Here is a 144,179-nt window from a genome sequence, read left to right as displayed (position 1 = left end):
ATTACATGTTGTTTTCTTCATTACTGCAGTAGAGTAGCTCTCTTAGAATAAATTTGCTCTTCTTCCATCAAAGAATCAAGCTTCTTCTCACTCTATAGAAGTTTGGCTTGGAATGCCTGGGGTCTCTCGCCAGATGAACAATGACAACAAGCAAGACCTTCACTTTTACTTGTGCATACAGAACTGTCACCTCCAAGTTTGTACAAACCCCAGATTGATAAGTAAAGTTGGTAGCCCAAGAGTTGCAGCATCCTTGCTACAATACTGAAGCTCATCAAAAATCATGTTTCTACCCTATTTTGGAGGCTAGTGCTGCGCTTTTGACCAGTCTTGGGAGAATCAACTTTTGGAGGGTCAAAAAATTACTATTTTGAGAAATAAAGGTAGATCTAGAAACTATATAGGACTGGATTTCCAATGAGCTATCATGGGCTCAATTTGGACACCGAAAACCCCCTCAAATGTGGAGCTGATGTTGGCATTGTGATTAGGACAGTGGAGTTGCGCTTTTCACACAATTTTATGAGTTTCTTCACTTTGTAAATTTTCTCAATTATGATAATTTCACCTTGACAAATCATGCTTTTACGAATGTAATTGATGGATGTAAATGTAATAATGATGTTTTTACTGTTACCAAGGGTAAATACATTAGGTGAAAACTCGTTTTGTGATGTAATGAATCAGTTTCCAAAAAGTGAGGGATGAGTCACTTTGGCCACCCTACACTCTAGCTATCAGTTTAGTTTTTGGTGGAACTTCTCCTCCTCTCATGGATTCGACCCTTGAGGCTGGAAGGAGTTTGTTTGAGGCCTATGCCATGTACTTTTTCAGTCATTCTACATTTTGGACTCCACTGGATGTTGTACTAGTGTTTCAGACTTTGGCATGGAATATATTGGATGAGTTGCAACTATTTTGGTGGGAATCTTGTGGCATGGTATTTTGATATCAGTTACATGTGCGTGAATATTTTGTATCTTCCATGATCCATTTCACTTATAAATATGTTTCATTTTCAAGGTGTGATAAGCAAAATTCATCTTCTATGCTCTATTTTGGGAAAGTCATCATAATTTGTTTCATTTCTTCAGTTTAAAAAGAATTTATGATTTTCATGCTCTTTTTAGCACCTCATCAATCTAAACCATTTCATCAATATAATACAAAGTATTAAACTACTTGCCTACCTTGCACCATCAGATGTCTAAAATTCTGATTTTATTTTGCCCTGGTCTAGTTCACTCTCTGACCTAGTTCACTCATCCAGTGACTACCCCAATCAAATCAAATCAAAACCCTGAGCTACTATATCTAGCCTAAAACCCTAATCCATCCATCCCTTTTGGGTTGTGATCCTTTAGAGAGAGTCCTATCCAGCTTGGTAGGGCTAGCAACCAAGTCAAAATATTGGTCTGTGGTTACCTCAGTTGGACTCTTCATCAGCCTTAGAGATCCGAAGGAGTGATAACATGGTGATGTCTTCCGGAGTCATTGCATTCATGTTTTTGTATTGACGTTTTGAGAATACCAATATATGCACAAGTGATTTTCAAATACCAATCTATTTTTCAAAAAGAAACACGAAGAATTCACATACATTTCTAATCACGTCAATGATACCATTGCTACTCATTCATTTTCCTCTTTCTAAGCTTACAGTCCTGTTAGCTACCTATACCAATAGGTTTCATATTTCATGATTGGCTATAGAAGTTCCAAATATGCTCTGCTTTGATCATGCAAAGATCACATATTTCCAAAGGAGTACAAGGTGTGTAAATAGATTAATGCATCCCAATTTTGATGGATGGTCCAACAGTCTAAACTGGATCATGCCATGTTTTAAATTTTCAGTTGTAGATTAGAGAAAGAAGTCTGTCCAAACTGTTTAATCTTGGCAGACAAGTAATTCAGGTAGAGAAGAAAAGGCTCCCAACAGCTTAATCTGGGACCTTGGAAGAAATAAGGGTAGAAGTAGATAGAAAAACAAAAGAAAAGGCCAAAGAAAAGAAAAGGCAGGTAAGGGTCTGCAAGTCCAAGCGCACCCTCCAAGAAGAAATAAAAAATGCTAGGCAAGTAGCTGGGTAAGTAGTTGGGGTTGCAGAAAGGTTATTTTTACCATTGCAGGTGTGTTAGCTTTGTTTACCAAGGCAAAGTCAATGAAATGAGAAGGTGTTCTTCTTCATCAAGATTGCAGCAAGCAAAGGAGCATGTCTAACCTCCCTTTTCCCCTTTTCATGTCATTTACTAACATTCCCTCATCAGTTGAGATTCATGGAAGAATTATGGTTTCATGGTGGTTCTTAATCTTTTTAGAAGCCACATTTCTTGTCTAAACTCTTTTCATTTTGATCTACTCCCTAAACTAAGTAAGTTTTAAATAAACTTAGTGATTTTCCCCCCTCATTCACATCTTCCCCCATATTAACTCTAACTTTACTATGTAAATCCCCTATATTACCTTTCCCCTACTAGTATTAACACCATGGTGTATAAACCCCAAATTTTGTATAAATATCCCTCCCCTTGGCATTATAGCCAATAAGTTCTCTATCAGGGATCAAATGACATCTGGTCACTTTGATGAATCTAAATTTAACTTCCTCCCCTCTTCTGAGTTCATTGGGCCCCTACAAAGCTTCATTTGCCTAAGAAAATCTCATAAATAACCTTGTTTTACCTATACCCGCTTCATTAGCAAAATAACCCAAAAATCCTCCTTTTGCCGCTTAAACCAAAGTTCCGCCCGTATTATACATTTCTAAAATACATTGATAAAACATTTGGAAATACCCTATCCTAATGTTTTCCGCCTAGCACTGATCCCGAAAACAAATAATAAATTATACTCCGCCCGCGTCCGTATCCACCGATCACGTCGCCCTCCCGTCCACCGTTGGATCAGACCCGTGGGATCCGACGGCCCTCATTAATATCGGAGCGGCCCCCACGACGGACAATTAGCGCCCGAGAAAATGACGAAGGGATACGTCATGGCGCGGCCACGCGTCACCCTTTCAGGTCTCTCGAGTGGTTTCTGACACAACCAGGGCCGTATCCTAACCGTCACCCTTTCAGGTCTCTCGGAGTGACCTCTGACACAACCAGGGCCGTATCCTAACCGCCCCGAGAAACCGTAACCGCTCCGAGAGACCGTAACGGCTAGTGTACTTACCGCCCGGTTGTGGGTTCCATGTCATGCCCACGTCATTACCGCCCGGCCGTCGCGTCAGCATCTTGTCCGCCCCTGTGCCAGCGTGTCTGCCACCGCATCATTCCTGTGGACCAATCCTAGCTCACCACGTCACCTGATGACGTCATGCTGACGTCACCCGGCCCTGACCCCACCTATGACATCATGCTAACGTCACCAGAAAAACGCGCCAAAATGCCAAAAAGTCCATATTTAGGCCGATTTTTGCGTTTTTTTGTACTTTTGCTGCCAGAACTGTTGCTTTCTCTGCATGATTGCTACGTCCAAGTTACACCACCTTTGCTGAAGCCAACTTGGAGACGTCCAGCGCGCCATTTCCACAGTCATCCGTGACCATTGCTCGCTCCTTACCAGGTATTCTCCATTAAAATCCTTCATATACCTACTCTGTCTGTGATTTCCCTTGAAAGAGCTTAAGCGACATACAACTCTCAAAATTCACCGGTGAATCTTGATGCTTAGCCCCCATTTACCACTGTGAGCTCGAAAAACAATAGCTGAGCCTTGTTTACCCGTATTTTCACTGAAAACGATACTCTGTTCACGCAAACGTGAAAGTACTCACTCAAACTGTATTCACCTGCCGAAAAAGGACAGATTTAGACCTCTCATTGGTCTCATTTACACTTCAAACAACATTTCAATTGCTGTGTGCCCATTTCACCCTCTGGTCCCTGAAATTCACACTTTCACTACAAGTAATCACCTCTGTGTCGTTCTGCCTACTTCAATCAGTTCACCTACAAGTCAGAAGCTTAATAGACCATGGAGACTCCAATTGCACTGAACATCAAGCCTCTCAATGCCCCTCACAGGGAGTTAGAATGGAAAGCTCTGGGAGATATGGATTATCAAATGTTAGACTGGTTTCCATTAGGCTCCAAATACAATATTCAGATGCTAAATGAGTTGAAAGCCCAGCACCTCAGTGGAGCTGATATCCTAGGGATTTGGGACTCAAACTTGCCCATCTAAGACCTCCCCCAGGTAAATCCTATGCCTGAATTGATCCACAGATGCTAGGAGTGCTATGATCCATGCCAAAGAGCTGTCCTCAGCCCTACAGGCTCAATTCTGTTCCATATCACCCCAGAGAGCATAAATGAGATGCTGCATTTACACACTGCAAAACCATTGACCCCCCTCTACATGCAGAACTTGATAAAGAAGGGGAATAAGTTGTCAAACGACCAGATCATCAAAATCAACCAGCTGTTTGTACAATCAGGCTCTGAGACCATCAGAACTTCTCCTATTGGATATGCTTACTTAAATGAATTGGGCAGAAAGCTAGTGGATTTGATCAGCTATGTCCTAGGGTTCAAGGGAATGGAGGATGTGGATGAAATCATAATGGCAATGTTGTCTATATTCTCTCCTGGAAAGCCTCCAGCTGTACATTATGACTATGCCACATATATTGCAGATAGGATCCATGACCAGCTGATGAATTTGCAAAGGGAAAGACTGTTCAGATATAGTTCCTACATTTATCATCTATTCTTGTTTAATCAACTAGGCAGCTTCCTCATTCCCCTGAAACAAGTTAATGCCCAGGGGAATCCAAGGTCAGTTGTGTTTTGGACCTCTGTTTTTCATTGCACCTCTGTATCACCATACACATACTGTGAGTTCATAGACTTATTCATACATCCAGCTATGACATTATTGTATGGTGTTCCTCCTCCAAGGTTAACTGATGACATGAGGAGAATTCTCCATCTAAACAAAACCTACAGCATTGGTAATTGGTACCTTTACCGAGACCACACAGTCATCAGAGTATATGGCTGTGAGTTGAAGCCTTTTAGGCTGCCAAGTTATGTCCCCATGAGGCTTTTTGCCCTCGAATACTTTAGGCAATTTGGGAATGCCGACTACCTCCACTTCCAAAGTAAGAACAAAAAGGCACAGTTGAAGGTAAGGAGCCAGCTAGGCCCTTTCCTATATAACAAAAAAGAGGAGGGATGGAAAGAGGCAAACAGTATCCTAGAGGCCCTCAAACTGCAAACTAGCTTTGAGTGGATACCCTATGACCCCAATCATTTTGTTTCCCTCAGGAGGATAAGATACAAATTGGGCACATATTCACATGTGAGGCAGCCTGAGATTGAGCAGTATGCCAATGCATTAAGCTGGGAAGAGGGCACCCTAGAAGAGGAAATCACTAGTGAAGAGCTGCTAGAAAAAGAGGCCAGAAATATTCAAAAGGATACTGACTTAGAAACTTGTGGACAGGTCCCCCTCTCATATAAAAGACAACTTGGAGCAGCTGCCTCATCCTCAACTACACATCAGCAAGCTGCCGTGAATACTCCACAGACAGCCAACAAAGGCAAAGAAAAGCAGGTGGAACAACCACCTCCTATGACTGAAGAACAAATGGAAACCCTAGTGCAGCAACAAGAAGAAATGGAGCAGCAGGGAGAAGGGCAGCAGCAAGAAGAACAGCAACAACAGGGATTGCATCAAGAAGAAGGGACACATGAGAGACAGCAGCCCTTGCAGCAAGAAAGAGTAGTTGATACTCCAAGTTCCACTGAGCAACAGGCTCAAAATATAGTGCCTCCTAGGCCAGGAACTACCTTTGATGCCTCGGCCCTCCAAACTCCACATAAGGAGGACATAAACAGAAAAAGGGATAGAGAAACTCCCCTGACATCATCTATAAACCAGGGAGAAAAAAGGCAAAGGTTGAATGATTTTTCTGAGGATGACATAGCAATAAGGCAAGCAATGGGCATGGGCCCACCCAGCAGAGAAGCTTCAGCCAGTTCCTTCCAGCAGGAACAGGACAGAACTATGGGAGGAGAGGTCAGCTCCTCCAGCCAGCAAAGAGAAGGAGAAAGGAGCATCAAGCAGCAATTTATAGACATCAAAAGGAGGAGTGACCCTATCAAGATACAACTGTACAACCATTTATTGAAAATGGCTCCCACCAATCAGCAAAGACTGATGTCTGCATTTGATGTACAGGAAGGCAAAATGATTATGAGCCATTTTATGCCAACAACAGTGCAGCCCCAATCTTCCTCTGACTACTTGAGGACTAACCTGGAAGTCCTTGCCAAGGATATCCACCCAATGGATAAGATAGAACTGCATAAGCAAACGGGTGAGATGGTCTATGCTTCCTTGGCAGACCAAACGTTGGATAACTACAGGCTACAAAATAGCCTTAACAATACAGCCTCTCAGCTAGAGTTGGAGAGGGCATCATCCCAGGCAAAGGACAATAGAATAAGGTCCTTGGAAGACATAATCATTGAGATTGGGCATGATCCCAAAGATATCAAAGGAATACAAGAGATATTGAAGTTGAGGGATGCTGACATGGCTGCCTTAAGGAAAAAGATCAAACTCCCAGCTACCATTCACCCTCAAACAGATGAAGTGGCTCAGCAAAGACATGAGCAGGATGCCACAGCCTTGATGATTTCCCTTTATAAGCAGCTTATGCAAGCACAAGAAAAGTTGGGAGAATCAGAGGCCGCACAAGCAGCATTGCAAGCAGCACTGAAACAAAGAGAAGAGGGTCAGACCTCTCAGCCTCCTCTGGTCATCAATCTTGAGGAAACTGCTCCTATTACTGCTCCTCCTCCTCAACAGACTGAACAGACAGCAACATCTACTTCAGCAGCACCAACAACCACAGAGCAGGCCCAAAGCCTGGATATGCAAAAGCTGAAGAATGAAATTCAAATCCTGGAATCTCAAATGGCCGAGTTAAATGAGACCAGGGAAAAATTAGCCAAAGTCAATGACAGACATGATAAATCAAAGAGAGAAGTGGCAGAAAAGGGCAGGGAAATCAAAGCCCTTAAAGACAGGATAAAAGAGCTAGAAAATGAGCTCAAATTAGATAAAGTTATAGCTAGGCTCAAGGCAATGCTATGGGCCAACATTGGCCAGTCTATTACTGACCAATGGCAGTATATAGAGACAATCCATGAGTAGCTAGAGCTCATCCCAAAAGCACAAGCTGAAATTCACAAGTCAAGGGCTGCTCTAGGCAACATGCCTGAAGTTGCCACCAGGATGATCAATGTGCTAAATAACAGAACAAGTACTCAGCTGGAAAACATGGGAATTCCCAATAGAACTGAGACCATTCAGTTGATCAAAAGGGTTCTCACATTGAGAAATTTGGTGCAGACATTGGAGAGAAGAACCCAGGACATGCAGACCGAGGTGAAAAGGTTCATGGATAAATTCTTAGTGTTGCAAGACAGAGGACTCCCCAGCTTACTGAACAGCGCAGGGAGACTGCTCATTCATGAGCAGTATGCCAAAAGAGTGAATGCATTTTCCACAAACGAAATCAATGAGAAGCCCAGCAACACAGAAGAAACAGGGCCAGCTACAGGACAGACTATCTACAACAGGGTAGAAAGTCTATTTTTTATAATGAATGAGATCAAACACCTGTTTGAGGTGGCTCCCAATTTTTTCAAGTATACAGAGGCAGAGGAGACTATGGATGCAATTCTCAGGCACCAACTCCCTACACAAGACTGGTGGACAAATACAATACAGAAAATTTTATAGACAGTGAGTCATTCACCAAATTTTGTTTTTAAAATATGAATTGTTATGTAAAGCACAGTTCAACAAAATCAGCATGCATTAAAGGTTAGAGCTGAGCCAACTCAGCAAAGCTGTTCGGTCACCACAGCAGCAAGCACAGTCACAGGTGGCAGGGCCGAGAAAATACAGCGCAGCAAATATAAAGGCACATTTATCAGCATTAAAGCAAAGCGTTTCAACCGACTCAGTGACCTCCAAAGGTCAAAATATCCTCTGACAGACTTAAAGAGCAGTTATGTTGCATTCAAAGCTGTAATAACTTTTTTTCTACTTTCTGAACGAAGTAATGAAGATATTTTTCTCTCAGATGACTCAATGCCTGAGATATTTTGTATAAGCATTCTTATAAAGTCCCCTTCGCATGAGTTTTGCAAGGGTTGTTGTTGATTTCTCCTGAAGAAGTTCTTATGCTGTAATCCTTTTAGAAGTTTAATAAAGAAAGTGATGGAATTTCTCGGATTTCTACAGTGTTGAATGCGTTCTGGTGTCTGTTGAAAACTGCTGGATTCCTGTGTATTACACAATACAATAAGTCTCTGTAACTCTCTCTGTTATGTGTTTTTGATTTGTTAAAATCCATATATGTTTCTAATGTTTGAATATTTAGCAACATGGAAAAAGAATAACTTTCAGGATTTATTCAAGAAATACCCTGAGTTCAATCTGTGTTGTTAATGAATGTTTTCTTCATCTGTAATCTTGATAAGTGTAATTCTTAATTGCTGCACTTTCAGAATACATCTTTCACAGTGGCCTTTGTCTCAGGAATTCAATTTTGCTCCTGTGCAACGTGTTTCACTTTCACCTCACCAGCTTAATAGAGAATTCTTAATTGCTTTCTGTTGGCTGACATGCTTCACCATTCAAGTTAACTTTGTTTTTCTGAGATACACAATAGGCCCTGCAGTTTGAACACCACCAATCCTGCATTTCAAAGCATTTCACAACTCCAAACTCCATTGCCCAATGACATATTACTCTCTAAACACTACATCTTAAGCCCTGAAAGAAATCCTTCAACCAAAACATAAACCAAAACCTGAGCATAATATCTAGCCTAAAACACCATCATAACAGAGACAAATCATAAAGAGAGAGCCCTCTCTGATTACAGTTTGGCTAGAAACTGTGATCCAAAGATTGGTTAGTGGTTACCCCGGCCGTATTCCCTTGGGAGTCATAGGGAACAACCTGGGTGTTAACATAATTGGCGACTCTACTGGGGAGTGCTTGAGATTTTCAATTACTATATATCTTCCTTAGCTACTATCAAGCCTGAAATTAGTCAAGAGGCCTTTAATATGTTTCTGTATCACATTAACAGCTTTAGGGAAGAGCTTTTTAGGGAATCTTCATCTTAGTTTTGAAATATATATAGCCATTCCAGAATCTTCATCCAGTCCTTGCAGATATAAAGACTTCCTATAAAATCCTGAAAAACAGTTAGAAACTGGCTCCTAAGAAAAATCCACGGCACACTACGGCAAATCCTGACCCTAATCCACCAATCATTGTTGATAATCCAAATACCATCCCTAGAAACATTAGGAGGCAGCAAAGGCAGGAGCAGCCTGCTGATTTGACTTCAGAGTCAGATCATCCCAGCCTCATCCCTACTCCATGCAAGGTCCTTTTCCGGTCTACCCCTAGTTCCCCTAGTTCACCATCCACATCTCAAACTCCTCCTCTCACATCCTCATCCACTGTTCATATCCCCTTGACCAACACTCTAGGTTCACCCTTACTTGTCACCCCTGTGGTACCCACTGTTCCTATTATCCCAGTTGCCCCTGTTAATCCTCTAAATCCTGTAAATATGGCTAACAGATATGCACCCTTGCAGATACCAGCTAATGCTGCAGCCCTACCCCAAGACTACCAAACCAAAATCTCATATTTTGATTCCAATGGCCCTCTGACAGCTGTCCAGCATGCTAAGAGGATGCAAGACCATTTTGAGACCTATGAAATAGATGATGACAGTGTCAGAATGAGGATGTTTGTTCAAAGCCTAACTGGGGATGTAAGAACTTGGTTTAGATCCCTGAATGCAAACTCCATCACAACTCCTGATGAGCTGTATCAAGCCTTTACTAGCAGATGGGAAAAGAAGAAAGATCCTCTGCACATTCTTGGGGAATATGACACTATCAAAAGAGGTCCCCAAGAGACTGTTTTGGAGTATTGTGCAAGATTTAACAATGTATATAATGCAATTCCACAAAATTTAAGACCTCCTCCTGATCTAGCTTTGTACAAATTCCCTGATGGTTTTGACCCTGACATGGCCTATCAGTTGAAAGAAAGAGATCCTCAATCCCTGGCAGAGGCCCAAAGGGTTGCTGTCACAGTGGAAGCCAACCTGATTGCCAAAAGAAACAGGGCAAGGTTGGAAAAGAGGACTGCTTTCAAAGAAGAACCCACTGCCTTTGATCAGAAGCTGGATGCAATACTCAATGGCATGAAAAGATTGGGTGATAGAGTGGAATCGGTTGAAAGAAAATCATCATGGGAACCACCACAAAACAACCCTCCTAGGAATCCAAATTTTAGGAGAACTCAAAACCCAGGCATGGGCAAAACCAGTGCTGATCAAGACATAAGACCCCCTTTCCAAGAAAATTATGCAGAAACTTCCACATCAACAGAGCCCAATGAAGATCCTGAGATTAATTTAATGGGTCTAGATGGTGAAAGTCAAGTTTTCTTAACACAAGAAGATCATGAGGATGATGAAATCAAACTGTTCCAAACTAAATCAGGTGAATCCTTTGACTTTAAGCAAGGCTATGACACTGCTGTTTATGAGGTCCATAAACAATACAAGCTGAGGAGCAGAACTGTGAATGTTAACCAGCCTGAAAAGAAAAAGGATAATCAGCAGCCTGAAAAAGTTATAGTCACAGAACCTAATGACAAAATAAATTCACATACAGAAGAAGTAATTGTTGAGGAGATCACTGAACCACTCTCCTCAAAATAGCAGCCTATGGTCACTCCCCCTTCTCATCCTTATCCAACTATTTCTCCTCAAGAGATGAGTAAAAAGGATAAGTCCCAAAGTCAAGATAAAAATCAAGAAGAAGATTTAATGAACAAGGAAAGGACAGTTATCTATAACCCCAAGACCCAATCTGAAAAATCTTTTGACCTAGAGACTGAAATTGGTAAACTAAAGATAGCTGTTCCTCTCTTAGAACTAGCCAAGCATGACATCTATAAGCTACAGATCAAGAAGTCCCTTCAACTCACTAACAACAAAGATGATGTCAATGTGTTGGATGACACTCCAGAATTATTGTTTGACCCAGAAGTGGATGGAAAAACAATAGTCACAGGGGTACTACCTTTTTATGTCAGCTTACATATTCATGACAAAATACTACACAATGCAATGTTTGATTCAGGTGCTTCTCACAACCTCATGCCAAAAGCAGTCATGGAAAGATTGAATTTGGACATAACAAGACCATACAAAGACCTGTTTTCTTTTGACTCCAGCCAAGTCAAGTGTCTAGGTCTCATAAAAGACTTATGTGTGTCCCTGGTTCAATACCCAAACAAGACAATCCTAATGGATGTTGTAGTTGCTGATATCCCACCTAAGTATGGAATGTTGTTATCAAGATCATGGGGAGCTAAACTCCAAGTTTCCCTACAATTCGACATGTCATATGCCACCATCTCTGTTTTTGGGCAACCAAAAAGACTGTACAGAGAAACACTAATGAAATACATGGTCAGCAGTGAAGAAAAGCCTCAAAACTTTCCCATATATGCTATCCATTCAGACATAGATTCATACATTCTCTTCAATGACACCATTACTCCCTCAAGAAGTGAGGTTGAGACCAAGATATTCATACAAGACGAAGACTCAAATGAAAGTATTACCACCCATGAAACAACAGTCAATCAAACACTAGATGTTGCTGCTGCCCTAGTTGTCAAGAATATCCAATCAAACGATGAGACTGTCCTAGAAGACAAGCTAGAGAAAAAACCACAACTGCTACTCACATTGCCAGCCCATGAACAGATCATTAAGTCTCCTTCCCAACAGGATATTCTATGGTTCCTTGAATTTGATGGCTCAGTCAACAAGTTAGGGGCAGGAGCTGGAGTTTGGGTACACAATAAAGAAAATAGTCATGCAGAGGGTAGAGCTTATAGATTGAATTTCAGATGTACTAACAACATGGCAGAATATGAAGCTCTTTTACTAGGCCTCAAGTTAGTAAAATTCTTACAAGCTGCCAGGGTTTCAATCATGGGTGATTCAGATTTAGTTATTCAACAAGTGAAGGGAAACTTTGTCACCAATGACAAAAGACTAAGGACTTATAGGTCTGCTGTTGCTGAGGTACTAAACTTTTTCTCTGAATTCCAAATCACTAAAATTCCTAGAGCCCACAATCTGCATGCTCATAGTTTAGCCACCTTTGCAAGTACCTGCAAGCTGCCTTTTGAGCCCCATCATTGTTTTACAGCTGAGGTGAAACACAGACCCTCCATTCCAAACAATGTTAATGATTGGCAAGTATTTGAGGATGACAAGCAAATAAACCATTTTTTAACTCTGCAGCAAGAATTTGCAGGATTAAATATTGACATGGAGACAACAAGTCAATCACAAATACTTGAGACAGCAAGTCAATCACAAATACTTGAGACAGCAAGTCAATCACAAATACTTGAAAGAGAAAGTCCATCACAAATACAGTTTCAAAATATTACTCACCCAATATCACCTAGAACAGCAAAACAAATGCTAAATCCAACTATTTTCAACAAGGACAACATTCAGCAAATTCAATCAATCAATTATGAGGAAGTGGCCAATGCTGAAACTGAAATTATAGAGCTGAAAGACAATTTTCTACCAACAGGCCTAACTCCACTAGAGGACATCTTTGATTCAAATGATATTCCCAGAAAACCAAAAATGCAACCCTTAAATGCAGCCATTGAAGAATGCAACATAGGTACAATTGACAAACCCAAAATAATTAAATTGTCTGCATCTTTGCCTCCTCATCAAAAGCCTAAATACATTGACCTCTTTAAAGAGTTCCAGGATGTCTTTGCATGGAGTTATGAGGACCTAAAGTCCTATGACACCTCTGTTATCCAGCATACTATCCCTCTCAAGCCTGATCAAAAGCCCTTTAAACAAAAATTGAGGAGAATCAATCCTATGCTTCTCCCAGCAATGGAACAAGAGGTACAGAAAATGTTCAAAGCTGGCATCATAGCACCAATCAGATTCTCTGAATGGATCTCCAACTTAGTCCCTACAAGAAAGAAGACCGGTGAAATTAGGCTGTGTGTGGACTTAAGGAATCTTAACCAAGTATCCCTCAAAGACAACTATCCCTTACCCAAGATGGATCACATTCTCCAAAGAGTGGTAGGGGCCTCAAGGATCTCATTACTGGATGGATTTTCAGGCTTCAATCAAATCTTGGTGCACCTTGATGACCAAGACAAAACAGCATTCACTACCCCATGGGGAACTTTCAAATATGTAAAGATGCCTTTTGGATTAAAAAATGCAGGGGCAACATTTCAAAGAGCAATGGACATTGCTTTTTCCAAAGAGATTCATGAATTTTTAGTCATTTACCTAGATGACCTTACACCTTTCTCAAAATCAGACCAAGAACATATAAAACATTTGAGACAGATCTTCCTAAAATGCAGAAAATATGGAATTTCCTTAAATCCCAAGAAGTCTCTATTTGGTTTGGAAGAAGGTAAACTGTTAGGACACATCATCTCAAAGGATGGCATAAGAATTGACCCAGATAGGATACAGGCTATCCTACAAATGCCCCACCCAAGAAATGTCAAAGAGTTGCAAGGATTCTTGGGAAAAATCAATTTCTTAAGAAGGTTTATCCCAAACTTAGCAGAACTAATCAGATTATTAAATAACATGCTAAAGAAGGATTCAAAAGTCAAATGGACTGTTGAAGCCAATCAAGCCTTTGAAAGTATAAAATTGGCCCTTACCCAAACCCCAGTCTTGACCAATCCTCAGTTTGACAGAGAATTTATCATTTTCTCTTTTGCCTCCCAGCATACTATTGCTGCTGTTTTATTGCAAAAAGATGACCAAGGAAATGAGAAGCCAATTGCTTTCTTTAGCAAAGCTCTTAGAGATGCACCTTTAAAGTATCAAATCATGGAAAAACAAGCTTATGCTTTGGTCAAAGCCATTAAAGACTTTAGGATTTATATCCTTTATTCCCATGTTATAGCATATGTGCCAAGTCCAATTGTCAAAGACATTCTCACTCAAGAAAACTTAGAGGGCAGAAGAGGAAAATGGATTGCCAACATCTTGGAATTTGATATTGAAATAAAACCTACAAAACTGATAAAAGGGCAGGGTTTGGCCAAATTAATGACAGAAGCAAATTTCCAAGCCTTAGACATCAATCAGCTGGACAGTGAACCGGAGCTGGCGACTCCAAAGATCAATGTAGCCTTTGAACAATCCCCCTGGTATTCAGATATCTGTTATGTGTTACAGAACCTGTGTGCTCCCCCAGGACTGTCCAGAACCAAGTGTAGGTTCTTAAAAATGAAAACCTCAAGATTTTGTGTGATGGATGGCAATTTGTTTTGGAAAAACCATGAAGGTATATTGTTGCATTGTTTAATAGAAAATGAAACTGACAATATCATAAAGGAATTTCATGCAGGTGACTGTGGTGGGCACTTGTACTGGAAGTCCACTGTGGATAAAATACTAAGGGCTGGGTATTACTGGCCTACCATGTTCTCTGATATCAAGAAATTCATCACATCATGTCATAAATGCCAAGTGTTTGAGGGAAAGAGACAGTTGTTGCCACTTCCCTTAAGGCCTATTGCAACAGAGAGACCTTTTCAACAATGGGGCTTGGATTTCATTGGGGAAATTCACCCCTCATCCTCTGGCCAACATAGATGGATCTTAACAGCCACAGATTACTTCACCAAGTGGATTGAAGCTGTTCCATGCAGACAAGCAAATGATTCAACAATCATTCAGTTTTTAGAGAACAACATATTGGCTAGATTTGGCTGCCCTGATAAAATAATCACAGACAATGCTGCAGCTTTCAGATCCAAGAAAATGGTGAACTTCTGCCATAAATTCCACATCACTTTGGGCCATTCTACTGCATATTATCCCCAAGGAAATGGCCTTGCTGAGTCATCAAACAAAAGTCTGGTAAATATCATAAAGAAAGTACTAGAAGAGAATAAAAAGAATTGGCATAAGAAACTAGTCAATGCCTTATGGGCAGATAGACTAACAACAAAAAGATCAATTGGGACCAGCCCATATGAGTTGGTTTATGGACTAGAAGCCAAGTTTCCCTCATCACTAGGAGTGCCTGTAATGAAGCTTCTTCAAGAAAGCCTAGCTGAACCAAATGATATGCAAAGGAGAATCAATCAAATAATATGTTTGCAGCAAACCAGAGATCAAGTTTTCAGCAGAGTGCAAGTGCTGCAAGAAAAACTAAAGAAGGCCTTTGACAGAAGAACCAAGGCAGAAGATTTCAGTGTGGGAGACAAAGTCCTCAAGTGGGATGCAAGAAGAGAAGACAAAGGAAAACATGGAAAATTTGATTCTTTATGGAGAGGACCATTTGTTGTCCAAACAGTGCAAGGTAACAACACTTACTTCCTAAAAAGTCTTAATGAAACTGACTTGGATGAAGGTCCTGTGAATGGCAGGATGCTGAAGCATTATTTTGACTATTACCCATGACTACAGCCTGAGGTTCCCTTGTATATATGCAGATGTATATATTATTTTCTGTTTAGATTGTAAAAATGTAGTTTTCCAAGTTTATTGACTGCCAGCAAAAGGTAAATAGAATCAGAGGTCTACCAAGAAGAGAAGCACACAATTTTGACATCTCAAAGCAGCAAACTTCAAGATTGGCAAGAGCAGTCAAGGAGCAAGGCAATCTGACCTGCTGTTCTTGGTCTTTCAAATGAAACACCATCCCCATGTGGAGCCACTGTTAGCTACCTATACCAATAGGTTTCATATTTCATGATTGGCTATAGAAGTTCCAAATATGCTTTGCTTTGATCATGCAAAGATCACATATTTCCAAAGGAGTACAAGGTGTGTAAATAGATTAATGCATCCCAATTTTGATGGATGGTCCAACAGTCTAAACTGGATCATGCCATGTTTTAAATTTTCAGTTGTAGATTAGAGAAAGAAGTATGTCCAAACTGTTTAATCTTGGCAGACAAGTAATTCAGGTAGAGAAGAAAAGGCTCCCAACAGCTTAATCTGGGACCTTGGAAGAAATAAGGGTAGAAGTAGATAGAAAAACAAAAGAAAAGGCCAAAGAAAAGAAAAGGCAGGTAAGGGTCTGCAAGTCCAAGTGCACCCTCCAAGAAGAACAAAAAATGCTAGGCAAGTAGCTGGGGTTGCAGAAAGGTTATTTTTACCATTGCAGGTGTGTTAGCTTTGTTTACCAAGGCAAAGTCAATGAAATGAGAAGGTGTTCTTCTTCATCAAGATTGCAGCAAGCAAAGGAGCATGTCTAACCTCCCTTTTCCCCTTTTCATGTCATTTACTAACATTCCCTCATCAGTTGAGATTCATGGAAGAATTATGGTTTCATGGTGGTTCTTAATCTTTTTAGAAGCCACATTTCTTGTCTAAACTCTTTTCATTTTGATCTACTCCCTAAACTAAGTAAGTTTCAAATAAACTTAGTGATTTTCCCCCCTCATTCACATCTTCCCCCATATTAACTCTAACTTTACTATGTAAATCCCCTATATTACCTTTCCCCTACTAGTATTAACACCATGGTGTATAAACCCCAAATTTTGTATAAATATCCCTCCCCTTGGCATTATAGCCAATAAGTTCTCTATCAGGGATCAAATGACATCTGGTCACTTTGATGAACCTAAATTTAACTTCCTCCCCTCTTCTGAGTTCATTGGGCCCCTACAAAGCTTCATTTGCCTAAGAAAATCTCATAAATAACCTTGTTTTACCTATCCTCGCTTCATTAGCAAAATAACCCAAAAATCCTCCTTTTGCCGCTTAAACCAAAGTTCCGCCCGTATTATACATTTCTGAAATACATTGATAAAACGTTTGGAAATACCCTATCCTAATGTTTTCCGCCTAGCACTGATCCCAAAAACAAATAATAAATTATACTCCGCCCGCGTCCGTATCCACCGATCACGTCACCCTCTCGTCCACCGTTGGATCAGACCCGTGGGATCCGACGGCCCTCATTAATATCGGAGTGGCCCCCACGACGGACAATTAGCGCCCGAGAAAATGACGAAGGGATACGTCATGGCGCGGCCACGCGTCACCCTTTCAGGTCTCTCGGAGCGGCCTCTGACACAACCAGGGCCGTATCCTAACCGCCCCGAGAAACCGTAACCGCTCCGAGAGACCGTAACGGCTAGTGTACTTACCGCCCGGTTGTGGGTTCCATGTCATGCCCACGTCATTACCGCCCGGCCGTCGCGTCAGCATCTTGTCCGCCCCTGTGCCAGCGTGTCTGCCACCGCATCATTCCTGTGGACCAATCCTAGCTCGCCACGTCACCTGATGACGTCATGCTGACGTCACCCGGCCCTGACCCCACCTATGACGTCATGCTGACGTCACCAGAAAAACGCGCCAAAATGCCAAAAAGTCCATATTTAGGCCGATTTTTGCGTTTTTTTGTACTTTTGCTGCCAGAACTGTTGCTTTCTCTGCATGATTGCTACGTCCAAGTTACACCACCTTTGCTGAAGCCAACTTGGAGACGTCCAGCGCGCCATTTCCACAGTCATCCGTGACCATTGCTCGCTCTTTACCAGGTATTCTCCATTAAAATCCTTCATATACCTACTCTGTCTGTGATTTCCCTTGAAAGAGCTTAAGCGACATACAACTCTCAAAATTCACCGGTGAATCTTGATGCTTAGCCCCCATTTACCACTGTGAGCTCGAAAAACAATAGCCGAGCCTTGTTTACCCGTATTTTCACTGAAAACGGTACTCTGTTCACGCAAACGTGAAAGTACTCACTCAAACTGTATTCACCTGCTGAAAAAGGACAGATTTAGACCTCTCATTGGTCTCATTTACACTTCAAACAGCATTTCAATTGCTGTGTGCCCATTTCACCCTCTGGTCCCTGAAATTCACACTTTCACTACAAGTAATCACCTCTGTGTCGTTCTGCCTACTTCAATCAGTTCACCTACAAGTCAGAAGCTTAATAGACCATGGAGACTCCAATTGCACTGAACATCAAGCCTCTCAATGCCCCTCACAGGGAGTTAGAATGGAAAGCTCTGGGAGATATGGATTATCAAATGTTAGACTGGTTTCCATTAGGCTCCAAATACAATATTCAGATGCTAAATGAGTTGAAAGCCCAGCACCTTAGTGGAGCTAATATCCTAGGGATTTGGGACTCAAACTTGCCCATCTACAACCTCCCCCAGGTAAATCCTATGCCTGAATTGATCCACAGATGCCAGGAGTGCTCTGATCCATGCCAAAGAGCTGTCCTCAGCCCTACAGGCTCAATTCTGTTCCATATCACCCCAGAGAGCATAAATGAGATGCTGCATTTACACACTGCAAAACCATTGACCCCCCTCTACATGCAGAACTTGATAAAGAAGGGGAATAAGTTGTCAAATGACCAGATCATCAAAATCAACCAGCTGTTTGTACAATCAGGCTCTGAGACCATCAGAACTTCTCCTATTGGATATCCTTACTTAAATGAATTGGGCAAAAAGCTAGTGGATTTGATCAGCTATGTCCTAGGGTTCAAGGGAATGGAGGATGTGGATGAAATCATAATGGCAATGCTGTCTATATTCTCTCCTGGAAAGCCTCCAGCTGTACATTATGACTATGCCACATATATTGCAGATAGGATCCATGACCAGCTGATGAATTTGCAAAGGGAAAGACTGTTCAGATATAGTTCCTACATTTATCATCTATTCTTGTTTAATCAACCAGGCAGCTTCCTCATTCCCCTGAAACAAGTTAATGCCCAGGGGAATCCAAGGTCAGTTGTGTTTTGGACCTCTGTTTTTCATTGCACCTCTGTATCACCATACACATACTGTGAGTTCATAGACTTATTCATACATCCAGCTATGACATTATTGTATGGTGTTCCTCCTCCAAGGTTAACTGATGACATGAGGAGAATTCTCCATCTAAACAAAACCTACAGCATTGGTAATTGGTACCTTTACCGAGACCACACAGTCATCAGAGTATATGGCTGTGAGTTGAAGCCTTTTAGGCTGCCAAGGTATGTCCCCATGAGGCTTTTTGCCCTCGAATACTTCAGGCAATTTGGGAATGCCGACTACCTCCACTTCCAAAGTAAGAACAAAAAGGCACAGTTGAAGGTAAGGAGCCAGCTGGGCCCTTTCCTATATAACAAAAAAGAGGAGGGATGGAAAGAGGCAAACATTATCCTAGAGGCCCTCAAACTGCAAACTAGCTTTGAGTGGATACCCTATGACCCCAATCATTTTGTTTCCCTCAGGAGGATAAGATACAAATTGGGCACATATTCACATGTGAGGCAGCCTGAGATTGAGCAGTATGCCAATGCATTAAGCTGGGAAGAGGGCACCCTAGAAGAGGAAATCACTAGTGAAGAGCTGCTAGAAAAAGAGGCCAGAAATATTCAAAAGGATACTGACTTAGAAACTTGTGGACAGGTCCCCCTCTCATATAAAAGACAACTTGGAGCAGCTGCCTCATCCTCAACTACACATCAGCAAGCTGTCGTGAATACTCCATAGACAGCCAACAAAGGCAAAGAAAAGCAGGTGGAACAGCCACCTCCTATGACTGAAGAACAAATGGAAACCCTAGTGCAGCAACAAGAAGAAATGGAGCAGCAGGGAGAAGGGCAGCAGCAAGAAGAACAGCAACAACAGGGATTGCATCAAGAAGAAGGGCCACATGAGAGACAGCAGCCCTTGCAGCAAGAAAGAGTAGTTGATACTCCAAGTTCCACTGAGCAACAGGCTCAAAATATAGTGCCTCCTAGGCCAGGAACTACCTTTGATGCCTCGGCCCTCCAAACTCCATAGAAGGAGGACATAAACAGAAAAAGGGATAGAGAAACTCCCCTGACATCATCTATAAACCAGGGAGAAAAAAGGCAAAGGTTGAATGATTTTTCTAAGGATGACATAGCAATAAGGCAAGCAATGGGCATGTGCCCACCCAGCAGAGAAGCTTCAGCCAGTTCCTTCCAGCAGGAACAGGACAGAACTATGGGAGGAGATGTCAGCTCCTCCAGCCAGCAAAGAGAAGGAGAAAGGAGCATCAAGCAGCAATTTATAGACATCAAAAGGAGGAGTGACCCTATCAAGATATAGCTGTACAACCATTTATTGAAAATGGCTCCCACCAATCAGCAAAGACTGATGTCTGCATTTGATGTACAGGAAGGCAAAATGATTATGAGCCATTTTATGCCAACAACAGTGCAGCCCCAATCTTCCTCTGACTACTTGAGGACTAACCTGGAAGTCCTCGCCAAGGATATCCACCCAATGGATAAGATAGAACTGCATAAGAAAACGGGTGAGATGGTCTATGCTTCCTTGGCAGACCAAACGTTGGATAACTACAGGCTACAAAATAGCCTTAACAATACAGCCTCTCAGCTAGAGTTGGAGAGGGCATCATCCCAGGCAAAGGACAATAGAATAAGGTCCTTGGAAGACATAATCATTGAGATTGGGCATGATCCCAAAGATATCAAAGGAATACAAGAGATATTGAAGTTGAGGGATGCTGACATGGCTGCCTTAAGCAAAAAGATCAAACTCCCAGCTACCATTCACCCTCAAACAGATGAAGTGGCTCAGCAAAGACATGAGCAGGATGCCACAGCCTTGATGATTTCCCTTTATAAGCAGCTTATGCAAGCACAAGAAAAGTTGGAAGAATCAGAGGCCGCACAAGCAGCATTGCAAGCAGCACTGAAACAAAGAGAAGAGGGTCAGACCTCTCAGCCTCCTCTGGTCATCAATCTTGAGGAAACTGCTCCTATCACTGCTCCTCCTCCTCAACAGACTGAACAGACAGCAACATCTACTTCAGCAGCACCAACAACCACAGAGCAGGCCCAAAGCCTGGATATGCAAAAGCTGAAGAATGAAATTCAAATCCTGGAAGCTCAAATGGCCGAGTTAAATGAGACCAGGGAAAAATTAGCCAAAGTCAATGACAGACATGATAAATCAAAGAGAGAAGTGGCAGAAAAGGGCAGGGAAATCAAAGCCCTTAAAGACAGGATAAAAGAGCTAGAAAATGAGCTCAAATTAGATAAAGTTATAGCTGGGCTCAAGGCAATGCTATGGGCCAACATTGGCCAGTCTATTACTGACCAATGGCAGTATATAGAGACAATCCATGAGCAGCTAGAGCTCATCCCAAAAGCACAAGCTGAAATTCACAAGTCAAGGGCTGCTCTAGGCAACATGCCTGAAGTTGCCACCAGGATGATCAATGTGCTAAATAACAGAACAAGTACTCAGCTGGAAAACATGGGAATTCCCAATAGAACTGAGACCATTCAGTTGATCAAAAGGGTTTTCAAATTGAGAAATTTGGTGCAGACATTGGAGAGAAGAACCCAGGACATGCAGACCGAGGTGAAAAGGTTCATGGATAAATTCTTAGTGCTGCAAAACAGAGGACTCCCCAGCTTATTGAACAGCGCAGGGAGATTGCTCATTCATGAGCAGTATGCCAAAAGAGTGAATGCATTTGCCACAAACGAAATCAATGAGAAGCCCAGCAACTCAGAAGAAACAGGGCCAGCTATAGGACAGACTATCTACAACAGGGTAGAAAGTCTATTTTTCATAATGAATGAGATCAAACACCTGTTTGAGGTGGCTCCCAATTTTTTCAAGTATACAGAGGCAGAGGAGACTATGGATGCAATTTTCAGGCACCAACTCCCTACACAAGACTAGTGGACAAATACAATATAGAAAATTTTATAGACAATGAGTCATTCACCAAATTTTGTTTTTAAAATATGAATTGTTATGTAAAGCACAGTTCAACAAAATCAGCATGCATTAGAGGTTAGAGCTGAGCCAACTCAGCAAAGCTGATCGATCACCACAGCAGCAAGCACAGTCACAGGTGGCAGGGCCGAGAAAATACAGCGCAGCAAATATAAAGGCACATTTATCAGCATTAAACCAAAGCGTTTCAACCGACTCAGTGACCTCCAAAGGTCAAAATATCCTCTGACAGACTTAAAGAGCAGTTATGTTGCATTCAAAGCTGTAATAACTTTTTTTCGACTTTCTGAACGAAGTAATGAAGATATTTTTCTCTCAGATGACTCAATGCCTGAGATATTTTGTATAAGCATTCTTATAAAGTCCCCTTCGCATGAGTTTTGCAAGGGTTGTTGTTGATTTCTCCTGAAGAAGTTCTTATGCTGTAATCCTTTCAGAAGTTTAATAAAGAAAGTGATGGAATTTCTCGGATTTCTGAAGTGTTGAATGCATTCTGGTGTCTGTTGAAAACTGCTGGATTCCTGTGTATTACACAATACAATAAGTCTCTGTAACTCTCTCTGTTATGTGTTTTTGATTTGTTAAAATCCATATATGTTTCTAATGTTTGAATATTTAGCAACATGGAAAAAGAATAACTTTCAGGATTTATTCAAGAAATACCCTGAGTTCAATCTGTGTTGTTAATGAATGTTTTCTTCATTTGTAATCTTGATAAGTGTAATTCTTAATTGCTGCACTTTCAGAATACATCTTTCACAGTGGCCTTTGTCTCAGGAATTCAAGTTTGCTCCTGTGCAACGTGTTTCACTTTCACCTCACCAGCTTAATAGAGAATTCTTAATTGCTTTCTGTTGGCTGACATGCTTCACCATTCAAGTTAACTTTGTTTGTCTGAGATACACAATAGGCCCTGCAGTTTGAACACCACCAATCCTGCATTTCAAAGCATTTCACAACTCCAGACTCCATTGCCCAATGATATATTACTCTCTAAACACTACATCTTAAGCCTTGAAAGAAATCCTTCAACCAAAACATAAACCAAAACCTGAGCATAATATCTAGCCTAAAACACCATCATAACAGAGACAAATCATAAAGAGAGAGCCCTCTCTGATTACAGTTTGGCTAGAAACTGTGATCCAAAGATTGGTTAGTGGTTACCCCGGCCGTATTCCCTTGGGAGTCATAGGGAACAACCTGGGTGTTAACAAGTCCATCCATAAATTTCCATCTTCCTAGAGCATAAATTCAAATCACTTTTTCTTTGAAAGTTTCACACTTTCCTGCTTCATTTACATTTCATTCCTAGCCCATAAATAAAGGCATTCATCTCACTTACAATGTTGAGATACCTCATTGTCCTTTTCCTTTTGAAAAATAAAACCTGCTTCATAAATGCAAATCTTTCATCTATGGTCCTCTAAATCATTACTTTATGCTTGTGTTAGATAATGGGGGATTCATTAAGGCCCTCCTTCTAGCAAGTCTTCACCCGTCGACTTCAGTGCATTATCTGGGTTTCAGACTATAGTTATTTTTAGTACCTTGAGGCTTACATGCCTTAATGGCAAGTTCTCTCACCAATGAACATTAAAAATACATCAATGTCCCATGTTTGTTGGATCTTCTAGGTGACTCAACTTCAACTCATTTATTCGTACCTAGTAAGATGTACTTGGGCATATTAACTCTCATTGACATTAATGATGAGTAGTCTCGAGTTAGTTAACGACATTCATTAATGGTTAGTAATCCAACAATTTATTTCTATGTTCGACATCAACAAAATTTATTCACATAGAAAATAATTATGCCATGATGTGGATATGAATGAAGACTATATGGTTCCATGACATTTACAACATATTGTAGCAGTGTTCCAATAAATCAAAATTTATCTCCAAAATTCAGCACTAGTAGCTTAGTTCCAACAATAAGACAGTACAAATGTACCAATTTCAGATCTCATTCTATGTTCATACAACCAAGTATATCATATTGTTTCACTTCAAAGATCGATGATCCAACAATAGCAGCCAAAAATATCCCAGCCATACAAAGATCTCTCATATGCATAGCTCAGAACCTTCTCAGGTAGGTGAAGGTATGTTGTTTTCCATTCTTTAATCAATAATTCCTTGAATGCTAAAATACATGTATTTGGAAAATTTCCCTATTTTTCCTTTCGTATCCTTCCCTATTTCATGTCATTCTAGGTCTTCCTTATTTGCTACATTTTCCAAGGATGGAAAAGACCTTCAATGGGGGGGGGGGGTGTGTATTCATCATTCCTTATATTCATTACACTATTTGTCGATCCCATATTTCATAACCTCATATATTTTTCACCAACATGTTTTTACCAATTGAAAGTTGTTGTTCTTATAAACACCTTGATTGACATCCATAATGCATCAATGTTTTTTATATGAAGCATACATTCCTAAGAAAAACTACCATGTGGAGGATGTTCCAAATAATTTTTTCATCCATTGAAACATAAATTTTCAATAAGCTATCCGTAATTTTATGGTTTCCTATACATAAGCTATTTAAAGAGCATGATTTGCACAACAATTTCAAGAGGCGTGTATTCATATGGTTGAATTTTCAAGATCATTCTTTGGTGTAGCAAGAAGAAGAGTAAAATGGAAAGTGTTGTCACATAAGAACCAACACTTGCAATATTTATGGTTGTCACACAAGAACCAACCATAACAAAAAATGTTGCTACACATCAAAAAAGAAGACTCCATTACACAGTTCAAGAAAGCCAATGCAAGGTTGCATGAGGACATGCAACACCTTTAGTTGGGGGGAATGTTGGGTCGCCCAAATACCATATTTTTACCAACCTTTCACTTCACTTTTAAACCATATTTCTCTTTCCCATACCCTTACATTAAACTATTTTCATGATTACATTAGGTTTAGACCTATTATTTTCCAATGCATATGTTTTAGTGTTTTTGAGTGAATTTATGATTAAATTTTGGAAAAATAACATGTTTTCACTTATATATGGAAGTGGGATAAGTTTCATGATGTTTGTAGGTGTATTTTAAGACTTCAACAAAGTCATATTTGACCACCAAGCCTCAAATTCGAATTTTTTCTTTAATCCCCTGAAGATTTGATGAAGATTTGGAAGATTCCTTCAAGCATACTTTATGGAGAAGAATCATGGAACTTTTGATAAGGTTTCTTATCAAAGATATTAGATATTTGTGAGAGGATTCGTAGAGATGTTACTTGCTAAGTGTTAGCACATGTTTGTAACAACATTAGACACTTGTGGATTTAGGAGAGATTTTTGGATCTCAAATCTTTGTTAGTTATCTCAATTTTATGTATAAATAGGAGTGCCTCCTCCATTCCAAGAGGAGGACTCTTGGAGCATGTATCCAACTTATGATGGAATAGAATAAAGCTTCATTTTACATAAATTTCCATTCTATATTTTTAGATGTAAATTTATCTAATCATTTAGATTTTGGAATTGATCTCTTTTCAGTGACTAGTTTGAGTAAGGAAGGACAACCCAAGTCTCCAAGTTGGAGCCTCTTCCTTGTGAACTAAGAATTGGACTAAAATCTCTTTCTATGCATTCATATTTTCTTTCTTTCTTAAATTTCTCTAATCATTTAGATTTTGGACTTGATCTCATTTCAGTGATTAAGTTTGGATAAAGAAGGACAACCCAAGCCTCCAAGTTGGAGCCTCTTCTTTGTGGACTTGGACTGAAATCTTTTTTCATCTCCTCTTTCTTTCTTAAATCAATTTCTTTCTTAAATTATTTGTTATTCTTTATGGTGTGTTTGGTCTTAGTTGAAAAATAAATCAAAGGAAGGAAAAGTAGGATCTTTAAATATAGAGCTTCTTCTGTGTTGATTCTGATTCAGTTAAAATCATTATTTGCTTATTTATGCATGTAGATCAAGTTTTTATGGATTTACAGAATAGTTTGTCACTTTGATCTTAGGAGAATTGAGCTCACTCCAAATGGATCAATGAAGCATTTTATTTCATTATGACCAAGTTTTCTTAGCTTAGAGACAATTTCCTACTCCTGCATATATTTTGTTGGCATCATCACAAGCTTATGAGTATCCCTAGTTGATAATTTAATGAAATCAATTTAAGCAATTGAATTTCCCAACACCATCTTCATCATAAATGGACTATATATAGACATACACTACAATCATTTCTAGATCACATTACAAATAACCAAGTAATGGTGATAAACCGACATCTAAGCGAAAACATAGGCACAATCCAGGTTTGTTTCATGAAATATGTTGCTCATGTACCAAAAGTGCACTATGAAACATTACAACCATAAATTAAAATCCATAAAAGAATACAATTTTTTTACTATTTGTCCCAACAAAGTATTAAGATTTAAGTGGTTTCATTAAATATGTTGTTCATGTACCAAAAGTGTATAATGAAACATTACAACCATAAATTAAATTCCATAAAAGATCACAGTTTTGTTACTATTTGTGAAATATCACTTGTGTATACCAGTGTTCTCCACAGAGACCATGAGTTGGTTAGAATGACCCCACAAGGATTCCAGACAAGTGGCTCCTTTGGTGGACAAGTATCTTTTTCAATAGATGATAGCCACAAATAAACATTACTCTTTTAACATAGTGAAACAAATTTAGTAAGCTTGCAAACATAGGTAGCTCCTTTGTGACTTTCATGAATAAAAGTACTCGTTTATGTACTCCAACATTATTTTTTATCACATATCATGGTTCACAATTCACTTGGTTTCACTGGAAATGTTTTGGTATTCATGCTCAGTATTTTCAATTTGTTTGAAGATCCCATGCTAGTGGGGTCCTTTATCCTGGTATGATATCAACGAAAAAATGAACTACCACAAAGATTATGTCAAGCTAAATCCTAAAGCTAAAATTATTTACGAAAACTAACATAATTTACAAAGACAAACATACTTATTCAATGACTAGAAAAGAAAAATGAACATGGCCAACTCTCATAATTTAAATTGTCAGACTAGAAAGTGGAAGACGAACAACCCCCAAGGCATAGTGAGGGAATATAACATGTAAAATATATGCAAGAAGAACAAGACTAAGGATGGCCAACTTATAAACCTAATGTGCCCTTTCTGGAACAATACCTTTTACAATTTTCAAATGCACATCAATAACAATCCAACAACTAATAGTACTTAGGTTTGATTGAAATTGGATCGTTGAAAAATATGGATGATGATAGCCTGACTAGTCTCAACTTCACTATAAAATTGAACTTTAACATAAACAAAACCAACTCACTTAAACCAAATCATGATACTAGAATTTGAAGTACCTGCAAGGCCTAGTGAAGTAATACAATGTGTAGAATTTACCCTCTCTAATGTACCCTCAACTATACTTGATGTGAATGTGAGGAGAACATGACTAACATACCATTAAAAAAAAATATAATACACAAGTTTGTTCATTAACAATGGAGATATGTGTTGAAATATATATATATATATATATATATATATATAAGACTATAAGAATTCCATCACACATAGAATCCTTCATGGTTGATCACCTAGAGTTAAAGTTAGAGGATATTGTGGCTTATATAGTTATGGTTATCAACAACAATCAAAAGAGAGAGTTTTTTGTGCGATGGAAAGATACTCTAAAACAGGAGAATGTGTAACAACTATTTTTCCATAAGAACCCATGTATATAAACTTAGTTATATAAATTATTTATTTGTGAAAATAAATTGGTGATTGGCTTGAATGGAAGGACATACGAATCCAAAGTTCTAAGAGGGAAAGCCTGTGGTGGGTTGTTGTATGGACATTGAATTCCTGTTGCATATTGGTTGGTTTCCCTATGGCATGTCATGTGCAGGCCCACACAAACCACTCTTAACTATCTTCCTAATGAAGTACTAACCTACGCTGATAAGCATTGAAGTCATAGTGGAAATCCTGAGTGGAGTATGGCATCATACTACCCCCTGTCCTTATGAAATGTGAACAGAGAGAAAGAAGGAAGTGGATATAAGGGTATCTGAGTGTGAAGGAAGAAGGATTGAGAAAATTTAATCTTCTGGGATTGTGGAGAGGATAATGGTCAAAGTGTGCAGAGAAGACATAAAGAAACTGGTGAAATTTTTTTACTATGCAGAGAGAACTTAGACGAGTTGAGTATGAGCACAACTATTTATAATCATGCCTCACATCATGAATTGGTCAATGAGTTTGGGTGAGAACCCCAAAACATGGCTTAGCATGTGCAATGAGCAGGTACAATTAGTTAAAGGAACATCCCAACCAATACTTGAGAAAATGGTTATGTATATTGCATGGAGGACATGTGTGTCGGCCAAAGAATTTTTGTGAGTCAAGTTGCATGGGTGTCACGTGTCGACCCCATAGGACTTTAAGGGACGTGACCCTTTGTTCCCCATACACCCCATATATAACCAAGCATGTGGAGAGAATAAGGCACAAGAACTTGGTGGATCACATCAACTTGCATGATTGGTTCATGGTGAAGAAGGGTGCATATTGTCTTGTAAGAAATCAAAATTCATAGAGGTTTTTCCCTGGATGTGCGCTTACATTTTGTGTTATTTAGTTTGCGATCTTCATGTTGGCATTTATTTAATGAAAGGAGCACTAACATAATCAACATATAATTTCACAAGTAAATTTCAAGATAAGAGAAATCAAATTGAAGAATCTAACTCACATAATGCTCTAGATTTATCAACAAAGGAGAGGTATTGGACCTCATTTGAATCATGCAAGTAATTCGGTCTCTTCAAGAAGTCTGAGGAAAATTCAGAGCGAGAAAGAGGTGAAGGATAGTGAGGAAAGAAATAAGATCTATTTTTTGGATTATGCATCAATTCTTTATTTGGCAAGCTCACACGTATGGGAAGAAATTTATCTCTGTTCAAATTTCGAGCTAAAGAAGAGAAATAGACCAAGTTATAGAGAGAAGAATTGTTTTTGGGTGGCAGGCCTATCACCTTGTGAGTTTTCTTGATCAAATATCTTGAAATTATTTCTTGAATTTCTATAAGAAGAGAATTTTATTGGTTTTTCCCTCGTGGAGGGGTTTTGCCTTGGCCTGGAGCCTATTTTTAGTGTTCTTGTTTGCATTGTGATCTTATTTATTGGCATTGTCTTGATGATGAACAAAAAATAATAATGATGATGATGAACTAACATTATATCACAAGAATTGTCAATATAACAAGAGAAAACATTATAAAAGAAACCCTAATTCTATTTGCCCTAGTTTTTCTCAACATCTATGGTCTTGGAAGATTTTCAATGTAGAAATAATTTTTTTTTTGAAATCAAATGCAACGGAAAACTAAATCACGCACCTGGTAGCCAAGCGCTTGGTGGGCTAAAGTTGAGCAGTACTTCGATGATTTTTTTCTCATATATGACTCCAACCGTAGTTAATATTTCAAATCCAAATATGTGAATGAAAGTACCTGTAAAAAAAAGGAAGGAGGAGAAGTTAGATGCAATAAATAATTAATAAAATAGAAGAAAAATTATACCAGTGCCTTATGCCCAATTAATATAATAAGAGTTTCTCCTACTTCATTGCATGAAAAATGATAGTTTATGGTCTTTCACTCAAATAAAAACACAATTTTCAAAGAAAGACAAATACTACATGATTTTTTTCATGGAAAATTTTGTTATTTCTTATAAAACTTTATGTAACTCCCACTTGGCCAAGACATACAAGACAAATATCAAACAAATTTTGTTGTCTCACCTAAACCCTTACCATTTTGAACTCTTTGCTTCAAATAGTTATTTCACTTCAACATCCAAATTGAAACTAGTTGTCCTACACATATTCATGAGACCAATGAGCCAAACTGTTAGATTAAATTTCACAAAATATTAAAATTGATTGCTTGAATAAATAATAATTAAAGATACTTTTGTGCATGAATACGTGAATGACCTCCTCTTGGTTCAGAGAATAAATTGTTGGAGTAGTTTAATCTTGCAGAAAACCTCCCACCAATTGATGAAGCAACAATGAAGTCAACATTGACTTTGTTGTTACTATGTTGGATTGAGGGTTTTTTTCTCCAAGATTATCCAAATCCTAATTTATTCTCTACTAAATAGGGCCAACCACATGAAGGTACAAGTTCAACCCACCCAACACCCCCCACCCCCAAAAAAAAATGAAAAAAACTCTCAATTCCCCAGTACCCAATCTATCTACTATATAGGAAATAGTTGAAAACAACACATTAAGATACATAAAAAAACAAATAGACATATTATGAAAACATCGTCATGTACATAAAGAGACATATAATATTCATTCATTCATTCATTAATCATAGACACAAAATACTTCATCTCAAAAAAAATATATCATAAAAAATATGTTTTCATAATATTGTACATGATGTTTCTAATAATATAACTATTACAATCATTTCTCTTTTTTTCCTTTTTTTTGGACGTGTACTCATGACGTTGTTGAGGCTACCGCAAGAGGGGTTGATCATCAGTTGTAATGAAAAATAATGGTTAAATTTATCTTTTTTGTTATTATTCATTAATAAAAATAACATTAGAGTTTTCTTTAACTCGTGCACTAGTAGACACTATAATTTAAAAAAAGAAACAATTACCACAATATGAAAACATAAAAGTGTAATTTTGTAGATACTTCTCATACAAAGCATCGATACTAGTCAACATAACCAATATTGCCTCCCATATTCACCAATAATGTGTATGGCATCTATGAAGGAGTATGTTTGGAATTCATAGATGCCCCAAATGCTACTGGTGAAGACGGGAGGCAATATTGGCTCTCTTGATCAATATTGACACTTTGTTTGAGAAGTATCTGCAAAATTGTACTTTTCCATTTTGATATTGTGGTAATTGTTTTTTTTTTTTAAGTTTTGAAGATCAGTTCTAGGTTTTGTTAACATTTTTCATTTTTTTTTTAAACATGAATCACTAATGGATTGTGGAGATGCTACAATGGTTGAACGTTGTATTTGCTAAGAAGAGGATAGCAAAGGAAATATGGAGATTCTAATATGTAGATTAATATAGACAATATGAATACCCGAATGTGCTCCTCTTAGTTTCAAGAATAAATTATTGGATTAGTTTAATCTTGTTCTAGCAAACCTCCCATCCACTTGACGATGCAGTAGCGAAGTCAACATTGTCTTTGTTGTTGCTCCATTGGATTAAGGGTGTTTTTCTCGAAGATTATCCAAAACCTAATTTATTCTCTACAGAATAGGGCCAAACATGTGAAGGTGGAATCACTCATGCCCCCCACCTGCCCCCTCACATCTCTCTCAAATACCTAGTACCAAATCTATCTACTACATAGGAAATAGTTGAAAGTAAGACATTAAGATACGTAAAGAAACAAATATAAAACATTCATTCATTCATTCGTAAATTCACAAAATATTTGATCTCAATAATTTTTATCTTAAAAATTATGTTTACATAATATGAAACAACGTCATGTACATAAAGAGACATATAGCAATTATTCATTAACATATAACTTTCATTCATTCGTAAATCCACAAAATATTTCATCTCAATAAATTTTATCATAAAAAATATGTTTACATAATATGAAACAATGTCATGTACATAAAGAGACATATAGAAATTATTCATTAACATATAACATTCATTCATTCATTCATAATCATAGACACAAAATACTTAGGGGTTTAGGGGAATAGATAAGAGGGGTTTGTATAAAATATTTAGGGAAGAGTGTAGTCGATGATGTTTTTAGATGCTTAAAATGAGAAATTTAATAGCATTGGAAAAATAATAATTGCACATTTATCCTTCAATAGATTAGGTCTTATCCAAATGATATGCATGAGCATTATTTTTGAAACTAGGCATCTGAATTGTTGCACCATTTCAAAAATCCAAAAAAAAATATTGATCATGATTAAAGACTGAAATTCACTTTCTGAATAGGGTATCCAAATTAAGTTTGAAAACACATTGTTAAAAGATCAAACCTAGTTTGAAAACTACAGTCACCATACTTGAATAGGACAAATTAGTCTTTCACATACATATATAAGATACAAAGTCTAAACAAGACTATAGAAGTCGAGAGACATGTTCAATGCATAGATCATAATGATTAATATTGGATAAATATTGGCATATGTGTATGTATGTGTGTGTGTGTGTGTTATGAGCATCAGAATTCTAATATCGATCAAACTAAGAAAATGGAGAATATAAATAACCTAAAGGAGCCCATACCTATGACAGAATGTTTGGAATATCTTTTGAATATGGAGTGAGGGCAATAAAATACCTTCATTAAATGTATACTAGTTAACCTAGACTTAGTGTACCACTTGAAACTAGAGATCCGTGCAAATAGTGTAAGGCTATAAGCCTTATAAATTTCTAGGATTTGAATAGAACCTTGGATCAATATTACGACATTCAATGATTATTGGGATAAAGCATGAGACAAGTTAATACACCATCCCATGAAGCATCAAGATTAGTCATAATATAGACTAGTCGACATTGTTGGAATGGCTGCTGTATTAATTTCTACTATATTTATTGTAACTAATCTATATATTGGTTTCATTTTCTAATCTATATTAGTCTTACAAAATTATAACATATATTAGTTTTAAATTTACAATCTTTTGTGATTATGATGACAATTTAAGTACACATGACTGTAATGTCCATGATGGGATGCATGAATTTTCCTCTGCACATTTCCCATCAATAATTTTAACCTTGAATGTACTAGCACTAGTTTGTCATCACCATCTCAAAATGACCCGATAAATGAAAATTTGCCATGTTTGTCATCATCATTTCACATTGTCTCAGGACCCCTTCTACATATTATATGCATGAATTTCTAGCAAAACATTCCCTCTACCTACCCTGTATTTGATTCTGAGAACATGTGAACAAAGTATAATTTATAAGTAGGAGATATTTCCAGCAAAGGTCTGTCAATTATCATTTATTCACTTGTTTTCAAAATCAATCACATGATAGGTAGAGGGGATGTCCTTCCATAAATTCATGCATATAATTTGTAAAAAGGGTCATCTATGAGATACTGTGGAGTGATGATGACGGACATGGAAAATTTTCATCTGTCAGGTCATTTTGAGATGATGATGATAGACTAGTACTAACCCATTGAACGTTATTATAATCATTGATAGACGATTTGGGGATGAAAATCATACGCCCCACCATGGACATTACACACATGTACTTAAATTGTCATCATAATAAAAAATTGTGGTGATTAGGCATTGAAGCAGGAGTAGCTAGCACCTAAATTAGGAGTGTGGTAGTGTATGGTGGAGTGGGATAGATATACAAATTAGTAGATGATTGGATTATCATGGGCACAGATTGTGTAAAGGCTTAGTTTAACACAAGAAGCTAGTTATAGGCACTTACTGTTCGTAACAGACTTAATTGACTTATAACATAGATTTATCAAATATATGGTATTCTACACCCTCCTTGTAGCACAAAAACTATGTTTACATAATATGAAACAAAATCATTCTATTTTTTTGCAATAGAAAAATCACAAATTTTTATTAATATAGTCTAAAGTTACATGTGCACATGCCATGAGGCATTCAACATCTCCATAAAAAATGTGGCACTCAAAGAAACAAGCCCTAAATAAACAAGCGAAGCCATTTTTTAATCATGTTTCCTTGTCTTTTTTAATATGAAGTCAACGAGGGTGACTTGATTTTTGCCTCCTTCAATTGTTGTGGTATCTAGTGTAATATGTCTTGTTGTTGACCTAGTCCTATGACTATGTTGCTGAAAGTGGGGTCGAGCATCAACTGCAATAAGAAAGAAAAGTTAAATTCATATTTATAGTTATTATTATTACAAATGTTTTATTAATAAAAAGAGTAGTAGAGTGTTCTTTACCTGCTTCGGTAGTGGAGGGAAGTGAAATACTTTCGAATGTGGCCATATGTTCCTCCTCTTCTCTGGCCACATCCTGTACATGCTCTAGTGTAGAAATAAGAAAGGTTATAATTAATACACCATTTGCATTTAAATATTTTTAATTGTATTCCATACTACAATTTTTTTATAACACATGAAATACCTCTAGTACCGAGTTGAACATAAATTTCAAGACCAGACACTTCACCGTTAGTAGGCTCATGTGTTGTAGGTAAATTACTTCCTTACCTTTTACAATCAAACACATTGCTTTATGGCCAAAAATAATAACCAATAGATTGTACAAGTAATGATTTATAAATGCTATTCGTTTCTTTTATTTGTCTGAGTGTTATGTTCAATGCTAGGAGACTATGAAGACACCAAGATTGTCCTATGTTCAACCACAATTTGATATTCGTACTTGAAAGAAAGTTGTAGGTCTTCCTTCTTGGGAGTCTCTTTGAATTGTGTCCCCTGCAATTTTTCATTAGTACATGAATTTTTCATTAGAACATGATTTTTTCTTATTCTTTGATATTAAATTAAAATTGTTAATTTTTTATATATTACAATTTTTGTGGCCAGTTTCGAGTAACCACCCAGGCCAAGATGATGTTGCCCATGTTTGGCTATTCTATCTTGTCTGGCTTTGGAAGTATCTAGGACCCTATATTCAAACCATTTAAAAACTTAATTAGATGTCACAGTGATGATAAGGCATCATAATTACATTATTAAATGTGTCTCATACCTTCATGGTCTAGGCAGACTCTTCCCTGCCTTTCGAAGTGCCTTCTCGTGTGAATATGCTACGAGCCCTCTCCACTCCATCTCTAGAATAGATGGAGGGTGGTCATTCGACCTGTCCCTTTCTAATTGAGACCTATACTCATTCCAAAAATATTTTAAATGTAGTCCTTCATTTGAGGTAACTCCATATTTGTTTAAGGTACCATCACCAAATAGGTGAACCATCTTGTTAATAAGTTCCTCTTTTAACTTGGAACTTTGGGATTTCCAGTTTGTGTGAATGGTCGACCCAAATATTTTCAAGGTTATGTCATAAAAATTCCTGTAAAAAACATCATTTCCTACACAACAATATTATCATTAGTTTAAAATAATCACAGACTATATGCTAATTTCGTTCTGGTTGTACTTAATATTTAAAACACTTCTTAAATACCTAGACGTTTCTCTATTTTCATAGAGACATTTTCTTCATCTACCCAAAATGTGATCGTTAGTGATCCCGTGCTAGTTACATGGGAAGTTCCAGGAAAGCTCATTTCAAATTGTGCAATTGTATCATGCTTTTCATCCACAACATCATGTGTAGACCCTAATGTACATTGTTTAGGGGGTGTAGATCCTATTATGGGTGGTTGATTGGTTGTATTGGTCTCAATGAATGGTGACTCACTCACATTTGGAGCATCGTTGCTAGTACCATTGTCGGCCTGACCCATAGTCATAGCATGAGGATCGAACTCCACCAAAAACTCCTGTAAAATAAAGAGTTTTTTATAAATAATGATATAACTAAATCATAAACAAATAATTGGGATAATTAAATGACTTACTCACCCCATACCGAAGAAATTTTTACAACAAGGTTTTGATTTCATCTTTTATCTCATCTATTTGAGGCTCAATCAGAACTAAAAAATTAATTTTCTTGTTTACTTTCAATTTAAGCTTCCTTGCTGCTTAGATTGGATCGATGAATATAAAAATTGCATCATCAGTAACCTCTTCCTCACGAACATCTGTGGACTTCTCTAGGGTTGGTTCCTTCCCCTTATCACCATGTTTACCAAATAAGTGTAATTTGCAATTCATCCACAATTAATCATCATTATATTAATAAGAAAACCACTATTGACATATATCTAAATTTATATAACTTCATGTAGTAAATGACAATCATGACATACAATAGAAATTTCTTACATGTTGGGTAAAATTTAATACATATTTCCCCCATAATAGTAATATTTGTATTTATTATATTCAACTTGTAATCAATGAGAAACTCTTCCCTTGCAACTATTGATTTAATGGCACATACGAATACACGGTTTCCTTCACGTCCCTCGAATATGTAATTAGTTGCTTATTTTTGGTGATGGGTCATGTATTATTTATAAACCCTAAAATATTCCCTACCACTTTTGGCCTTCCGTCAATATACATAATTGCTCCTTTATTTTCATTAGTGTCTTTTAGTTGTATATACTTTTCGTCCACTCCATATCTTCGAATTATTTTTGGTGTATTGGACTAGCCATACCCAGTCATTGTAGTTGTAACAGGGCCCAACATACTCCATCAATTCAGTTGATCCTCCATAACATACTTTTATTCCATCCATGGAAAATAGCCCCAAACCATGCAATAACGATGGGTAATTATGGTATATCCTTTCATTGACATAAATATCAATGTTTATTTCAGGAAGATCCTTGGGTGCCCATTGTTTCACTAGATGTTTGCATCTCAAGGGCACCTCGATTTCATATATGCTCTCATTATCATAAGAACATGACCCCCCTTTAGCGAGAAAAATTTCCATGTGTCTATGGAATTTTATTCTAATATTTTCACCTCTAGTTGATCTTCGCCTACTAGATGACATAGCAGATGTTTGGTCAATTTCTTCTATCCTACTTGAACTTCTGTCACTCAACAAAGATAGATATGACAAATACCTATTTGGTTGAATGTCCTATAACACTCCATCAAATGAGAGAAACTGTTAGCGAGTGTCATAAGGGATGTTGAGAAACATCTTGATGAAACCACAAGAACATTATAATAGTACAAGTGAGTTAGAAGAAAGTTATCTACGTTTAACCATATGGAAATCCTCCCTCTAGCTGCATCACAATAAACATTTTCATAGGATGAGTCATAGGAGCCATATCCTTGACTAGATCAATAATGAGATGTCCACTATCCACAACTGGAACTACTCTGGGTGAATTATCCTCATTCATGTCCTTGGGACGAACTTCTCCATTACACATACCCACCCCATGATGTCAAGTAATGGAAAATCAAGAACAATCCACCATTAAGTGGACCACTACATGGCATCTAGAACAACAAATGACACATCCATATAGTTAAGAATATGAGTATAGGAAATATCACCACTAACATTTTGGATTGATTCATATAAACCCTACCTAGCATTGATATCAACTAGAATCTAGGCCATTAACCACAAGTTATTCTCTACATACCCATCATCACCTATAATATAGGGTCTAATTGCATATCCTATCACTTTAATACCTACATTATTCCAAAGTTCAAGTGGGTTATTGGGAAATTGTACCCAAATTAAAACATTATATGATTTATATGTATCCACACATCAAAAAAAGGGTGCCATAATATAAGCCCAAGAAAACAATGATTCATTAATAACCACATTTGGGCCAATATCTTCCATGCTCCCTCCTCATACCAAAGGATAAAACCATGCCATCCTCTCAACGTGAAATGACTAATGGAACTATACATGAGAAAAGGAAACCCAAATTATTGCATACACAAAGAAAAATGACCTATATTAACACATCAATTGAAGAACTTACTGACTAATGTTTTGTTGAGAAATTCCTCAACTTGATAAAGAGAAATTTCCTTTCCTACCACAAGAGAAATACTATTCCCATGGGATTTGATGAGCCTTGTCCTATACCAATGACTATTGTGGCTTGGTTTTGGAACAAGTAATGAACCTCTATGCTCCTCAATCCTTAATCCCACTCCAATGGAGGGAAAGGACGAAGAGTGCCAAATGTAGAGTTTGACCCACCTTCCATTGGGATAGTGCTACATGTCATGTTATGGACACCCATACCCACAAAAACATCCACATTAAGTGTCACATGAGGGTTCTCAGCCCTATTATTAATCTGAAATGATGGTGGATGTAGACCGCCAAATCCATGAGTGGAAGTGTTAGGAATTGTTCATGAATACTTACTTGTATTCAATATTCATAATTGTCTATGTACCATGAATTTATATAATAAATGTACTTGTCAAAAGAAAAAGAAAAGAAAATTGTATTTTTGCAAAAAGAAATTGATTTATTCAAGAATGTGTTTCTTGCCCATATATTATTTTGTCTTATGTTTAGCATCCATTTTTGTGCTCTAGGGCTATGATAAGGTCAAAGTCAAGGTCATGATGTAAAGTCCCATGAAGGGCTCTTTAATTTATGTAAAATAAATAATTGAAATTTAAAAATGAGATCTAGAAGCTACCAAATGATGGGTTGGCCAACCCATCAAGTAAGCCCCATAAGAGGCCCTTGGACCTCACCAAAATACTATATAAAAGAGAGGTATTTGACCTCATTGGAGATAGATAAGAAATTCACACTCTTCAATAAGTCTAAGAAAAATTCAGAGTGAGAAAGAAGAGAAGGATAGCGAGGAAAGGAAAAAAATATTTGTTTGTTTGACTTGGGAATTAATTCTTTGTTTGGCAAGCTCACATACTTGGGAAGGAAGTTATCTATGTTCATATTCAAGCCAAAGAAGAGCAAAAAAATGAGTTAAAGAAAGAAGCATTATTTTTTGGGTGGCTGGCCTATCACTTGGTAAGTTGTCTTGATCAAAGGTCTTGGAAGTCTTCCTTGAATTTCTAAAAGAAGAGAAGTTTCTGGGTTTTCCCCTATGCAGGGGTTTGCCCTAGCATGGAGCCTATTTCTAGTGTTCTTCTTTGCATTTTGATTTTATTTATTGGCATTATCTTGATGACAAACACATCATAATTGTTATCGGGAAATCTAGTGTCTATGCAGAGCTGCTAGTCCCACTAAGGCTAGTAGCTACCTTAGAAACAAACAAACTAAAACCACTTTCGTTTTCCTTTATGAGAGGTAGATAAGAGGGGAAAGAAGGAGACCAAACTCTGTCTTGTGCTTGGTTCCTTGTTTGATTCCTCTCCCTTCTGATAGATCTTTGCCACTTGCTTCCTTGTTTACCCAGCTTCAAAGAGTACCTGTAGAATCAAAGCAGCATAACACTATCCAAGAACAGAGATCTACTATCATAAACAATATAGGACTAGATATATATTGACCACACAAATGCATATATCATCAATCATACAAGAATGTGGAGGAAAACTTGAATAGCTTTATTAATAATCAAGAATAGCAAAGAGGATTACAACCAATTGTTCTGACCCAGCGTCATCCTCTCAGCAAGAAAGCCCTTCTTCACGTCATGAAAAGCTTAGATCACCCAACACTATGATGTTACACCAAGAAACCTGCAGCACTTCCTTACAAGATACAAAATTCCAGCCTATGGATCTCTAGGATGAGGGATCCATATATAGATGTATGCAAGGGGGGTGAGTCAGCTTTTGAGATTTGATTAGTTTCCTCTTCTGATAGTTCTTGATTCCACTTGGAGATTGATGATCTCTTACTCATCCCTGGGCAAACGTAGAGAGGCAAGTGTCACAATAGAAGTTTCTGGAAGATTCCATGATCCTCCACCTTGCAGATTTACCCTGCGATTTGTCCACTCTCACCCATCGCACCCCATAGAATGGCTTTTCAGTATGCATCGCACTTCCCGTGTGAATTTAGGTGGGATGCAGCGCACTTTGACCATGGAGCAGGTGAGATGGTCCAGTTTTGACCAGTTCTGAGTAGTTTTTCATGGAGAACTTATGGGAGATGATGTAATCAGCTGACCTTGTTCTTTTAGGGGTTGGAACAACACTTTTAGGGACTTAAGAGCCCTTGGTTTATGGGCATTTATGATTGGGGTTGCAGTGCCCAAAAATGCTATAAAATTTGCCACCTAAAGCATGAGGTCGTTAATCTTTTGATGTCGGGTGAAATGCTTTATCATGAGGATCCAAAGTTTTTTCAAGCTGGAAGGCGACCTGTAATAAGATACAATACAATACATTATCTTCATAATATTTTCATGATCTAGCTGAGGCGGGCATTCCCATGCTCAAATTTATAAATTCATTTTCATGTACATAATACACACAATCGTCTGAGTGCAGACTGATGATTCTGGTAGAGCCATCATCCCTTGGATTGGATGATTATCTGTGCAGTAATGATGTACATTTGATGTCTTTATTTTCCTGAATATATATCGTAGCCCGGATGGATGAAACTAGATCCGGGGTCTTCAATCTCATTCGATCTTCACTCAAAGTACAAGTCGATCCATGTGAGAGATGTTCTGGAGTCGAACATGGAAAGACATCGCCTGATTACCAGCCAATGATGTAAGCTGTTAATAGGCGTGAGAGGAATCACCGGTAATGATGATGACCCTCAAGGTACTATAGTACAATTAATGTGCTGTGAATAAGGGAATTGGCGTCGAACACCACGCAAAATCTTTTGGTCGAAGGCCATTGATGTTGTTAAACACACATGGACAGCAAACAATGTGAAAGATAAATCATGTGAGTTCATTTTTTTATTAACAGGAGATGTACATTTATAATACAATGTTGTGACTCTTGGGTTTCAGATCCCAAGGTCTCTTGGACTGCTTAGTCTTTTCGGCTTCCACACTAACCCTTTAGGATTAGGTGTCCAACATTCCCCCCCTTAATCCGAAGGGTTATGTATGAGTCCAAGAAGAGAGCTGTAATACAAAATGTGCAAAAATGCATGGCAGCACTGGGCTGAATGTGCTCTATGAAATGTTGGTAAAAAAGGGCGGTGGTTTAAGGATGACCACCAACACCGGAACGCTTAGTGCAGTTCCCGGAACTCTTCCAAAACTGGCAAGAAACTGAAGTTTTCTGCTAGAGGAAGTGATCCTACTGTTTTAAAGAGGGAAACCTTCAACCATAAAAGGGAGGTCTCACCCCGCATAAAAGGTAAAACTTCAACCTGAAAAGGGAAGTCTCAACCTGTGATGGTTTAAGGATAACAAACAACTCTGGAATGCTGAATGCAATTCCTGGAACTCTTCCAAAACTGGCAAGAAGCTGGAGTCTTCTGCTAGAGGAAGTGTTCTCAATCTGTGATGGTTTAAGGATGACCAACAACTCTGGAACTCTTCCAAAATTGGAAAGAAGCTGGAGTCTTCTGCTAGAGGGAGTGTTCTCAATCTGTGTTCACGGGCATCTTTGTCTCTGGCTGCAACTCTGAAACTGGTGTGGCAGGTTGTGGCTCAGGCTCGCTTGATGTGACTTTGAAGCTTGTAGATGACCATCATTTCCCCCCCTGTCAGGTACAAGGTGAGAAGATGGAGAAAACTCAACTGCAAGACTATTCAATATTCTGGAACAAGTTCTGACATGTGTTTGGAATATCTTCTTGGCTGTTGATGCCCATTGCCAAGAAGCGATCCATCCAAGATGAATCTTTGTTCTTGCAGGACGTTTGTTTTTGAAGCATCTGTGTGAAGAATGACTGGTTTTATGACAGTGCTTACATGGATGAAGATCAAAATAGTGATCTTTCAGATGGCCAACTCGATCACAGTGTTGGCATTTCACAATCTGTTGTTGTTGTTGCTGTGGTGGAAGAGGAGTAGAATCTGGAACAGCTGAAGCTGAACTATCATGAGGAGCAGGTGAACTGTCATAAATGGATCCAGCACTCTGAAACTGAATGGGCTTGGCATAGTCTGGAATATGAAAGGACAAGTCCTTGTCATAACCAAGACCAGTTTTGTGCTTGTTGTGGACAAGTTGTTCCCAAGGTCTGATGATGGGCTTGGAAAGTGCAGACTGAGTTTCTGCACCTGCATGTACAATTGCTGCTTTATTTGAATGAACTGTAACATTATTAACATGCTGCTGATGGGTGGTTGTCTCAATGTTCTGAACAAAAACAGGTTCAGAATGGTAGCTCTTCTTGCTGTAGCTGTGATTCAAGCTGCAAAAAATCGATCTTCTCTTGTGCATAGTGTAGACATGTTTGAATTTCTAAGAGAGAGCCTTTGCTGATTTGGAATGTTTCATGATTAGAGGAATATATCAGAGTTTTTAATAACTCTAATATTTCAGTGATTCGAGGCATATTCTTCATTGTCAAAATTACACCCCTTTAAAACACTGATTACAACTATGACCCAATGAGTAAAAGTAACACCCACTCACAGTACAAAGACACAGAAAAATCCTTTGTGCAGCAAATGAATCAAGAAACAGAAACTATAATGAGTTTTAAATACAGTCCCACAACTGGGGCAGCAGCAACTGCAAACTTGCTTGGATCCTTCAAATACTCCTTCGCTTTTGAATCAGAAATGATGGCTAACAAAACTCTAATAATTATAACACTGTCATGGACAGGACTTGAATACTCATATGCTTTGACAGGGGTACAAATTAATATTCTCTGATCTTGCCTCTTTCTTCAAAGAAAACACTGGTTTACTTCAGCATTGGAGATACCAGATTTCTGCTTCTCGCCGGTCCGATCTATTCGCTGGAATGGCTGGAAATTTAGTGAGCTCAACCTGTAGCAGAGTCGGTTTACAAAGGCAAAGTCATTCGGTCTTCAGCCCATCAATGGTCCTGCGATTCCAAAGCTTCCAACGATGACCCTTGAAAGCTTCCAATACTTCTACTTGCTCCTAACTCGAAGGAAGAAGGCATCTATGCAAACGGAGACCTCTTAACTCCCTCCCTTGATAATCGCATACAGCGTTCAACAAGTTATCTTTTCACTCTAATGCTATGCTCGAAAGCCCCCAGTTTAATATCACGGTATTGTTCTGCTCAAAAAAAACCTGTCAATTTTTAATGCTACTGTAATGTTCTAGATAAAAACCCAGAACGTGTCTTGTCTGAACTCTTAAAAAGCACTTTCCAGAGCTGCAAGGCTCCTGGATAGAAAATTCATCCCGACAAAACACAAGGTGATGCTCCGATGTTTGCACATGGAAATGGACTCATACAAAGCACATTATCAAAGTGAAATTCAAGATTCCTCAGGATTAATTACAGTGATACACCACATGCACTTGCAGGTATTAAATGTATAGATCACCCTGACGAACGGATGTAGAGAGGATTTTAGTGATGTGCGGTGACGATAGCCTGACAGGATTATCGCATATCGTTTGTGGAAGCATCTTTGAAACTTAGGAAACTGCAAATGTTATAATGCAACTTCTCCCTTTAATAATGAGAAAGTTGGGCCAGACTATGGAATTGCAGATAGTGTCTTCAGACGATAGAGAGAAACAAGAGAGAAACAAGGTGATCTTCAGGCATTATTATGCGGTGTATTGCAGGTGATTATACAGAAACTCGGCCTATGCTTTTGGTTCTATTATTGAAGGACCGTCCTTGGAAAAACTCGCACCGCTTGTCAATATGGCATTGAATTTTATACTTAACGCCTTGAAAGATGAGAACAATCAAGTAAAAGATACCTCAGCTTGGACTCTTGGTAGAATCTTTGAGTTCTTGCATGGCCCCGCTGTCCAGTCCCCGGTGATTACTCCGGCAAACCTGAGCAATTCGTCACAGTCACTGTACTGCTGCTCCTCTTCGGCACGGGAGTATTTCACTGACTTCTCTGCAAAGCTCTGGAGTGCGCACAGGCTTTCATTTAATGTATGTTGGCGTGCAGAGGATTCGATCCGTGAATCGCTTGGAGCCACACAGAAGATCGGAAGTCCCAAAGTTCTGAGCCCTTTCGCGTCTAGAAAAGAGCGTCCAGTGCCCAATCTTTTGCGGTTCGAGTCCAAACGCTCCGTAATAAAAAGGGCTCCATGGAATTCTTTTCCTGGTTTTCAAAATAAACTGCGAAAATACCCAATATGTGGAAGCTCTCCGCCATGGCGAGGGACTGAGAAAAGGAAAGAGATATGAAGATAAAATGCCCTTTATATCCGCATTGGTGGTTTCTTGTTTTCTTTTCGGGCGTTATAGTGGCAGCTGATGATACAATAACTCCAGGTAATCAATGCTCAATTCCGCTATGCATATCTGCATTTACTGGAAAAGGCATGTATGATAACATCCTTTAATATTCCAACTGAAATCGCGGCCTTTAGCTAGAAGAAAACTTATACATCACCGTAACAAGTGCCGAGGAGGCAAATCACGGCCTTAGGCCAGGGAAAAAAACCTTATACACAATGTAACCAGTGCCGAAAAGGCACTTGACGTCAGACGCCGAAAATCAGGAGAAAGTAACTGTCCGGTTGATATCCCGCCCTAAGTTTGGAACGCATGAGCTCTTTCGGCCTTCAATGTCGCCGGATATTTCATGCAAAGCTCAGAAATCACAACATAGAGTGCCAGAACCCGGGAAATGTGTACGAAATGACCGTTTTCACATGGGAATCGCAATATCAATGGATTGTGTATGCGGGCAATATCTGCATCTCCAGCGAGGGAAACGGAAGCGAGCGTAGAGAAAAGAACGCTGGTGGCAGGAGCGAGGGTGGAGATCCCTAAGCCGGAGGAAGCTTTCTTAGGTGTCAGGCTAACGTTTATGGACAGACAGGCGTTACAAAGGCAGCGCTGGTGCACCAGAGAACATCATGGACAGACTGGCGTTACAAAGGCAGCGTTGGAAAGGAATATGGCAGAGGGCCATGACTGCTCACGACAGAGGAATGGCAGCGCTGAAACATGTGGCTCACAATGGAGCAGGGCAGGAGATCGCCCGCTCTGATACCATGTTAAACACACATGGACAGCAAACAATGTGAAAGATAAATCATGTGAGTTCATTTTTTTATTAACAGGAGATGTACATTTATAATACAATGTTGTGACTCTTGGGTTTCAGATCCCAAGGTCTCTTGGACTGCTTAGTATTTTCGGCTTCCACACTAACCCTTTAGGATTAGGTGTCCAACAGATGTAAACCTGTCGCCGAAAGTGAGAAACTTGCCATTGAGGCATGTAAGCTTCAAAGTATTGAAAGGGTTGTTCCTAGATCGACTTCCTGGATAATGAGCTGACATCGACAAGAAGCGATCCGTCATAGGAGGGCCTTAGTGAATCCCACATCAATGACACGGAACGGAGCAAATGATTTTAATGGAGGTGAAAACGATCTAATGACATAAGGTTCAGGGTGGCGGTCATGAAAGAATGGAGCGTAAATGTATTGCAGTGGATGAGACATAGGTGAATTCTCTGAGCGACTTCTCTTGAACATATCGGCGACACTGAAATGATGGATTAGTAGCGTTAACCCCAAATATGGATGGTGTGATGGACCAATGGTGATATGACCAGTGAACGGAACAACCCAACCCGACTCAGATGCAGAGTGAAACTGTCATGTTCAAGAGCGAATTGCTACCAATAAAGTTTCTTCAAGTTTTCTTCCCAATTTTTCCCCAGTCATTGCTGACCAGTACCTCTTTATTTTTGTCAAGCTTGAGGAGGATAACATATGCTTGTTCTATAATTTTCCCTTCGGGCAAACCCATTGCTATGTTTTAACGAGCCTAGCGATAGTGAAACTCGTTCTTGTCTGTATGGACAAATTTGTCGCTATTCGATTTTAACGAGTTTAACGACAAAGATAACTCGGTCCTTTTCAATTTTAGAGATTCTGAAAATGGACGTAAAGGAAACTCCGACTATCCTTTTTCGTCATATAATCCCTTAAGTCCGGAAAAGCATAAAATAATACAGAAGGGATGAATTTTAGATAATTTTAACGAGCCGAACAAAACAAGCACTCGATCTTTTTGTGTAATAATCCCTCAGGTCCAAAAAGATTAAAATCTAGAGGGATAGCACTCCCGGTCACTTTAACGAGCTGGAGAGGCCAATTGCTCGGCAATCTTTTCATATTTTACGAGTCAGATGAAAAGAGCTTAAAGGAGACTTGTTTTTCGAGGAACGAGTGATAAATTTGGGTAGCAGCTAATTCTAGGTAAGGTTTGGAATTTTCTAATCATGGCAGTGTCACAAGGATGGCTAACAGGATCACTCTTCGCAGTTGTTCCTCAAAAAGGGTAAACAATCAATTGGAGGTGAATGATCGGCCAATACAAAGTGGAGGTGATGATGAGAACACGACCAAGGCTTCAAAGGCTGATGATAATACATTCACGATGGTTGTTTACCGGAAATTGGTTCATTTTTTAATGAGCTTAAACTCTGGGGGAACGTTTTCTCATTGCTTATGTTTATTTTTTAACGAGCTTGAATTCCGCGTTAAAACTGCTCGATCCAGTCGTATAATAAGGATGTCTCATCTAAAATGGCATTTTTTCAAATCTTTGCCCCGCATCCTTTCTTTATGCAAGTTAGGAAACGACCAATCCTACGAGTTTAAAGGGTTATAGGACCTACAAATTTAAAAAAATAAATGGTTGCTCTTCGCTTGCACGCCAAAAGGTTTCCATGCCCCCGGGTATAGCGAAAAATTTCTGGGTTACCAAAGACTATTCTATACATACTTCAGGGAAAACACTTCCTCGGCGATGTCTATCGAAATAAACAAAGGTGAGTGGTGCAACTGCCTCCACTCACATAACTTTGACGAAGGAATCTTATTCCAGTCTAATCTCATAAACTAGTCATATATCCTTCGCGGAAACCTACCCTATACCCAAGGCTTTCCTGTCAAAACAGGCCAGGGCGCATGCCCCCTGGGTTTCAGTCATGTCCTCCGAATCACTCGGGCTCATCAGGTGGACGGACTGGGGATTGATGAGACATTCCTTGCATGACAAGACCATTCAGGGATGGTATTTGACTATTTGCTATGTGTGAACCGGGAAATGAAAGTTGGTCTACGAGCTTGACCACTCTTCCTTCATGCGGAAAACACATTACTCTAAAGAGTGAGGAGACAATGGCTCCCATGAAATAATTATAGTTGCATCCAAGGAGTAGATTATAATCCAGGGGTCCTTGGACTACCATTACGTTCATGTGAACGATTTTCCTTCTCAATGTTATCGGCACATTGGGAAGGATCCCTAATGGTCGACTGGTTCCTTTGTCAAAGCCTGTTAGATTTCTCATTTCAGGAAAAAGCGATGGCCAACCAAGCGCTTTCCAAGCAGTTGAGGAAAGGATACTCACAGAAGCCCCTTCATCTATGATGGTACCGGCCATGACCATTCTATATATTTGAGCAGTGATTCGAAATGGTACACTAGCCGGTAAACGGGGTCTGCCTAGCAGATTCCAATCGAAGGAAACAACTAGGTTGCTTGGAGGTGGGACTGAATAGATGGCCAGATACGACTCTGATGAACTTCCTTCCTACAGTAAAGGAAAGAGTAGACTACCCCCATGTTCATCGGAGTCTGTGCTTACGAAGAGAATTTGAATGATGTCGTTCAAATTCTCTCCGGTGACTATATCATCCGAAGATGGACCTTCTGAAGGCAAGACCGAGTCAACTGCCACCTCGACCTTTTGACTTTCATCTGGTGTGGATTCAGATGGTTTATCTTCAATGATATATGCTTCGGCCGACCACAATGGCGTGTCAACTGGATTTTCAACTAGTTACGGACTCGGCAAGAGCTTCTTATATCCAGGAGGAAGCCGTAACGGTGAAACCGGACGGTCGTCCAAAACTCTTTTAGCCTCGTCTAAGAAGGGAAAACGGTGGACGACGTGATCACCTTCACACAGTTTACAAGGAAATTTACATTTTCCTTTTTTTCCAGGGGCTTCACTTTCACTAGTTGACGGTGTATTTTCAATATGATCGTCAGAGGTTGATGACACTGGATTGTGCAAATGAGGAGACCAGTCCCTTAAGATCCGAGGGATGCAAGGACAATCTCGATGATAGTGGTCTCCTTTGAAAATGACACATGGTGATTTAGGTCTGGATGGTGCAGTGTATGGATTTTCGCTAGACGATGCTTGGTTTCCCCTTTTCGCCTTTGGCTCCTTCTTCTTCTTCTCTTTCTTCTTCTTCTCCTTCTTCTTCTCAGTTACTTGATTTTTGGCTTTACCAGCTTCATCAAGCAAAGAGGAAGGAGGAGAGGGAGAATTGGACGAAGTAGAAGGTTGGGGGGTAACTCTAGTATCGTTTAGTTGCTGACTTGATTGTTCAGGAATCACGGTGTTCTGAACGACAGAGGTCGAGAAAAGCCATACAGGCAAGCCGATTGTCAATCCTGGAAGCGACAATGTGGCCATATGGGGTGCACCAACATCTCCCCAAGAGGAGAAAGGACTAGGATTTCCTCCAAGGGGAAATCCTTGGTTGGTGGACCCAATTTTCCTCAACCTACGACCAACGTAGGAAAGGTGCTGTTTATTCCGATTAAAATAAATTTTAGACGCTTTGATACAACTTGTTTTTTCAATTTTTAAGAGTCGAGAAAAAACAAAAGATGACTCCAGTCGCCTTCGATTTTTAATGAGCTTGAAGTGACAAGTGCTCAGATGGACCTTTTCCTTTAAGGAGTCTGAAAAGGAATGAAAGAGATTACTCTGGAAATCTAGACAGAGGGATTACCAAACCAATCGCAAAACTGCAGAATACTTTTTACGGTACGACAGTCGATCTTCCCGAATGTTGTGTTCAGTGCATTGTGATCGATAGGGTGGCAGACACGGCTTCCTATGGATAAAGGATAAAGCCTATTGTGGTCTCCCAATATATACTCGACGGTACGTGGGAGCACAAGTCCGTACCGGCACTTATCGTCTCAAAGTGGATGAATCACCTAACCAGCAATGAAAACAACAGTTACCAGGTTTTACGACGCTGGAATACATCTCTAGCCTAGACTTCTAAATGTTGTGCATTAGGTTCCAAAGCGTTTTTAGATTCATTAAATTTATTTTACAGTTGATCTTGCTTAAGAAATTTTCCTTTCAGGTTCACTGCATGATGTAGATATACAATTCCTAAAATGCAATCTAAGATGATAAACAATCGTTTAATCTTCTTTTTGCAATGAAAATCCTAGCTACTAAGGAAAGAGAGATGATATTCTTTCAACATAGAGCAGAGAGCACACACTATATGCACTGTCCTAAATCAAACCAACAAACAGTCTAAATGCAAATGCACATGCATGTATTTTTTTTCAGCCTTCTTAATGTGTGAATGATAAAAAGAAAGCTAAGCGCAAATCTGAATTATTTTTTAAAGCGACATTACTAACAAGTTTCTTTTCAAGACAAAATGAAGACAATGATGACACTTTGTTATTTGGAATTGAAAACTTGCTTTCGACACTTGAAAAACTATTAATTCAAATTAAATACAAGAGTAACAGTGTAATCGAATATCAAGAACAATCAGATTCTCTTCTATGACTAAAAATGACACTTGCGACACTTCCAAATCAAGAAACGACAGTTCAATTACGCTACTTCTTTGTAAAAGAGAACTGAAAATGGATCACAATACATAAAAACATTTACAGTTCTTTGCACAATAGAGGCAGAATAATGGCAAGGAAGGGGGTTTCCAACAGAGGTATACTGACTACAGATAGCAAAACTCCTGAATAGAGTTGAAAAGAGTGAAAAAACCAAAGTCTGAAGGCAAAATTGGCCCTTTCTGATCAGTGCACCTGTTACACAGGGATTCCAGTATGCATCCCACCTACAACACACGAGAAGTTCAATGCATACTGATATCCTTGAAGAGAGGGTGCGATGGTACAGTGCGAGACTTTTGATCCAGTTCTTGATCACATTTTGCAGCACAGTTCAGGGATTTTGGCCAAGGAAGTGGTAATCAGTAAATAAATCACAGGGGTAGATCTAAGGAGGTTACTAGAGCCACCACAAGGGCAATCAGAGACCTTGTAAATCAATTTTTCAGTTCATAAACAAAACCCGGAGATAGACTGAAGCAGCATTGATCTACTTTGCACTTGCATAGCAAATGCAGTTCGAAGGCTAGCTGGCTTGACTTCAGGCTCCGTCTGTAAGTTTATAAAGCAAAAAAATATAGAAAAACAAACAATCTATTCACTCCCCAGTGGAGTCGCCATTTTGTTATCGGGAAATCTAGTGTCTATGCAGAGCTGCTAGTCCCACTAAGGCTGGTAGCTACCTTAGAAACAAACAAACTAAAACCACTTTCGTTTTCCTTTATGAGAGGTAGATAAGAGGGGAAAGAAGGAGACCACCCTCTATCTTGCTCTTGGTTCCTTGTTTGATTCCTCTCCCTTCTAATAGATCTTTGCCACTTGCTTCCTTGTTTACCCAGCTTCAAAGAGTACCTGTAGAATCAAAGCGGCATAACACTATCCAAGAACAGAGATCTACTATCATAAACAATATAGGACCAGATATATATTGACCACACAAATGCATATATCATCAATCATACAAGAATGTGGAGGAAAACGCGAATAGATTTATTAATAATCAAGAATAGCAAAGAGGATTACAACCAATTGTTCTGACCCAGCGTCATCCTCTCAGCAAGAAAGCCCTTCTTCACGTCATGAAAAGCTTAGATCACCCAACACTATGATGTTACACCAAGAAACCAGCAGCACTTCCTTACAAGATACAAAATTCCAGCCTCTGGATCTCTGGGATGAGGGATCCATATATAGATGTATGCAAGGGGGGTGAGTCAGCTTTTGAGATTTGATTAATGTCCTCTCTCTAATAGTTCTTGATTCCACTTGGATATTGATGATCTCTTACTCATCCCTGGGTGAATGTAGAGAGGCAAGTGTCACAGGAGAAGTTTATGGAAGATTCCATGATCCTCCACCTTGCAGATTGACCCTGCCATTTGTCCACTCTCGCCCATCACACCCCATAGAAGGGCTTTTCAGTATGCATCGCACTTCCCGTGTGCATTTAGGTGGGATGCAATGCACTTTGACCATGGAGCAGGTGAGATGGTCCAGTTTTGACCAGTTCTGAGTAGTTTTTCATGGAGAACTTCTGGGAGATGATGTAATCAGCTGACCTTGTTATTTTAGGGGTTGGAACAACACTTTTAGGGACTTAAGAGCCCTTGGTTTATGGACATTTATGATTGGAGTTGCAGTGCCCAAAAATGTCTATAACAATAATAATAATGATAATGGACTGACACCGCATGATTATAAAATTATGCGCAATTTTATAGAAAAAACAATAACAATACAACAAAAATAAAGGAACATAAGAAGAAAAGCATTCACATATAAAGACACTTGTTACAACTTTACACTAGCCATAGAAACACTGAAACCACTAACATCTAGAGGTGGTTAGAGTAAAATGTTTCCCAACACCTAGAGGCATATTGTTAGAGTGAAAGTCTACACCCTTATGGAGCACTAGCGGGTCATTCCAAGTGGCATGACTTTCCTTCAATAAGGATGATGAGTCAACTTGCATCCACTCACTACTAGTTTGACAATTGAGTTATGAAAGGTTTTCCTACTGTTAGGGAAAAAAGAGTAAAAATTGATATACAAAATGCCGAAAAGGATCAAATATATTGAGGTGTAAATCTCTTTTAAAATGAAAGGAGATTTGATTCCTCTAGTCACTTGAAAGATCTAAAATTAAGATGAATCTAAAAAGATAAATAAAAATAATAATAACAATTTTAAAAAAATCCAAAATTTTGCCATCTTAATATACAATGACGTTTTTAAACATGAGTGTATGTCCACATATGACAAATAAACGATCACATGATAGGTAAAATCAGTGTGACTGCCTTCTTTTTCCAAGAAAATGAAACCACTTTCTTTACAAATTGACCATTGGGGCATTCAAGAACGTGAAGCTATCATTACATTAATGGAGTGACAAGGAAATTGCTAAGAACTTTGATTAAAATATTTAGTTCTAATCAATGTCATATGCAGGAATTGAAAATGCATTGACAAGAAATTGCCTAAGAATTTCTAGTAAATGTTTTTTTGTGTAATCACAATGCATCGGTATCTCGTCAGTGAAAATATCAATGTATTGACCAAGAAATTTCATAGAATTTCTACTAAATGCTTTATGTCTAATCAATGCGATACTTGGTAGTGGCAAGATTTGAAATTACATTGACTAAGAAATTTTCCAGGAAATTCCACTAAATGCTTTATGTTTAATCACAATGCATGCATATTTGGTAGGTGGAAATATTGTCAGAGGCATTATTAAAAAGTTGCCCGTAACTTCTGCGAAATGATTTATTTCTAATCAATGCGTCACATTTGATCGTTGGCAAGACTCGAAAAATCCGTGACTAGGAAATTCCCAAGGACTCCTCCCTGGAAAGCAATATTTACCATGCTATAGACTATTTAATACATTGTAAGTACCATGATAGTACCTATCCATTATCTCCTTTTGATATTGATGGCCATCTAAATGTAGCCGCATGCATCAGTCATCATACCGAGGCACCATGGATGGGCATCGCAATACGGATGAATTTTATGCCCCCTCTGCCTTGATCACCACCACAACCACAAGATTTTCACGATACAAGATATACAAAATACGACATTTAATGTGACACTCATTCGAATTTGAATTTTGGGTTTCAACTTGAAAACCCTCCCAAACGAAATTTCTATAACAGTAACTGCTCAGCCCGATGTTTGAGGGGAAGATACACCATTCTTCAATTTTGGTATGAAAGTCGTGCAAGAGGCCACAAATCCCCTTGTTTCTGATTCTACACCATGCTAGCGAGAGCGGAAGTGTGTTGGATTTGCAGAACATTCTGCAACGATTTGCATTTGATACTATTTGTGTTCGAAGTATTTGCCCACAACATGGCTGCTATGCTCTCGACTTCTTGCTCTACTCCAGAGGATTACAAATGAAAGTTTGGTGGCTACCACACGCAGATCCTTGTGGAAGTTTAGTGGCTACCACACACAGATGCTTTGGCGACTATGCTGGAGAAATCAGAGAGGAAACCATGAAATCATTTGTGAGCCGAGAAGGTGGTTAGTATGTAAGGATCCCTAGATGTTGATCTTCCTTCAGGAAAAGATGAAGTATTATTGATCGTGTGGAAGCACGAGACTCTGTGTAGAGTTGCATGGAGTCGCCTGGACAACGAAAACTTAAGTAGGTAAATATGAGTCAGTTAGTGCATTGATTTTTCTCGAAATTGAATAAGGTTCACAAAACCTTGAAAAAAACCATTATTTAAGACTCTATTGGATTGCTGGAATATTGTCACCAGGGCATGGAGCGTGGTCAAATAGTGGATTGACTGTACCATCACTTGGTTTTTTTTTCGAGTTTAATGGTCCCATGGTGGGTATTAGCCACACACCAGTAGGCTTTACTTCGAAGCCCAACCCGAGCAGACCTAAAGAGCATGCCTTGTGATAGAGCGCCAACGAACCAGCAGGGGATCCATCCAATTGGGCTACCCAAGCTTCTCGACCATAACTTCTTAGGGATCAAAACGTCTATAGTTATTAAAATTCACACAGTGATTTTAGCTTATAAGATGGTGGTGAGCAGAAACAGAGAAATGATATGATTATCACTGTCTTTAGATTGAAAATTAAATAATCATAAGTATGAAAACCTTTAAACTATGTTCATAAGGTTTAATAGAATATGCTTAAGCTTACAAAAGATGTTGATGATTTATTGATTTATATGGAATTAATTAAACAAACAGTTCATTAATTCACTCTCTTTATAGATTATCACTTTAGAAGCTTATGGGAATATATTGGAACCCAATTATTCCTACCTAGTTAACTCTGTAAGACATAAGAATATGAAGAAAAAAATAATAAAAAATACTGGAAAAACTTACAGGAAACACAAAACTGGGTAAATCAAAATTCAAAATCCTTTTCTTTTATATTAATGATCCAGAAAATTCAAGTACATTTAAGGCTTCAAAATGCTTCTTCAAGGGTGAAACCCTTAATAACTCATGAAGAGAGTTATTTATACAATAGTAGAACCGAGAAAATATCCTAAACTATTTTTACAAAAATAGATTATTACAAAATCAAGATAAAAATTATTAGTTGATCTGGCACTATTTTGGTGCTGAGGTGTTGATGATTGTCACTAGAAAAATTGAAAACTGTTGAAGCTAGTTGACTATTCTTCCAAAAAATGAATGTTGTTAGATCGCCCTTCAATCCAGTAAATCTCTCAACTCTTCCGAGCGTTTATTTTCTGGGATAAATATCTTAATTACTCTTCTATAGATTTCATCCATCTCTGTATATTTAGTAAAAGTGGGTTTTACTAAAAAATGTGCTTGATTTCATTCAAAATAAAGAAAGTATCCCTCAGTGTATTTTCTATTAGTGATGGTGTTGCTGAACCTCTGATTTTTGAAACTGGAGTTGCATGTTTTCCCACGTCTGTCAGCTTCTGAACATAATCCTCAATTGGCATCAATTTGTCATTGATCACAATCATAGAGGGTAAACCCTTGCTAGTTAAGGGTTCTATCCTGCTAAAAAACCTTTGTCTGCTCTTCAACCTCTTGAAGGGTGTTCTCTGCCCATTCCAACTGATTTTTATATTGTTTTATCTCAGGCCTGGCTATGTGATGATATGCTGTAAATTCGTTTTCCATCCTGAGCTTGGAAACTATTCCCATTTGGTCATAAGACCGAGTGAAGCTCAAACCAAACTTCATTTCCTTTAGTAATTTTTCTGCTTCCTCTCCTGCTGCCCTGGTGTTACAGATGAATGGACCAACTTGGGCTTTCAGCTTGAATTGTAATTTCTTCTTTGCAGCCACAAAGTGCACTTCATCTGCATTTAACCTCTGCCTTATATATTCTAGTGCAAAGATTCTGATAGGCAGGTACTTGGGCAATTTGTAGGGTGGAAGCTCACAACCATAAACCCTGATCTCTATATAGTTTTGGTAGCAACACCAATCCCCTATTGCAACTTGATCAACCAATTGTAATATTTTGATAATCTCCTCACTAATCCTTGGTACTGGAGTGCTACTCATAAGATTGATAGTTGGATGAATAAACAGTTCTATGAACTGTTTATATGTAAATTCTTCTTTCTCCTTCATCCCCATTGAAGTCCATAATATCACCAATTGTTGATTTCCTTCCTCATCTAGCTTCTATAAAGAAAATGGGAATTTGTCTCCCTAAAAATATATAAAAAGGTAAACAAGTACCGAAACATACTTGAATACTTCTTCAGTATTGAACTTGACAAATTTCCCATGTATTGCTTCAACTAGGAATTGACTGAAATCATAAATGACAGTGGGTTTAGAATCAGTAGAAAAGGTAGACAAGAAACCAAGGATGGCTTCATTAACATTTTGATCAAAGTTGTAATCAAGCAAATAGGACAAAATAGAGGTGATTTTCTTGGTTCTATCAGGGAAAATGGATGAATCATAAGGAGGATTTCTTTTAGGAAGAGGACTTTCAATAGCTAGAAAGAGTTCAAGTGTCTGGGGTCTTTTAGTAAATTCTAGTTTTTGATAGGCTTCTATCAGGTTTTCATGGGAAAAAGGATGGGTTAGTGTAGTAGCAGGGTACTGCAGCATTTTTTCAATGGAATCATAATTGATTAAGCAAAGGATTTCTCCTATGGGTGAAATAATTGCTCTCTAATTGGGATCATAAGATTCATGGCATTTCCTCACAAAGCCAGGTGCTTTGTGTATCTGAGGAAAAATATAATGAGGGATTTGGGAGTCCCAGAGCCCTATCTCATTTGTCTGGTTAATTAGTTGATCTTCCATCCAGCAATAGATTTCATATAAATCAAATTAAGAAGAAAACTCAATGATTTTACAATCTCTATCGACTAATGGGATATGACGGAAGTCAACCTATGGATGAATTAGAGTATTTGGGTCTTTTTCAAGTTCTTTTCCCTTAGGAGGAATTTTGTCAAACAAATTGCAGACTGAAGATGACATAAATAGGCCTGAAACAGAGTGATTATAGTCAAAACAATATAAGTGTAAAATGAGCAAGTGGGCCTGAATGTTAGTTTCCTGGACAGGAAAAACAATTGCTTAATGTTGGACAATGGTCGAGCTGTGGCAAAGAAACCTCCAATGATCATCTTTGGTTACAGAAATGGACTGTGTAACCATTTTCATGAATTAACAAGGTTTATAATGGAAAAATTGGAGTGGGGGTGTCAATGAACGTTTAAATTTTGCATTAATAACCTAACAGGATTAATTAACAAGTCTTTGAATCATAAATTCATGAGAGCAGCATTGAATGTATAACATATAGGCAACAATTGATTGGACGGTAAGCATGAGGTGGAGCGTGACGTGGAGCACAACGTGGAGCGGTGGTAAACGGTCACTTGATATACCGCATTTGGGGGTAAGGTGAGGCGGTAAGTAGTTTCAGGATTTTAAGTCCCGAAACATTAAAAAGCAGAAAAGGTTGCTTATGTCGACGATATTGGAAACTTCCCATTTTGGAACCCCTCCCCCCCCACTGATAATATTTGGATCGTGAATGAGGGCCGAGAAGGGACGTGGGCCATCAGATCTTGGGTGCACCTACGGGATGAAAGGTGAGGTGGGGGAATTTAACACATAAGAGAAAGTAATTGTCGGCTCATGACTTTGAGGGCGGATGTGACAGCTGCAGGTTATGGTGATAAATGGATGAATGGAAATACTTATGAAACAACATTGCAACTTTAAAACTTTAGGTTAATTAAAACCCATCATCGAATGTATGTTTTTCTAATGTTACAACTTAGGATAAAAACATTTGATGCTCTGACTACATTTTACATGTCTACCTACCCCTTTTACTCCTAACATTTTCACTTACTTTTGAGAGTGCATATAAGCTCGCAACTCAACATTTCCTTTTCATGCCTAATCTACCTCTATCCCTTATTTCCTCCATTGGCCTAGTTTAAACTGTTGGGCCAATTTTATTTGCTACCTTTGCTACCTATTAACAAAAATTTAATGTAAATCCAATCATGATTAAACTGTATAACTGGATTGTATAAACAAGTGTGAAATTTTAACAAACTGCAGACAACTTTTATTTGCAGAAATAAACTAGACTAAAGTAGTGGCATTTGGAAGTGCAACACTTTCAGAGTTTATTGTTTTTTCTTTTCTTTCTAACTTAACATTTTATTTTTTCCTTCATTTTTTAGGGCATCTATTCTAAAATTTTATTTCATATGGACATATTTATTAAAATATTTCCTAACATTTTTTAATTCAATATTCTTTTGTCCATATCCTAGCTTAACAGTTTTTGCAATATATTTTCATTTTTTGAATAATTTATTCTAAATTACCAAAACCAAAAAATGTTGAAAATGGCAACAAGAAATGCTAAATATAGAAGTGTTAAAAATAACATTGCTATAAATAACATTTCAGGATATATTCCAATTTTAGTTAGTCCCTAAACTAAAATTGAGAATTAAAATTCGAATTTGATATTAGCAGCTATTTGAAAAATAATTAATTAATTCATCTTGAGTTAAGTAGTTGGAGAAAATCAAACATGAAGTCTATGTGAAGACATGCAACAGTTATCCCTTTGATTGAGGAAGTTATCCCTTAATTAAGAAGATCAGGATGAGTTGTACTTTGAATTGTAATTATTTAGCCAAATTAACTAAGTTAAGCCCAGTTAGATTAGTTCCAATAGTTTGTGGAACTGATTGTGAGTTCAGTCAGTTAATGCATGCATGCATGTAACTAGTGTACTTCAGATAACTGAATATTATCTCATAAATAAATCATGCATGTCAATTCAGTCAGAGACCCAGTTCAGATTAGAGGAAGGGACAATGTACTATCAGTTGCAAGAATATTCCCATGAGGATATCTCTTTCATGCAGAAGGAATTCATTCCTTGAGGATTGCACAGTTATTTCTGATTTTGGTGAGTTGTGTGAGAGGTGAATTCACACAGGTGGCAGCCAGAGGACCCAAGAGAAACTGTGCAAGGAAATAGGAGGCTTGGAGGACTGAAGGAAGGTATATGTTGTGTCTACTCTGTCTATGAGCAGCAATTGAGGGATTGTACTAAGAGTTGGATAGCTTATGAGCTAAAGCTTTGTGTAATCCTGAGATATTTCCACTTGTATGATAATACAGATAGTGGGGTTTTTAGATGAGGCTTTCCCCAGAGTATTCTTCTATGTTCATGTGTGATTGATTTCTCATTCTCTGTTATATGTGTTCTATTTAATCTTGCTCAAAATTGATTAAGCTTCTGCAAGTTTGTTTGTAGAAGCAGATCAAGTATTTTGTTTTAGTATATTGCATTATCAGTTTAATCTACGACGAAAATTCTACATGGTATCGGAGCAAAGGTGATCAAAGCGGAGAAAAATATACAAAGAAGGGAGAAGTTTGAAGTTTGAAGTTCCTGATTATAGAAATTGAATTCTTATCACATCTCAAATTTCTCCAATGGCGTTCAACGGTTTGAGACTCGAGTATGCCCTGGATGGCCGCTCAAATTATATAGCCTGGAAGGATCGCATGGAAGTGGTATTAGAGGACAACGGTTTGAAGGACTTCATTGATCAAGAAGTCCGCAAGCCAGTAGTAGCTAATTCCCAAGAATTGGCAGAATGGAAGAAATGTGTGGCTAGAGCGAGGAAGATTCTTCTGGAGGGAGTTCGAGACCACATTGTCTCGAGTCTCCATGGGAAGGAGACACCATTTTCAATGTGGAAAACATTGAAGGATCTATATTATAGCAATAGTGATCAGAGGAAGCTGGAGCTGAAAGACAAGCTTCGGAAAATCAAGTGTGAAAAGGGTGACATGATCTCTACATATCTGAACAAGCTCACCACCTACACGGATGAGCTTGGAAGTGTAGGAATCACAATAGGCGATGATGACATGGTGAGTCTTGCTCTCCTCAACCTTCCTAAAAGCTTGCATAGCTACCAAGACTCAGTAAATGGAAGAGAGAAACTGCCAGATTGGGAACGATTGTGGTCGGATCTGATGTAGGAGGAGATAAGGAGAAGCACCAGAAATGGTTCTTCATCAAAGCATGATGATGAAGAAAATCTAGCCTTAGCAATTAAGGCGAGGAAAGGGAAAGGGAAGGCTTCCCATTCCAAATCGAGTTCTTCCCATGGTGAGAAGAAGATTGACAAATCAAAAGTGTGATGCTTTCATTGTCATGAGGTGGGCCATTATGCAACAAATTGTCCACAAAAGAAATCTAAGAAGGGATCCTCGAAAGGATCAGATGGTGAGGCACTGGCCTCACAGTTTGAATTGGATTTTACCCTCATCGCATGCACGGTTTCATCAATGGTGGGTTGTGTTTGGTACCTAGACAGTGGAGCCTCATTCCACATGACCGATGACAAGACTTTATTCAGTACCTTGGAGGAGAAGGACATCTAGATGCGCATAGAGATGAGCGATGATGGAAAGTACCGTGTTTCAGGTGAAGGCATCGTTGTGTTTCATAGGGAGCATGGATATCCTCTCACCCTAACTGATGTAAAGTATGTTCCTGGACTGAAGAAGAACTTGGTGTCCGTTGCTATGTTGGAAGAAAAAGGCTATGATGTAGTCTTTAGTAAAGGAAAGGCATTCTTGAGGCACATTGGCAAGGGACAGACCAAGAGGATTGGGATTCGAGTAAAGAATCTCTACAGGCTAGAAGTAGATGACTGTGTTGCATTGAGTTCCAAAGCAGAGTTAGTGCAAAGCCAATATATTGGCGAGCTGTGGCATAGAAGATTGGGCCACTTGCAACATGGGGCCTTGAAGATCATGCAGCAGATTTCTATCGGACTTCCCAAGGGTAAACTGGAGCAAGTGGATACATGCAAAGGTTGTACCTTGCGTAAGTATGTAAAATCTTCCTTTCAGGATCGAGACAGTCGAGCTGGAGAAATCCTAGAGCGAGTTCATACAGATGTGTGTGTACCATTCTCGATAGCCTCCGCTGCAAAACAAAGGTACTATGTTATTTTCATTGATGATTTTTCTCATAGATGTTGGATCTACTTCATGCAGAAGAAGGATCAAACCTTCTCAAGGTTTTTTGAGTTCAAAACCTTGGTTGAGAAAGAATCTGGAAAGGAAATAAGGGCTTTGTGAAGCGACAATGGTGGACAGTATTTCTCTTAACAGTTTAAGGACTTCTGTGCAACAAAATGAATTAAACGGAGTTGAAGGCACCCCATAACCCACAGCAGAATGGGGTGGCCAAAAGGAAGAACAGAATGATTGTGGGAGCAGCTCAGGCGATGCTGCATGACCAAGGCCTACTTCTTCATTTGTGTGTTGAGGCATGCAATACAACAGTAAACTTGCAGAATAGAAGCCCGCATCATATACTGGGGATGAAGACACTAGAGGAGGCTTTCTCTGGGAAGAGACTAGATGTGAGTCACTTCAAGATATTTAGCTCATCGGTATTTTTCCATGTAACCAATGATGCCTGGAAGGAGCTAAAGCCAACAACTGATTTGGGGATACTTGTGAGGTACACTGATACACCCCACAATTATCGGGTGTTCTTGCCTATAAGTCAGAGGACAATGGTATGCAGAGATCTAAAGTTCGATGAGCAGAAGGCCATGTGAGTATCCCTTAAGAGGGAGCTCAAGTTGCATGTAGAGGAGGAACTTTTGGTTCCTTAGGAGGAGGAGCCTCAGACTGATGCGGAGTAGCCGCATGCAGAGGATCCAGGAGTGGAGACATCCACTCATGCAGAGTCTTCCAGAGATGGGTGGAAATGCTAAAGAGAAGCTAACAGATTGATGATGGATGCGAGAGAGAATGTGGGGTAGCCAGATTCTCAGTGCAGACAGAGGAGGTCACCGGAGCGGTACACTAGTTACATGGCCCTGGTTAAGGAATGTATAGAGACCGAACCATATTCCTTCGAGGAAGCTTTGTAGAAACCAGTCTGGGTTGATGCTATGGTGGAGGAGTATGATTCCATAGTTAGGAACAGTGTTTGGGATGTTGTTCCAAGACCAAAGAACAAGTCAGTAGTGAGTTCCCAATGGCTTTACAAGGTAAAGCAAGCAACTGATGGTAGTGCGGAGAAACATAAGGCAAGGTTTGTTGCCCATGGTTTCTCACAGGTCGAGGAGATTGACTATGATGAGCCTTTTTCTCCTGTAGCAAGGTACTCATCTATCAGATTGATGTTGGCACTATCAGCACAGATGGGTTGGAAGGTCCATCAAATGGATGTGAACACTGCATTCCTCAATGGAAAGATTGAGGAAGAGGTGTACATAGATCAGTCGGAAGGATTTGAGACCTTCAATCATGAGTCGCATGTGTGCCGACTCAAGAGATCTTTGTACGGGCTGGAGAAAGCACCTCGTGCTTGGTACACCATGATCGACATCTATTTCACTAGGTTGGGCTTCACAAAGAGTGAAGTGGATGCGAACCTGTACCACATCATGGTAGAAGGTAAGCAGTTGATCATTGTTCTTTATGTTGATGATCTGATATTGACAGGTGATGATCAGTTGATCATGTCTTGCGAGGAGGACTTTGCAAGAGAGTTCGAGATGAAAGACATGGGTCTCGTGCACTACTTTCTAGGCATGGAAGTGTGGTAGAAAGATGGGGAAGTGTTTATGTCTCAAGGCAAGTATGCCAATGAGATACTCAGGAGATTCCACATGGAGAATTGCAAGCCCATGCAGACTCCTCTAGCAGGTAACTAGAGGAAGGAGGATGCTACTTCAGGTGAGGTAGTAGCTGCTACTGTTTATAGGCATCTTGTGGGTTAATTGATGTATTTAGTGAACACACAACCATATTTGTGCTTTGCAGTGAACCAGGTGAGTCAAGTTATGGTTCAGCCTACCAAATTGTTTTGGAAGGCAGTGAAGCATGTGTTGAGATACCTCAGAGGCACATGTCAGTATGGATTATGGTACAGATGGACAAAGGGAGTGAAGCTTTAGGGCTTCACAAATGTAGATTGGGCAGGGAGTCCATCAGATCAGAAGAGAACTTCAGGAGGAATTTTCAACCTTGGTTCAGCTGCAGTTTCTTGGTACAACAAGAAACAGAGGTCAGTTTCACTTAGCTCAACAAAGGTTGAATACATGGCTGCCAGTCAGGAAGCACGTGAGGCCATTTGGATGCAGAAAATTCTATTTGGATTGTTTGATCATAGGATGGATCCAACTGTGATCTATTGCGATAATCAGAGTTGTATCAAACTCTCTGAGAATCCAGTATTTCATGACAGGTCCAAGCACATTGATATCAGGTATCATCATCTTCGAGACTGTGTGGTGAAGAAGATCATGTTGTTGCAGTATGTTTCGACCAAGGATCAGGATGCAAATATTTTGACTAAGGCATTGTAAAAATGCAAATTCAAGTTCCACAGACATAGGATCAGGGTGAAAGATAATCCCTTGCTTGTTGAGAGGGAGTGTTGAAAATAGCAACAATAAATGCTAAATATAGAAGTGCTAAAAATAGCATTGCTATAAATAGCATTTCGGGATACATTCCAATTTTAGTTAGTCCCTGAACTAAAATTGAGAATTAAAATTTGAATTTGATCTTAGCAGCTGTTTGAAAAATAATTAATTAATTCATCTTGAGCTAACTAGTTGGAGAAAATCAAACATGAAGTCTATGTGAAGACATGCAACAGTTATCCCTTTGGTTGAGGAATTTATCCCTTAATTAAGGAGATCAGGATGAGTTGTACTTTGAGTTGTAATTAGTTAGCTCAGTTAACTAAGTTAAGTCCAGTTAGATTAGTTCCAACAGTTTGTAGAACTGATTTTGACTTCATTTAGTTAATGCATTCATGTGTGTAACTAGTGTACTTCAGATAACTAAATATTCTCTCATAAATAAATCATGCATGTCAGTTCAGTCAGAGATCGAGTAGAGATCAGAGGAAGGGATAGTGTACTATCAGTTGCAAGAATATTCCCATGAGGATATCTCTTGCATGCAGAAGGAATTCATTCCTTGAGGATCACACAGTTATTTTTGAGTTTGGTGAGTTGTGTGAGAGGTGAATTCACATAGGTAGCAGCCAGAGGACCCATGAGAAACTCCGCAAGGAAATAGGAGGCTTGGAGGACTAAAGGAAGGCATATGTTGTGTCTATTCTGTCTATGAGCAACAATTGAGGGATTGTACTAAGAGCTGGATAGCTTGTGATCTAAAGCTTTGTGTAATCTTGAGATATTTCCACTTGTATGATAATACAGATAGCAGGGTTTTTAGCTGAGGATTTCCCCAGAGTATTCTTCTATGTTCATGTGTGATTGATTTCTCATTCTCTATTATATGTGTTCTATTTGATCTTGCTCAAAATTGATTAAGCTTCCGCAAGTTTTTTTGTAGAAGTAGATCAAGTATTTTTCTTTAGTATATTGCATTATCAGTTTAATCTACGATGAAAATTCTACAAAAAATGCTACAACAAGAGCCTTGCTTGAATGTACAAGTATGCTACGATCCACATACCTTTTTTCTGTCCAATTTTTTTAATGTAGAAATGCCTTTGTGAAGAAGGAATGATGGATTCCATAAAGTGATCTCCACATTCCAATGATACTCATCAATGATTGTTTTCCATTCGGCATCGTCAGGGAAGTGCTATGGTAAGCATGAATTCTCTTTATTATGTCGAAGTGTTTTTTTATATTGTGAGGTTTTATGAGGTAACACTGTAGAGATTCATACATTGACAAGATCTTCCATGTGGCAACCGAAACCTGACTTTGCACGTTATCTCCAGTTTGAATTGCACAAAGCTCTGCATCCCTCGGAAGCATCACATAAATATTTTCACAAGGCTCTGGATCAAATGCACATATCAGTTGTGGCCATGAATGATTAGATTGGATTATTCTAGATCGAAATGAGAGGGACCTACACCTCTGGTTCAGATTGTGCATTGACTCTGTGTGAGGAAGAAACAAACAAAAGTTACTACTAACAATGCCTTATTCTTTACTAGTAGGGTTTCATTTCATTTCTCTTCCACTACTATGCACTTCCCTTCTGGAGGGTTTCTTCTTGTATTCTATCGTAGGGTTGGGTGCGCAGTAAGTTATCAGAAGAATGAAGAAGAAGAATGAGCATACAAAAATAATAATAATAGTTCTTCCCTCAGAATTTTACGACACAGAAGGAAGATGAAGATTACCGCAGCGAAGCCGGGGAGAGAAGTTGAAAGTTGGAACCCCACTGGCTACCACGTCTGCAGGTCAACTTTAGGGTCAAAGAAAGAAGGTCATTTCAGCCACGGTTAACTTCCTAGAGTATGTGGATATGTGTGTGTGTGTGTGTGTGTGTGTGTGCGTTTACCATATAATATAATATGTAGTACAACAAGGGAGAAGAGCTCAAACTTTGAGGTGAATGATTGTAACGTCCGTGGGAGTTTGAATTTTATTTTATTTCATCATCATTATTATGCCGAAGGTGTGAGATAACACTATAGAGATTCGTACGCCAACAATATCTTCCACATGGCATTTTGAAAAGTCAACTGCAATCACACTCCCCTTCCTTTGCATGATAATGTGCAAATACTAATAAATATTACTATGCATATAACATAGTTGTGCACTCATCTCTACAAGGTCATTTTTTATATAAAGAATTTCATAAAGCATAATTTTAAAAGCATGGCTGAAGATGGGACTTTATGACATATATGGCATATGTAAAGTGATAATATATTTTCAACATTAAACATGATAGTTTGGTACGAAAAGTAAAAAGTTGTAATTAGAAGATAAATGGATACGAGGAAGTTTTGGTGATCCATGAGAATGTTTTGGTAATTTATCAAAATATAACATGAAATAATATCTTAGTTGAATTATAAGGGAAATTAAATGATTTTTTTTATTTAAAAGTGGGTATTTTTATTCTTATATGGTCATGGTTTTTAAGAACATACGAAGCTCAAAAACTTTGAGTTTAGACTCTGGAGTCTGTGGTTTATGTACATGAGTTTTAAGATTTTGAGTTGAGGTCATGTTAAAATTAAATTGAGTCAATGCCATTTTTGGAAACATAAATTCTCTTATGAATGGAATAAAAATTTAGGCAAAAAATTTGGGATTTGGAAACAAAGGTTAAAGTCATTACTTTTTTTTAAATAAAGGTCAAGTTTGAAGGAGTCAAGTAAGAAGTTATTGGTATGTAATAAGGCGCATGATTAGTGGTACTCGACACCCCATAAATCAGAAGTAGAATTCAAGCATTTATAGAGTCAAAAGGAAAGCCACCACAATGGTGCAACAATTAATTTTGACAAATCAAAGTTATAAGTGTCTTATTGGACCTTGATCAACTTGAACAAGAAACCTATCCATGAAGAATATTGCAAGTGAAAGATATGAATATTCCATGAAAGAAATAGAAGGAGAGAAAAATGCAAGCAAAGAGAGAAGAAGACTTGGTGACAAGAAGAAGCCTCCAAACCAATGAATATTGAATAGAGAAGATTAGAAAGTAGGTAAATCTTAGAATGAAGGTGTAGGGATAATAAATACCAATAGAAATACAAATAGGATAGGTTCAAAGAAAAACCTAGGTGTTGTGGCCAGCAACAACCCCCCTTCTTATTTAGTGCTATTCCTAATACTAAATAAGTGGGGACACTTAGTCAAAAAATTTAAAAATCAATTAGTACTTGAATTTCCTTTTTAAATAAAACTTACCATCATAAACTTATGAGAATACCCTTGAAAAATCTAAAAAAGCTTAAAGTTTTATGATAAAGTAGAATTATTACTTAAGAAATATCGCATCGCAAAAAAGATAATGAATACCTCCTTGCAAGCCGAATTCTAAGATTGCGAGATTGCGATGCAAAACTACATATTAAGAAAACATTTATCGCACCGCATGCCTCGAAAATCACTTACGTTGAAAAACTTCAAACTGCCGATATGCGATGGCGCATATCGCAAATCGCATTTCGCAGAAAACAGATTAACAAAAATTGTCATATGCCATGCTCCTGCGATATTGTGATATTGCGATATTACAATAATGCGATAGAGCGATATTGCGATATTACGATAGAGCGGCAAAGCGACATTGCGAAATATCGAGCAAGCGATAAAGCGATAGAGCGATATTGCGATGTTGCGATTATGTGATGTTGCGATCTGCGATATTGTGAAGCAAATCGAAAAATCACTTCATTGCAAATCTTTTGGGCTCATTGTTAAAAAAAAAGTATTTTCCATAAACCGAGACTTGGTTATGCACTTTAATGCTAATTAATGAGTTAGTTGCCAGTCATTAATGGAATATGGTTTCGTGCTTATTGAAAAGTCATTTCACGTAAGGTGGTATATTTTATACGTCTTCAACATTTAAAACTTTCCCATCACCTTTCCTTATCATTATTCTAAATTCACTTGTAAATTGTAGGAACGGAGAACAGAGAAAGATACAAAGCAGTATGCAGGATACCATGGGAAAGAAAGGCAAAGCCCCGAGCTCTAAAGAGAAAGAAATGGCACCCTTGTATACAGAGGCCGCCTGTAATAGAGACACTGGTATTGCTACTTGGGAAGGTATGTATAATCTACTTGAAGAAGAGAATCCGAGAGTAATGGAGGTTGAGGCTAGTGTAGGCTCACATAGTTCTTCTGGGGCATCCATTACAGAGCTAGCTTGTTCGTTCTTACACAGGATAGCGGCGAGGCCCAAAATTCTTCCATACACGGACATGGTTAAATGGATATTGGATAGCACTGATATCAGGGATAGACAGTTTAAGACTCAGGGTCAAGGACTCATTGGCTCATTCACTTCACAAGATTTGAGGCTCATGTATCATTTGCCAGAGCCACAGGCGACTTATAACAAACAGTTCATGGAGAAATTTTCCAAAGAGAATGAAGACCTGGCAGAAACCATCAAAGATTGGTCAAGGAGAGACGAACCACTAAAAAAGGACAAACATGGTATGTGTTGGAGAGGTAAATCCCCTCTACGGATAGAGGTGATCCATACTAGCCCAGAATGGGTCTAGCAACAATCAGTCAATGCTACTATGCAAGTTCCTAATTGCAAATAAAAGATAGGCAATGAACACCTACTTGGATTCCAACGCTATTGTTTGATGAAGAGATGTCGTTCTCGCTCCTTCGCTTTGGCCGGTCACGATCTTCCACGATCCCCGTAGATAGATACCTGCACACACGAAGAGAAATGCAAACACAAGCGTGAAATCTAATAAATGCAATTATACATCAGTCAGAAAGGACGTAATTCACATTAACCATTACAAAGACAAATGAGAATGGAACCATAACAGTAGTCATCTATTATTAATCAATAATAGAGAAAGGTACAACCAAAGTTCTGACGCTGAGTCCTTCTCTAGAGGGTCCAGCCAGCAAGTCTCTTAAGCATTCACCCTTGGAGGTAGATTCTCCCATGACAAAACTCTCTCTCACACAAGCAATACTCACAACCTTCCTTAAGCTTCCTCTAGCAAATCCACACTTGTCACACCAACTACTTACTAGTAGCAGCACTCTAAGCACTATGAATTCCACACTATCCAAACTATCCAAAAACTATCCAAAAAACTAGCTGCTCATGGAAATGGTAGAGGTTTAAATAGGAGAAGGAGTCTCCATGAATGGTGGGAGTATGAGATTATCTTCAAGGAAGGTGGTTTCAAATGACGAACAGACATGCCATAGAAGGGAGGGCAATACCCACAAGGCCAACAACCAAGTCTAGAGTCATCTGGAAGGCTGGCTATTGGAACAAATTCGCCCAAACTGGATCAGCGCAGGTATATAACTGAACTGTAGCGCTGACAGCGCATCTTAATAACGGAGCAGGCTGTGTCAGCACGGCTTAATACTTCCATAGGATGCGCTGGCTCATGAAATTCGACCAGCGCAGAAAACCCGTGTGCTTCCGCGCTGGCAGCGCATCAGTTACACTAGCAACCGCCAGTCAACGCGGTTATTTTAATAACAGTCGCGTTGATGAAATAAACTTTGGCAAAGTGGGTCATTTGGCAACATTAGAGAGCATGAGCATGATTAACATGGACTCATGACACAGTAGGGAGACTAACAAGGAGATAGTGACAAATTACTGCGTAACAGATGCCCCCTAAAGCATGAAGCCCGAGAGAGTGGGAGGGGTGAAATGCTTTACAAAACTGCTGAACTGGAACTCCACCAGGAAGGACCTGCATGTATGTACAACTGATGTCTCAATTACATGTAGTCTAGGCATGGGCGCAGCCATCCAGAAGACATACGAAGGAGGTTTGTGGTATGGGCGCAGCCACCCAGCTGAAGAGACCATGATGATAAGAAGGTATGGTCGCAGCCATCCCAAAGACTCAGGTATGGGCGCAGCCATCCATCAATGAGTCATGTAATAATAATCCACAAAATCGCAGCCTGGTTCGTAACAGACAAAATCCAGGGTCTTGCGCTCCATCCCAACCCGAACAAAGTACAAGTTTAAGCATGTGAATACATGAGTTGAAGTCGAACATGCATGAACATCATCTGATTACCAGCCAATAATGAAAACTGTTAACAGACGCGAGAGGTACCACCAATAATGACAATGGTCACCAAGGTACTTATAGGTACAATCCGCGGCGTGTGAATCAATGAGCTGGTGTCGAACACCCGCAGAATCATCCGATCGGAGGCCAATGATGAAAACCTCACGTCGAACACGAAGAACCTGCCATTGAGCCATGCAGGCTCTAAGGCATCTGAAGGGAGTCTCTAGGTCACTTTCCTGGATAATGAGCTGAAGTTGACAGGAAGTAACCTTGATCGAAGGTGGGCCATGATGTTTCCCACATCATCGACACGAGACAGAGAATGATAAAATGTTTTGTGTGAGACATCAGAGGGAGGTGGTAAGTTTGCAGAGGCCAACTTCTCTTGAACATATCGGCGGCACGACAGCAGATTTGGCAGTATCTGACATCAAATGAGCAGAGGTCATGGTGACAATGTGATGAGCAGATGAGAGGTCAAATAGGATAACCCAAACCCACCCAGACACGAATGCAGAGGAGTGCCATGTTCAAGAGTGACATACTGCCGACACGACCATTATTACAGTTTCATTTTCCCCACCATTTCTGGCAGGTACCCCGATTATTTTTGGAGGACAAGCTTGACGGGGATAGCATATGCTTGGGAAGGCGTCATTTCGACGATGTCTGATGTCATTAAGTTTTAACGAGTCTGACAAAGGAAAAACTCGGCGTCTTTTCTTGTTTAGAGAGTCTGAAAAGACAGCAGAAAAGAAAACTCTAGGGGGTCCTTTTTCGTAAAGTTGTGTCTCTCGAGCCCAAAAAAAGTATAAAACAATGCTCGAAAGAACCGCCCGACCAGTATGATCGAGGAGTACTTTTCGTAAGTAGTGACTTCGACCCGAAAAAGTAGAAAAGCGGTCGGAAGTACGTCGTTTTGGACCCAATAACGAGTGCGAAACGACAAACACCCGGCAATCTTTTTAGTTTAAACGGTCAAAAAAGAGCCTTAAAAGCGACCGCCTCTCGTTCCTTTTAACGAGTCGAGAGGGGGACTCGGCAATATTTTCATCTTTAAACGGTCAGAAAAGAGCTGAAAGCAGACCTCCATTTTTATTCTCTTTAACGAGTCAAAAAGGGAAAAATACTCGGCAATCTTTTCATATTTTACGAGTCAGAAAAGAGCTTAAAGGCGACTCAACCTAGAGGAACGAGTGGTATAAAAGGTAGCAACTGGTTCCGGCAATGGTGGAACTGCTCAAACATATAATGGTCAAGAGGCTGGCTAATAAAACCACTCATCGCTGCGGTTCCTCAGGAAAGGATAAACAACCAAGTGAGAGCATATGATCAGCCAAAGAGATGGTAGCAATGGAATGAAACAACCAAGGCTCGTCTAGCAGAATTCAGCGGATAAAAATGGCAATCACGAGATGTAAATCGGGTATGGGTTCATTTTTACACAAGCTTGAACCATGGAGAACTCTGCTTGGATTCGGTTTCATGTTTACACAAGCTTGAAACGAAAAACTATGCTTGTTATAAGTTCGCATGCCCCCAGCATAATGACGCAAAATGAGGTACATGCCCCCCAAGCTTCATTGCATTCAACACAAGTGATGGAATGAAGATTCACCTTTGAGAGCTTGGAAAGACTCGACTTGGATTTCACGAGATCTTAATCAAAGACTCAATTGGGAAAAGGGGTTGTTTCATTTTTTAATGAGGTTGACACAGTAAAAGAACTATCCTCGTAACCCTTGTTTCATCTTTTAATGAGCTTGACACAAGATCAGGAACTATGCTTGACTCCTTGTTTCGTTTTTTAACGAGGTCGACACAAGATCAGAACTATCCTCGAGACTGATCCAGTTTCATTTTTTAAGGAGCTTGACACAGGAAAGGAACTATGCTCCGACCAAGCCTAGTTTCATTTTTTAAGGAGCTTAACACCGAAAAGGAACTATGCTCCACCCAAACTTCATCATAATGAACAAGAAGTCGGGGCTTCCAAGAGTGCCGCTTCGGATGGAAGGCCGACATCGTGGAAGTCAGGGCCCAGTGCCCCCAGGACGCTATGCACGACGGTGGCATCACTGGATCCAGACATGGGAGAGGTGGCCACATATTTGATCTGGGGTGAGACAGATGCAACTGGTGGATGAAAACCAAGAGGGAAGGACAACTGTGCCGGAGGGGCTTGTGGACGAACGAACGATAATTGATCTATCTTCACTATTCTTCCATCGTGTGGAAAGAAAACCACACGGAAAAGTGAAGAAACAAGGGCTCCCATGGCATACACATAATCACGACCAAGGAGAAGACTGAAGTCTAAAGAACCTTGGGTAACCGAGACGTCTATATAGACAGTCTTGCCTCCCAAAGTAATAGGGAACTTTGGAAGGATCCCTAATGGTTGACTCGTTCCTCCGTCAAAAGCGGTGAGATTCGGTGCGACAGGTACAAGCGATGGGGAACCCAAAGCCTGCCAAGTAGTAACGGGCATAAGACTAACCGATGCTCCTTCATCCAACACAGTGCCAGGCAGCGCCATATTGCAGGCATAGGCGGTGACCCAGAAAGGCACATGGGATGGAAGGGGAGGGGTAGTCAAATGACTCCAGTCGAAGGAAACGACTGAACTACTTGGTGGGGGAATCATATGATTGCCCCCCTGCTCTGAAGGAACCGAATCAGGAGTCTCCGAAGCTGCCGGGATGGGAGAGTCATTTCCGGGTTCAGGAGACTCTGAGGAGACGAGAAGAACATGGGAATTTTGCTCTTTCGAAACAGAGTGGTCGACAGGAGGTGAACTCAAATCGACACCCTTTCCGACCAATGGCTGGTCTGGAACAGGCTGGGCAGAGCCAGGTTCAGGAAGAGGAGGCTGGACAAGAGAAGAATTTGAATCAATCTCTTTGTCAGCAGGGGGACGATCTGCAGCTACAGAGAGACGTTGATATCCAACGGGAAGTTGGGGTGAGGGAGCTGTGAGACTTTCCAAGACACTGGCGGCTTTATCCATGAGCGGACAAAGGTGAAGGGGATGATTGCCTTCACAAAGTCTACAGGGGATTCGGATCTTCCCTTTTCCCTTACCATTCCCAACTGATAAGGTAGCATCGTCGTGAGCTTCAGAGAACAATGAGGGGTGGGCCGGATCGCGAGACCATACTTCTAGTACCCTGGGAATGCCAGGACAATCGCGAAGAAGATGGTCCTCCTTGCATAATCGACAAGGAAACTTGACCTTCCGCGGAGGAGCAGAAGGTGGCCCGACTTCAGGTGTACTCGGAGTAAGAGCTGTACTTCTAGCCTCTCCCTTAGGAGCCTTCTTCTTCTTGGTCTTCTTCTTCTTCTTCTTAGCCACCTGGTTATTCGAATCGAGACTTTCACCAGGCGAAGTACAAGAGGAAGACGTAGAAGTAGGCGTCGAAGGGGAGAGATCCACCTTAGGATCAACATGATGTTGTTTAGGTGGAGGGACTGATGGACTAGCAGCCGACACGGCAGGGACCAAAGAGGTTGAAAACAACCAAACAGGCAACCCGACAGTTAACCCCGGAAGGGATAACGTTGCCATATAAGGAGCACCAACATTCCCGAGAGGAGGGAAATGACCAGGATTCCCGTCAGGAGGGGAACTTGGGTTGGTGAACCCCGGAAAAGTTGCCATGGCAAACAAAAAGAAGCCTACTCAAGCTAATGCACACAAGATCTAACCAGGTAATGTTATCGTGGCTGAATAAATTTTTAAGACACAGGAACTAAACTTGACCTTTTCATGTTTCAAGAGTCGAGAAAAGGACGAAAAGATGACTCTAGTCTCCTTCGAATGTTTAATGAGCACGAAGTGACAAGATGCTCACTGGCACCTTTTCTTTTAGGGAGTCCGAAAAGGATCAAAAGTGACTGCTCTGGAGATTCTAGGCAAAGGGTTTACCAAGCAATCCGTAAAACTGCTTATACACCTTGGCAATCATATGAGAACCAAGGACTTTCCGTACTGCAGTCAATCTTCCCGAATGCTGTGTTCGGTGCGTTACGGTTCGCAAGGCGGCAGACTCGGCTTCCTATGGATCAAGGATGATAACCTAGTGGAGTCTCCCCTATATATGCGACGGTATGTGGGAGCTCAAGTCCGTGCTAGACCACTATCAAGTCACAAAAGGAGGAATCACCCAACCGTAGTGTGAAACAACAGTGACTAGGTTTAACGACGCCGGAGCACGTCTCTAGCCTAGACCTCTAAAATATGAGCGTTATGTTCCAATGCGTTTTTTAGGTTTATTCAGTTTATTTTATGGTTGATCTTGAATTAAGTTTCCGTTTCAGGTCCTACCGTATGAAAACTCTCAAAATTGCCTAGATGCAAACTACATGTCAAAGAATACCATTTCATTCGATGAATTCTAACTATGAGAGGGTTAATAATTTTCAACCAAACAAAATGAACTCAATCAATCAAACAATATAATGCAGCTAATGGCAAAGAAATGAAATTTTTTCTTTTGAGAACACAAATCAATGAAACGCTCTTTTTCCAATTAACTATTGAACGCAAAAGAGATTGTTCGTTTTCTTTTCAATGGCAAAGTGCACTAAACAAACTTTTGAGAAATAATAACAGACAAATGTGAAAAGAACCGGTTGACCCCAAACAACTGTAATCCGTGTCCGGGTAGTGAGAAGTAATAGAAACAATACGAAGACTGGTTCAATAACAATCACCTAAACAACCAAGCAAGTGTGAACTGATCGATCCAAACAATTGTGATCTATGCTTGGTAGTGAAGAAATCGGATCAACATAAAAAGTGGTCCAATAATCGACACTAAAAATCAACCAACAGCAAGCAGTGAAAAAGCCTCAAGCGAATCAATAAGAGGGTTGTGGATGAAACTTCTAAAGGGCTAGGTCACATGGTCTAAAAAACACAAGACTCACTCGAATGAAATCAAAGAGAGAGTGCCCATAACCAAAAGTAATCAAAACAAGCTAATTGAGGGACAAGAAACAACAGGGGATAATAAATATTGATGAATTCAGGAGATAAAGTTATAAAAACAACTTTTCAGGAATCAGCGCAAGTTACACACTGAGAACCCGAGATGATCACATGTCAGCGCAATTTTTACACAGACCACCCGAGATGTCAGCGCAATTTTTACACAGACCACCCGCGCTGATCCGATTTCAGGAGTCGTCGCGGGAATTAAGCTAGCAACCCAAGGTCAGCGCGGGTAAAAAGCATACCAAGTGGCGCTGACATCGCGACTGTACACGTCTTTTCCGCGCTGATCCGATTTCCAGGATCGTCGCAAATGTTAGGCATACAAGCGCGATGACCACGAAGTCAAAGAAACAGCTATGCACTGTCAGCGCGACTGTTTCGATATAAACCGTGCTGAGGCTAAAAAACAGGCAGAATCAAGCCAAAAACTCCAAACCAAGGCAAGAACTTTTTAAACAATTAATACACCTCCCAGACTGAACCACGAAGTCTAAAAGCAGAGAACCAATCCCCAATTTTTGAAAAGAGAGTAACAATCAAACTCAAAACAAGAATGAACAAAAAGAGACAAAGGCCAGCTCCCCAGTGGAGTCGCCAAACTGTTGGACAGGTAAATCCCCTCTACGGATAGAGGCGATCCCTACTAGCCCAGAATGGGTCTAGCAACAATCAGTCAATGCTACTATGCAAGTTCCTAATTGCAAATAAAAGATAGGCAATGAACACCTACTTGGATTCCAACGCTATTATTTGATGAAGAGATGTCGTTCTCGCTCCTTCGCTTTGGCCGGTCACGATCTTCCACGATCCCCGTAGATAGATACCTGCACACACGAAGAGAAATGCAAACACAAGCGTGAAATCTAATAAATGCAATTATACATCAGTCATAAAGGACGTAATTCACATTAACCATTACAAAGACAAATGAGAATGGAACCATAACAGTATTCATCTATTATTAATCAATAACAGAGAAAGGTACAACCAAAGTTCTGACGCTGAGTCCTTCTCTAGAGGGTCCAGCCAGCAAGTCTCTTAAGCATTCACCCTTGGAGGTAGATTCTCCCAAGACAAAACTCTCTCTCACACAAGCAATACTCACAACCTTCCTTAAGCTTCCTCTAGAAAATCCACACTTGTCACACCAACTACCTACTAGCAGCAGCACTCTAAGCACTATGAATTCCACACTATCCAAACTATCCAAAAACTATCCAAAAAACTAGCTGCTCATGGCAATGGTAGAGGTTTAAATAGGAGAAGGAGTCTCCATGAATGGTGGGAGTATGAGCTTATCTTCAAGGAAGGTGGTTTCAAATGATGAACAGACATGCCATAGAAGGGAGGGCGATACCCACAAGGCCAACAACCAAGTCTGGAGTCATTTGGAAGGCTGGCTGTTGGAACAAATTCACCCAAACTGGATCAACGCAGGTATATAACTGAACTGTAGCGCTGACAGCGCATCTTAATAACGGAGCAGGTTGTGTCAACACGGCTTAATACTTCCATAGGATGCGCTGGCTCATGAAATTCGACCAGCGCGGAAAACCCGTGTGCTTCTGCGCTGGCAGCGCATCAGTTACACTAGCAACCGCCAGTCAGCGCGGTTATTTTAATAACAGTCGCGCTGATGAAATAAACTTTGGCAAAGTGGGTCATTTGGCAACATTAGAGAGCATGAGCATGATTAACTTGGACTCATGACACAGTAGGGAGACTGACAAGGAGACAGTGACAAATTACTGCGTAACAGTATGTATAGCACTGGTTCTCTCACCTCCCCGTATTGCTTTGCTACTGCTATGCTCTGTAGACTTTTTGGGAAGCCAGACATTAAAAAAAATTCATCTGAATGGCTACCATTATTGGATGCCGCCACCAATCCTACTATAGTGGACTGGGCTAAAATATTGTCTGATAACTTAGTCACAACCATTGTAAATTACTGGTCTAAAAGAACTGTTTCTCAGAGAATCTATCCCCCTTTCTACTTATCTGCATATGTGACGGATGTGATCTGTTATATTTCCAAGTTTCCTGTGATGGGTTGGAAATGGACAACTCAGGACCCCTTACCCATTCATGTTTATCATAAAGAATTGTGGGATTCTAAGTTCACTCTATATTTCTACAAGATTTGTCATGGAATCATGCTGCCCATGTACAAAGTGTTGTATGATAAATATGTTCCAATGTTTTCTCCTAAATCAGAGGTAGATATACTCCCTGTTGCGAGATGGTTTGGAGAAGAACTGTTTACATATGTTAGGGTATTCAGAAGTCTCGCTCCCCCTCATGTCCTACCTGTGTATGTTCTTGATAAACTCTTGGCACGAGAAATTTCTTATCAAACTTGCGAAGAAGGAGGTTTGACTAAAGATTTGAAGGACAAAAAGAAGGTTATTTGGCCACAATTTCTTGTAGCCTGTGGGGCCTTTTCACTATTTGATGTAGGCCATGCATTCAACGAAGTAAAAAACATAACGTGTCTACAATTATTCAAGTTTCTAGGAATACCGTTCGACCCTCATGGTATTGCTAAGAATTTCACTACCACAGTCAAAATAAAGGTGTTTTCTAAAGAAGAAGATCTTTTTGATGATGTTATGCTCTTAACCTGCAAAATGATATCCAAATACAGAATATGCGAAGAAAAGATAACCAGAACATAGAATAGAAATGATTTTATTATTCAGAGAGTAATGTTCACTTGCCTCTTCGAGGGGGCAACCTCCAATAAAGTAGAGCTCGATTACAAAATCAGACACGATGCTCCTCGTAGGGAGTCTCTATCCTTTATATATGACTCATACATGCAATACCACGGGCCAATACCATGGGTTTTATTAATACCATCTATCTAATACTATGGCCCATTTGCAACTAACTGTGGTCCCGTCATTAATTGCGGATTAACCACTTACAATTATTAATATGGGCTTTATTGACTCTTGACTATGACGTGATCCCAATACATAAATAAGGGGGTTAGGGTGGGACCCTAACATGCCCTCCCCCTTAAGACTAGCCTTGTCCTCAAGGCTGAAGCTGCGGAAACTACTGAAGAATAGTGGTTGGTTCCCAAGTTGCATCTTCCAGAGAGGTGTCTTTCCATTTGACGAGGACTTCCTTAATCATGCGGCCGCACAGTTGCTTGTCTCGTGTGTCTAGGACCTGTTCGGGTTGAAGCCAGATGGACCCTTCTTTGTCTAATTCAGGTAGACTGGTCTGAATTCTGCAATTGTTCCCAATCACTTTCTTGAGGCATGAGACATGGAAAACTGGATGGAGTTTTGCAGTAGGTGGCAAGGCCAACTTGTAAGCCACTTCTCCAATGCGCTGAAGTACTTGATATGGTCCGTAGAATTTGGGAGATAGTTTCTGACACCCCTTGTCTTTGAGTGATGTTTGCTTATATGGTTGTAGCCGTAAAAAGACCTAATCCCCTTCTTGAAATTGGCGCTCTGAGCGATGCTGATCTACCTGTTGCTTCATGCGGTTCTGAGCTTGGACTTTTGAGCACCCCTTGAGATACGAAGTAGGTGAAAGCGGGAGTTGACCATATACTGCTTCATAGGGAGTCATTTTGGTGGTGGCATGATAGTTGGTGTTATACCACCATTCAACCAGAGGTAACCACTGTACCTAAAGGTGTTGCTTTTCTGAAGTGAAACACCTAAGGTAGGTTTCTAGACATTTGTTAACGGCTTCGGTTTGACCATCTGTTTGTGGATGATAGGAAGTACTGAGTTTTAGTTGAGTGCCTTGTATCCTGAAGAGTTCCTGCCAAAAATTACTGGTGAAGATCGGGTCGTGGTCGGACACAATAGAAGTGGGCATGCCATGCAATTTGAAGATCTGATCCATGAAAGATTGAGCGACCAAAGTTGGTGTAAATGGGTGTGGTAGGGCGCAGAAATGAGCATACTTCGACAGTCGGTCCACAACCACCATGATGACTGACTTGTTCCCTGACTTTGGAAGACCTGTAATGAAATCCATAGAAACCTCCGTACAAATTGATGCCGGAATGGGCAATGGTTGTAATGTGCCTGGTGTGTTGACGGTTTCCCCTTTGTGGCGTTGACAGACATTGCATTCTGCTACGAAAGTAAGGATGTCCTTTTTCATGCCTATCCAAAAAAATGATCTTCTGGTGCGAGCATACGTCTTCTGAAAGCCCGAATGTCCTGCAATGGGAGATGAGTGCAATTCTACCAAAATGCGACTTTTGAGGGTGGATGTTGGTGATATTACGACTCTGTCCTTGTAGCGAAGAATATCATCCTGCCACGAGTAGCCCTTGGTGGAATTTGGATCTACCTACAATTGAGAAATGAGTTGGGAGAGCCCGGGGTGTGAAAACCATTCCGTGCGAGCCTCTTCAATCCATTCTGGAATGGGGAGGGAAATTGCTAGCAGAGTACTTTCCTCCTCAAATTGGCGAGATAATGCATTTGCTACACTATTGTCTTTCCCTTTCTTGTAAATGGTCTCATAATCATATCCCAGCATTTTGGCGAGCCATTTATTTTGTTGTGGGGAGGATAGGCGTTGCTCCAAAAAATATTTAAGACTGTGATGATCTATGCGGATTTGAAAACGTCGCCCCAATAAGTAAGGTCGCCAGGTCTCGACTGCATGTAAGATGGCCATCATTTCCTTCTCGTAGGTAGATTGGCCCAGATTCCTCCCACTTAGTTGTTGGCTTGTGAAGACCAAAGGTCGCCCTTTCTGCATTAAGACCGCTCCAATACCTGTACCCGAAGCATCACATTCAATGACAAAAGATTTGGTGAAGTCAGGTAGTGCTAAGACTGGAGTGGAACACATGGCATTTTTTAGAGCTGTAAAGGCCTGTTGTGCTTCCTCATTCCAAAAGAATGAATTTTTCTTTAGGAGTTGGGTGAGGGGCTTCGCTATGCGACCATAGTTGCAGACAAATTTATGATAATAGCCTGTGAGACCTGTTAACGCTCGAATTTGCCTCAGGCTGAGGAAGGCAAAACTCAAGGCAACATCAAACCACGCTCAGCCTCGTAGCTAGCCCTACGAGGACAGGAGAGGGCTCTCTCCAGGTCAATCTCGGAAAAATATAATCAATTAGGCTCGAGATGACTGAAAATGTAACAAATCTTAGGCTAGATATTAAGTGCAGAAGTTCAAAGGTGAGTTTTTTGGGGTTTTTGTTGAATCAAAGGGAAAAGAAATTTTGGGTGCGGGAATGAGACACAGTTTCTGCATAGGTCTGATTGGAGCAAGGTAGGAAATTGTTTTGATGCTTTAAAAGCAATGAGGTGAATAGACTAGATAGGTGAGGAGCTAAGGAGAGCAAGAAAACCTCAAGAGTTCTCCTTAAACAGATGAAAACATAGGATATCAAACAAACTTAAAGGCAGAGCATTACAGATTATGAATTCTACCTTAACACTTCATTTGTTCAATTGCAGAAGATGAGAGAGGGAAAATGATACACATAACAAACTTACAAGTACTGAAAGAAGCACACCATCAAGACATAAAGCCACAAGAATTCCAAATAGTGCTGCAAAACCCTAGTCTTCCCTTTGCCAAAATGCTGAAGTAAAATGTACAATAAAGTCTCCAAGCCTCTTCCCAAAGAGTCCAACCATGAAAATGACTAAGAAAATACATAATATAGGCAAGCTAACCCATTCCCTTGCCTCTAGGGGTCGAGCTCATCATCCTAGGAGCTGTTTCAACCAATTCTAAACAAAGCACTACAATCTAGGCAGTCAAAACAAATCGCCTCTATAAGGTAGGAAACTGATTCATTCATTTAATTTTCACTTTTTAGTGAATGAATCTTCTAGAACAAGTAATAAAGTGTCAAAATTACATCATGTTTCATTAATTACATCAATAGGAGTGAAAAGTAACATCACAAGTCAAAATTGGTCAAATTGGCTACGTTTCCTGAGCTGAAGATGAAAATTACGCCAAAAAACCCTGATGCACCGCCCGCCTGAGCCCTATGCGCCGCGCGCCTTTCCACCTGCTTTTGGGGCACTTCCCGGCATCCAAATTGAGCTCAAGTTGGCTTGTTGCAAATCCCTGGATGTCTACTTTCCAACCTAAGTGGAATTTTCTAATTTGGTGTCCATTTGCCACTCCAAAAGTGCATTCTCCCAAGACTGCTTCCTGTGTGCCCAAAAAGGGGCAGTGAGGTCATTTTTTGCATGTTTTTTGACCTTTTGGGGACCCAAACCTTGATGAAATGCCTTGGAAATAGCTGAGCATGTATATTTCATCATGAAAAATCCAAAACTACAATCCATTGTTATTTGGACCTCCCAATCTTATGGGTCGCGCGCTGCGCGCTATGCGTTGAGCCAAAAAACCTGTTTTGCAAGCCAAAAATTTCAAAATAACAAAATTTTCTCCAAATTCTTTGAAATTTGGGCTGAAGGTGCCTCATCAAGTGACAAGCTCAACCAAAGAGGCTTCGGCCAAGATTCAGAGTCTATCCTCCCTTTTCGACATTTTAGTTCCCTCCCGGTGCATGCAATTCTGTTGTAGAGTCGTTGTCTTGGTCATATGATGTATTGGTGCCCGCCTCCATGGTATTGAAAGTCTATGCCAAGTGTATGTTAGATTTGTTGAAAATGAGGAATGAAGGCTTGATGTCTTTGTCTTCAAGTGCCAAATATGCCAAAGGGAAATGAGGAAGAATACAACCTTGGTAACACACTGTTTTCAAACCCTACATCACTTTTTATATTGACAAAAGGAGTGCTTCAAACTTGGATATCCACGAAAAACTTTTCATGAACCCATTAAATTTATCTTTCAAAACCCAAGCACAAGTGATAGATGTGAGCCTACCTGCAATTTTATGCGGAGAGGAGGCGAGTTCATGCACTTCTAACCAAATTTCGGGCTTAAAACCCCAGTGCGTCGCGCACCTAACCCAACGCACCGCGCGCCTCTGATGCGTCGTATGCATGTAATTTTACACTGCAATTTCTTTCCTAATGTGCCACGCACTCCTGATGCATCGTGCGCCAAGTCCAACGCGTCGCGCGCCCCTGAAACTGCTCCAACTTCCTTACAAATTCACAATTTCACTTTGGAACGATGCTCTTCACTCTTGGCATGCAAAATGAGTTGAAAATGTCATGAAATATCTTTATAAAGACTCCCTTTTGATTTTTTCTTGGTCCATGACCCATTTTGTAATGTTTTGTCGTTGACACTTTTTCAGGATTAATAGACTTCTGACCTTTTTAGTTTCCTCCTTAAATTTGATTGAAATGATGATTTTCTTTGCAATTTTTTGCAGGGATAGCTGTGATATGATCTGGAAAAGGAGACCAAGGCTGCACTTGGACGATTCAAGAACTGAAATTTTTGAATATTTTTACAAAAATGAGATGACGACTTATCTTCAAAACAGAGTTTTGAAGAAAAGTACTAATTCATCTGTATAATGATAAAAATTATTGAAGTAACCACCTATCGAGGACATCCCTCTGGCCTGCTGGTCCTCGTAGACTTTGCAAAACAAGACTGACTCAAACCCAAGACCTAATGACCAAGAACCATTGTTATGACCCAGAAATTTGAAACAGGACTGTACATGACCTTTGAAGACTTTTTTTTATGAATAGACCTGAACCAGCAGTGCCAAACACGAGGGGAATAAGTAACACAAACCATTCCGTCAGAGTTATGGCATGCCTAACGAAATGCAACCAATCGAAACCGATGGGACACCTAAACATGAAATGCAAAAAAGAGCTTTGATCTCTGACGGAGGGATAACTAGACCGACTCTAACAAGACCCAAAAATCCTCTCAAGCTCTTCAAAGTCTTAGGTTGAGGCCATTCGTGCATTGCCTGGATCTTTTTGGGGTCCACCTTGACACCTTCACGCCCCACAATGTGGCCCAAATATTCTACTTCTGCCATGCCAAACGAACACTTGGACATCTTGACAAATAATTTATGCTTGCGGAGCAGTTGCAAGAGTAGATCTACATGCTGAAGATGTGCGGCCCAAGTGCAACTATAGATGAGGATGTCATCGAAGAAGATAAGGACAAATTTCTGGAGATATGGTTTGAGAATGTGGTTCATAAGGCTTTGAAAAGTAGAGGGGGCATTACAAATACCAAATGGCATGACCATGAATTCATAATGGCCTCCATGAGTTCTGAAAGTAGTCTTGGGAATGTCGACTTCCTTCATGCGAATTTGGTGGTAACCTGAGCGAAGATCCAGCTTAGTGAAGAATTGAACCCCATTGAGTTCATCCAACAAATCATCAACCACCGGGATGGGAAATTTATCTTTGACTGTCAACTTATTAAGGGCCCTGAATTCGGGGCACATCCGCCACTCCCCGTCTTTCTTGAGCACCATGACCACTGGGGATGAATAAGGACTAATGCTAGGACGAATGACACCTGCTTCCAAAAGTTCCTTGATTATTTTTTCTATTTCATTCTTTTGGGTGAACGGATATCTGTATGGGCGCACATTTGGGGGTTGGGCCCCTGGAACCAATGTGATGCTATGATCATGTTCCCCTCGCGAGGGTGGAAGCTCATGAGACTTGTCAAAGACCGGCAGATGGTTATTTAAAATCTGTTGCGTCTCAGGATGAATTGGCAGAGGCTTGGTTTCGACTGCCTGGATGGCATTAAATTGAGCTACAACTCCATGATTGCCCTTTTTTAACAATTTTTCCATCCTATGCGAGCTGATGATAGAGGGGGCTCCCGCCTGGAGTCCACGGAGGGTATGTGTGTAGTTGTTCTGCTTAAAACTCATATATAACTCCTGGAAATCCATTGTGATTGGCCCAAGAGTGCAGAGCCATTCAGCGCCGAGGATAATGTCGCAACCCCCCATGTGTATGGCAAACATGTGGGTTTTCAATTGATAATCCCCCATTTGAAGTTTGACATCTTCACAGCGGCCTTCACATTTCATTGTGCCTCCATCCGCAATTTGAACTTGGAAGTTAGAAACTGCTCGTACAAAACAATGCACTGCTTCTGCGACTTTTTGATGGATGAAATTATGTGTACTTCCACTATCAATCAAGACTACTACTGGGCGATGTTTAATAAAACCTCAGATTTTGAGAGTTTGAGGGGAAGAAATCCCTGCCAAAGCATGTAATGAAATAACTAGTTCGTCAGAGACATTGTCATTTTGGTTGTCTTCTTCTAGCGGCTCATGTTCCTCAAGTGGTGGAGAGCTGTAGTCAGTGGCATCAATTTGAAAAAATTTAGGCTCCTTGCATTTATGGCCTGGGGAGTATTTTTCATCACAGTAGTAACATAGGCCTTGCTTTCTTCTTTCGCCCATTTCCGCAGGTGACACCTTTTGGACCTTACGTGTTTGAGTCGTGTTGTGAGCCTGTGGGGGGCGACCTTTAGCTGAGAAATTTGGGTGATTGTATTAGGCTGCTAATGCACGTTCCACATTACGAGCTACCTTGCAAGCCTCCGTCCATGTGGGAGGGTGGTGCAGTAGGACTTGGGCTTTGATAGCTTCTTTAAGACCGCTGATAAAACATTACGTGTAGAACACATCTGAGAGACCCCAAGTGCGGAAGGCTAAGGCTTCAAAAGCTGTAATATATTCATCCACTGTACCAGTCTGTCGGAGCTTAGTAAGACGACCCAAAAAAGATGATTCTTGGTCAAAGCGGTCTTGAAGAGCTTTGGTGAATTTGGTCCAAGTCCTAAATGGTCCAGTGCAACGTTGATGCCATTCCCACCATTGCCACCTTTCATTTTCCAAGTACATGCTCCCCAACATAAGCTGAGTCGCATCATCGAAGATGTGATTCAGTTTGAAATACTACTCCATTTGTGCTATCCATGTCGATGGGTGAGAACCATCAAATTTATGCATATCCAACTTGGGAGGTCGCTGACTGGGTGGTTGGTGGGTGTGCCAGACGTGAGGAGAGTGGCTAGACTCACCCTCATTGTGTTCATTGCCATTATACGCCTCCTTGTGGGCTTTATCCTTGCCCTTCGGGACTATTTTCTCGACCATGCTACATAGTCCGGTAAGTTGAATGTGGAGGTTTTGCACTGATTCTTCAAGTTTGTCCATCCTTTCATTGGCCATCGCTTGAGCTCTAGTTTCTACCATACACCAACCTGGATGTTATTTTAAAATTGGGACCGCCTAAAAAAAAAATCACTAAGAAGTGAATGGTACCACCGTGCTCAGCTCGTCGTCCTGATTCTGGTGGAGCTGAGAGATCTGAATGGCGGATATGATAGCTCTGGGCGGCAAAACAGACTGCTTCTGCGGATCTGATGGATCTAATAGATCAGAATAGCTGATCTGTGAACTCGAGACTGTGGGAATGATGTCTGCTGCTGCTGCACCCCTTTGCACAAGCGGATATGGAAGAGATGATGTGTGATCCCCCGATAGAAAAGGGAACTATGGTCTTGAGGAGTGTCAAGTGCTACAGATCACAATATACATAAGGGTCTGGCAGTAGTACTCGGCCCAATGTTTCAGGGCTCTAACTAAGGAGGATCGACCGTACCCTTAGCCGTACAACCCGACTACCCTATCGTACGGGCGAGCAATCTCTCCGAGTGCTACTCACGGTGTAATGTAGCCGCAAGACGGCCGACGGTTTATCTATGGCGAGGTTTCAAGGGAGCCTAGGGGGCTTCCGATATACCCAGAGGGTACGTGGAAGACAGTCCGTGCGCGGTTCTGTCTAATGCGCTACTACTCGAAGGGGTACCCACAGGGGTTACAAGGGAGTCCAACAGATGTGACCACCTCTTGTATTTCCTGCGTGCATGCCTCCCCAAATCCACAGGTTTATGCGCTCAATGACAGATCCCGTGGTTTAAAGACGCCGGAACATGTCTCTAGCCATAAAAAAAATTTGGTAAGAAATGGAGATCCCACCAGCCCTGGAAAGTGCTCTGATACCACTTGTTATGCTCTTAACCTACAAAATGATACCCAAATACAGAATATGCGAAGAAAAGATACCCAGAACATAGAATAGCAATGATTTTATTATTCAGAGAGTAATGTTCACTTGCCTCTTCAAGGGGGAAACCTCCAATAGAGCAGAGCTCGATTACAAAATAAGACACGATGCTCCTCGCAGGGAGTCTCTATCCTTTATATATGACTCATACATGCAATACCATGGGTTTTATTAATACCATGTATCTAATACTACGGCCCATTTGCAACTAACTGTGGTCCCGTCATTAATTGTGGATTAACCACTTACAATTATTAATATGGGCTTTATTGACTCTTGACTATGACGTGATCCCATTACATAAATAAGGGGGTTAGGGTGGGACCCTAACAGATGACACGTTCCAACAGAAAAGTACGCTTGAAGAAGTTTTGCATTCGACCCAAATGCGATTCCCTCCAGTAGAATTTCAAGAGTTCAACATATATAGGGAAAGGAGGTTAGCTAATATCCCTGTGGAAAAACTATTCTTGGAACCCGTAAGGGAACCAACTCCAAGTATTTGTCTTAGTGGAAGTTCAGGCACAAATAGACCTAAATCTAAGTCCGGTAAAGAAACACCTGAACATTCCAAGAGATCAGAAAGTGAGGATGGTGAAAGCGAGGGGTCAATAAAGGATACTGCCCAATCAAAAGAGCTCCGACAGCAACAGGCTTTTACCTCCCCACAAATAGATCCTCCCCCTGTCATCATTCAGCCACCATCAGACAAAACCGAGCTAGATAAAGAATGGGAGACCTTCAATGATTTGATCAATCTAGAGGGACCAAGTACAAAGACACCTACAAGTGATGTAAAAGCAACAAAAGATATAGTCACAGGAACAATTAGCAATGTCCCAAAGATGGAACATATTCCCATCACCCCATCCTCTGAACTTATACTCAAGATAGAAGAGATTCCTCCTCTTGATGTATTTTATAGTCCACAACACAAGGCAGTAGTGAGAAGACAAAGGAAGAAAAGGAAATTGGAAAACGTGCTCTCTCATGATGCAGAAAAATTAGACGTCCTATGGCAAGATCCTACTATTGATCCCACTGAGAATCTCACCAAATTATCTCAGATCGCAGGAGCATATGCCTCGGCGACTATTGATAAAGCATTTGAGGTACAAAAACTGCTAAAAGAAAAGGAAGACCAGATACAAGTTTTGCATCAACAGTTGCAGCAAGCCAACGCCAACAACGAAGCACAGAAACAACTTGAAAGGCTACAGTAGGACTTCCAACGAATGCAGATAGGCTACCAGAATAGTTTGGCTAAGAGAGAAAAACAGTTACAAGATATGCAGGAAATGCACAAGGATGATCCTAAACTTACATAATTCATCACAAAACCCATTTCCTTGAATGACAACTACTACAGCAACAAGAAGCATTGTGTCAAATAATATCACAGTGGAACTCTTATTATGAAATAAGCGATAAAATCACTAATCAAGTCGTGGATTTACAAAATGATTATGATTTAATTGATAAACAAGTTACTGAATATTTGGCTTGGCAAGAAACAGAGGAGGGAAAAAGAGCAGGTGCACCAATAATAAACGACAATAAAAAAATAATGCTCTTTAACAAATGGGATGCACAACTCAGGAAAGCAGAGCAAGCAGCAGAAGAAGCAGCCATGGCAGCAAACAACGTTATCGACTGTATAACTGAAAATTTGCATAGAGAAAATCTGATCTCAGAAACCACTCCAGGGTATCTACCTAAAGTATAGCAATTACAAACAGACTGGAGATAGAAGGCTCAAGAAAAGGCAGAATTAATCCAAAGGTTAACCAAGTTGAATTGGGATTATTACTGGATGTACTTGGTAAAACCACACAGCCAGTGCATGACTCTCAAGTGTATCATCAATTCTACCGAGAAGATGGCACCAGCTGTTGCCGATTTTGTTTTCTCAGCACAACTAGAATCGGAAGTCAGCCAGCCGACTCTTCTTAAGCAAATGCTAAACGCGTGCAATTTCAAGGAGTAGATACATAAATAATTAGCTAGTAGTTTTAATTTTAGATTCAATTTTAGTTTTAATTTTGCTTTATTTTTTCCTGAAATGAGCACGGTCATTTAAACCGCATCCTACATTTTTGTAATAAGTTATTTTTAGATTTAGCTAGTAGTATTTAAACCCTTCTCATGCATTTAGAGAAGGGTCCTGAAATTTATCAAAAACGTATCCCCAGAACATGCACTTTTGTACCCTCTGAGGAGGTTTCGATGAATGAATGGAATAGGAATTATTGATATCTGCATTTAATATCTGCTACTGATGTAGCACTTCTGTAGTCTTAGTGGATGTTGGATTAAGAAGAGATAAATCATTATCACTTGAAGCTCATGAGTAGGACTAGTTATAAATGGTACTTTTATCTCTTAACTATTCCTGCCTTTGTGTTAAAAGTGATATTCATGTTCAGTTTTTTATATATTGATGCGTGAATGCTTGAGTTATCATTTGGCACTTTTATACGGTGATAGCTATTTATTTATGCTTAATGTATGAGTAGCTTATTATGCGATATTCCTTTCACAACTGTTTCGTCTAACTTTTTATACGAAGTGGTTCATCTTTATTGAATTCTTTTCTCATAACAATTGAATGATCTTTATTACCAATTGTTATCTAAAATCATTTTAGATCGCATAACAGAAGGATTACACCCCGGGTTAGTGTAGATTTAGATATTTCTATTTATTAGAATACAATTTGCATGTTATTAGATTAGAGTTAGAATTAGAACATTTCACTTGGGAACTTTTTAGAAAGGAAATATCAATTCTTCACACACACACACATAAATTGGAAAAATAGTCCCATATCCCTAGTAAGACCCACTATACCAAACGGAAAAGGAGCTGCTAACCAAGGTCTGGACCGGGTGGCTATCCCCCTTGTTGTAGACCTGATTTTTGGGGCTTCAACATATTTGGCGCTAGAAGGAGGACCCCGAACTATGAACGGAAAATAAGTCTAAATCAAAATACCATTCTGAGAGTAAATTGCCCTCAACATCTCCCTCGACTTCTCCATCGCGTTTAGAATCTTTAAATCCAGAGCCAGAAGTCGTGAGAGCAACAGCTGCTGCTACCAACCCTGACATTTCAGAGGAATCTACTATTGAACCTCCTAAAGTTGAATCTTTGATTCATAAACTTCAGCAATTTTCTATATCTCCTCAAAGATCTGATAAATATCAAGGTAGCGTGACTTCGCAATATAACCCTGCTCATCCTCTTACTAGATTAAAGAGCAAAAAATTTGGTGTTCAACCAACCGAGTTACCTCTACCCACAAGGAAGAGAGCAAGGAAATCTCCTAAAGGGTCCGATAGAGAGACTCTTTCATCATCATCATCCATCTCAACCACTTCACCGCGAAGTCAACCATCCACTCCTCCACTTCAAATCATTGTCCATCTGTCCACCGGTACTCCTACATCTCCTTCTCAATCATCTGGAGTCGTAATATCCTCATCTTCTCAACCGCAGGGATCATCTTCTGCACTTTCATCTATTAATAGATCAGTGATGTCCCAATCTCCATGGAATAACCCAGGGGCAGTCTTAATGCCTACACCCTTGAGTCAGCTACCGACCCATCCTGAAAAATGGCTGCCTAAGTTTAATCCTGAGGCAGGCATGCTAGCGGAAGAACATATAAATAAATTTATGCTATCCATAATTCTTAATGGAGTTACCAACGAAGATGCTATTGTTCGAATTTTTCCTTATACTCTGCAAGGAACAGCCGGATCATGGTATTTCTCATTACTGTCTGGATCTATTACTAGTTGGGAGATTTTCCAAGAACAATTCCTGACCAAGTTCGGTGATGACAGGTCTACGGTGACATTGATCAACGACCTGTCTAACCTTAGGGCCGAGTCAAAAGAACCTATCAAAGATTTCAATTTATGCTTCAATAAAATCTTAAACAAAATTCCTACTGCTTCCAAGCCTAGCAAAGAAGTGCGAAGTGAATGGTACATCACAGCTTTACCATCAAACATAGAAATCTTTGTTGATAGGGCTAACAAAACAACTTTAGTTGAAAATATGAAAGAAGTAATAGTAGTAGAGAAATGTATTACAGCCTTAGAAAAGAAAAACACAATAGAAGAACAAAAATCCAAGAAGGTTACTTTCAAGGAAGATCCCAAGAAAAAAAAATCGAAAGATCCATTCAATTTAGAAGGATTACAAAAAGTTTTGAAGACCATGTCTAACGAGATGGTCGACATTAAGAAACAAGTGGCAGAAACTTCTTCTAAAAAGCCGTACAGACATTTTAAAAGAAACCCTTCGACCGATTCCAAACCCCCTAATGCTATTACAAGTGCTGAATCTGAAGAGGAAGAAGAGGAAATCGCTACTGAGGAACATACCGATGAAGAAGAAGTTGTAGAGTTACAAGGTATGTGGGATTTCATCCTCCCAGACGAAGAGGATCAAGAGGCATCCCCGGTTAGTACTCACAGTAGAAATCAACTTGATCCTCCTCAACCTACACCTAAGCCAAAGAGCGCAAGCCCGATGACTAAGGATAAAGTCGCAGCCAAGAAAACTACACCTAAAGCGACTCAAACCAGCCCAATCCAAATAGACCCATCAACTCCATCTAAAACGCTAATCGTTTCGGATGAAATGGAGTATAATATCTTAGAAGACATTAAAAAGACTAGGGCCAATATCACTTTTTACGAATTGAGCAAGTTAAAACACCAGCAAAAGATACTTTTGAAAGAATTAGATGTTGTATCAGTTGCACCTTTGCCCGCCGCTGTAATCTCTCAAGCTTCCCATGATATGGGAAGACCTCCAATTAATGCAATTAATAAAATTGATCCAAATGATATCGCCTTAATTGGAGGAAGATCGAGATCTCATACTCCCCCATTTCTTCTTACTTATGAAATTTTCAATAAAAATTTGCATAATTGCTTAGTGGATTCTGGAGCTTCATCGAATATTTTACCAAAGTCAATATGTGCAAAATTGAACGTTCAACCACAAAAATCCGTTGTGCGCATAGTTCAATTAGATCAATCACAAGTCGAAGTGATTGGCGAATTAAATCAGGTTACCATAAGGCTGTCATCCAACCCAAAGGTATGTCAAGTTATCGACATTTTAGTTGCTGATATTCCGGAATTTTATGGCTTAATTCTTAGCAGAGATTGGTCAAAAAACTTCATGGATACTTTACAACTGACTGGTCGCACATGTGGCTCCCTTACAATGGTAAACCAAATCAAATAAAAGTTGAACGAGAAAGATATCAAAAATACATAGTAACAGAACTGGAGGGAAAAAATGAACTAGTAGCATACAACAATACCATCATTGGCAACTACTCAGTGGATTCTTTCCTAGGAAATTTTAATGCTCATACTTCACCTTACTTAGAAAATTATGTTTTATCTCAAGTAGAAAATTTCTCTCAAACAGATAGTTCTAAATGTATTAATTTTATAGATAGTCCTGTAAATAAATCTTTATTTTGGAAATTATTTTTTGACGGTTCTAAGTCTAACAAAGGAGTAGGAGCAAGATGCGTGTCAATAAGTTCGGAGGGAGCTAAAACTATGCTAACTTGCAAACTTGAATTTGATTGCACCAACAATACCACAGAATACGAGGCTTTAGTCCAAGGGTTATACAAAGCAATCGAATTAGATGTCAAATACCTTCAAGTTTTTGGAGATTCTGAAATTGTAATCAGAAAGGTACGTAATACTATACATTGTTTATCAGGTCATTTAAAACATTACCAATCTTTAATTCAAGATCTGACTGAACACTTTATAGCGTTTAATATTTCATCAATTCCTAGACTCCAGAATGCTAGTGCAGACCTCTTAGCTAATGTAGCTTCTAAGCTCATTCCTTCAGAAGATTTTAGCCCTGATCAATTTTCAATTGAATTAATTTTTAGACCATCTATTCCTGATAACATTACTAATTAGAGGATTTTCAACGACGATCCTGACATCGTGAGTTTCCTCACATCTGAAGGATCCTACACCAATCAAATAATTGACGAAGACCAACATGAACGACAATTGCAACAGGATAGCACTAACAATGCCATACCTAAGTCAGTAGTCAAGTTAGAAGACCTTTATGATTTGAAAGATCGGTTTAAAAGATCTACCAATTCAAAACTGCAAAGTTCAACTTTGAACTATGAATTAATAAATCTAGGAACTGATACCAAACCACAAAATATCAATCTAGGCCTTGGTCTAGCTCCTGAAGAAAAATTAGCATATATTCGTCTCTTGAGACAATACAAAAGTGTCTTTGCTTGGAATTACGATGAACTCAAAACGTATGACACCTCCATCATCCAACATATTATTCCAATGATAGATGATGAAAAACCTGTCCAACAAAAGTTGAGAAAGATCCATCCCAATCTAGAAAACCAGATCAAATCTGAACTCAATAAGTTATTGAAAGCCAAAATAATTTTTCCCGTTCAACATTCCAAATGGGTTTCCAATATGGTCCCTATTAGAAAGAAAAACGGAGACATTAGAATCTGCATTGACTTCTGAAATCTTAACAAAGCCTGCTAAAAGGATAATTTTCCTTTGTCTCCGATGGAACAAATACTGCAGGCAGTCGCGGGTTCAGAATTGATGTCATTCTTGGATGGATTCTCAGGATACAATCAAGTCTTGGTACATCCCGATGATCAATTAAAAACCACATTCAGAACTAAATGGGGCACATACGCATATCAAAAGATGCCATTTGGTCTGATTAATGCTGGTGCCACATTTCAGAGAGCCATGGACATCGCATTCAAGGGTTTAGTTAATAAATCAGTGGTAATCTATTTGGATGATATAACTGTATATTCCAAGAAACTAAAAAATCATCTTAGAGATTTAAAACAAATCTTCCAACGTTGTCAAAGATATGGAATTTCACTTAACCCGAAAAAATCCTTTTTTGCATTAAGTGAAGTAAAACTTCTCGGATTCATAGTGTCAAAATCTGGAATTCACATTGATCCTGACAGAATCAATGAGATTTCCGTGATACCCCTACCTCGCAACAAGAAATCCATGCAGTCTTTTCTTGGTCAGATTAATTTGTAAAGAGATTTGTTCCAGATTTTTAAAGAATCGTATCTCTTTTACAAGCAATGATTAAAAAGAACTCAAACTTTAAATGGGGTCAAGATGAACATGAGGCATTCAATCTTATGAAACAAGCAATTGTTAATGCTCCATCTTTAGCAACTCCACATTTTTCCAATCCTTTTATTTTATATACATTTGCCTCTGATAGATCATATGCTGTGATACTCACTCAAGAAAATCAAGAAAAGGTAGAAGCCCCAATTTTTTTTTTAGTTCCAATTTACAAGGGGCTGAGTTGAATTATTCAGATGTGGAGAAACAAGCTTGTGCTATTTTCAAAGCAATTAAATATTTCAGACCTTTTTTACTCAAAACAGATACAAAAATCATAGTGTCGTTTCCAGCTGTAAAAAATCTTTTAGTACAGAAGGATGGGGGTGAGAAAAGAGCCAATTGAGTTACTGCCTTACATGAATATGAAGTAGAAATCAAACCAGCAAGTATTGTAAAAGGTCAAGGCTTTTGCAAAATCTTGGTTGGAGCATCGTTGATGTCCGAAATGCCATCTCCAGAGATACAAATGTACGAGGTAAGCCTAAACGATGTTGAGTCATTATACGTTGAAATCATTTATTATCTAAAGAATGGATATGCTCCTTCAAACCTCGATCATACCAAGAAAAGAGCTCTAAGGTTGAAAGCCAAACAATATTAGCTTGTGAATGATGTTATTTTTAGAATAAATTATGATTCTATTCTCCTTAGATGTCTTGAGAAAACTGAAGCTGAAAAAGTCTTGCAGGAACTCCATGATGGGCCAGCAGGCAGACACTATGTTGGAGACGGAACTGCTCATAAAATCTTACGCACAGGCTATTACTGGCCCACATTATTCAAAGACTCAGATAACCTACGTGAGGAAATGTCAAGTTTGTCAAACCGCTACTAGGAGACAAAAAAAACCATCCTTGCCACTACAACTAGTTAACATTGAACAGCCTTTCGATCAGTGGGGACTAAACATAATAGGTGAGATCATTCCCCACTCTTCTAAATAGCATAGATATATCCTTACAGCGATAGATTACTTTACTAAATGGGTAGAAGCAATTCCACTCAAGACGCTAATGCTGAACATATCATCGAATTCATAGATCAGTTCATAATCACCAGGTTTGGGTTACCCTCTGCTTTAATGTTTGATAAAATGCATCATACTTTTCTGGTAATGCGATGACTGAATTTGCACTCAAAAGGGGTTTCAAGCTTAAATACTCTGCCAATTACTATACACATGGGAATGGGTTAGTTGAATCTACAAATAAGAATTTAATCAGAATCATTAAGCGAACCATTGATCAAAAGCATAAAAATTGGCACAAGTCTTTAGTATATGCTTTATGGGCAGATCGAATAATGCAGAAAGCCTCCATCGGCACTTCCCCCTTCAATTTAGTTTATGGGAAGGAAGTGGTTCTTCCAACTCATCTGGAAATTCCCTCTTTAGCCTTGGTTCAATATATTGATGAAGCCCCAACTTCTTCCTTACAACTAAGGCAGCTAGAAATAATTAAGTTAGAAGAATAGCAAGAACAGGCTAAAATAACTCATGCTCATCACCAAGCATTAGTGAAAGCTTCTTTTGATTCAAACATGATATCCAGAAAATATTTTCAGATGGGAGATCTAGTTTTAAAATGGAACAAGGCCTATGAGGAAAAAGGGAAACATGCGAAATTTCAAAGAATGTGGCTTAGCCCTTTTCAAATCGTAGAAGTCATAGGTCCGTCCACTTTTATGTTGCAGGATTTAACAGGAAAAAGAGATTCTTTACCTGTTAACGGACAGATTCTCCAAAAATAGTTTCCATAGGAGATCATTCTTCTATTTTGTAGAATAGTTGTTTTAGTTTCATAATAAAACCAGTTGTAAGTGGTTACATTTGATATTCACGAAAAAGACACAAATTCTCTTTTAGATTATTTTTTTTCACTTGTATAAATAGAATTCTTTTAGAAAATGGATCGTTATTATTGAAAGATATAGTTAAAAACTCTAGGCCTAGAAATGATACTAGTTTCGACTTTGTAAATTTTGATAAAAAACAACCTTTAGTAGGAAATTGTTTTGTATCAATCCAATGAAAGGTATCAATAACAAAAACAAAGATTCTCTGTAGAAAATCTCTTTCCAAAAAACTCTACTATTGTCGTCCAGAGCCATCTTAAGGAAACAATGACTTCCTCCCCACCTATGAAACTACAATGTTCAGAGAATGATCCAAAGATACACTTTAACTTAAAGAGTAAGAGGTCTCATCAAGAGCCGACTTATCATGATCATATATATTATAGCTTGCTGACTTTGCCAATACTGCATATCACATCAGGGCAATGACTCAAGATTGTTGCAATCAAAAGACAAGGGTTCTAATCATGAGCCAACTTGTTCAACAAAGCTATAAATCAGTGAATGACTGTGTCATAAATTGGCTACCAAACCAAGACATTTTTCTTTAAGGGTAAAAAATAAAATGAAAGCAATAAGTGTGGATATGGATTTCTCTTTGAAAGTTGTTAATTTCTCTAAGTAGGATACAGGATCGTTGCTGGGTAACAGGTAACCCTGTCGAGGCTATAAACGCCTGTTGGCAGCAAAGGCTCTACCTACGACAAATGAGCATATTCAAAGCTGATTACAGAGAAGGCTTTGTTTTTATCTTTATAAACCAAGTAATAACGGATGTAGATACAAGGACTAGCTTGAGGGAGTAAATATCAAAGTTGAAAATAGAAGAAACAAAATATCATTGACAGGTAAAAGCATAATGTACTTTGTCTTTCTATAATAAAGTTTAATTTTCTAGAAAATTTTCTGTTTTGGAAGTTTAGAAAATCCAAAAGAAAAGCAAAGATAATTGGTTCTTCCAAGTGAATTGCCAATTGTTGTGGCCAACAACAACCCCCCTTCTTATTTAGTGTTATTCCTAATACTAAATAAGTGGGGACCCTTAGTCAAAAAATTTAAAAATCAATTAGTACTTGAATTTCCTTTTTAAATAAAACTTACCATCATAAACTTATGAGAATACCCTTGAAAAATCTAAAAAACCTTAAAGTTTTATGATAAAGTAGAATTATTCCTTAGGAAATATCGCATCGCAAAAAAGATAATGAATACCTCCTTGCAAGCCAAATTATAAGATTGTGAGATTGCGATGCAAAACTACATATTAAGAAAACATTTATCGCATCTCATGCCTCAAAAATCGCTTACGCTAAAAAACTTCAAACTGCCAATATGCGATGGCGCATATCGCAAATCGAATTTCGCAGAAAACAGATTAACAAAAATTGTCATATGCCATGCTCCTGTGATATTGCGATATTACGATAATGAGATAGAGCGATATTGCGATATTACGATAGAGCGGCAAAGTGACATTGCAATATAGCGAGTAAGCGATAAAGCGATAGAGCGATAAAGTGATGTTGTGATTATGCGATGTTGCGATCTGCAATATTGCGAAGCAAATCGCAAAATCGCTTCATCGCAGATCTTTCGGGCTCATTGTTCAAAAAAGTATTTTCCATAAACCGAGACCTGGTTATGTGCTTTAATGCTAATTAATGAGTTAGTTGCCAGTCATTAATGGAATATGGTTTCGTGCTTATCGAAAAGTCATTTCACGTAAGGTGGTATATTTTATATGTCTTCGGCATTTAAAACTTTCTCGTCACCTTTCCTTATCATTATTCTCACTTCACTTGTAAATTGCAGGAACGGAGAACAGAGAAAGATACAAAGCAGTACATAGGATACCATGGGAAAGAAAGGCAAAGCCCCGAGCTCTGAAGAGAAAGAAATGGCGCCCTTGTATACAGACACCGCCTGTAACAGAGACGCTGGTATTGCTACTTGGGAAGGCATGTATAATCTACTTGAAGAAGAGAATCCGAGAGTAATGGAGGTTGAGGCTACTGCAGGCTCACATAGTTCTTCTGAGGCATCCATTACAGAGCTAGCTTGTTCATTCTTACACAGGATAGCGGCGAGGCCCAAAATTCTTCCATACACAGACATGGTTAAATGGATACTGGACAACACTGATATCAAGGATAGACAGTTTAAGACTCAGGGTCAAGGACTCATTGGCTCATTCACTTCACAAGATTTGAGGCTCATGTATCATTTTCCAGAGCCACAAGCAACTTATAACAAACAGTTCATGGAGAAATTTGCCAAAGAGAATGAAGACCTGGCAGAAACCATCAAAGATTGGTCAAGGAGAGATGAACCGCTAAAAAAGGACAAACATGGTATGTATAGCACTGGTTCTCTCACCTCCCCGTATTGCTTTGCTGCTGCTATGCTCTGTAGACTTTTTGGGAAGCCAGACATTAACAAATTTTCATATGAATGGCTACCATTATTGGATGCCACCACCAATGCTACTATAGTGGACTGGGCTAAAATATTGTCTGATAACTTAGTCACAGCCATTGTAAATTACCGGTCTAAAAGAACTGTTTCTCAGAGAATCTATCCCCCTTTCTACTTATCTGCATATGTGATGGATGCGATCTGTTATATTTCCAAGTTTCCTGTGATGGGTTGGAAATGGACAACTCAAGACCCCTTACCCATTCATGTTTATCATAAAGAATTGTGGGATTCTAAGTTCACTCCGTATTTCTACAAGATTTGTCATGGAATCATGTTGCCCTTGTACAAAGTGTTTTATGATAAAGATGTTCCAAGGTTTTCTCCTAAAGCAGAGGTAGATATACTCCCTGTTGTGAGATGGTTCGGAGAAGAACTATTTACATATGTTAGGGTATTCGGAAGTCTCGCTCCCCCTCACGTCCTACCTTTGTATGTTCCTGATAAACTCTTGGCACGAGAAATTGCTTATCAAACCTGTGGAGAAGGAGGTTTGACTAAAGATTTGAAGGACAAAAAGAAGGCTATTTGGCCACAATTTCCTTTAGCCTGTGGGGCCTTTTCACTATTTGATGTAGGCCATGCATTCAACGAAGTAAACAACATAATGTGTCTACAATTATTCAAGTTTCCAGGAAGACCATTCGACCCTCATGATATTGCTAAGAATTTTACTACTGCAATCAAAATAAAGGTGTTGTCTAAAGAAGAAGATCTTTTTGATGACATGTTCCAACAAAAAAGTACGCTTGAAGAAGTTCTGCATTCGGCCCAAATGTGATTCCCTCCAGTAGAATTTCAAGAGTTCAAGATATATAGGGAAAGGAGGTTAGCTAGTATCCCTATGGAAAAACTATGCTTGGAACCCATAAGGGAACCAACTCCAAGCATTAGTCTTAGTGGAAGTTTAGGCACAAATAGATCTAAATCTAAGTCTAGCAAAGAAACACCTGAACATTCCAAGAGATTAAAAAGTGAGCATGGTAAAAGTGAGGGGTCAATAAAGGATATTGCCCAATCAAAAGATCTCCCACAGCAACAGGCTTTTACCTCCCCACAAATAGATCCTACCCCTCTCATCGTTCAACCACCATCAAACAGAACTGAGCTAGATAAAGAATGTGAGACCTTCAACGATTTGATCAATCTAGAGGGACCAAGTACAAAGACACCTACAAGTGATGTACAGGCAACAAAAGACATAGTCACATGAATAATTAGCAATGTCCCAGAGATGGAACATATTCCCATCACCCCATCCTCTAAACTTATACTCAAGATAGAAGAGATTCCTCCTCTTGATGTATTTTATAGTCCACAACACAAGGTAGTAGTGAGAAGACAAAGGAAGAAAAGGAAATTAGAAAACGTGCTCTCTCATGATGCAGAGCAATTAGACGTCCTATGGCAAGCTCCTACTACCAATCCCACTGAGAATCTCACCAAATTATCTCAGATCACATGAGCATATGCCTCGGCGACTATTGATAAAGCATCTGAGGTACCGCAACTGCTAAAAGAAAAGGAAGACCAGATACAAGTTTTGCATCAATAGTTGCAGCAAGCCAATGCCAACAACGAAGCACAGAAACAACTTGAAAGGCTACAGCAGGACTTCCAACGAATGCAGATAGGCTACCATAACAGTTTGGATGAGAGAGAAAAACAGTTACAGGATATGCAAGAAATGCACAAGGATGATCCTAAACTTACAGAATTCATCACAGAATCCATTTCCTTGAATGAACAACTACTATAGCAACAGGAATCATTGTGCCAAAGAATATCACAGTGGAACTCTTATTGTGAAATAAGCGATAAAATCACTAATCAAGTCATGGACTTACGAAATGATTATGATTTAATTGATAAACGAGTTAATGAATATTTGGCTTGGCAAGAAATAGAGGAGGGAAAAAGAGCAGGTGCACCAATAATAAATGACAATAAAAAAGAAATGCTCTTTAACAAATGGGATGCATAACTCAGGAAAGCAGAGCAGGCAGCGGAAGAAGAAGTCACGACAATAAACAACGTTATCGACTGTATAAATGAAAATTTGCATAGAGCAAATCTGATCTCAGAAACCACTCTAGGGTATCTACCTAAAGTACAGCAATTACAAACAGACTGGAGATAGAAGGCTCATGAAAAGGCAAAATCAATCCAAAGGTTAACCAAGTTGAATTGGAATTTTTATTGGATGTACTTGGTAAAACCACACAGCCAGTGAATGACTCTCAAGTGTATCATCAATTCTGTCGAGAAGATGGCACCAGCTCTTGCCGATTCTGTTTTCTCAGCACAGCTAAAATCGGAAGTCGGCCAGCCGACTCTTCTCAAGCAAATGCTGAACGCGTGCGATTTCAAGGAGCAGATACAGAAATAATTACTTAGTAGTTTTAATCTTAGATTCAGTTTTAGTTTTAATTTTTCTTTATTTTTGCCTAAAATGAGGACGGTCATTTAAACCGCATCCTGCATTTTTGTAATAAGTTATTTTTAGATTTAGTTAGTAGTATTTAAACCCTTCTCATGCATTTAGAGAAGGGTCCTAAAATTTATCAAAAACTTATCCCCAGAACATGCACTTTTGTACCCTCTGAGGAGGTTTCGATGAATGAATGGAATAGGAATTATTGATATCTTCATTTAGTATCTGCTACTGATGTAGCACTTCTGTACTCTTAGTGGATGTTGGATTAAGAAGAGATAAATCATTATCACTTGAAGCTCATGATTAGGACTAGTTATAAATGGTACTTTTATCTCTTAACTATTCCTGCCTTTGTGTTAAAAGTGATATTCATGTTCAGTTGTTTATATATTGATGTGTGAATGCTTGAGTTATCATTTGGCACTTTTATATGGTGATAGCTATTTATTTATGCTTAATGTATGAGTAGCTTATTATACGATATTCCTTTCACAACTGATTCGTCTAACTTTTTATACGAAGTGGTTCATCTTTATTGAATTATTTTCTCATAACACTTGAATGATCTTTATTACCAATTGTTATCTAAAATCATTTTAGATCGCATAACAGAAGGATTACACCCCGGGTTAGTGGAGATTTAGATATTTCTGTTTATTAGAATACAATTTGCATGTTATCAGATTAGAGTTAGAATTAGAACATTTAACTTAGGAACTTTTTAGAAAGGAAATATCAATTCTTCACACACACACACACACACATAAATTGGGAAACTGATCCCATATCCCCAGTCGGACCCACTATACCAAACGGAAAAGGAGCTGCTAACCAAGGTCCAGACCAGGTGGGTATCCCCCTTGTTGTAGACTCGATTTTCAGGGCTTCAACACTAGGTAAAGTATTACATTAGTAAGGTGGAACAAAATTGCTATTGAGGAGAGACACATTGTAGCCTACAACAAAGGTGAGCACAATAGAGTTTAGAGTAAAATAGCAATGAAGTGAAAGGATTAATAAAGATTACTTGTCTTAAAATATTTGAGTGTAACATATCAATATTTTTTTCAAACACGATATATGTTGTAAAGTCATGAGGATACATCTTAGTTTTTGTTTTATAATTTTATTAATAATTATTGTATTTATAAATTAAGTTGATATAATTTGTTATTTATCATTATAATTTATATGTTTATCTATCTTTAAAAATATCAAAATGTTTTTATAATTATATTAAATTAAGAAAATAAAAAATATATAATCATATATATTTAAAATTATGTTAAGAGAGATTTTAATAAAAGCCTATCTAATAAAATAATTTTCAAATATATAAATTAGAGACAAACTGAATTTTAAATTATTGAATTCCTCCTTTCGAGAGGACCAAAATCAACCTAAAGATCACCAAATTTGGATAAGGGAAAGTGTATTTTTGAATTATAAGCCCACATGCGCATATTTGATCAGGCCGACCCTAAAGAAAATTGAACACCCTTGGAAGGCTATAAATGAAAGTGACCTCAACCTCATTTGGACAACATCATGGATCATTATTCTATTCTCTTTCTTGTTTTTGGCTCACACATGTTTGAGGCAGATCCGAGGAGGAATGGGTTCGCACGAAGGTGATTTTTTTTTTGTCTTTAATCCATTTAAGTTTTCAAATCTCATTCCAGGGTTTGGATGCAATGCTTAATCTTCTTAATTCCTCCTTAGGGCCTCATAGCTAGAGCCTCACATCCTTTTATATATATATATTCTAGGTTCAAGACCGATGGATCCCATTATGCTCAACTAATTCCAACAACTGCGAGGTAACTACGTCACCTAAATCCCTTATCATTAGCTCTCCTTATACCTTATGGACGACCCCCCGAAACATATTATCCCATTTCTCTCCATCCCATTGAACCCAAGGTGTGTTCTTTTGTTAACAGTCGGGGCCTCATTACTGGGCTTACCTGTTTAGTGGGTTTGCATGACCTCCTTCCCACTAGTCTACTGCTCTGACTTACCTACCACCGTGCCTTGCACCATGTCACCCCAATCCCTTGGTCCCGATGTCCTTTCTTGCTGCACCTCTTAAAAATTCTAGGATTTCTTCATCTAGATGACCTGTCAGGTGGGGTCATCCTTCAAGATTGCATCATAATTACCCTGGTGGGTCCCTTTATTCATGACAAAATTCAATGACCATAAATCTAGTGGGGAGATCTATGGATGAGGTTGGATTGCACTGAGTCAACATAAACGATGGTTAATGGGTAGGTACCTTAGTGAAATTAGGGTTCCGACCTCGAGTTCTAGGGCCTCCATCGGGCAGTCCACGATGGTTCTGCTCATCTAATGGCTGACATTATTTGTGCCACCCCCTTTACCTCCCCATTGATGTCATTAGAGAAGGTGTCACAACACCACCTCCGCCATCTGATCACTGGATGGGATCTTAGTTGTCCATTTGAGGTGGGGCCGCAAACCTATAACCCTTGTTCAGGGCTCTCCAGTCTTGGGCCTCCATGTCATCCTGATGATTTTATCCTAGTGCTCTCTCAATTGATTTTATGTGCACCTTTGGGATGGAGCCTCCACGCCACGTGGATATTGGGGCCATCCTACTAAAAAATGTCACTTTCTATTGTCCCACATGGTTGTAGCGCCACATCATCCTGGTTCTTTATTTAAGCTCCACTCTTTAACGTGTCGTGCAGGACCTTCTCGGACAAGTCATCATGATCCCTTCACCCTGACACTTCCCTTGGGTGCTCTCTTGCACCTCTAGGGCAAGGCCTATGGGACACATGGAGATTGTTCTGAGGTCACCACTCCCAGCCAATGGAAGGTCCCTCCACTTTTGAGCTGAAGGTCTAGCTAGCATGATGCCTTGTCATCTGAGTGCTCTTCCTCATGAATCCTTATAAATGACCATGAATTAGCCTGTTGGGCCAACTTGTTAAGTGGCACACTTCTCAACCAATGGTCTAACTGTCAGGCTAGTGTGGCTGCCAATGCATCCTGATTGACGTTATCCCTTATGACCCCTGGGAAATACAAGTTAAACTCCTGGTATAAGCTCAGGTCCACGTGAACTTCCTTTGTACAATCGAGAAGAGGGAAAATATGGGTGTGCCAATGACAAGATCCCACGGCTAGGGTTCCTCTTGGTTAATAGATAAGGTTACCAACTTCATTATAAGACTAAGTCTCAACTCTCCTTTGTAGTAGCACTGCTCTAAGTAGAACCTCCTCATTCAAGCATGACTCCTTTTTCAGCTTAGCTGCGGTGGTTCTATGAACATCTGGTCTCATGCCTATGTTCTGCCATGACCACCATGACTTGATAAGCACCCAATGGTGCTATCCTCTTGATCTTGTGATAGAGCCACTCCAACGAGTTCCTGGCCCTTGGGTATTCCCCATTTTGGGACAAGGAAGTTGTGAAGAGATATTGTTGAAATTGACTTGGCAACCGTCAACTGATTGAAGCATTGATGTTCCAACTCCCATATGTATATATATTAATATGTTGTGCATAGAACCTGAGTAAATTCATGATTGAGATGCTTCATATGCATTGAGTTTCCTTCAAGCTTCCTTCGAGATATCTGCATGGTATGGTCAATTTTTTGATCTGAGATATTCATTCTATGTGATTGCATGGATGTATTGATGATGTTTGGGATTGTTATTGACGAGCACATTTGGATGTTTCCTTAGTATGAGATTTTCCATGATATTTTGGATGAGAAGTCTGTAGCTTTAAGCATGACTAAGGTTGAGTACGATGTTGCTAGCATGACTAGATGTGAAGTAGGATGAAGAAGCTCTTTGACGAGCCATTTGAACAGGTTCTGGATATGACAGGGATACATTGTGATAATAATGAGTGGGATCCAATTGGGAGAGAATCCCATATATAGTTTCGATTGAGATACCTTCATATATTGAGATAATACTATTGTACAAGATAAGCTTAGGCTTGTGGTTGGCACCTCCTTGAGAGGGAGGATGAATATGGTATCCTTTTTGTGATATATATATTTTTGTTCTAATATGATATTTGATTTGATTTCCTATATGAAAAAGAGATAACTACTATTGAGAAATGATGATTATTATATATGAATATGATGATCTGTTGCTGATCTACAGAGAGCATCGTTGATCAAGGACATTGAGCCAACACTTCTCCCCCATGTTTGAGCTACCAGGGTGTGGAATTGAGATGGAGGGCTCCTGGGGTTGAGGCATCTATGGACAATAGAGTATCACCCTTATCTGTTACCCATATCTTTGGAGATGTTTCTCCCCTATCTTGGTCTTTGCATAGTATACCCCAGTTGGCATCATACCCACAAGTTGGGCTTGTTGGGATTGTCCCTCCCTGTCTCGCCAACAGGTCAAGGAGGCTTGGGGCATGTGATCCTTACCTTTTTTAAGTTATCTATCTAGCCCAAGCTCAGATTATGATGTAGGTTTTCTACCACACGACTCTTGAGGGTCATTTTTGGGAAGATTGGAAAGCAATAGGATGGGTTGAGATGTGCTCCCGTATATCACCTATTGCTCGATATGGTGTCGTAGATGTTTATCTCCCCCATGATATTCCGGGTTGAGATCTACTACCTGATGTGGTTCCATGTTGAGATGTGCTCCCTGATGATATGCCCTCCAATGATGATGCGCGTCATAGCATTGGGCTGCCCACTGGTAGTGATTCTGGGTGGTAACAGTGGTTCTCTAATGAATAGAGGGTGGTAACTTAGGCTCCCCTCCAATATCAAATTCTTCTTCTTTTACATTTGAGAATGTTTAGCACATGAGAAGAGACAATCAATATATAAGCATGAATAAGCAAGAGATGAATCAAATGGGTTGACTAGTAAACAAAAAAAAAAAAAAATCCACGTGGGCGCCACATGGCAAGGTTGATGGCGTGGTGCTCTCTGATTTTTCGGAAATTCAAATATTCATATCTCTTGATCTAAAGGTTGGATTGAGGTAAAATTTTGTATCGTCGGAATTGTCCTAATGAGATGAGCATAATGAATGTATCCGTATGAAATTTTAAGGAAGTTGAAAAGGATTAAAAATTTAGACCCCATTTCCATAACACTACCTTGGATCTCAGGTATTTAGAGTGACAACCTCCTTCTAACCTATGTTTTGGTGGGAATTAAGAGGGGTGTGTTACATACATGTTAGAGCCTTATAGACCCTACAATTCTTCCCACCATCTTTTTATGTTTTCTTGAAAAAATGTATTTTGAAGCCATAATTTTTCAAAATAGAAAGGCATGTTGCATGGCCTTTATTGTATTTCTATGCTCAGGCGTATGGGTCAATGGTTGGAACCATGGCTTCGAAGAATGGATGCTTCCATAAACATGTACCAAGTTAAGATAGATTCTAGGACTATGAATTACACAATCTAATCAGTCAGCCTTCGAGTGGCAAAGGAACACGATGATGGAAAACTTTGCCCAGATCCTTCATCGGCTACCCAAAGGTGACACATCGGTGTCTAGCAGCTACTTTGGAAATGCCATGCCCTTTAAGGTACAAGTTAATTTTGAAATCTCCATTTCAAGGATCAAATAGATGCAAATGTCGTAGATAAATGGTTAAATCTGCTAGATGGGTATTTTTCTGTTCATGAATTTTCAAGTTGGGAAAATTGTTTTCGCTCTTCTCAAAGAAACACCCCACATCAAGGACTAGTGGGAAACCTACTGCGAGCAGAAGAATGAAAGTACGGGCTCACTATTTTCAGCGACACCCACTTTGGATTCATTCCTAGATGTCTTCAAGGAGCAGTACTACCCTGTCAAAAGCTATGAGGACAAATACATCAAATGGACCACACTGCGACAAGGAAGGGACCAAGATGTGCCAGAGTTCACAAAAAATTTTCATACCCTTTGCACACAGTTGGGTATCAAGGACTCTAAGCTACATTTGGTACTCAAGTACCGTGGCTGCCTACATAGGTACATTCAGGAAGATATGGAGTTCCTGAACATCTCCTCGCTCGGCACGACATACCGATATGCTGTCAAAATCGAGCAGAAGTTTAAACAGAAGAAGCGAGACTTTGGATCTGCAAATCCGAAGACCAAAGGACAAAGCCAAGGTGGGGTGACCCAAGACAACTCGTTGAAGCCGCAAGAAAAGAACAACACCACGAAGTCAAAGAAGGACACATGAAAGTGGTGTGAGTTCCACAAGAGTCCCACTCATATCACAAGTGAGTGTCGGACCAAGCAGTCGCTGGTGGCCAAGTTGAAGGCTTCAGAATCAGATGCATGTTCCGACCCTGAGTCAGAACTCAACAAGGGGAATGGCAAAGGGAAGCAGATTATTGATGTGGAGCCCAGCATAACTGTTGCCACTACCAAGATTCAAAAGAATGAGCCCGAAGACCCAAAGGAGAGGGAGCATCTTTTCCACTCATAGATGTGGATGAAGGGTTCGCCGCTGCAATTCATTGTCGATAGTGGTAGCCAAAAGAACCTCATTTCAGCAGAGGTCGTGAAGCAGTTGGGCCTACCGACTACACCACACCCGGAGCCCTACAATATTAGGTGGCTTCATGAAGGACGGGATAACAAAGTTCGCCAACAGCGTCGCCTTCCCTACAGCATCAAGCCCTTCACAGACGAGGTATTGTGTGATGTTACACCTCTAGATGTTTGTGATGTACTATTAGGCGAGCCATACTTGTGGAGGTGACATGCTATGTATGAGTCAAGGCCTCACGCTGTCATTATTTCTTTTTGTAATTCATTATACAGGATACCAGAGGTAGCCCCACCTACTGCCACCTCTTTGATCACTGCCAAGAAAGGTAGCAAGCTCATCTCCCAGTCTAGGAAATTCATTTTCTATTTGGTTTGCTCCCAAAGTAAGGGGAAGATCATCACCATTTCTATGACCCTTGTAGCAGTAGCAGCAAAGGAATATGGTCATGACAGAACATGGGAACAACTTCTCCTCACCCATAGGGGTACCACATAAGCTTCAGGTGGGCAAGAAAGTCTAGTTGTGTCTATAGAAAGAACACCTTACAAGAGCCCATCGGAAGCTCCGACCATGCCGACATGGTCCTTACACCATTACCAAGGCTGTGGGAAATAATTATTTGGAGCACAACATTCCTCCATTCCTTCGTGTTCAATGTGTAATGCCCTCGACCATGCTTCCCACCATTACTGGACACATCCGAGATTGCAGAACAGCTCACCAGGGACCAAGTTCAGCAAATGGAGGAACTCAACGCAATGGGGACCATTGCTTCCTAAGGGGGGAGGAATGATCCATGTGGATGTTGGTGGCCACCCACCTATCCCACTTGGACCCCCACAACTATCTCTTTCAGTTTTTCAGTTTCCGTAATTGTAGCACAATTTACTATTTTTAGCAGTTTTTTGGGTCCTGAACTTCCAAAGCCATTTTGAGGCCCTAAATGACGTTTTTTGGGAAATTTGGGAGCAACATGGGTCCATGGACCGATGTTTCTCTTCCCAAAGTTGTAGTGCTTGGATAGATCTTTCTAATGAGCTATTGCATGCATCAAACAAAGATCAGGTGCCAAAGTTACGACCCCGGGAAGTTGATGTACCAACTTACCCAAAACGGGGCCCACAATTTGGCGTTTCATCTTCTAGGGTTAGGTTTTGGGATGTTAAGGGTTTTCCATTGTTTCTCAACAATAAATAGGCCTTCGAGCCTCATTGTAACATAGTTCATAGGCATGTAGCCGCCACATCTCTTCTCAGAGATAAGTTACCATCGCCCTAGCTGGTTTATTTCCATTTCTGTTTGTAAGCATATTTCAGTATTTTACATTAATGAAATGAAGTATTATTTCTGCTGCATCTTTATGTATATGGTTATCTCTGTATTTTGTTGCGTTCTTGTTTAAATCTGGATCAATGGTATCAGAGCGGTCTGATTTTTCTTTGTTTTTCTTTACATGTCCCCAACGAGGTCGAGATATAAGGAGTTAGGGCTTGAACTGGTCGAACCTTTGCAAGACCCGCCTCGAAAATCTCGACGGCCTCCCATGGAGGATGAAAAGAAAGATGAGGGGGCAGGAGATCCTATCAAAATCTTGCTCAAAGAATCCCTTGAGCGGCAAAGGAATGCGATGATGGACAGCTTTGCCCAGATCTTTCAGCGGCTACCCAGAGGCGACGCATTGGCATCCAGCAGTTACTTTGGAAACGACATGCCCTTTAAGGTACAAGTTAATTTTGAAAACCCCATATTCGAGGGTAAAATAGATGTAGATGCCATAGATAAATGGTTAAATATGCTAGATGGGTATTTTTCTATTCATGAATTTTCGAGTCAGGAAAAGATTGTTTTCGCTCTTCTAAAAGTAGCCCCCCACTTTAAGCACTGGTGGGAAACTTACTGTGAGCAGAAGAATGAAAGTACGAGATCACTATTTTCAGCCGCACCCACTTGGGATTCATTCTGAGATGCCGTCAAAGAGCAGTACTACCCTGTCAAAAGCTATGAGGACAAATACATCAAATGGACCACACTGTGGCAGGGAAGGGACCAAGATGTGCCGGAGTTCACAAACATTTTTCATACCCTTCGCACATAGTTGGTTATCAAGGACTCTGAGCTGCATTTGGTACTCAAGTACAATGGTTTCCTACATAGGTAAATTCAGGAAGAGATGGAGTTCCTGAACATCTCCTTGCTTGGCATGGCATACCAATACGGGGTCAAAATCGAGCAGAAGTTTAAACAGAAGAAGCGAGACTTTGGATCTAATAATTCGAAGACCAAAGGACAAATCCAAGGCGGGGTGACCCAAGACAACCTGTCAAAGCTGCAAGGAAAGAACAACACCACGAAGTCGAAGAAGGACACAGGAAAGTGGTGTGAGTTCCACAAGAGTCCCACTAATAACGCAAGTGAGTGTCAGACCAAGCAGTCGCTGGTGGCCGAGTTGAAGGCTTAAGAATCAGATGCATGTTCTGACCCTGAGTCAGAACCCGACAAGGGGAATGGCAAAGGGAAGCAAATCATTGATATGGAGCCCAGCGTCACTATTTCCACCACCAAGATTCAGAAGAATGAGCCCAAAGACCCAGAGGAGGGGGGGTGTCTTTTCCACTCAGAGATTTGGATGAAGGGTTCACCGCTGCAATTCATTCTCGACAATGGCAACCAAAAGAACCTCATTTCAGCAGAGGTCATGAAGTGGTTGGGCCTACTGACTACATCACACCCACAGCCATACAATATCGGGTGGCTTCATGAAGGACGCAATATCAAAGTTTGCCAGCAGTGCCACCTTCCCTACAGCATCAAGCCCTTCACAAACGAGGTATTGTCTGATGTTACACCTCTGGATGTTTGTGATGTACTATTAGGCCAGCCATACTTGTGGAGGCAACATGTTGTGTATGAGTCAAGGCCTTGTGTTGTCATTATTTCTTTGTGTAATTCATTATACAGGATACCGGAGGTAGCCCCACCTACCACCACCTCTTTGATCACTGCCAAGAAAGGCAGCAAGCTCATCTCCCAGACTAGGAAATTCATTTTCTGTCTGGTTCGCTCCCAAAGTAAGGGGAAGATCGTCACCATTTCCATGACCCCCGTAGCAGCAACAGCAAAGGGATACGGTCATGACAGAACATACGAACAACTTCTCCTCACCCACAGGGGTACCACACAAGCTTCAAGTGGCCAACAAAGTCTAGTTGCATCTGCAGAAAGAACACCTTACAAGAGCCCATCAGAAGCTCTGACCATGCCGACATGGTCCTTACACCATTACCAAGGTTGTCAGAAATAATTCTTTGGAGCACAAAATTCCTCCATTCCTTCGCCTACACCAAGTGTTCAATGTGTACCGCCCTCGACCATGCTTCCCACCATTACTGGACACATTCGAGATTGCAGAATAGCTCACCAAGGACCAAGTTCAGCAAATGGAGGAACTCAATGCAATGGGGACCATTGCTTCCTAAGGGGGGAGGAATGACCCAGGTGGATGTTGGTGGCCACCCACCTATCCTACTGGGACCCCCACAACTGTCTCTTTCAGTTTTTCAGTTTCTATAATTGTAGCACAATTTACTATTTTTAGCCGTTTTTCAGGTCTTGAACTTCCGGAGCCTTTTTTAGGCCCTAAACGACATTTTTTGGGAAATCTGGGAGCAACATGGGTCCATGGATTGATTTTTCTCTTCTCGAAGTTGTAGTGCTAGGATAGATCTTTCTAACAAGCTATTTCATGTGTCAAACGAAGATTAGGTGCCAAAGTTATGACCCCGGGAAGTTGATGTACCAACTTACCCAAAACGGGGCCCACAATTAGGCATTTCATCTTCTAGGGTTAGGTTTTGGGATGTTAAGGGTTTTCCATTGTTTCTCAACAATAAATAGGCCTTTGAGCTTCATTGTAACACAGTTCAGAGGCATGTAGCCACCACATCTCTTCTTAGAGATAAGCTACCATCACCCTAGCTGGTTTATTTCCATTTCTGTTTGTAAGCATACTTCAGTATTTTACATTAATGAAATGAAGTATTATTTCCGCTGCATATTTGTGTATATGGTTATCTTTGTATTTTTTTGCATTCCTGTTTAAATCCGAATTAGTGGTAGCAGAGCAATCTGCTTTTTCTCTGTTTTTCTTTGCATGTCCCCAACGAGGTCGGGATATAAGGAGTTAGGGCTTGAACTGGTTGAAACTTTGCAAGACCAGCCTCGAAAATCTTGACGGCGTCCCATGGTGGATGAAAAGAAAGACGAGGGGCTAGGAGATCCTATCAAAATCTTGCTCGAAGAAGCCCTTGAGTGGCAAAGGAACGCGATGATGGACATCTTTGCCCAGATCCTTTAGCGGCTACCCAAAGGTGACACATCGGTGTCCAACAGCTACTTTGGAAATGCCATGCCCATTAAGGTACAAGTTAATTTTGAAATCCCCATATTCGAGGGTCAAATAGATGCAGATGCCGTAGATAAATGGTTAAATTTGCTAGATGGGTATTTTTCTGTTCATGAATTTTCGAGTAGGGAAAAGATTGTTTTCATTCTTCTCAAAGCAGCCCCCCACGTCAAGGACTAGTGGGAAACCTACTGCGAATAGAAGAATGAAAGTACAGGCTCACTATTTTCAGCTGCACCCACTTGGGATACATTCCGGGATATCATCTACGATCAGTACTACCCTGTGAAAAGCTATGAGGAAAAATACATCAAATGGACCACATTGTGGCAAGGAAGGGACCAAGATGTGCCAGAGTTCACAAACATTTTTCATACCCTTCACACACAGTCGGGTATCGAGGACTATGAGCTGCATTTGGTACTCAAGTACCGTGGCTGCCTACACAAGTACATTCAGGAAGAGATGGAGTTCCTGAACATCTCCTCGCTCGGCATGGCGTACTGATACACTGTCAAAATCGAGCAGAAGTTTAAACAGAAGAAGCGAGACTTTGGATCTGCAAATCTGAAGACTAAAGGACAAAGCCAAGGCAGGGTGACCCAAGACAAACCGTCGAAGCCGCAAGAAAAGAACAACACCACCAAGTCAAAGAAGGAAACAGAAAAGTGGTATCAGTTCCACAAGAGTCCTAGTCATAACACAAGTGAGTGTAGGACCAAGCAATCGCTGGTGGCCGAGTTGAAGGCTTCAAAATCAGATGCATGTTCCGACCCTGAGTCAAAACCCGGCAAGGGGAATGGTAAAGGGAAGAAGATCATTGATGCGGAGCCTAGCGTCACTATTGCCACCACCAAGATTCAAAAGAATGAGCCTGAAGACCCAGAGGAAGGGAAGCGTCCTTTCCACTCACCGATGTGGGTGAAGGGTTCATCGCTGTAATTCATTGTCGATAGTGGTAGCCAAAAGAACCTCATTTCAACAGAGGTCGTGAAGCGGTTGGGCCTACCGACTACACCACACCCACAGCCGTACAGTATCGGGTGGCTTCATGAAGGACGAGATATCAAAGTTCACCAGCAATGTCGCCTTCCCTCCAGCATCAAGCCCTTCACAGACGAGGTATTGTGTGATGTTACACCTCTAGATGTTTGTGATGTACTATTAGGCAAGCCATACTTGTCGAGGCGACATGCTGTTTATGAGTCAAGGCCTCCCACTGTCATTATTTCTTTGTGTAATTCATTATACAAGATACCGGAGGTAGCCTCACCTACTGCCACCTCTTTGATCATTTCCAAGAAAGGAAGCAAGCTCATCTCCCAGACCAGGAAATTCATTTTCTGTCTAGTTCACTCCCAAAGTAAGGGGAAGATCGTCACCATTTCCATGACCCCCGTAGCAGCAGCATTAAAGGGTATGGTCATGACAGAACACAGGAACAACTTCTCCTCACCCACAGGGGTACCACACAAGCTCCAGGTGGGCAACAAAGTCTGGTTGCATCTGCAGAAAGAACACCTTACAAGAGCCCATCAGAAGCTCCGACCACGTTGACATGGTCCTTACACCATTACCAAGGTTGTGGGAAATAATTCTTTGGAGCATAACATTCCTCCATTCCTTCACCTACACCAAGTGTTCAATGTGTACCGCCCTCGACCATGCTTCCCACCATTACTGGACACATCCGAGATTGCAGAACAGCTCACCAGGGACCAAGTTCAGCAGATGGAGGAACTCAATGCAATGGGGACCATTGCTTCCTAAGGGGGGAGGAATGATCCAAGTGGATGTTTATGTCCACCCACCTATCCCACTTGGACCCCCACAACTGTCTCTTTCAGTTTTTTAGTTTTCGTAATTATAGCACAATTTACTATTTTTAGCAGTTTTTCGGGTCCTGAACTTCCAGAGCCATTTTGAGGCCCTAAACGATGTTTTTTGGGAAATCTGGGAGCAACATGGGTCAATAGATTGATGTTTCTCTTGCAAAAGTTGTAGTGCTTGGATATATCTTTCTAACGAGCTATTGCATGCGTCAAATGAAGATCGGGTGCCAAAGTTACGACCCCGGGAAGTTGATGTACCAACTTACCCAAAACGGGGCCCACAATTTGGCGTTTCATCTTCTAGGGTTAGGTTTTGGGATGTTAAGGGTTTTCCATTGTTTCTCAACAATAAATAGGCCTTCGAGCCTCATTGTAACACAGTTCAGAGGCATGTAGCCGGCACATCTCTTCTCATAGATAAGCTACCATTGCCCTAGCTGGTTTATTTCCATTTCTATTTGTAAGCATATTTCAGTATTTTACATTAATGAAATGAAGTATTATTTCCACTGCATCTTTGTGTATATGGTTATCTCTGTACTTTGTTGCGCTCTTGTTTAAATCCAAATCAACTCTTCTAGTGGAGTGGCCAACTCGACCTCTAGTTTCAATTCTTCCACCTACACTTTTAGGCCTTGAATGACCACCTTAATTTTTTACAAAAGCTCTTCTTTGAGAGTGTCAATCTCCATTGGAACACCTGGAATTTTATTGTATACTTCTTCTATGACCGTCTAAGTGTTCCCTATCTCTCTTTGACCTTCTGTAGCACTTGTATTAGTTGCATGTGTTCCATTTGAAGAGCCTCATGCTCACTAGTGAGCTACACCAAGTTTGTCGAAGTTTCAAATGCTTTGTATTGTACTTCTTATGTAATACATTATTGTAAAAGGTGTAAAACATGCATAGGAAATTTTGATATAACTAAATCTACCCGAAGCAATGCCTAAGGCCTCTGTTGAATAGTGGTGTCTGCAAAATGCACTACGACTGGGGGAACATCTAGGGTGTCACATTCTGTTGAGGTAGAGGATTGATGCAACTACTTTGGTTGTCTCTCCAGTGCAGGAGGTGCATTGGTCACCTCTATCGTAGCAGTTGGCTTTGTCACACTTAGCGTAAGAGTGGTCATCCTTGTTGACTCAATTAGGAGGCACAATTGTTCCAATTGTTGCTACGTCTGATCCTACTATTCCCTCTACTATTGTGTTACATTTTCAATAGTCGTGACGAGAGGGGCGGTTCCCTACTCTTTTCTTTTCTATACATTTTTTTAATTCCTCCTCCAACAAGTAAGGTGACTCTAGGTCAATTGTCTTCTTAGCCTTCCTCTTCTTTTTTGTACCCTGTTGTTGACCCTTCAATGGTCTCTTTTTTCCTTTTGATATAGCTTTCCCTTCTTCAAGATCTCATTGTGGTGTGTCAAGATGCTCTTCTTCAAGCTCTTGTGGTGGGGGCTTTGGGCATTCCTCCTATTGTGGGGCATTTTACTCTTCTTGTTACGTATCATAACACTCTTCCTCCTCACCACTACAAATTGTTTGTGTCTCTCATTGCTCGTCAGTGGAAGGTATGCACCATTATGACAACTAAACTTTTACAATCTACGACATCATTAGCTCATCAAACTTGTGTCAAAACTAAACCCACTACTTGTTAGTATTCACACGGACCTAAATATATATGGAATGTGGTGTCACGCAAAACCTCACCACAAATTTATAAACTTCCATATTTTGGATAAAGATACGAGAGACATGTTTAATCACATGGCTAATAACTTTCTCTCAAACATAAAATGTGCCATTATTATTCTTAATATGACATATTTTAATATCTTACTTATTATTATAAATCAATAAAAAAAAATTCATAAACAATTCCATATTTAGGCCGATAGGCCTTCCTTTGAAACAGACTTTCGTCGTCCTTTTCATTCTCAGGTTGACACCTGGCGTCCATATTCAGCGGGCATCTGTCGTGATTTCTGTTTATTCTCAGCGCCGAGAACTTCCTGCTTTCTGTCCGTTTGGTAGCATCTGTCCTGATTTCTGTTTATTCACAGCGCCGAGAACTTCCTGTTTGGTAGCATTATTGCTGGGTGGCATTATTGCTCAACACTCTCCAAAACCCAGTTATGCGGTCCCTGTTTTGCGGTGCACACATTCGTGGCTTGAAACCCCTGTTCTGCGATGCACGATCAACAAATTTGTGCTTTGGAAACCCTGTTCTGTGGTTTCCGTGCTTCCATGACCTTACCGGCAGCCTTCTTGGATCAAACTTCATCGACAAACAGACAGCCCTGTTTGACAATCTCACAAAGTATAGCAGTGTTCAAACTGACAGAGGAGCCTGGTTTGACAATCTCACGAACGGAGCTGGAAATCGTGAGCCGGAGCTGTGTTTAGAATACATCTGCACAACATCATTTCTTCCAGGTCAGGTCCTTCTTCAACTACTTTGTTTCCCTTTCCTTGCCATATCATCTCTCTCAGTCCTGTTTTGCTTCCTAGGGATTTGCTGGACTTCATTAATGATAGGCTTATGAATTTTTTTTATATGGTTGGCTCGGCTTTCCTTGCACATATATGCTGCCCCGAATTGTTATCATTATCAGTATTATTATCTTCTCCCAACAGCGACAGAATGACGGATATATCCTCGGCTCTGTTATTTCACTTATAATTTAGTTTCCAATCCCACTGTCCAGACCGGTCCTCTGAAGCCCCTAAACGGGAAGCATAAGCCCCTTACTTTTGCATTCCCTTGTAGGCGGACTTGTGCCTGTGTAATCATTTTGTGTGTTTCTTTAACCAATCGTTATGGGCCGGCTCAATATATTCAAAATACAAGAATCTCCATCTCAATATATATTCAAGGAGCGCGGAGATTTTGGACTCTTACATCATGGTAAACCCTGTCTGATACAACACTTAAATCTAAGATTTCAAGATATGCCTCGGCATGTATTTCGCTCACTTAATTTACCCTTTGCAGACAACAACATGATAGGGAAATCAAATGAGGTGCAAGGAAAAAAGGAAGAAGGTCCTCTTGAGCAGTGTCTTACTACATAAACAAAGTTGGTTCAAAAGTAAACCACTCGTACACAGGAGACACTAATTATTGATGTTGACTCACCATAACAAACAAATCAGTTGGAAATATAATCAAGACAAGATACTGCCTAGGTGGAAGAAGAAAAAGAATCAGTTAAAGAGATTAAGGATGTTCAAAAAGCTGCAGACAGTATCAATAAAGAAATTTATCTTACTTCAACACCAACAGTGCCAGAAAACTATAAAATAGCTTTGAAGTCTTTCCAAACTCCAGAGTATTCTCTGAAGATTTATCTCCAAATGTTTTAGTAACACCTTTTTCAACTAGTATTCCACTAATAGTATATATTTTCAAACCATTATTTGAAGTTGACACAGTGTCATCTCTCACTAATTATTAAAATTCTCAAACCAAATTGGTTGTGAAAAGGACCAGGAAAAAGTTCAGTTGGTAGGCTATTGGCGATCCGAAGGAAAAAGTTCAAGAATCCACTCAAGCTCTTGGTTCCTTTTTTTATTACCAACAAAATGTAGTGAGTGGACTTTCTATTGATTATGATCAGAAAGTTCGGAGAATCAAAGAACTGGAAGTTGAATTGGAGAAAAGTAGAATATTTAATGAAGAATAGTGGCAAACACATTATGCCACTCTCAGAGAAGGTTTTTCAATATCTCAGCAATAGTTAGTGGAGGATTTCAATACAGAAAGGTTAAATTGTTAAAATGAATCATAGAATAAATTGGCAGAAATGGAGAGCAAATATGCTCAACAAGTTGCAAATATAAGAAACGATAATGAGGATTAGATCAGAATTTTAAATGAAGAAGATGAAAGTAAAATAGAGATAATCTCTTCCGCATTAAAACAACAGGTTGAAACTCTTCAGTTGCATGTAAGAAAAAATCAGGAAGTTGGTCAAAGTATGATTATGTTCAAACAACAGGCCTTGCAGGTTAATTAATTACTACAAAAGAATCAGATTAAGTTTTATATGCAGCTAGACAAAATATATAGATATTATCAATATATTGTTCATCTAAGTGACATGATTGAGTCTCTAATGGTACAAGACAAGAATATCAAGCAAAGATTCATCTTAATCCTGGATTGGGAAAAACAGTTCAACCCAGAAAATATTGAAAAGGTTCCGAAGAAAAATGTAAAACTTATGTTTGCCTCATTAGGGCAAAGAAAATATGATTTTACAGAAATTCAAGAATGGATTAAAAGTATCATCCAACTTTGCAATGAGATTTTGGATTATGACTATGATATTGTTGAGGAATTTAATTTACCAAATCCAAAAACTTTAAGGGAAGCAGTATCAAGGATCATCAATCAGCGTGAGATTGAAGAAAAGGGAGCATAAAATGACAAAATAATCAAAGAAATTAAAGTATGGAATCAACAAGACTTTGAGATACCTTTCCGGATTCTGCATATTTTGGTTTATATTTAAGACCTGTCATTTTGATTTGATCAGTACCTTTCAGGTTCTAACATCTTTTACGAACACACAATCTTCTATACAGTTTCTTTGTGTTAAACTTGCTCTTTTTTTGCACAAAAACAGTTAAAATTTATATTCTAAAAAACTGTGGCTAAACCATAAGCGTAGGTTTACAAGAAATATATAGTTTTAGGCAGACATACCCTAGAGTGCACAGACAAGTATAAATTATCCAAAAAATATTGTGGAGGCCTATCCATGTCATTCTACTCTGAATTCTGCATGTGTGTTGCTTAAGAAACTGACATACTAACAATACTATTAGACAAAACATGGTATGAGCACACATTTTCAGAGAAAATTTTGATTGTGCACACCTAAGGATAGGTAGGAGGCGAGGTCATTCAAAGCCCTTCCTTGCAGTCCATGAAATTACATGGGTTGGTAAGGCTAAAATTATATCGAAACTGCCCACATTCTTTCCCCTTGCACATCATACTCCATTTGCCTCTTTGTAACTTTGTACGAAAAGAAAATGGGAATTGAATTACTCCTCTTTCTGCAAATCGTTGCATTTAGATGGGTTGGTCAGGCTACAAATAAATAGAAACTGCCCATAATAGTCTACAATTAAAACAAGTGAGAATCAAATTGCATTATATTGCCTTGTGTCATACAGGCCTTTATTTCTGGGAAGCAAAGGTATGCTATGAATAATTATCATTAAACATCAAGTTTCTGGGAAGCAAACGTATGCTATGAATAATTATCATTAAACATCAAGAAAATTTGAAGGAAGGATATTAATTACACATCCCCAACTGCACTGTACTGTATAACACATACAAATATTGCTGTTAGCAGTGAAATGGAATGACTGATACTGATACTGCTTTGGTTGCAGGGCCAAACTCCTCTCTTTCCCCGCATTTTAGGACATGAAGCAGCTGGGTATGATGTGCAGGCATTGCAAAGTTCCATTTCCAAACAAAAGTATCTTATGCACTGCAGTGTCCACCTTCTTAAGAGCAAATAAATAATTCCATTTTGAAATCACAAAGGATGATCCAGTTTTATGTTGCCTTCCCATGTCATGACTGGCTGCTTCATCATCCCCAAGAATTTTTAGCGGTAGATTCTTTTGTAGTATTTGATGCTGATTTTGTTTTGGTTCACAGCAGTGATCCAAGTGGGTTGCGTTATATGGTTTTCCCAGTTGGGCTAAATAAATCTGGGAATTTGGGATTCCTAGTTTTTGTGTATATTATGATACCAGCCAAGTGGTCATTGAATGGATTTCGGATTCCTTTGTCCTTGTGTGTATTATGATACCTTCCAATTGGTCATTGAAGGGATTATGCATTTTTTAACTTAAAGCATTCTATGTTTACCTATAAAATAAATAAATAAAAATGTCTCTTAATTCGAAATACACGCAATGGTAAATGTTGACATAATCCAAGTAAATAATGTTGATATTGCGGAATGGTTAATGTTTATATAATCTATTTAAATAATGCTTTTTCAACACTCATGGTTTAAGTAAATAATGTTTTTTCTTATTTGAAATTAACCATTGTTGATCTGACCTTCACTCGAGGGGTTATCATTATTAATTAAGGTGGTTTTATATATGGTATAAGTGGACAGCAATTTTAGAAATAATTATTGAGTTTACAAGTCGAAGATAGAAATAGATTAGATAACGCGCGGTTATTTTAAAATATTAAATTACAATGTGGAAAAGCATATTACAATTACTTAATGTTTTAGTCGTAGTGTCAACCAGCAATGTAAGTGGTTTGTTTTAATATTTGCAACTCACAAATTTCTCCGCTTTTCATTTATCATGTAAAACGGTGTAATTTATTTTTTATTTAAAAAAATAAAGTGTGTTGCCAATAATCTATTGAGTTTTTAGTATGAACGCGTTTTAAACTTAATATATTGATATGAATGGTTTGGTTTTGGTTTTGTTGTTTTAGTATGAAATCTGCTGGTACGGGATGGTCATGGTGGTTATTGCCTTGGTCACTAGCAAACTTTGTATATGCTTGACTATCTGTAGAGGTTTCTTCCTTTTACTAATCCTATCGCCTTCTCTTTGTACCTTTTGGGACAATTGCTAGTTTAATATCTCACTTAGTATTTAAAAAAAACAACAACAATTTTTTGCCAAAATTTAAAAATTTGTTTTTCCAAAATTTAAAAAAATAAAAAACAGATCTTCTTTGAAATTTTAAAAATTCATATAATTTATAAAACCTAAATATAACATCTTTATAAAATCATTTCAAATTTACTCCATACATAAACCTAACGCACCCAACGCTTCAATATTGATTAACCTGTGAATCCCCATCATTAACCCATCACCATAAGTATCCGAGTTAACGTAATTACCCAATTCCCACTTGGGAATTTTGTCAAATTACTGTAATGAAACGTCGATCTTATGGTTTAGATAGCCTACATATATTAACATAAAATTAAAATTAAGTTGACCACTAATGCCTCGACTATCTCATTTGGCTGTTGCGGAAGTCATTTCATTGTTTTATTTTTCATTAAGTTTTGATTTTCTAGTTTTTAGTCACATTGGATTTTCTCAAATATTCCTTACGTTAAATGAGAATTATATAATTATTATTATTTATAATTTTAAAATTTATAAATATTTACACAGTATTTTTATAAATGGTTGAATACTAAGTTCATTATTCTAATTTAACAATTTCAAGTTTTTTAATAAATTTATATGATAAATTTACAACAAAAGTTATTTGAATTTATGTTTGATAGTTAAAAAAATAATTATATTTAATGTTTTTTTCCAACTGGGAAAATTCATAATTTTATTAAAAATAGCAGAAGTGCGTATGCAAAGAAAACAACACAAAAGGCTACTGTCATGAACAAAAAAGTAACCAGAAAGGAGTAATGTACATATGGGGAGGAAGTTATGTTTTCCTCCCTTTTTTCTTCTCAACCTTTCGCCACTCCCCTTGAGTCTGTGAGGACGAAAAAAGTACGAGAGAAGAGTCCACCACAGTGCAAGGATTGTCCTTGTCTGTATCAGAGTGTTCTGGAGAATGTTGTCTTTTGGCTCCACTGGTGTCTGCTGTATCTGGAATCTTCTCCGGCAAAGAGTCCATCATTTCCTGTGCTGCAAGTTTCTCAGATTCTGGTGACTTGTGTATCTGATTGTTCGCTATGGGGATGGTAACCGTGTCATCATCCCCAATAGGATCATCATCATGATCTAGTGATGGGTTGGTTGCCTCCTCGTCCTCTATTTCTTCTTCTGGATTCACTGTGTGTTACCAACCTCTTGCTTTTTGTGCTTGTTTCTTGTTCCTTCTGGTTTCTCTTTTGGCTTGTGGACAATTATTACAGAGGTGACCAATTTGTTGACAGCCTCTACACTTGAAAGTCGTGTTTTCATAATCTAGAGGTTGTTTCCATTGTGTGTTGTTGTGGATCAAAATAATGCTATCAAGTAGCCCTTGACTAAGATCAACCTCCACACAAATTCTAGCAAAGGTATGTATGCATCTAGAAATTCTTTCCACGTCTTGCTTGAGGTATTTACCGATAGCATTCCCCATTTCTTCGAAAACTTTAGGTAGCCAGAAGTGTAGCAGGAGGTTTTGTAGCTTGACCCAGACCAGCGTTTTGGAAACCACCATAATATTGGGGTCAAATCCCGAGAACCAGGGTGTAAGGACCTGCAGTCCTTGGCACAACCTCCCGTTGGTGCGATGAGTTGGTTCATCCCTCGGGCGCGCGGTTTGAATGAAGTGCAAAGCTCAAACTTACATATGCATGGAGTTATGTAATAATGAACGCATAAAGGAGGAGGGCGAGCTGTTTTATATGCGTGGGGAGCATGAACGCTCAACCCACGGCCGACCAACAAACGTAGCAAGGCCGACCTTACTTGTGGGCATTTGGAGGAAGGCCGACTCATGTTTTAGAAGTGTTTGCGATGGAGATGAGGGCGTGGGCAGGTCAGTTGGGTAGCCAAGACCTCACCCTGCCACTCGTATAAACAAGCACGCGTTGGAGCTCATTTGGCATCATTCGAACTTCGCTCATCATGTGGAGAAGTGCGCAGATCTAGTAGGTGGATGCAGCAAGAAGAAGGCGCAGATTTTGGTGATGCGCCCGCTCTTGGGCAAGGTCGCACGGAGGTAGCGCGTATCTCGGTTTTGGGTGAGACTTGGCACGGGTGTCTTAGTCATTCGGGTGAACACCTGCCCGTCGTGCAAGGGTAAACAGTGGAGACTTGGTGAGTCGCCCGCCGGTGCGAAGTTGGAGAACAGTGGAACGTTGGTGAAGCCAGGTGCACGGTGAAACGTTGGTGAAGCCGGTTGTGCGAAGGGGGTGTCTTGGTGACTTGGTGGAGTCACCTGCCCATCGTGAACGAAGACAAGGTTCGGTTGTGAAGTGCGGAAGGCAGCTCGTGTCAGGGCGCGCCCGCCCACCTTGGGTAAGGAAATCTTAGTTGTCGCACGGAGTTGTGACAAGATTGTAAAATTGGCTAAGTATGAAACTTGGTGTTTCCCAAGTATACTTGTAAAGCTTGTAACATTGAAGATTGTATAATATATTATTCGGGCAGACTCATTGTTCAGGGAGTTGCCCCTCCCTTTATACTATGCAATTGTGTTCTTTGTTTATAATTGCTGATGATAATGAATGTGTATGGGTGTTCATTGGTATAAAGGAAACATTAATAATACTTGGTTGTGAGACACATACTAAGTAGGATAAGTGGATAAGCGTAGTCCATGAACATAAGTATTGGTGAAAAGAAAGTGTTCGGTGGTTCCACACCTCACTATAAGCAGTGGGAAGACTACCACAGGTGTAGGGGCGTGACAGTTGGTATCAGAGCTAGTCTAAAGACTTGGAGGAGTCTTGCAGGAAGTTGGGTGAAGCAAGTGTGCAAACACTTGGAAGTTGGTGAAAGGTACTTGCAGGTGAAGGAAGCTGATTTCACATATAAGTGGAACAACAGCTGGTTCATGTTTTGCAGGGAACTTGGAGAAGGTTGAAAGGGAAAGAAGGTGGATGAACCTACGATAGGTGAATCTAGCCATAATGCAGGTGAAGTCTTCCGGTACAAAGTGTTGTAACAGATGGGTCAATGGAGTTCTAACTGGGTTTCGATAAAGGCTGAGAACATGAAGATTCAGGAAGGCTATTCGGAACTAAGGAAGAAACTTGAAGAACTCAAGAGCCAATGCGGAAGTACGACAGATGGTGAACTCAAGGAACTTGATGAGGAGATCCGACAAAGTGGTCTTGGTCTTCAAGAGCTCTTGGATGAAAGAGCCTGGTTAAGGAAGAAAAGTGCCATGGTGGAAGCCGAAATCAAGCAAGTTGAGGAAGAAATAAAGAAGAAGCTTCTTGGTAAGAAGATTGTTGTAATTGAGCAAGAAGAGCTCAACTACATTGATAGGTTGGGAACTCACTACCAAGACAACCCAGAGGATGTTCGGAAGTTTAGTTCTATGGAAGTAGTCGATGGATACTTGGCTGGTGCACTTGAGCAGAAGTCGACGGAGGACAAGCTTGAAGGGAATTAAGCTAGACCAGGATCGGGTTGCTTAGAAGAGCCAAGCAAGGAAGTGAAGTACCTTAGGAGGAACGTCAAGTTGGAACACAAGCCAATTGACACTTCTGAGGCTAAATTCTTGAAGAAGGTTGTTGATGTGAGACACAAGATAAAGCGGACAGAAGGAGGTGATGCCTTGAAGCTGAGTTTTGTGCAGGTAACCGTGAAGGGCAAGATATTTGTAGCTTTGGTGGATACGGGGGCTACTCATAGCTTCTTAAGCAGGAAAGCAACAAAATATTTTGGGAAGAAAGCAAAGATGGAGAGGGAATGGAGTGCTTTCAAAGCAGTCAACTCTACCATGAAAGCTGTTATTGGTGTGATGGAAAACACTCAGGTGAGAGTGGGATCGTGGTTTGGAAAGTTTGACTTGAGGATTGTGGACATGGATGATCATTCTATGGTGTTGGGGCAAGATTTCATGAGACTTTCACAAGCCATACCAATGGTGGACCAGGACATTCTCTTGATCACAGCTGAAGGAAGAGCTATGATGGTTCTGATGAATAGAAGGAGTTGCTTGGGGTATATATCGAGGATGAATTCTATGACTTTGTATCCCAAAGATCTGAATGTGAAGCATGAGGATGTGGAACAAAGAGGACTTGGGAGTGTGACTCAAACAATGAAGGAATGGAAGTTGATTGACTTCGTTGCAAGAGCGAGGAAGAAGGAAGGAAGTGAGAGGACAATCTCACGAACCTTGAAGCACTTGACAGAGACATCTTCTACTGATGATCTTCACAATGGAGTTGCAAAAGAAGGGAGTCCGAGTACTACTTCAGAAGCAGTGGTTGGAGAGGATTATGAAGGTAGAGATCCGGCTGGTATAGTGGACTTTTGCAGGTATGCTATGGGCATATATGACTTTCAGTTGACGAAGGACAAGCTAGGTGAGCTTGGGTGTACATGTGAGGAGATTGAGGCTGTGCACAAATACTTGAGGACACAACATCAATCTGATACATGGGTGGATGAGAGTCAGGGAGGAAACTTCCTGGCCCTCCTTTCTCTATAAGATAACCTTGGAGATATGTTGGTGTTAAGGGAAATGTTCCCTTAGGGATTTTGGGTTGATACCCTAGTAGACTGAAAGTTGTCTATACAGAGAAACACACATTCCACACAGCCATTATGCTAGTATAAGCAAATTCTATGATAAGGGGCGTACCTGAGGTCCTACGTTTGAGAAGGTCCTTCCAGGGTCCAAACCCTTCTTGGAGTTCCTTTTGCTCCTTTGACCTGCAAAACAACCAATTCAAGAATGTACAACAGTATATGGACTAAACCTTATAAAGAAACCATCTTCATGTTATAAAGAAAGGTAGTTAGTTATGAAATTTAAACAACCATTCACATATGAATTCTAACATGAATATCACAAACATGAAGAAGATTTATATCAGGAACAAAGACATGTGTTTCTTTTATTATAGACAAATAAAGTACAGAAAGGAATAATTTCACCTGAGTCGTCCTTTCGTAGGCTCCAAGCAAGGCCTTCCTCTGGATTCGTCTAGTCTCAAGTCTTTAATAAACTCCTTCCATGACTTACTCCATGATATCACAAGTAGCGGATGGACATCAACTCACAAGGAAACAAGGGTTTCCTGTAAAAATGGGGGAAGTGCAGGATGCACAAGGATCTTCAGACCTGGTCAGGGAAATCTCAGCATAATAACCTTTCTCTCTCTTCTCTCCTCCCTTAGGCCTTCCCATTGAGGTCTTTTTATACCTATCCCAAAGTAGTTTTTTAGTTGGGAGTTGGTTGGGAACAGTTGGGCCACGGGCACTAACAGGTGATCAGCAAGTAAAACCCGTGATCTCGGCCCGAAATTAAGGAGTTTAATATTTTTTTAAGTGTTTTAATACATATACGCGGGTTGGGTATATGCCTACCCGCGTATACACATGTTTAACTCAGGGCAACGTCGCGTATAAGGGAAAAAACACTATTTTTTAAATTTTTGGACCAGGTCTGGAAGGAGGGGTTGCCCTGGGCCATGAGTGCAGCATCACAAACCATAAGAGTGAGATTTGGAGCTATAACAGTTGGTGTAGGGACCTTGTTTGGAAGGGGCTGCACCAACTTAGCAAGGGGCCTTGGGAGGAGGCTTCTTTACAACAGACTGCAGACTTGGATGCAGATGGCCAGATGTTGGGATGGAGTCTACATGGGTTAGATATCATGGACAACTAGAGTCATGGACATCAAGTTGGAGATATGGAGCATGACAGTTATGCAGGGACATTATGCGAGAGCATGTGTAGGGGTGTCATTCATGGACATTCTATGGGGAATGCTGAAGCAAGGATGTTGTGCAGATGCCGTGTAACATGGAGATGCTATATGAGCCAGTGGAGAGGTTGTACACTCTTGTGCAACAAGGCCATGGTTCGAACATGTTGCAGATGGGATGGAGTTTCCATGGACCTGAGCATGGGGTTTAGAGTAGATTCTTGATGAGTCCAAGTTGTAGTAGAAGTCAGGGAAAGACTGATGGGGACATAAGGATGTGCATTCTTATGATTTGGGTGTATGGTTGGACTGATCACCTGACTAGTTCGAGTCATGAGGGGTACCAATGTATAGAGATGTGTTCATATTAGGCTGGGATGAGGCGATGTTGGCACATGACAGAAGTGTGTTGGCACCTGATGAAAGACTGCAGGATGAGGACGACACATGATGGAGATGGGAGTTCTACATATGTTGCAGGGATGTTTGTAGTATGTGGAGGAGTTGACATCATGGACCAAGGATGAGACAGATATTGATGAATCTTGGTGGATAGCTACCAAGATGGTATGTTGTCGAGGACGACAACGATTTTAGGTGGAGGAGGATGTAAGGACCTGCAGTCCTTGGCACGACCTCCCGTTGGTGCGACGAGTTGGTTCATCCCTCGGGCGCGCGGTTTGAACGAAGTGCGAAGCTCAGACTTACATATGCATGGAGTTATGTAATAATGAACGCATAAAGGAGGAGGGCGAGCTGTTTTATATGCGTGGGGAGCATGAACGCTCAACCCATAGCTGACCTTACTTGTGGGCGTTTGGAGGAAGGCCGACTCATGTTTTAGAAGTGTTTGCAATGGAGATGAGGGTGTGGGCAGGTCGGCTGGGTAGCCAAGACCTCGCCCTGCCACTCGTATAAACAAGCACGCATTGGAGCTCATTTGGCATCATTCGAACTTCGCTCATCATGTGGAGAAGTGCGCAGATCTAGTAGGTGGACGCAGCAAGAAGAAGGCGCAGATTTTGGTGATGCGCCCACTCTTGGGCAAGGCCGCACGGAGGTAGCGCATATCTCGGTTTTGGGTGAGACTTGGCACGGGTGTCTTGGTCGTTCGGGTGAACGCCCGCCCATCGTGCAAGGGTAAATGGTGGAGACTTGGTGAGTCGCCTGCCGGTGCGAAGTTGGAGAACGGTGGAACATTGGTGAAGCCGGGTGCACGGTGAAACGTTGGTGAAGCCGGTTGTGCGAAGGGGGTGTCTTGGTGACTTGGTGGAGTCACCCGCCCATCGTGCACGAAGACAAGGTTCGGTTGTGAAGTGCGGAAGGCAGCTCGTGTGAGGGCGCGCCCACCCGCCTTGGGCAAGGAAATCTTGGTTGTCGCACGGAGGTGTGACAAGATTGTAAAATTGGCTAAGTATGAAACTTGGTGTTTCCCAAGTATACTTGTAAAGCTTGTAACATTGAAGATTGTATAATATATTATTCGGGCAGACTCATTGTTCAGGGAGTTGCCCCTCCCTTTATACTGTGCAATTGTGTTCTTCGTTTATAATTGTTGATGATAATGAATGTGTATGGGTGTTCATTGGTATAAAGGAAACATTAATAATACTTGGTTTCAAAACACAAACTAAGTAGGATAAGTGGATAGGCGTAGTCCACGAACATAAGTATTGGTGAAAAGAAAGTGTTCGGTGGTGCCGCACCTCGCTATAAGCGGTTGGAAGACTACCATAGGTGTAGGGGTGTGACACAGGGGGTCATGAAGAGTCCTGCATTGCCCCAGAACCATGGCCCCTCATGGAGGACATATTATTTCTCCTTGACCAAGTCAAATTTGACAATAAGAAAACCTTTAGAGCACAAATGGATGTCACAGTTTGTTGTCCATATGGAGAAAATGCATTGACTTAATGCATCTGTTTTGGGCCAGAAACCATTGAATCTACATATTACAGCCATTGTAGAGAAATCAATGTAAAAGTTGTTTAACTTAGGCAGATCGATTGTCAGAACTGGAATCTGCAATCTTTGCTCCACAATATAGGGTCCAGGTAGTTCTTGTGTTGGTGCTAGCTTGTTGGTTGCTTCCCCCTTTCCTTTGATAGCATCCTTGAAAGAACCTGTGCCCTTTGAGTTAGATCCAAAGCTGCCACCTCTCAACCTCATGCTTAGTATGATGGTTGAGTCTCGAACAATACCACAGCGTTATACTGTGTAATTATCCTGTAAAATGTGTCCTGCATATATCAAGTTTAGCCAGTTTCCTGAGATGCCTATATTTTCTTCTATTTCATACTTTATATCTTTTATCCACATCCCTGTCCAAGTTTGCTTGCATATCATATTCCCTGACAGGGTCCTGATGAAAATTTGTATCAGTTTCTGGCCGCGGCCCTTGGTGGCTAGATTTGTATTTTGTCTGGATTCTTCTGCTATTTGGGCTACCGAAGCAATGAGGTGTGCAGGCTTTCCGAGGTCATATTCCAGATGCTCATTTAAAATACCCAAAGTTCCTGTTTGTATCATGGGATCCCGGACCTCTCGAAGTATGGCGATTTTGATGAGGAGAGCCTGCAACATGTGTTCCTTCTCTACCTAGAAGCCTTCAGCCCACGACTATCTGTAAGGGAACAGGGGAGCTTCAAATCGCTTGACCCATGACCTCGTGCTCGTGCCCCTCTCTAGTATGTCAACCGTTCCCTTAATATTTTGCCATATAATGGCGGTTCGGTCTTCTTGAGGCAGCCCGAGGGAGGGCATGGGGCCAAACAGCCGCATCGCCATCAATCTATCGCGTGCATTGCTGCCTAGCCAGACTGTTGCCCCCGCGAAATTATGTACTGCTTCCCGAATCAGGGTAAAATCTGGTTGATTTAATTCTATCAGACCTAGACTCTGTGGAATGGTGCCCTGTTCCGTCTAGTGTATACCGCCTGTAATCAAGAAAGGAGTAATCTCCCCTGGCCGCTGTTTGAGTTGATCCGCCCCTTGGGACTCCTTTCCAGGCCAAATCAAAAACGGTGAAACGTGCGCGGCAAAACCAGCTACCAGACATCTTGCTGGTCCATTGCAACACTGTTCTCTGTGGGCGGCGTCGGTGCAAAATATCCCTTCTGAAACCCTATTCATCGCAGTCTCTCAAATTATATTTAATGTTATTATAACTAGTATAGATTTATTTTAATTATGAATTTAGTCTTTGTGGAAAGGCATCAATTTAGGTGTAAATTTTTTTTAGAACCCAAAATTTGAAAACAAATTGCATCCATCTCATCCATTAATAAATCTCAATGAATATGTAGTGGTTCTTTATATATACAATTTTTTTTTAATTTTTAATTTGTATTTTTGAATGTTATTTAGAGTATATAGCTTTTAATTATAAGTCCAAAAAATCTCTGTTAAATTTTAAGGAAAATTTGTCAGACCAGGAGGTAACTCCTCAAATGTAATCATATTCTTCATTCAGGTTGTTCATTATTATATACAAGAGGGAGTGACTGTTCAGTTCATCTCCTGATGACTGTCCATTTTCTCTATTATTTATTTACACTAATTACAGTTATTCACTCAATCCCTATGATTAGGTGTCAAAATTCCCCCCCCCCCCCCAATCTGAAGGGATGTTGGTGAGTCCAAGCATTGTTTTGAATCTTTCAAGTTTTTCTCTTCCAAGCGCTTTGGTGAAGATGTTTGCAATCTGCTCATTAGTGGAACAATGGTGAAGATGGATTTTTTTGGCCTCAACATGACGTCGAATTAGATGATATTTTGTATTGATGTGCTTCGTTTGATCATGGAACTTTGGGTTCTTGGACAACTTTATTGCCGAGGTATTGTCAATCATGAGTGGAGTTGATTGTACTTGCTTTACCTGCAAATCTTCCAGAATTTTCCTGGGCCACACAATTTCTTTTGTTTCCTCAGCTACTGCCACATATTCTGCCTCTATTGTGGAATCTGTTGGAACTAATTGTTTGTGTGATCTCTAGGAGATAACTCCTTATCCAAGACTCATAGCATAACCCGAAGTAGATACCCCAGTTTCTTTATCTCCATCGAAATCTAAATTAGAGTATCTAATCAAGCTAAAGTCACCCACCTGTGTATACTTGATTCCAAAGTTTTGAGTTCCCTTCAAGTACTTTAGAACTCTTTTTGCAGCAGATCAATGTCCCTCACAAGGCTTTTCCATAAACCTGGAGAGGATTCCAACAACAAATGAAATATCTAGTCTGGTAGTAGTTAGGTAGTTGAGACTTCCTACAAGCTGTCTATACTTTGTTGCATCCTCAAATTCTTTTCCTTCAATGGATGTGAGCTTTAAGTTTTGCTCCATTAGAGTAGTCAAAGGATTACATTCAGTCATGCCAAACCTGTTCAACAGATCTCCAATGTACTTCTTTTGAGAAAGGAATATGGACTTTGGATGTTGAGTTACTTCAATACCAAGATAGTAATGAACATAGACAAAATCAGTCATTTCAAAACCTTTCCTCAATTCCTTCTTTATGGATGGCTTAGTGTGGCTTGACCCAGGTTCAGAAGTGATTTAGCCAAGCAAATCTCAGTACTACTGGCCCTTTCAGCAACAGTCTACAGAGCGCGGACTGAGGTCTCACCTGAAGTAGTATGGGAGGGTGCTGGAACCAGGTTTCCGCACCCTGGGGATGTCTGATATGCAGTGATAGGGATGTGATCCAACCTTAGCACTTACTAGGCTACGCGCACCTGTGGGCACGTTACATCCTATGTTACTGCCTTCGCGCAGCTCTAACCACAACGCGACCCGTGTTGCTCATCCAAGTCTTCCTTAATTAGGTTTTGTTCGCTAATTACTTAGAATATTTTCATACATAAACATTCAGACAAGTATTTATCAAGTGTGTGCATATAAATAAATAGATAACACTTAATGCATAATATCAAAAATATAGATCCACGACCAGATGCATGATATTCTGAATCCAACTTATCTTTATTAATGATCTTTTCAAGTTCAGTTCAAGTACAGACCCAACTCTGCCCTGCGCACTCAGTTGCAGGGGTCCGTGCACTCAGCTACAGACTCTACTAGGCCTCTGTGCACTCAGCTGCAGAGCCTCTTCCTACTACTACGACCCAATATGCTTCAGATCCACTTCTATTCTCTAACCATGCCTTCACATCTATCTACTTACTTCTTCTCCAAAAAGACTTGCTTTACACTTAGAGCCTCACTCTATTTATACAATCCCATGGTCCGCAGACCATGGGTAGGCCGACACAACTTTACAATAAATTACATTATTTTACAATTCTTAGGGCGGACAACCCTATGACTCATCCTAGACTTTCACACTCCGTGCCCGTACTTTGTGGAGTCTTTACATGACATTGACCAAAACTCAGGCTTTAAGCCCCAAAAACATGTTATGGGGGGGATCCGCTGCCCAACAAGCCCCCAACACAATCATCGTGACTTGTACCACGTCACTGTGTGGTGATCCTGGCACGGAGCCCTTCCAACTGTGTTTGGGCTGCGTGAAGGTCCGCAGCACACTGCTCTACCGCCTGTTGGATCTGCTCTACTCGTTCGACTGAATACTCGCTATCAAGGGAAAATCCTTGTCTTAAAGCATGCATTACTTTCATCTATGTGAGCTTTCTTTCAATGTCGGTGGTGATGAGGAAGGCCTCATCAATACAAGGTTGGATGCATGCTTTAAGTACTGCCTCCTTTTGGTGCATTGCATCCACTTTCTCCTTCAATGCCTTCGTCCGTTGTCGCTTCACGATCCACTGGGTCAGGACTACTTTCTGTGTCATCCCGTGCACACTATCATATTGCATTTGAAGCTCCCGCGCCTCTATTTCCAAGTGCTGTATGGTGGGGTCCTCTTGTAAGGAAGTGAGGACCACGAAGGATTCTTCCAACATAGTGGTACAGGTCTACACTGCCTGTCCTATTTCCTCCAACCCCTTTTGGATAGTGCTAGCACACTATTCCTGAACTTTCGGGGGCGTGGATGACTGCGTCTTTAATCGCAGTTCAACAATCTAAAGGTTGAGGTCCAGCTGGATCCTTGTTGCTTCCTCCTTTGCCTTGCGGAATCCACTAGCCAATTTGTGAATCCGCACTCCTATTGGTAGGTCTGTCGCAATTTCTAGCTCTAGGGCACGACGACATGCTTCCTCTACTATCTGTTCCAGCTGTTGATTCTGCGCCAATGCTTCATCGCGTTGTAGGCTAAGCTACTCGATGTTGATTCGTTGTTCACTGAGCATTTTCACTGCGCGTCCTTCCCTAGCACAGAGTTCTGCTGTCGCTCCGTCTTGTAGCTGGTATAATATATCCCGTGGAAGGGCAGCCAAGTTTAGGCCAAGTCCCTTGATCTGACCCACTACGACTCTGTCCTCCATGCTATCTACAGTCAGTGCTCGTTCCGGCAGCATGACGGTGTTAGCCATTTTGGCTCGGAACAACTACCTTGTTGCCGATGTACCCGCGACACTGTAGGTAACGACCGTTCCTTCTTGTGAGGGCTGCACCTAAAGTCACTGCAGTTGCACCCTGATGGCACCCACCACAGTCTGTTGCTCCATCATTGCTTCTTGGAGCGCTTCCCTGGTGACCTTGTGAACGGTGTCGCCGATGTCGTATAGGTCACCCTATGTCAGTGTAATAGGCTCACCATCTAGTTTGGAAGCCTTGGTCTTCTTTCTAGGCCCTGTTCGTTCCGTACCGCGCGGCCGTTTCAGTTGTGTAGATGTCGTGCTTGGGTCCACGCCTTCCGTTGTGTCATCTGTCCCCTGTCCTGTGGTTAGGTCCGGGCCTCTTTCCTCCTGCATCATGGTGGCTCCAGTTGCTGGTGCTGCTGCTGTTTTTTTAGCGGCCTTGGTCTATTCTGTGGTGGCCTTTGCTGCCTCACAAAAAACCCTTACCTCCTCGGCGAACTACTCGTTGCGCTTCTGTTGTGCCAGCAGCTTAGTGGCATCCTTCTGTTTTTGTATCGTTATCTCATCGCGCACCGCCAGATTTGGGGCATGCCACTGAGGTGGCCATGAGTCAAGCATAGCGAACACAGCGTCATCGATCGCGATGGAAGGGAGTTTGGTCCAATTCTGCTCCGGATCCTTTCGCGCCTTGATATACACATTGTGCAAATCTCTGCAGACTGTCGTACACCGTGGGGGATAGATGGGGCCTTTTTTTATCCACATTCGGACGCTTGCCTCCATGAGTATCCAAAAGATCTTGGTTTCACGGATTCTCGTGGTGTCCTTTGTTGCCCAGAGCGGTGCATATTTTGCCGCTTCTGGCAAGTCCTATTCAAGAGGAGGAAACTGACTATCCTCAGGCAATTCCCCTACAACCAACAAGATGGATAAGAGAAACCACACGTAGTGGAAGGTCTTACCCTACTCCTGGGCCTCCTTGCAGTTCGTCAGAAACTCCTCGTAGAGGAACTATGCCCAGTTGAACTGTACCCCTTCTGCGCATTATTCGGCCAGCACGACGACCATCACTGGTACCTCGTTACTGTGACATTTTCTCATCACTTTTGCTGCAGCAGCCGGGTGGCTACACACACCCCTTTGTCTTGAATGCTAGTAATTACATAGCCCCTCTACTTTTTCTCCAACTTGTATTTCTTCTTTGTGGCCTCTGCGAGTGCCAAATCTCCACTTTTGCCAACTATTTCTGCGGGGTCCCTTCCCATACAGGGAAGTTAAGAAATCCTATGAATAAGCTCTACCGTGATGGGGATAGGCTCCTCCAGCCACAAGTACCCATTGTGCACCAAGAAAAGCAGTTGCCTAATGACAAAGATCATGATCGGTGCTCGGTGAAAGTGTGGAATCCATAGAAGGTGGAGTAGCCCAGCCTCTTCCACACTGCACAACCATTTCTACCATTCTAGCGCTGTAATCGACCCTTCCTTGCTCTGTTTCATGAGTTGGCTAGTCCCCAAATGAGGGAACTTTTCGCTGTCCACGAGGTCCCAATCTTCAAATTTCAATGTGGGCACGTGACCCAGAACCAAACCTTCAAACAAAATTCCCTTCGAGAGGAGCGGGGTTTGGAGTGCGCTCTTAACGACATCTAAATATTTGGGTACTTTTACTCTTCCTTTCTGTGGAGGGACATACTTGGGAAATTTTTCTGCAGTGTGCACTAGTTGAATGTCTTCCTCCATTTCTTCACCCGCCTCGATCTCTTCTACGAATTCCTGGAGATCCTCCTCCTTGTCATCTGTCTCAAGATTAATAGCCTTGCCCTTGTCTTCCATAGACAGTTTACCAAACCGTGGATTCCACGGAGACATACGGACCAGTCCTGCTGCCTGTGGATCCTTTTTGGGCCTCGGTGTCTGAGGCGATTTTGGAATTTCTGGTGCATCCCCCACCAACAGCATAGGGATCTGCACGACTCCCTTGGTTGTCGACATTATTCTGTTCAGGAAGTCCTGCGTCTCCTTCAACAATGTCTCAAACACTAAACTTGCTCTCACAACCTCTAAATTCGTAGGGTTCATACTCAATTGATAGCGCAACAACTGAATTCTCAAAACACCAAGGGTGGTTCGGTGGATAACCACCAGTGATTTATAGGCCCTTTTGAATTCAAATTCAACCATTCCCCCCTTATTTAGCTTATTAATGCGAGATTGGCAGCAGATCATCCCAAATCTAGTTCTGACTTCGTGTCTTAATTCCCCGCCGCCCGCTCCTCGTTGCCTTAAATTGGACGTCTTGTCATGAACAGTGATACCAACGGTCACTTCCCGGCCTACCCGCGTGGCAGCGCAACCCCCTATGTGTGGGCGCATCCCTTGTGGCATATTGATCTGGCACGCAACCTCCTTGTCACACAGCTCCCCGACAGACTCTTTTATAGTCTCGCACTCTCTTTCAACTGCTTGGAGCGCTGAGACTGTGCTTCCTATGGATAGTCAGGTGGTCGCATCACCTGTGTGAAGCTTCAATTTTCCTTCCAACCCGGTCTGCGGGCACTCCTCAATCATTCTCACGGCAATCAGCGCCTCACGTTCTTCCTTGTTCGATGCACTTCCCTGGTTACTTTTCCTGGTAAGGTGCAGTCGCAGCCATGGTAGCAAAGCCACAAATTCTCGACAAAAATTTTCTAATGCAGTAATATGGTTGATCATATCTTGTCCTATCATTCTTAGTTTCGCAGTGTAACCTGCTAGCGCGATTTCGGTTTCCAGTTTGTTGATTTCTGCATCCATTAGCATGCTTTTCCTCCTTCGTCATACCCAATCTTCTTTAATTTTGCGAAGTTTAAGGTCACCTCACCGGATGGCTTTCCGACTCTGCAGATGATCGTCCTTGCGTAACTACATAATTCCTTCGTCCTGAGCCTCGTGTAATGTCTCAATTGTGGGAGCTACTATGCGAGTGTTCCTTCCTTCCAAAACTATGGTCTCGACTCTACTTTTCAGCTTCAAAATCATCTCCACACTCAAGTTTTTGTACATGGCCCTATAGGCCCATCAGACCGCTGGTACGCGCAGGTCCCAATCATATCGTCGCGCCTCGTGAACTTTGTTCAGGATCCCACACACCTTCTGGAATGCTTCCACGTGGAACATTTGTGGTGTGCGTCGCCTTTCCTGTTGTTGTGTCGCGTTCTGATTTTCAATCTTGAGTTTGGGTTGTGCGTGTGCGCATGTCTGTACCCATCGAGACAGGTGGGCACGCAAGCTGCTCCACCCTGGCTGATCGACTCTTGTTCGAGGCTGGGGGCTTGCAAACCATAGGCATATCATCCTTCTACATCTGCGCCAGTCCTCAAACTTGCCTTGATGTGTACTCCACCACTCTGCAGGTTTTGCGCGCAGTGCCCATTTCAATGCATCGAACCACTGCTGTTCTGGTACTGCGCTTTCTAATTTTCTCAAGAATTCCTCCACTGCTGTCAATCCATCGTATGTCGCAACTCTCATGCCTCTGTTGTCACGCAACATAGTGATCTAATCATCATGTTGCAATTCAGCATTGTCACTTCATGCAACCAATTCTACCAGCGGTCTACTTCTTCATTTGAATCCAAAGTACAGGAGCTTTCGCACTCCCATGAGGTTCTCCCATCTACAGTTGGATTCACCCAATCTTAGTCTCGCACATTATCTTGTAAATACAATCTAGCTCATTATCGCTTTTATCATCGCGCACTGGTTCATTGTAGTGCGCTCCTTCGGCTAGGTCTAGTGGAACTACTACGCATAGTGACTTCTTCTTGAGTATCATCTTCTGCTTCTTTAGGTTGATGACTCCATTCATATCGGTGGCCCAGTCTATCCCTAACAACACGAGATAGGGATTGCTGTCATCAACAATCTCTATCACTTCAAAATCCGTCTATGTGCTCGCTTCTTCAATATCAACTGTAACTCCTTGCAACCTTCCCATGGGCAAAATCTTCTGTTGGTTCGCCATTCGTAACTGAATAGGGGACCATTGTAACACTGGCTTGCCCATGCGTTCCCATGTTTGCTTCGGTAACACATCCGCGTCCAAACCCAAATCTAGAATTACTTGATCCATTTCATACTCACCAATCTGCACAATCAATCTCATTTCCCTTCCAGTGCGTAATGCATGCTTTCTTAATTTCTGGACTATGCGCAGTTCTCTTGACCCCGTGCACTTGGTGATCAACTCCTGTAGTCCCTTAACTAAACAGAAAGGTAGTAAGCATTAAAGGATCCATTCCTGGCTCTGGTTGATCCTTACTACCTAAATTGGAGGCCTCCATGAAGCTCTTCTTAGCTTCCATGAACGACTCCTTTGCACATTCTAAGTCAAACTCAGGTTCCTTTGCAGGAGCCTTGCGAACCCATGTATATCCCTTTGGTTGCTTCCCCTTATCCTCTCCCGTGGTCGCACCACTTCTGAGCATCATGTTTACATTCAACTCTTCTTCACACGGTTTAGACCTCATCATTTGTATATTTTGAGTCGGAGGAGGCTGGAAAACCCCATTTTCGTGCATCTATGCGATCAACATAGGACAATCTATTGTTTCAGGATCAAACTGAGCACAATACGAATAAGAGATCCTCATCAGGTTGGTGCAGTCGTGAGCATAGTGCCCTGGTCCTCCGCAGTTGTAACAAATTAACTGTCTGCGGCCCCTTCCTGGTCTCATTCCTCCTCGTCCTCGACCTTGCCCCTGAAATCCAGCGTGCGCCATCCCCGCAGCTGGTTCGAGGGTTCGCGTTTCTGTCTGCATCCTATAGGCTGGGGTCCAATCCATCATTAGCTCGTAGCTACGACAAATGCACTCGTTGTGTCCTACCTACTTGCAGAAATTACAAAACAGATGCTGGGGAGTCTGTGTATACTTCTGCAACAAATGATAATTATCTGTCGTGTGTTTTCCTCCTATCAGACAGATCGCGCACCATAAAGGGGTCAATTATGAGGAAACCTTTTCCCCCATAGCAAAATGGGCTACCATCTGGACACTCTTTGCCCTAGCAGCTCAGAACGGTTGGAAATTCCATCAAATGGATGTAAAAACTGCTTTCTTGAATGGAGATCTAAAAGAGAATGTTTTTATGTCCCAGCTTGAAGGATTTGCTATAACAGGACATGAACATAAAGTATGAAAACTTTTGAAATCCTTGTATGGCCTCAAACAAGCACCGCGAGCTTAGTATGAAAAACTAACTAAGCATCTTCTGAAACTAAATTTCAAACATTATGATCTTGATGATGCAACTTTGATTGATCTGCATCAGGATGAACACTTTCAAGTGTCTTTGTCAGCCACTTTGGGGGACCTTTCTGAGATGGTCTAGGCTACTCCATTGATTGAGTTGGGACTGAATCAAGATTGAGTCTCCCAATTCTGTTAATCACATCACTCAAAGTATCATCTGTTGTTGGAGTTTCATGCAGGGGAGAGAGTGCTTCAGAAGAAGATTCCACAGGTTGATCTAGTATAGGAATCCCCCCTTCAAGATGTCGAATTTGATTATCAAATTCTTGAAATGATTTTGCATTTGTGAATCTATCCAAACAATCAAGTTGTCGCTCAACAACATAGTTAGTTTTGGATGATTCAAGAAAGATTACATCTCTAGATACAAAAAACTTTTTATTGACTTCATCATAGAGACGGTATGCTTTGGAGATGTTTGAATACCCCAGGGAGATACACTTACGACTTCTTGCACCAAGTTTGTTTCTATGTACCTTTGGTATCAAGGCATAACATGTAGAACCAAAGACCCTGAGATGCTTTACCGAAGGAATGTGCCCATACCACATTTCATAAGGAGTCTTGTTTCTAATAGCATTAGATGGACATATATTCTTTATATATACAACACATAGAATTGTGTCAGCCTAGAACATCATTTTTACATGTTTGAAAAACATCATGGAGTGCACCATATTTAAGATTGTCCTATTCATTCTTTTAGCTACTCCGTTCTGTTAGGGATTGTAAGGCACAGTTGTTTGATGTTTGATCCCATGTTGGCAAAGATAGTTTTCAAATTCATTTGAAGTGTATTCTTTTCCATTATTAGTGCGAATAGAGCCAATATGAGATTGTGCATCATTTTCAATCCATGTATGAAAGTTCTTGAATGTTTGAAAAGCATCATATTTGTTCTTCAATAAATAAACCCAACACATTCCGATGTAGTCATAAATAAATGCCATCATATATTTATTTCCATTTGCAGAAGAAACAGAGATTGGACCACATAAGTCTGAATGAATGAGTTCAAGTTTTCTATTTTCTCTAGAATGTGAATCATGAAAACACTGTTTTCTATGTTTTCCTAGAATGCAAGCATCACATTGCCTAAGTTTCCTAGGAATTGTAGGAAAACCAGTAACACCATTTTTCTTCAACAAGCGGAGGCTGTCATAGTTCAAGTGTCCAAATCTAGCATGCCATAATAAACTTGATGGAAATGTACCTTCTTCATAATGAGAATTGTATGAGAAATTTTGTGCACGAGCAGAGGTATCCTGTAGCTTGAGATGAGAAGTCTTCTTCTATTCCCGTCATGACAAGTGAGTGATCTAATGCTTTTCTCACCTCAAGCTTGCCATCAAACATATGAATGGAGTGTCCTTGTTGGCAGATGTGGATCAAGGACAATAAGTTTCTCCTCAGCTATGGGAGATATAAAACATGATGCAGAAGAAAGTCTGGATGACCAAGAAATTTAACGCTGATTGTACCAAGCCTTGATGGCTTGAGTTTTGATTTGTCTGCAAAGTATGCTACTCCATCAACATTGTCAGAAAATTCTTCAAAAGAATCTCTTCTAAAATTCATGTGGCAAGTTGCTCCTGAATCAAGCAACCAATCATTTTTCCAAGAAGCAAGTGAAGCATTGAATAATTCTTCATTTACTCCAATATTATAGTGTGCCACAACATAGTGAGCGGATTCAGGTGCTTTACCTTTCTCTTTGTCATTAGTTTTACCTTTGGGTTGGTTTCTTTCATGCTCAATTCTGACCCAAGGCAACTTGCATGTGGATGCATCATGTGATCCATGTCTTTTGCAGCGTATGCAATGAAAATCTAATTTTTCTCTTTGAGAGTGTCTGCCCCCCCCGCCTCTGAAATTTATTCCTCTTCCTCTTCGACCACCTCTTCCTCTCGAAGAATCTTGAGCAAGATTCTTCTCTCTATCTGCAAGGCACACAACCTCTTCAAAAGACTGAGGAGCTATCTTCTTCCCAAAAGCTTTCTCTCTTTCAACAATTTTTTTCACAAGGGAGTCAAAGGTAATATCTTTGAGGTTTCCATTTGCTTGCAATGACTCAAGATAATTTGAGTAAGTGGGATAAAGTGCCTTGAGAAAAATCTATCAGAGGAATGTCTATTTCAACATTAGTGACTTTGATATCATGCATAATAGATTTTACTTCTAATGCAAGAGCAAGAGGATCATCATTTTGTAATTCAAGGGTGAACAATTTAATCATGAGTCGAACAACTTCAAGTGCAGAGTGTGATTCGTAGAGTTCCTTCAATTTTTGTAAGGCTTCGAAAGCATTTGAAAATGGCAAAATATGGCGACTCACCTCTTCATTTACTAATGTTGCAATCATTGCATAAGCCTTGTTGTTCTTATTTTCCCAAATGGAGAATTCCTTGTCTGAGGTAGGCTATTTTGGCTCTTTGTCTCCGTCTCCAATACACGCTCCTTTCCACATCTCATTATAAATGAGAGTGTGTTTGATTTTCCATGACCATTCTAGATAGTTCTCCTTCCCGGTGAGAACCACTCCCACAATAGATATCAATGAGTGCATTTTAAAAATGTACTGTGTAAAAAAATTGCTCTTCTGCTGGTAAAAAAATGACACACGAGGTTGACGTACGATGTTGACGAAAATGAGGTGGTAGTCTGTAATTCGACTACTAGTTAACTTTGTAACCAATCAGCTGTGCTTAAATTTGATTCTGTATATGGATTTTCTCCCTGAGGGTCCCGCTTATCTGACCAATCACTGTCAGTCACTTGTTGACTTCTCCTTTTATCAACCGCTTCAATCCGCGTCGTTGATCTCACTTCTCCAGATCCAACAGATATCACATCGTTCGCTCAACAACTAACCCAGATGATCTCCACCATCGATGTGACCCGTGCAGTCGAATGGATGTCGCGTGATCTCATAACATAACCAAAAGGAATTAAAACCCTAGTTCATAACCTTATCGTGTCTGGAATTTAAATTAACTCACATGCATCTTTTGATGCGATCACTATCAGATCTAACCTGTCTAATCGAACAACTATCACATCACCCGCTCACCAACAAGCTTGGCCGATCTCCACCGTCGATCAATCCCGGTTGATCCAACGACTATCACGTAATCTCGCATGAAATCTTGCATAATGCATAACAAATCGAGAGCACACGAGAAAAGTGGTTTTCTCATGCTACGTGTCGCCTGCTGAGGTTAATCGCATGAAATTTAGGAATACCATTTCCAACCTTTAGGGCATGTGAGATACTGCTTACCACTTGCCGAATACTACCCATGTGTTTAATTCAAAAGACGCTTAAGAAAAGGTTTAGCGCTTAAACTCAGTATTAACGCTTAACACTAATTGACTGTGATTTATAAAGAAAATGTATGAACAGAGAAAAATACCTGGTTAGGGTCCAGAATGCTGATACACAGTCATAAGAGAATTGCATTCATCACGCCCATGTTTAACACTATGAAACCAAGAGAGTGATACCTCAACTGCACTTGTGGAGTAGTTCCCTCACATAACAAGTCGAACGTCTACAACAGTTGCCAGAGAAGGGTAGCAGTTGTGAGAGAGGAGTTACAAAGTAGAGAGGGAAGCCAAAAATGGCGCTGGCTCTAATACCATGTCAGACCAGGAGGTAACTCCTCAAATGTAATCGTATTATTCATTCAGGTTGTTTATTATTATATACAAGAGGGAGTGATTGCTCAGTTCATCTCCTGATGACTCTCCATTTTCTCTATTATTTATTTACACTAATTACAGTTGTTCACCCAATCCCTATGATTAGGTGTCAACAAAATTGACCAAAAAAAAATACCTAAAAAAGACCAAAATATAAAATAATAAGATTACTTCAAATGTTTTAACCATAAAACTTATTTTTTCCAATTGCTTTATATGATATATACATAATTTTTTAAAGAATATATAATATATAAATAGTTAACATTAAAATATTTTACATAACATGCTCATTGAAACATTTTATCTATGTTGCATTGTCCACATCAAAATGGTTTTCTTTGTTATTAATATATTTTTATGTATGTCAATTTCACCTAATTTTATATACAAAAAAATATTTATATTTCTATATATAGATATATATGAAGTTGATATCGCCATAAATTAATTATTGTAGATGTTCAAATAGTTTATTTAAATCTTGTGTTGAAATATTTTCTAAAAGTATAAGGTTTAAACATCTTAAACCAAGTTTCTACTTCAAATTATTTTATCTCTTTTAGTTGATATTACATATATTATGTCATGTGGACATCGAAATATTTTATTTATAACTAAGAGGGAGTGAAATATTTTTATCACATTGGATTGTAATATCAACAAAATATCCAACAACCATAGTGAAGTTGAGATTATTGATGTTTTATAATGCTTTAAATTAAAACTAACTATACATACATATTCAATTTTGTTTTTTTATTATTGGGACATTGTTTTCTATTCAGAAAACAAATGCAATTACACATCATCCTCATACTAAATTATAAAATGTTAAACTGTAAAATACACTTTTAAATGCAATAATTTAAATATTTATAATAAAGATAATTCATATAAATATTTATCTTCGTGTTAAAATTGTTCACTAAATTTATTATACCAATTAAATAAAAAAATACCTTTTTATCTTAAACGATCGTTAACAATATAGATAAAAATAACTTAATCCACTAACTACCTTTTGTACGTTCTTGATAAGAAAAACGAGAGAACCAATTCACTACCAGAAAGGAATATTCCAATTTAATATATTATCCTGTAATTTTATGTTTAATTTTATCTTTAAACATGAATATCACATTTTGCATTCTAATATATGCAATTTTTATTTTCAACAAGTACAATTTTTCTGAATTATTAGGCAATAAAACCATAATATTTTTTCACAATTTATGAGCATAAACACCTAGTAATTTTTTTTGCAATCTCTGAACATAACACTGCACCCAGAGATTGTTATAACAATTTTAAGCCCAATTACGTGAGAATTTTCAAATTCAAAAAGAGTGCCGAGGGAGTGACTTAAGTAAATTCTGCATTAAAGTAATAAAAGTTGTTCGTTTTCATCTTTCTTGATATTTACTCAATTCTTTAAAAAAATAAAAAAAATAATAACTAATAAATATTGATAAATACCCATGAAATCATACAACCATAAAGTAGTCTAAAGTTTAAACTGTAGTTTCCAATACAAGGAAGACGTGAAGAAGTTTTACGAAACCTGTTAGTGCACTGGCGCCTTTGCTGGCATAATAATGTGTTTGTCGAAAATCGAAACCAAAGGAATTCAAATACGCTTTGATCCGAAAATGTTAAGAGAATTTAATTGTAAACTCCCCTCTAGAAATAAATACATTTTATCTTTTGGTCTAGAATGTTAACGATCGTTTTTGGTCTTATTATCTTTTTTACATTTCAGCATGTTTCATTTTTCAACATGTTAATACATTAAATGTATTAAACATTCTATGCATTTTGTGGTAATTAAATTTACATGATTCATTTGTTCTTAAAATGCTCATTTCGTTTATTACATTAAATGCATTTTGCAGTAATTAAATTCAAACGAATCGCTTGAATTTGATAAACATCTGAACCCTTTTTGGGCCTTATGCTGATGCTAATTTCTTTCCAACGCACTTACCAATGCCAAAAAAAACCTCTCACACAGCAATTTTCAATTTAACAAACATTTTATTTTACAGACCATATCTGGATGGTTTGAATCCAAAGAACCCACTGGCTGAAAATAACAAATATCACACAATATAACCTTTCTACAATAATGGGAATAGCCCATATCATAGCAATTAGCAGCTACAAATATCACACAATACAACTCTTCCTGTAATAATGGAAATAACCCATATCATAGCAATTACCTACATGATCCGAGGAAAAGGCAATTAGCTACATGATGACAATGATGTAAATATGCCAAAAGAAAGAGGAGGGTTCTCAAATCTACTTCTACGCAGGTGTACTGGCGCTGCTTCTAATAATTTAAGGCTTAACCGGAGGACTGTATCCATGGCAATCTCTGGTGCGTCGCTGGGTGAACAAAGCAGCAAGCCCCCTAGCGTTTAGAGTTGTTACCGTTAGCGGCTACAATGGTGGAAACCACAGTAAGTCTGTATAGCCGTCATGACGAGACCCAAGAACGCAGCGACCGGAGCTACGAACTTCCAGCTCAACACAAAGTCATAAATTCCACAAACCTTCCTTTTGATTTTGTTCTTCCAATAGCTTCTTTTGGACCATTCCTGCAACGCCATATAGAGCTCAGCATGAACTTTGTTCACGTCGCCGACAAGGAAGGGCTGGCGCAAGTCGCGCCACATCTTGGCTTTGCACTCATCCGTTAAGTGGGAAACACCTGAAGTAGTGACATGTCGATCCTCAAGTATGCGAACGTCATCGGGAGACTGGATGAGGTAGCCCATTAGGGAAACGTAATGTGACACATAGTTGGGACGGAGGGCGTCGTTGAATTCCAACGCCACCATGTTCCTCAGCCACACTTCAGTGCCAAGGCCAGATACAAGGATTTCCGGAAGGTACAGTGTGCCGGAGTCTTTGTCCAGCCTAATGTAATCCGGGAACTTGGTAAAAGATTTGAATTTTATTCCAGCCGTGACCAACTGCCGCGCGCTCATTCGTGAAAAATGAATTACGTAATCTGGAACAAGAAGCCTACCGACCCAATTTTTGAGGATGCCGTTAAACTCTTGCAACGCTATCTCCAATCCCGGAACAGAGGGGAGAAAACGACGGATCCATGTAACAGGCTTGTTAAGGATACCGTTAAGCTTATGCATTACTATTCCCATTCGCCCCTTTGCCTTTCATCACCAGATTGAATCTGCAGTACTTGAGAGAGGGATGTGTGGATGCAGCCCAGAATATGCGGTTCCTTTTCCATTTCATCAATCAGTTTCTCAGGTATCCTACGTCCAATGTCGTATGTGAAGGGAGACATTCCCCAGCACATAGCCGACCATGGATGGCTTTCATCAACTTCTGTTTCTTTCACATAGTCCAAAACTTCTTTCAGCACAGGCAGTGGGAGCTGATTCTCCAGCTTCAAAATATCGTGCATGATACACACGAAATAAGCCCCATAAAAGCTCTTCGTTGCGGGGTCTAAGGTGAGTGTTGATATAGAAAGGGAAAACATGTTGTTTAAGAATTGTAAGAGAAAGGATGAATCTATGGCCATCATGAGAGCAAAGTTCTTAGAATACTCGCCTTCTGTACTACTTGGCAAGCCATAGAAACTCTCAATCTCTGGGCGCATCCGGTTCATTATTTCAACTATGCACTTGAAGTTCTTTCCAGATTGGCGCAGGTTCTGTGAGAGCGTGACCGCAGACTTGACTTTGTACCTCTCTGCCATTGAAATCTTAAGTTCCGCACAAGGAGAATCAATAAATTTCTCCAGCTTCGAACGGTGGTAAGGCCCAAGCGAGAGTAACCGCGGAATAAAGGCCTCTGGTTTCATCTCCAGCAGAGGAGCCGGCACGCGCAGGATCGCAGCCGTGCTTGGTAGAGGATGATCATCATCATCATTAAACATCTCGTTAATCTCTACACTCCACTCCCTCTCAAACACTAAAGGCGCCGCCATCTACTCTTCTCTACAGATTACCTGATCAGGTCCTTCCAACAGAAAACAGCCCGTCACGTGGTTTAGTAGTTATAATATAAACGCAGCGCTGGGAACGGTGCACAGAAATTAATAAAATGAAATGATATTATAATCTTTTTCTTATTCGAATGTCACTATTCTTCTTTCATTTTTTGTAATTTAAATTTTTTTATTCAAATTGATATGGGTTATTTGCTTTCATTTTTACAATTTAAATTATTTTTTGTAATTTTTTTATTCAAATTGATAATAAACTAACTTAACCAGTGAAGCTAAAAAAATTTCCAAAATTAAATACTTTTCAAATTCTACTTGCACCAAACTTAAAAAATATAAACTAATTTTTGACACTCTTTTAATCCATAAACTAGTAATAACAACACCCCACAATAAACAATATGGACCCACGCAGCTGCCTCCTGACACTTCGCACAATCCTCGCGGGATGAGCCTCGAATTAGCAAGCAGGGATTTGACATGATGACACAATACTGCCGTGGGATGGTTACGGAATTAAGCTTTTTCTTTGTAAAAACATGTTTAAACATTCTCACACAGTCCCCCGTACGATGCTTATGGAATCAATTCTTTTTCCTTTCTTAAAACGTATTTGACCGTGTTTAAAAACTTTAACACGTATATAGTCGCAAAGGGTTAATTTGGATGGGTATTTACTTCCTTTTACTTCATTAATATTTCCAAAAATCATATATCATTATTAATAAATTTTCAATTTAAAAAAAATTAAGGTAATAAATTACCAGTTAAACTCACATCATAATTAATAAAAATAAGTGTAAAAGATAGCATTGCCATTTAGTGCCGGTTTCTTATATAAAAAAATAATTAATAGCAAAAAGTATTATAACTATCCCCTGAAAGCAAAGAAATTAAAGTATTTTTATAAATGATAAATTAAAGTATTTTTATAAATGATGTATAACATGTATGGACCTAATAAGTAGCAATATTATGTTTTTTTTCTATAAAGTCATAGTTTGATATTCATAAGAAAGTAAAATATATGTGTATATTATGGTAATAAATTATGACTATGTGCAAGAAAACTCTTTAATTTAGATAGTGAGATGTTAAATTACATGAAGAAAACATTTTTATTAGACAAAATGTAAATATTAAAATAATTAAAATATTTGAATATATAAAAATAAATATTAAAACAATCAAAATTAGTATATTTGAAAAAATAAAAATCTTAACTAGTTTGGTAAACTATTGGAATTTTGAGTATAATCTGGACGCTTTTTACAAAAAAAAAATTCAAACAAAAGAAAATT

The 144,179-nt window shown here is 39.9% G+C and overlaps 1 protein-coding gene across 1 annotated transcript; it reads right to left on the bottom strand.

Annotated features, from left to right (window-relative positions):
* Positions 1 to 141,331: 141,331 nt before the first annotated feature.
* LOC149231857 (putative UPF0481 protein At3g02645) lies at positions 141,332 to 142,051 on the bottom strand. The gene has a single exon (XM_089381772.1). The coding sequence runs from the start codon at positions 142,049 to 142,051 to the stop codon at positions 141,332 to 141,334; it is 720 nt and encodes a 239-aa protein (XP_089237898.1).
* Positions 142,052 to 144,179: the final 2,128 nt, after the last annotated feature.

The sequence above is a fragment of the Pinus tabuliformis genome, chromosome J (assembly GCF_031772625.1).
Source record: "Pinus tabuliformis cultivar Carrire ecotype Pingquan chromosome J, CPIR1, whole genome shotgun sequence".
In the NCBI taxonomy this organism is placed as follows: domain Eukaryota; kingdom Viridiplantae; phylum Streptophyta; class Pinopsida; order Pinales; family Pinaceae; genus Pinus; species Pinus tabuliformis.
The sequence above is the reverse complement of the archived record's forward strand: the minus strand, read 5'-3'. Positions and strand labels throughout refer to the sequence as shown.

Coding starts and splice junctions, on each gene's coding strand:
- LOC149231857 (XM_089381772.1), bottom strand. CDS start 142,051: ATGCATAAGCTTAACGGTATCCTTAACAAGCCTGTTACATGGATCCGT.